Source organism: Moschus berezovskii, chromosome 25 (assembly GCF_049115385.1).
Source record: "Moschus berezovskii isolate FMDL1 chromosome 25, NW_MosBer_1.0, whole genome shotgun sequence".
NCBI lineage: Eukaryota > Metazoa > Chordata > Mammalia > Artiodactyla > Moschidae > Moschus > Moschus berezovskii.
In genome coordinates, this window is record NC_142484.1 from 43,522,625 (window position 1) to 43,666,803 (window position 144,179).

At 42.1% G+C, this 144,179-nt stretch overlaps 5 protein-coding genes and 6 pseudogenes across 5 annotated transcripts; 5 read left to right on the top strand and 6 right to left on the bottom strand.

The window, feature by feature from the left end:
• Nucleotides 1–392: 392 nt before the first annotated feature.
• On the bottom strand, nt 393–6,246 carry LOC148773899 (tripartite motif-containing protein 64-like). The gene is made up of 5 exons (XM_088832453.1): nt 5,842–6,246; nt 5,248–5,343; nt 4,310–4,548; nt 2,078–2,187; nt 393–877 (listed from the first exon to the last, which is right to left on the bottom strand). The coding sequence occupies exons 1-5, from the start codon at nt 6,244–6,246 to the stop codon at nt 393–395; spliced, it is 1,335 nt and encodes a 444-aa protein (XP_088688579.1).
• Nucleotides 6,247–15,650: 9,404 nt separating this feature from the next.
• Nucleotides 15,651–16,598, top strand: LOC148773900 (upstream-binding factor 1-like protein 1; annotated as a pseudogene).
• Nucleotides 16,599–27,098: 10,500 nt separating this feature from the next.
• On the bottom strand, nt 27,099–33,924 carry LOC148773901 (tripartite motif-containing protein 43-like; annotated as a pseudogene).
• A 15,397-nt stretch (nt 33,925–49,321) lies between these two features.
• On the top strand, nt 49,322–56,338 carry LOC129548565 (tripartite motif-containing protein 64-like). The gene is made up of 6 exons (XM_088832347.1): nt 49,322–49,732; nt 50,202–50,297; nt 50,951–51,194; nt 52,035–52,044; nt 53,840–53,937; nt 55,851–56,338. Exons 1-6 carry the CDS (start codon nt 49,322–49,324, stop codon nt 56,336–56,338), a joined length of 1,347 nt encoding a protein of 448 aa, XP_088688473.1.
• Nucleotides 56,339–61,718: 5,380 nt separating this feature from the next.
• LOC129548381 (upstream-binding factor 1-like protein 1) lies at nt 61,719–66,385 on the bottom strand (annotated as a pseudogene).
• A 6,405-nt stretch (nt 66,386–72,790) lies between these two features.
• Nucleotides 72,791–73,480, bottom strand: LOC129548566 (LRRN4 C-terminal-like protein; annotated as a pseudogene).
• Nucleotides 73,481–74,470: 990 nt separating this feature from the next.
• LOC129549119 (U6 spliceosomal RNA) lies at nt 74,471–74,569 on the top strand (annotated as a pseudogene).
• A 10,242-nt stretch (nt 74,570–84,811) lies between these two features.
• Nucleotides 84,812–87,641, top strand: LOC129548382 (PRAME family member 8-like). Its single transcript, XM_055414905.2, has 3 exons — nt 84,812–85,173; nt 85,532–86,104; nt 87,089–87,641. Exons 1-3 carry the CDS (start codon nt 84,812–84,814, stop codon nt 87,639–87,641), a joined length of 1,488 nt encoding a protein of 495 aa, XP_055270880.2.
• Nucleotides 87,642–97,641: 10,000 nt separating this feature from the next.
• On the bottom strand, nt 97,642–99,116 carry LOC148773902 (melanoma antigen preferentially expressed in tumors-like). The gene is made up of 3 exons (XM_088832270.1): nt 99,109–99,116; nt 98,077–98,306; nt 97,642–98,024 (listed from the first exon to the last, which is right to left on the bottom strand). The coding sequence occupies exons 1-3, from the start codon at nt 99,114–99,116 to the stop codon at nt 97,642–97,644; spliced, it is 621 nt and encodes a 206-aa protein (XP_088688396.1).
• A 4,936-nt stretch (nt 99,117–104,052) lies between these two features.
• LOC148773903 (upstream-binding factor 1-like protein 1) lies at nt 104,053–105,300 on the bottom strand. The gene has a single exon (XM_088832217.1). It carries the CDS (start codon nt 105,298–105,300, stop codon nt 104,053–104,055), a length of 1,248 nt encoding a protein of 415 aa, XP_088688343.1.
• A 19,076-nt stretch (nt 105,301–124,376) lies between these two features.
• LOC129548567 (tripartite motif-containing protein 64-like) lies at nt 124,377–132,937 on the top strand (annotated as a pseudogene).
• Nucleotides 132,938–144,179: the final 11,242 nt, after the last annotated feature.

Below are 144,179 nucleotides of genomic sequence, written 5' to 3' on the forward strand. Positions count from 1 at the left end.
TCTTTCTGGGGTGATGGATATGTCCTGGAATTACATAGATCTGGTTCCACAAATTTTTGTATATTTAAAAAGCAACTGGGTTATATACTTTAAATAGGCTAATCTTTATGACATGTAACTTTTATTTTAATAAAACTATCATTTAAAAAAGGAAAGCAATTGATTTTATTCTATGAGATACTCCATAATACATTTTTGTGTTAAGAAACTTTATTAACAAATTTATACATTCAACATGATTAAGCCATTTTATAATCATACAATCATTATGTTTCATTAAATTGCAGTGTGCTTGGACACAGTCAGGTATCATTCTGTGACCTTGCATGAGGTTTAAGATAGCAACTTCCTCAGGGAAGAATTTAAAAAATATGGTCAGGGAACTAGATAATTCATGGAGACTTAAGGCAAAGGAAAGGCTTCAGAGGGGAGGAGAAGGAGGAAGGAAGGAAACTGTGTATGAGGGACCCTCTGGAAACATCATAGAAGCTCACAGCTCCATTGTCATAATCCAGAAACACTCCAATCCTACCCAGAGGCCTTTTCACAAACTGAACTAAGGGTGGGGAGTTGGTGAAGAGACTATACTGGTCGTTCACTTTTTCAGAAAATAGAAGAAATGCTTCTTCATAATTAATACGGATAATAGTATCACTTGTCAAGATATCTTTACTGACCCCCAGGATCCAGGTGGAGAAGTATGTCATATCCAGCTCCCAGTAATGCCTCCCAGAGGTGAAAGCCTGAGCTCCCCAGGCCACAAAGCTCTCCCCACCATCGAGCTGTCTGGACATGCCATGGGGGTCATCTCCCGAAATCACGCTTGCATCATCAAGGCTCACATGGTGAATGGTTGTCTGAGTCAGAACATTATCCACTGCAGAAAGAGAAAAAACCAGGTTAGCAAGTGGGATTTCTGTGTCTCTGAGAAGCAGAGGCTCTCTACCTCCTGCCTTTCTTCGTTTTTCCTCCTCCAAGGAAACACAAAACTAAGCAAAGGGAGTTCAGACTGGCTCTACGATGAACAACAAGAGTTATCACTATCTCTACAGCATATGCTGCTGCTGCTGCTGCCAAGTCGCTTCAGTCGTGTCCGACTCTGTGCGACCCCAGAGACGGCAGCCCATGAGTCTCCCCTGTCCCTAGGATTCTCCAGGCAAGAACACTGGAGTGGGTTGCCATTTCCTTCTCCAACAGCATATAGAATGATATGTAGAGAGACAAATATATAGAGAGAATCATATAGAGACAGAAAAAAGAAAAAACCAAGATACATCATAAACTGTGTGACGTCTTTAACATCAATCTCTTGATAGTTTATTTCACGGCTCACCTAAAATATGTTTTATCTTTTGTTTAGAAAACTTTTTTTGTGTTCCTTGTCTTTAATATTATTTAATAGACAGACGGTACTTTGCTGTCAAGTGAAAATTTATTGGGGTGTATTCTCTACCTATTACATTCTCAAAGGTCCAAACATTTGATAGAAATCCATAACTGAATAGTTTTGCAGCTTCTGAAAGGATGTTCTGGTTAAACATGCTCACATATCCCTTGCCTTTCAGTTGTTCTGAGATTGATCTAAGAGCATTACAGTTATTCGGCATAAGCCAATTTTAATCTGTTTTGTCAATTAGTCCTTGTTTTAGGAATAATAAATATTCTTTGTACAATACATAACAAATGCATATGAAATGCAGAACACATTAAAAACCAGAAATGCCACGATTAACCTTTCAAGAGTGAAATAACCTGAATAAACACAATGTTGATGGCTACTCACAAAGCTAAATATTCTCTTTATAATGACATGAGTGTCCGGGTTGTTCTCCTATTGTTTCACTAATGTCAGTTGTAACTTAATGTAGGTATCTGGCTTTGTATTTTCAGCAAACTACAGGTGGCAAAGTTCAACTTTGAATTTTGTAATCTGACTACACAGGCAGAAAAGATGTTACCACTTTGGGAAGTTAAGTACTACCATATTTCAGAAAAAATAAAATAACAATAAAAGACGGCTCCTTCCTAGGAAGCTCTAATGAAGCATAGTTCTGATCACCACAGGGCTGACCCTTACCTCTGAAGTTGTTCAGCGTGTCTAGGATTCCAGCAACAGGCCAGCAAGTGAGCTCTGGGTTCACTGGCTGAGGCTTCTGCATCTGTGCCAAGTCAGTCCTGAAACAAATGATATCCAATACATTTTGAGGCCAAAGTCTAATCACATGACCATTGCATAAAAGCAGCTTTAACCCAGGACATTTTGTTAGAATTCTGTTTTTGGTTAATTGCATATACGATATATTCTAGACAGTTGGGAATATAAAAGCATTACCATATTGTTTACTAAATGTAAATTATATCAAATTTCAACTTCTCCGTTTTTCTCGAATATTAGTCCAGTTTTCCACTCATTGAACTTCATTCCCTTCCTCCATTCCATCTCAGATAATGCAAAGATCCTGGGCATTTTACAGAGAGAAAAAATTCAGGCTAAGCCTTTGAGATTGCAGTCAGCAAGTAGTCATCAAGGATGCATTCAGTGTCTACAAGGATGAGTTCATTGATCCAGACCTGTTTGCTCTTGTCAGATCAGCTAGGGATTCCAATTCCAACCTGGTTACCTTGGTCTGAAAGTCTAACTTAGTGCGCAGCATAAAGTCACTCCCTCTGAGGTCCTGCCTGCAAGGGACCTTGCAATGATGGAACAGGCTGAGTTCCTGCTGTTCCTCCGAACAAAAGCACGGTTCCTCTCTCACTCTAAGGGAGTTTACCTCTTTCAGGCCTTTTCCACCTTTCAACTCACTAGCATAGGTGCTTCCTCTGTGATATCTTGGCAAATTCCTTCCAAAGTTTTATTGTGGTGAGGTTGGAGAGGATGGGGTGAGTGGGTAAAACTAAGTCCAGCATGTCAGAATGTTCTCAGGTTCTGAGACCAAGGATCAGAAGGCCTTGAAATTCTTTTGAAATAAAATAGAAAATAGCCAAAAAGATGATATTGATAATCCATATATGAAGGTTCTGCACCTATGGATTCACACATGGATACAATTTGTAAATTCTGAGTTGCTTACTTATATACTTACTTATTTATACATTTATGTATTTTATGGGAAGTCCTTGTTGGACCTACTATTTTATATACAGTTTTAAATATAGCAGTGTGTACATGTCAATCCCAAATTCCCAGTCTATATATTCCTCCATCCTTACTCCTGGCTTTGAATGAAAAACTTGGAGAAAAAATTTCCGGAAAGTAAAACTTGAAAATTCCACATACCAGAGAACTTTTTGAATAATATTTAATTTACCTTGTGTATGTTTGCTGTTATAAGTAGTCTAGAGATGACAAAGTGTAAGGGAGCATGCTTGTAAGTTAACTGCAAATACTAAGGCATTTTGTATAAGGAATCCTGCATCCTGGAATTTAGATATTGGGGAAGACCTGAAAACAATTTCCCATGGTACTAAGGAACGACTGTGCATCCATTTCATAAAAAACAGAACAACTTTTCCAGAAATAAGAAATCACTAGAGTGTATACTCACATTTCCAATACATTTCCCATGGCCTGCAAGGAGAAAAAAAAGATCATGTTAATCATGAGACTTCTGTCTTTTTGCATCTTCTTCTCTCTTCTTTATTCAATAAGATACTGTTTTGCTAATTCTCTTCTAAGGAACAGTCAGAAGGCATCGTAACAGAGCTTAAACTAAACTATGATGGGCTTCCTCAGGGCACATTAAGGAAGGAAGGGGGCATGAAGAGTATATGATGATGCAGCAACATCTAGGATTCCAATATCACTCACTGCCCAGTGCTGTTCCCAAGGAGAGAGCTCACCATCTATGAAGGCACTAAACCAAAACAGGGAACCACATAAAATGAATTATAAAGTGCATGGAAATTAATGACTAGTTCTAACAATCTTGCTAAGATAAAAAGCAAAAGCTCAGTATCTCCAGAAAATTTGGGATAACAGGGGGTTTAGGGGAATACATATTTAGATTTACTCCATGAAAGTTAACATTCTCCTAGTCATAGAATTGTGCTGATTTTGGAAACTTATCCGGATAGTACCCCTGATCACACTAAAAAAAAAAAAAAAAAAAAAAGTCCTATTTTAGCTAGGAAATGGGCAAAACATCTTCCAAAAGTTACCAGGATATGATAAAATAGGGGATTGGACAAATACAATAAAGGAGGTCTGGGAGCACCCTCCCTCAGCTGAGAGTAACAGTATGTGCAGGGAACATTTCAGTGTCACAGCAACTCGTCTAGAAGAGTGTCTCCCTCTGAGGTCGGACCCTCCTTTCTCACCTGGAGCAGCTCCGTGTCCGGCTTGTGGCACATCTCGGTCAGCTCTCTGTACATTTCTCTCAGACTTTGTCCCTGTTGAGTCATTCTGAACACACTCTCCTTAAGTTGTAGACAAATCTCCTTGGCTTCTTTCTTCAGGGCCTTGAGATGCAGTTTCTCCTCCTCCTGGAGCAATGGATGCCTCCTCTGATATTCAAATTTAATCATCACCTTCCTTAGGGTCACATATTTCTGAGGGGATAGTGGATTCAAAGCATTGCTTATGCTCATATTCAAAACAAAACTCAAATAATATTCCCTTGATGTTATCAAAAAAGCTCTTGGCAAACCTTTTGCCTCACACATCAAAGGTCCTATATCTGCTGGTCCTTCCTGTCCACACATTCTCTGAGTTCCTAGTATCTTTCTTTGCTTGAATCAAGCCATCTGAGGGGTCCCAAGCTCTCTCCCTAGGAGGATTCTCTAAGGTTCTTACTCTATCCATTGTTTCCTCTCTGACATGAATCTTGCCTTTCTCTTGTCCCTTTCCCTGATTTTTCTATATATTTGTTAATGAGGTAAACCTCACTTTGTACAGTTTTTAAAATGTACTCTATTTTCCCTCTAGATACTACTCTATGCTTCACTAGTCATCACTCCATCTCTTCTGCTTCACTAGTCACACTTAGCGCAATGTGTCTTATACTTCATTTCTGAAAAGTTGTATTCAAATCTTCAAAATTTGGCCTTGGAACACTTTTCATGCTATGGTTTTCCCATGTACTAGCATCCTTGAACTAGCATATATTGGCCTGTTTCAATTGTGATCACTGATAGGTCGTTTGAAACCACATCTTTTCTAGGGAAGAGACCAATGGGAACTTAAATGGACCAAACAGATAGAATTATATCAATATCTATACAAATAAATAGTAACCTTTTTGTTCTTACCTTAAATGACCGAGTTTTTTTAGCTTCCTGATTCAGAATGAGTTGCATTTCTTCTCTCATTTTCCATAAAGAGCTCATTCTCTTCAGAAAATTTTCCTGCAAAATACCCATGGGATTTAGTGACATGGAAGATGACACTGTAAATTTCATCCCCTTGTTCATGAGCAAAGGCAGTTGTTGGTTACACAGAAACCTTGAGTTAGAATGCTGAGGTCAGATTTTCCCACATTAATCTGAATCTAACACTTGAATGTGATAGTGACAGAAGTGTGTAGTAGAGAACAGGGAAAATGTTACAGATAACAAAATCCATACCCTAATAAACTGAGACTTACACACTTATATAGTTTGATTGAGAAAGCCTCAAGCTCCCATCAGAAACCTGTGGCCCTGGCACCACCCGCCCCGGGATGCTGCATTTCCACACGTGTGGACAATTGGGCAACAACACTGAAAGGACACATTATATGTGAGGATCCACACTCAGAAATCCCACCTCCACTGTCTCCACCCCCATCACCATCCTAGCATCCTCCTCTTCCTCTCTGACTTAAGAGCCTCTAGATCCCAAACTGCTCTAGAGGCATCACCTACACGGGACTCCTCGGCAGCCCTGTGTATCGGACTGTGGCTGTGAGCTGCGTGCTCCGGGTGTTCAGAGCAGGACCCACAGAGCAGGGTCTGGTCAGCCTCACAGAAGAGGCCTTTGGCTTCCTGGTGTGTCACACAGATCTGCTCCTCAGAGCTGTGGTCATGGGCAGCTCGTCTGGCAAGGGAAGACAGCCTCTTGAGGACAATACTGGTTTTGAAATCGGGCCTCACTGATATTCCCCTGCACTCAGGGCAGCTCCTTGTGGTCTGGCCTTCTTCCCAGCAAATGCTCAGACAGGGACGGCAGAAGCTGTGCCCACAGTCTATGGTGACGGGGTCCAGGAAGCAGTTCATGCAGATGGAGCAGGTGAGTTCACTCTGGAAGACCTGCAGTGTGTCTGAATCCATGTTTCTGAAAATTAGAAACAAATAAGAGAGGGTAAGAGAAAAAGCTATTCTTATGCTATGATCAGGGAAAATAAAGCCTTTGGCACAGACTTGTCCTGAACTCTATCTCATTTTCGTATTTGCTTACCCCCAGTACAAACTTCGGAGAAGGCAATGGCAAGCCACTCCAGTACTCTTGCCTAGAAAATCCCATGGATGGAGGAGCTTGGTAGGCTGCAGTCCGTGGGGTTGCTAAGGGTCGGACACGACTGAGCAACTTCACTTTCACTTTTCACTTTCACACATTGGAGAAGGAAATGGCAACCCACTCCAGTGTTCTTGCCTGGAGAATCCCAGGGATGGGGGAGCCTGGTGGGCTTCTGTCTATGGGGTCACACAGAGTCGGACATGACTGAGGTGACTTAGCAGCAGCGGCAGCAGCAGTACAAACTTGTGTGCTGAGTCGCTCAGTCATGGTCAGCTCTGAGAACCTACGGGCTGGGGCCCCCCGGGGTCCTTCATCTGTGGAATTCTCCGAGCAAGGAAACTGGAGTGGGATGTCCACTTTTTCTGCAGGAGATCTTTCCTATGCAGGGACTGAACCCGTGTCTCTTACACGTCCTGCATTTGCAGGTGGGTTCTTTACCACTATCACCACCTGGACTCCCCTGATGGCTCAGTGGGTAAAGAATCTTCCAGGAGTGCAGGAGACATAGGAGACACAGGTTCGAGCCCTGGGTTGGGAAGATTCCCTAGAGAAGGAAATGGCAATCCACTCCAGCACTCTTGTCTGGGAAATCCCATGGACATGAGAGCCGGGTGGGCTACAGTAGAGTTGAACATGACTGAGCGACTAAGCACAATCACAATAGAAGCCTAGAACGGTGACTACGGACTGGTTGGGTTCGTGTTATAATAAAAAGGATGAAATTAGACAAGAGAGTCACTAGCAACTTTTTTTGTTTAAAGTAAACATGAGTGTAAGTGTTAGGATGACTCCAGAGTTAATCTGGTCACCTGACTGGTACAAAAGCACACATATAACCCCAGTCTGTCTCTCTCCGTCTATCCTGGCTTGGAACCCACACTAGCACTCACTTTGTCTCTATACTAATGTTCTCTATTCCTTCTGCCTTTGAAGTGACATATGTGCTTTTCTAAAGACAAATACAAATGGTTATTAATAATGTAAATGTAATGTAATCAATGTTGGTTTTGACTTTGATGTGCTAAATATGTAAATAGGTCAGTGTTTTTTTATGACTTAAATAACAAAACTACTCCTTTCAAAGCAAAAAGTAAAAAACAAATTATGTCATTGCTAGTTCAGGAAAACAGTTTTACCTGGAGTCAGTTCAGGTCACCAGAGCATGTCATATTTTGAACTGATGAATGTTCCCACTATAACAATAATCAGTAAAAAGAATCAGTTGTTTACAAACAGCAAAGAAATAAGTTTGAATATACACAAGGGTTTCCTCTCTACCCTAGAAATTCCAGACATTTGGTTAATGAAAGCAGCATCAGGTTCTTTGTTTTCTGAGACTTCATTCTCTGTCCATTTCATGTCTTTGAAATCCTTACTGGCTAATTAGATCTATCCTGAACACATTTCACTTATACACTGCAAAGGGATGGTTTTAAAATGAGAGCAAATGTGACCATTTCAAGGAGGTTTTCTGATTAATTCACCCAATTAACTCATGTTCATCTGTGTGAAGGATATGAAATATATACATTATGTTGAACATTTTAGGAGTACTATGTGTTTTATACGTTCTTTAGTCTCTAGAAAAGTCTTTTAAGACTTAAGAACATCTAGTAACATAAGGTCATGAAATAATGATTAAGCAGTTTAACATTACAGATATCAATATATTAAAACTGCTTTATTAAGTTATTTAAAATTTTGATGTCAATTTTAAAACCTAAAACTACTTGTTTTCTTGGGCAATACCTATGCAGGTAAGTAGGTAAATTGAAAGTATTTGGATAAGAGAAAGTGAGCATGAATATATATTTTCAGGTACCATACATTGTGACTAAATATTTGCTTTAAATATATGATTCTTGTTTTCGTCTCTGTCTATGAGAAATTGAATAGAAGAGGCTACATCTTTCCAAGGCTGAGAATTTGGGTCTGGTCATGAAAAGAGACAGAAAAAAAAACTTCTGCTAATTGAATGAGTATAGCATCAACTTTAAGATGCCTTTCCAAAAAAGGTTGACAGTAAAGCCATAGTGTACAGATCTATTTCTTTTAAAAATTGTTAATAGATTTATGGAATTCTGATAGATGACCACAATTTTCAACAGTATAGAACCTAAAGCCTTTGATTGAAACATGCATCAGTTGAGGAGATAGCTGATGAACAGAGAAAGTATAAAGAAACCATGTGTAGAGTGGGTTAGAAACTGGCCAAGAATTCTTTAAGAAAATCACTTTTATACTAATGACATCAATGATCATGATAATATTAAAATAATAGGAGAACCTAATAGGCTTCCCAATTAAAAAATCAGCTTGCCTACTCAGGAGATGGCGGTTCGATCCCTCAGTCACAAAGATCCACTGCAGAAGGAGGTGGCAATCCACTGCAGTATTCTTGCCTGGGAAATCCCATGGACAGGGGAGCCTGGTGGGCTAGTCCATGATGTCCCAAGGAGTCAGACATGACTTAGCGACTCAACAACAACAGGAGAAATGTGTTGTTTTGTTTTTTATAAATATTTCTAGGTATTAGAGTAACTACTTTTATATGGATTACTTCAATTTTCTCAACAACATTTACTAATTTTCTATTTTTACCCACATGTTATAAGGAAGCTACTTGACATAGTGTGGGTAAAAGAAGTTACTTATCTACAAATTCAACAGGGAATAAATGCTTGATGCAGTGTTCACATATAGATATTACTGATAGAAAAAAATTACGTTTCTGTTGGCAATTACCATTAAAGTCTCATTTTTAAGTGAGCATAGCAGAATTTCATTGTACCTTGATAAGAACTCACCTTTGGCTACACTTGATGAGAAATAGTTGATGAAATTCAATTCCTGTTCGGTAAGTAGCTGTTAAATTCAGGTCAGCGCTTAGGTGTCCACCTCCTTCTGGCAGTAACTTTTAAAATTCTCCTCAGTGCAACAAACTCCAATCTGGACAGCTCTGGATGCTGGAGAAGAATGCAAATGCATCTTCAGGGAATGCTTTATATATTCTCTGAAGGCCACACCCATTTCCTCCAAGTGATATGGTTATCAGCCCTATGAAAAGGTATAGGTGAACATAATTAGATTTTTACAGAGTTGAAAGCATTTTCATTTGGTAATGATTGAAGTCAAACCTTTGAAATCTACTTAATTCAATTGCTACACTGCAATCTCTGCTAAAAAGTCATATCTTGAGTTTACAGTTGTAATCCATGAAGTTGTTGTTTGGCCAGTAATAAACTCCCAAACATGAATTTAATATCTCCATTTAATGAACTATATTATAGTTCTAATTCCAGATGACAATTATATCTATTACTTTGGGCAAGAATCCCTTAGAAGAAATGGAGTAGCCCTCATCATCCATAAAATAGTCTGAAATGCAGTACATGGGTGCAATCTTAAAAGGACAGAATGATCTCATCGATTTCCAAGGCAAACCATTCAACATGCCATAAATCCAAGTCTATGTCCCCAACCACTGAGTCCAAAAAAACTGAAACTGACCCATTCTATGAAGAACTACAACACCTCCAGATGTGCAACTGGATTTCACAGAGGCAGAGGAACCAGAGATCCAATTGCCAGCCATCCTTTGATTCCTCCATGATCAACAATGCTTTGATTATGGAGGAATCAAAGGAGTTACAGAAGAACATCTACTTCTGCTTCATTGACTACACTAAAGCTTTGAATGTGTGGATCACAACGAACTGTGGAAAATTCTTAGGAGATTGGAGTTCCAGACTACCTTATCTGTCTCCTGAGAAACCTGGATATGGGTCAAGAAAGAAGAGTTAGAACTGGACACGGAAAAATAGACTAGTTCCAATTTGGGAAAGGAGTATGACAAAGATGTGTATTGTCATCGATGGTTATTTAACTTATATGCAGATAATGTCATGCAAAATGTCAGGGTGGATGAATTGCAAGCCAGAATCAAGATTGCCAGGAGAAATGTCAATATATCTCATACTCAGATAAGTGAATGATACCACTCTAACTGCAGAAAGTGAAAAGAAATTTGTCTTTTGATGACAGTGAAAAAGGAGAGTGAAAAGGCTGGCTTGAAATTCAGCATTAAAAACACTAAGATTATGGCATTTGGTCCCATCACTTCATGGCAAATAACAGAGAAGAAAGTGGAAGTAGTGTCTGATTTTATTTTCTTGGGCTCCAAAATCATCTTGGAAGGTGACTGTAGCCATGCAATTTAAAAACAAACAAACAAAAAATGCTTGTTTCTTGGAAGAAAAGGTGTGACAAACCTAGATAGTGTATTGAAAAGCAGAGACATCACCTTGCAGACAAAGGTCCAATAGTCAAAGCTATGCTTTTTTCGATAGTCATATACGTGGATGTGAGAGTTGGACCATAAGGAAGATTGAGCTTGTTATTGAGCCCCGGTTTGAATTCCCTGAGTCATACAGCAAATTCCCATTGGCTATATATTTTACATATGGTCATGTATATTTCCATGTTATTCTTTCCATATGTCCCACCCACACCCTAGAGGGGCGGTATGGGGAGGAAGGTGGGAGGGGTGTTCAAGTGGGTGGGGACATGGGTAAGCCTATAGCTGATTCATGTTGATGTTTGGTAGAAACCAACAAGATACTGTAAAGCAATTATCCTTCAATTAAAAAAAAAAAAAGCTGAGTACCCAGTGGAAGAACTGATGCTTTTGAACTGTGGTCCTGGATAAGACTCTTGGTAGTCCCTTGGACTGCAAGGAGATCAAACCAGCCAATCCTAAAGGAAATCAACTCTGAATATTCATTGGAAGGACTGATGCTGAAGCTGAAGCTCCAATACTTTGGCCACCTGATGTGAAGAGCCGACTCACTGGAAAAGACCCTGATGCTGCGAAAAAGTTGAGAAAGCTAATTTCAAAAAAGTTATGAAGTCTGCTTTTGGCAGACATTCTTTGGTCTAATAAGTAATCATTTCAAGCTAAGTTTACTTTTGACCATGTTGAATTTGGGCTTCCCTGGTGGGGAATATATATAGAGAGATTGGAAAGAGTTTTAATCCAGTTAGTGTTGACAAGATTCACTCAAGGGAACTGCAGTAGTCTAGTCAAGGAGGAGCATCAAGGATCCTGATAGTCAATGCTTATTCCATTCAGAGATGTTCTGATTTGGCTGGACCATGGAAAATTCTGAAAGTTACAACTGCTGACCCACCCGGGGTGCAGATAACGCCTGACATGATAGGGTTGATTTTCCTGCCCACACGGATGAGACCAAATCTAAAATTTCTGATGAGTAAAGAGTTCTGAGAAGATAGATTTATATTTTTCCCCCACAAAAATTAAAAATAATATTTTAATTCAACAGTATCAGGCTTAAGAATTTCTCAAACAAAAAAAAAACTCCTAGTTCATAGAAAATACGTAATTACTTTCAGTTTATTCTGGAACTTTCAGTTCAGTTCAGTTGCTCAGTTGTGTCCGACTCTTTGAGATCCCCATGAATCACAGCACTCCAGGCCTCCCTGTCCATCACCAACTCCCGGAGTGCACCCAAACTCATGTCCATCGAGTCTGTGATGTCATCCAGCAATCTCATTCTCTGTCGTCCCCGTCTCCTCCTGCCCCAATTCCTCCCAGCATCAGGGACTTTTCCAATGAGTCAACTCTTCGCATCAGGTGGTCAAAGTATTGGAGTTTCAGCTTTAGCATCAATCCTTCCAATGAACACACAGGACTGATCTCCTTTAGGATGCACTGGTTGGATCTCCTTGCTGTCCAAGGGACTCACAAGAGTCTTCTCCAACACCACAGTTCAAAAGCATCAATTCTTCAGTGATCAGCTTTCTTCACAGTCCAACTCTCACATCCATACATGACCACTGGAAAAACCATAGCCTTGACTAGATGAACCATTGTTGGCAAAGTAATGTCTCTGCTTTTTAATATGCTATCTAGGTTGGTCATAACTTTCCTTCCAAGAAGTAAACGTCTTTTAATTTCATGGCTGTAGTCACCATCTGCAGTGATTTTGAAGCCCAGAAAAATAAAGTCTAACACTGTTTCCACTGTGTCCCCATCTATTTCCCATGAAGTGATGGGACCGAATGCCATGATCTTAGTTTTCTGAATGTTGAGCTTTAAGCCAATTTTTTTCATTCTCCTCTTTCACTTTCATCAAGTGGTTCTTTAGTTCTTCACTTTCTGCCAAAAGGGTGGTGTCATCTACATATCTGAGGTTATTGATATTTCTCCAGGCAATTTTGATTCCAACTTGTGTTTCTTTCAGCCCAGGGTTCCTCATGATGTACTCTGCATATAAGTTAAATAAGCAGGGTGACAATATACAGTCTTGACGTACTCCTTTTCCTATTTGGAACCAGTCTGTTGTTTCATGTCCAGTTCGTTGCTTCCTGACCTGCATATAGGTTTCTCAAGAGGCAGGTCAGGTGGTCTGGTATTAGCATCTCTTTCAGAATTTTCCACTTATAAAAATTTTGAAATCCGTAAAAGAGCATAAATGATTCTGCTAACTTATGATTCCACGTTGCAAAAGTAAAATGTGAATTTCTGATTGGGAAATCCAAGACAGATTTCCATTTGGCATGATACCTAAAACTTGATTGAGAAACCGAGTTGTTGAAAGTTAAGAGTAATTTTTTTTTTTAAGAAAGTTTGGGGGCTCCCGTCTTTAAACTGTCCAATACAGTGTGTTAGTCACTCAGTTGTGTCCAACTCTTTGTGACCCCATGGACTGTAGCCCAACAGACTCTGTCCATGGAGTTCTCCAGGCAAGAATACTGGAGTGGGTTGCCTTTTCCTACTCCAAAACTGTCCAATAATAATCCAAAAGCTGGTGGTGGCTCTCAAAACATAACATTAGTGACACACCAGATACTTGAAAGCCGAGGAAATTCTGCACTCACTCTGACATAGAAGTGAAAATTTTGATTAATTTCTGTCATTTATGCTGAAGCGCAATATTTTAGATGACAGTCATCCCTAGTGGTTCAGGGGTAAAGAAAGAACCTGCCTGCCAGTGCAGGAGACACAGGTTCTGTCCCTGAGTCGGGTAGATTCCCTGGAGAAGGAAATACTAACCTGTCTCAGTATTCTGGCCTGGAAGATTCCATGGACAGAGGAACCTGGTGGGGTGCAGTCCAAAGGGTTTCAAAGGGATCAGACATGACTTAACAAGTAAAGACCAGCAACAGTATTAGGTGGAAACTGGTTGATTTATTTAATTTATTTGGCTACACCAGATTTTCCTTGTGGCTTGAGGGATCTTTAGATGGGGCAGGCAAACTCTTAGTCACCACACAGGAATTCTTAGTCTCGGCAGGTTTAACACTTAGCTGTGGAATGTGGGCTGTAATTTCCTGCTGCTACTGCTAAGTCAATTCAGTCGTGTCCGACTCTGTGTGACCCCACAGACGGAATGCTGAGCCTGCCCATTCAGAGCACAGAGTCTTAGCCACTGGACTTCCAAGGAAGTCCCAGAACTGGTTTGATTTTTGACTTGGAATTTACATGTTTCCAACTGGGAAAACACTTTTGATAGTATGGCCAATCTGATAAGACTATGAGTATATCGATCTGCTAGTTGAAGAAGTGGAATCCCCTTACATTCAGTTCAGTTAAGTTTAGTCCCTCAGTTGTGTCCGACTCTTTGCGACCCCATGAATCACAGCACGCCAGGCCTCCCTGTCCATCACCAACTCCCGGAGTTCACTCAAACTCATGTCCATCGAGTCGGTGATGCCATCGAGCCATCTCATTCTCTGTCGTCCCCTTCTCCTCCTGCCCCCAATCCTTCCCAGCATCAGAGTCTTTTCAAGTGAGTCAATTCATCGCATGAGGTGGCCAAAGTATTGGAGTTTCAGCTTTAGCATCAGTCCTTCCAATGAACACTCAGGACTGATCTCCTCTAGAATGGACTGGTTGGATCTCCTGGCAGTCCAAGGGACTCTCAAGAGTCTTCTCCAGCACCACAGTTCAAAAGCATCAACTCTTCGGCAATCAGCTTTCTTCACAGTCCAACTCTCACATCCATACCGGACCACTGGAAAAACCATAGCCTTGACTAGATGGACCTTTGTTGACAAAGTAATGTCTCTGGTTTTTAATATATTATCTAGATTGGTCATAACTTTCTTTCCAAGGAGTAAGCATCTTTTAATTTTATGGCTGCAATCAGCATCTGCAGTGATTTTGGAGCCCAAAAAAATAAAGTCTGACACTGTTTGGCTGTCAATGTCAAAGAGAAGAGAAAATTCAATTGTCTGTGTTCACAGAACTGAAAGCTTAAACAAAGATTAATGTAATGCTAATGAGTTATTTTTACATCAAGGCTGTATATTGTCACCCTGCTTATTTAACTTATATACAGAGTACATCATGAAAAATGCTGGGCTGAAAGAAGCACAAGCTGGAATCAAGATTGCCTGGAGAAATATCAATAACCTCAGATATGTAGATGACACCACCCTTTTGGCAGAAAGTGAAGAGGAACTAAAGAACCTCTTGATGAAAGTGAAAGAAGAGAGTGAAAAAGTTGGCTTAAAACTCAACATTCAGAAAACTAAGATCATGGCATCCAGTCCCATCACTTCATGGGAAATAGATGGTGACATAGTGAAAACAGTGACTAACTTTACTTTTCTGGGCTCCAAAATCACTGTGGATGCTGATTGGAGCCATGAAATTAAAAGACGTTTACTCCTTGGAAGGAAAGTTATGACCAACCTAGACAGCATATTAAAAAGCAGAGACATTGCTTTGCCAACCAAGATCCATCTAGTCAAGGCTATGGTTTTTCCAGTAGTCATGTATGGATGTGAGAGTTGGACTATAAAGAAAGCTGAGTGCTGAAGAATGGATGGTTTTGAACTGCAGTGTTGGAGAAGACTCTTGAGAGTCCCTTGGACAGCAAAGAGATCCAACCAGTGCATCCTAAAGATCAGTCCTGGGTGTTCATTAGAAGGACTGATGTTGAAGCTGAAACTCCAATACTTTGGCCACCTAATGCGAAGAGCTGACTCATTTGAAAATGCTGGGAAAGATTGAGGGCAGGAGGAGAAGAGGACGACAGAGAATGAGATGGCTGGATGGCATCACCGACTCAATGGACATGAGTTTGAGTAAACTCCAGGAGTTGGTGATGGATAGGGAGGCCTGGCGTGCTGTGATTCATGGGGTCACAAACAGTCGGATACAACTGAGCGACTGAACTGAACTGAACTGAGAAAGTTTCAAACTTTGAAAGAATTAGTCCTGGAAGACAAGGAACATGTCAACAATACTTACAAAAGCAGAAAAAGCAAAAACCCATATTTGTTCAAGAAGTTCCTGACACCCTAGCTACAATTTTCCAAAGTAATGTGACCCCAGTACATCCAAAACACCCCAGGGTGAACAACCAGGAGCTGACCATGGGTCTGTCTGAGGAACACAGGAAGGTGCCTGAGCAGCTAAAGGTGAAACACAGTCAGAATCTTGAGAAAGAGAAAGAGGATTTAAGGGAGAAAGTGGCTCTACTCAGATAACAGCAGCCTGATCTAATCCCAAACCCCAAGAAATCTGGTGTCCCCCAAAGAAGTGAAATGAAAGTAACAGAGAAGTTTCAGGAGAATGTCCAAAAGGTGAAGTCTCCCTGAGAAAACAGTTTACCCGTGAAGTGGAAATTCCACGGAGAGCCCAAGAAGCCCCCAGTGAATGACGATCACAAGTTCCACCAGGATCTCTGGTCGAGCAGGGAACTGAAAGTGGTGCCCCCAAGGGAGTGCATGGTGGAGATCAGTAGACACTGGCAGTGGGTCCCCCAGGACCAAAAGGAGCTTTGTAAGAAGCAGGCGGAGGGACTGCAGACACAGTATAAGGTGGACCTTGACCTCTGGTTCAGGACTCTGTCTCCTGAAGAATACGCTGCTTACTTGTGCTAAGCATAAGAACATGATGGGGGGCCCGAACTCCAGGATTAGAAGGATGAATCTGCCATCCCCATCATCAGGGAATCTGCAAGGAAGGCTTGGAGAGGACCTGGGGCTTCAGACTGCAGAGTTAACATCATCAGACAGGACTGGAGGACATTCTCCTGCCTCAGGGAGATCAGAAGAAAACAAGGGAAGAAAGAAAACAAGAAAGAAGAAAACAAGAGGAGGAAGGCAGCTGCTTCTCAGCCCCCAGCAGTGAGGATGAAGATGGAGATTCTGAGCCGGAGGACTGTGGCTGCAGCTCAATGTCCTCAAAGGACTCCTCTGACTCGGATTCCAACTGAGTTTAGTTCACAGCCTGAAGGGACAGAACTTTCCGCAAAAGTCCATGGCGCCTGCAGCAAACTGAAGGACTCTTCTGCCTGCACCTTGTCATTACTTTTCTTCTTTCCGTCCCTCTTCATACAAAGTGGGACCTGTTGGGAAGCAGGCATCTTTTGCTGTAATTTCTGGCCTCTCCATCTACCCCACATTCATCCCGAGAGAAAGTCAATGCAATGACGCCTCGGGGAATAAACCCTGAGCTGACTGGGCTGCGGGGCACCCTGGACCAGACTGAGCTCCCTGAACTGGAAAGCTTTGCTCTCCTCACCCTCTGCCTTTCAGAGGTGTGGGGGGCTCCAGGGGTCTGTGAGCCCCTTCTCTGTGACCTTGTCCCTCAAGACTCAGGCAGTTAGCTGGGGAGGGAAGACCTGATTGACTGGAAGTAGACGAGTTGCCTTTAAGAACATTGTCAGGCTCTTGATGCTTCTGTCCCTTCTCTCTAAGTGAGGAGCTGGCCCTTCCTTATCTTGGAAGTGGGGCCAGCACATGGGCAGCAACATTTCTATGTGAGTATTCATCATTTTAGTTATCAGTGAGATTTTCTTAATAATTTCAAAAACTAGAAATTAAAAAAGTTTGTATCCCCTTTTAAAGCTAATTAAAAGTTTGAATTAGCTTTTCCTTAAAACCAGCCTCCTTTGACTCAATGGCACTAATTTTCTTGGCTACATCTAAATTTCTTCTGGTTTCTGCCCCAGCCCCTTCCTCATACTTTGTAAGGGAATCATGTTTTTACCATACACTCAGTTTACTTGTATTATATTATGAGATTGTATGTGTTGTGTATAACTATTTTAGGTCACAAGTTAATGAACTGTTTTCACATTCATGTACCAGTATGACACTACTTTTATTATTTTGGTTTACTGATATATATGAAAATGTATTGAAGGCTAGTGCCATCTCATTAAACTTTTCTAAGCATTCCTGGCTATTTTTAACTTTGGTTCTCATGGTCAATTATTATCTCACAGGTAGTTGTGTTCTTATATGTGAAAAGTATTAAATTTTGAGAGTTCTTACTCCTTGATGTCTTAGTGAAATATTTTCTTCTTTGTACATATACTGGTTGGAAACTTACTGTACAGCACATGAACTCTGCTCACTGCTGTGTAACAGCCTGGATGGGAAGGAAGTATGGCGGGAAATGGACACATGTATGTGTATGGCTGAGTCTCTGCTATTTACCTAAATTGCCACAATATTAGTTCTTTTTTTAAGATTAACTCATTTATTTTTCACTGCACTTGTTCTTCACTGCAGTGCAGAGGACTTCTCTAGTCAGGGTGAGCTGGCACTTAGTGCACAGTCTTCTCACTGGGGTGGCTTCTCTTGTTGGGGAGCATGGGTTCTAAGGGCGGAGGCTCTGAGGCTTTGGCTCAGTTATTGAGGCGCATGGGCTTAGTTGCTCTGAGGCATGTAGAATCATCAGGGACCAGGAATCAAACCCACCTCCCCTGCATTGGCTGGCAAATTCTTAACTACTAGACCACCAGGGAAGACATACCTCAAATTGTTAATCAGCTGTCAGTTCAGTTCAGTTCAGTTCAGTCGCTCAGTGTTCTCTGACTCTTTGCGACCCCATGAATCACAGCACGCCAGGCCTCCCTGTCCATCACCAACTCCCGGAGTACACTCAAACTCATGTCCATTGAGTCGGTGATGCCATCCAGCCATCTCATCCTCTGTCGTCCCCGTCTCCTCCCACCCGCAATCCCTCCCAGCATCAGACTCTTTTCCAATCAGCTATACTCCAATACACAAGAAAAAGTTTTAAAGAAAGAAACAGGAAAATACAAATACTAGATGAATATAGACTAAAATTCTTGATTTTCTAATAGATGACATTGGTTAAAATGATAAAATCTGTGTTTATCTGTTGATTCATCTATACATGATCTGAGTATTCCAAAGTCCAATCATGTAGGATCTAATTTAAGATTATATTTTGATGTAAATGACTTGCTCCCAGTTCATGTTAACTGTTAAGTGGATTTCTTAACAAAATGTTAAGTGCACTTCTTTCCTCTAGGAAAATCTAAACATATCTTTTGGTTGAAAAGACTCCTGGAGAAAAGCAGGAGGCACTGCTCACTGACTCCCAGACAGCTTCTCCCTTTTATTCTGGAAATGGGATTGAAGCCAAGGATCTAGCAACTCAGCCCCAGAGATATTTCTGCCTCTTTGACTGTAGGACCCCAGCTACTACACGTTATTAGACCTACCTTCCCAGAACCTGTCGAGCCTGCACTTCTGACCCCTTCACTGTAGAAGGACAGGTGCGGGGCAGCAGCAGGAGGAAAGCAGTGGTCAGGGACTCACCTCGCAAGATTCTCGGTCTCCCCTTTCCTTGTCTGCAGCTTCTCTTCCAATGAAGGGCAGGAGTTCTTGAGCTCTTTGGTGCTGGAGTCGTTCCTAATTATTTTGCCAGCTCTGTCTAGGAGCAGAGCCCATGGGATCCCTGGGGGTACAGATGTGGGCGGTGAGGGGTGCAGACCCTGTAATGAAGCAGAGAAGGACAGCGCTAGGCCCGCCCGTTCACTCCTCCCCACAGAGCCTCCAAGGCTGACTTCTGGCTGAACAGAGGCAAGCTCCTTGCCTTCCTGACCAATTCTCCAAGTACAGGCGCCCTCTTGGGTCCCCATGGAAAAGAGTCATCTCTGGAGAAAACTATGTGGAGCTGTCCAAGTTTGAGCTCCTGCAGAGGCAAGGAAGGGGATAGGGGCCAAGGATTGACACTGGAAAGGTCTGTAGGGTCCCTGTCCTCTCAGAAGGAAGGTCCCATGGGCAGCCCACCCTTGAGGACAGTTTGAGCCTCTAGTGGTCCCTCAACTGTTGTGGGCAGATCACCTTTTTGTGGACAGTTGGATAAACTTCCTCTTGTGTCCAACCCCATATAGAGTCACCAGAATTCCTTGATATAGTCAGGTGCTTCTGTACACAAGACACTTTGTGAGCTCCTGGAGAACCACAGTTTTAAGGCCCTGCTTTCCCTTCTGGTCCTTGCACCTTGGCTACTCATGTTTTTATCCAGAGATAATGGAGTAGGAGACTTTTCCTCAAATACTCTTGAGATCCAGTCTTGGAGATGGGAGATCTTTCCACCACCAGTCCCTGTAAGTAGGTGTCTGAGGCTCTGTAGCTGAATGAGCTAGGTCCCTGGCTCCTCCTACTTGTAACTCTGTGCTGGCCAAGGGGCTTCAGTGAAGTGGGAATCTCCACAGTTTGCTCCAGGAGGCCAGAAGTTCCTATTGTCATCCAGTCTAGAGCTGAAATTATTGGAGCAGTTTCCCTCAGGTACTGGATGCCTGGACAGTATCTACCTTCCTGTTTAACTTGGCCTTCATCTGCTCTGGACATGTATGACACCTTTAACTTGAGCTAGGTTATAGAGGTGCATATTCCCTGGGAGCTCAGATGGTAAAGAATCCACTTGCAATGCAGGAGACCCCAGTTTGATTCCTGGGTCGGGAAGATTCCCTGGAGAAGGGATACGCTATCCACTCCAGTATTTTTGGGATTCCCTGGTGGCTCAGTTGCTAAAGAATCCGCCTGCAATGCAGGAGACCTGGGTTTGATCCCTCAGTTGGGAGGATCCCTTGGAAGAGGGCATGGAAACCCAACTCAATATTCTTGCCTGCAGAATTCCCATGGACAGTGGAGCCTGCAGGATCCATGGGGTTGCAAAGAATCAGACATGACTGAATGACAAAGGACAGAACACATATGTAGTTAAATATTTTTCCAAGGAAAATATCATAAAGCTAAAAGAAACAAAATGATCTTGCTTTTAAAGCATAGCAAACAAATAAAATAGTGATACATATTTACTTACGTTACTTCTTTTTTTAATCAAAATGCACTGCCTTGGATGTATAAATAAACTTTTCTTAAGCAACCAAATATCAAGTTTCTCATATGTAAATTCAAATCTATCTGGGGAACAGATCAAAGTTTTATGCCAAAAAAAAAGCAACATGAAGTATTAACATTCTAAGTATATATCTGAAAATGCATAGTGAACAACATCTAAATAATAATCATAGAATAAAACAGCTTAACATCATTTGTAACTGGATCATAATTTACATACTACCTGCAGACACTCCTGTCAAACATCAAAACTCCAGTCAGGGCTTCCCTGGTGGCTCAGGGGTAAAGAATTCACCTGACAACCCAGGAGACACTTTAAAAAACAAAATAAAAAAAGCAAAGTTTTCTTTTGTATTGAAATATAGCTGGTTAACAATGTTGTGGTGTTTCAGGTGAATAGGGAAGGGACTCGGTCATACATACACACGTGTCCACTCTCCCTTAAACCCTCCTCCCGTTCAGACCTCCACATAACATTGAGAAGAGTTCCATGGAAGCATGAATTTGATCCCTGATCTGGGAAGACCCCACATGCCCCGGAACAACAAAGCCTGTGCACCCCAACTGTTGAACCTGTGCTCTCGAGCCCAGGAGCCGAAACTACGGAGCCTGTCACCCTCGAGTCTGCATTCTACCAGAGCAGCCAGGGCAGTGAGACGCCCTCCCACCACCACCAGAGAGTAGGCCCCACTGACCTCAGCTAGGGAAAAGCGCACGCAAAAATGAAGACCTAGTAAAGACAAAATTAAATAAGTAAATGAATAAAAATTATTAAGAACAACAAAATGCTACAGTCATAGTCCATGCCAGCCTCCTAGAAGCTTTTTGGGAAACTCTGGGTGCTCTGTCTGACCTCAAGTTAGGGCAGTGGGGCCCTTAGATAACAAACAAATAGCGTATGACAATGCTGAAAAGTCCAGGCCATGGAAGAGCTTCTCTGGCCTCAGAAGCCAAGACTCTGTAGATTCACTGGCCATATGTGTCCATGCTTCTGCTGCAATAAGTGTGCGAGTATTTGTTGGGAGCAGGGATACTGGGAAAGACTGATTGGAATCACTGCCCTCCCTGCCACACCCACCACACCCAGCGATCTGACTCCTTTGCTAACTGGCTGATCAGTTCAGTTCAGTTCAGTTCAGTCGCTCAGTCGTGTCCGACTCTCCGCGACCCCATGAATCACAGCACGCCAGGCCTCCCTGTCCATCACCAACTCCCGGAGTTCACTCAAACTCATGTCCACAGAGTCGGTGATGCCATCCAGCCATCTCATTCTCCGTCGTCCCCTTCTCCTCCCGCCCCCAACCTTTCCCAGCATCAGAGTCTTTTCCAGTGAGTCAACTCGTCGCATGAGGTGGCCAAAGTATTGCAGTTTCAGCTTTAGCATCAGTCCCTCCAATGAACATCCAGGATTGATCTCCTCTAGAATGGACTGGTTGGATCTCCTTGCAGTACAAGGGACTCTCAAGAGTCTTCTCCAACACCACAGTTCAAAAGCATCGATTCTTCGGCGGTCAGCCTTCTTCACAGTCCAACTCTCACATCCATACATGACCACGGGAAAAACCATTGCCTTGACTAGACGGACCTTGGTTGGCAAAGTAATGTCTCTGCTTTTTAATATACTATCAAGGTTGGTCATAACTTTCCTTCCAAGGAGCAAGCGTCTTTTAATTTCATGGCTGCAATCAGCATCTGCAGTGATTTTGGAGCCCAAAAAAACAACTGGCTGATACTCTCCCTAATTTCTGAGAATGTCTCACTGTGCAAGCCTGCTGAACCTCTGGTCCTGTAATTCCATTTTCCATGCCCACTCCCTGCACTCCTGATTCAAGGCATGGGATAGGACACAGGATCAGAGGGGTCTGAGACCACTCCAGCCAGAGAAGAACCAGCACCCTCTGTAACTGCACTGTGCTGTGTTGCCTATCAAAATCTTATATTCACAAAAATAAACTACCAGGAACATCTCATAATCTTTCTTATGTAATTTCTCAACAAAATGATATACACAAAAAAGTATACTGAATAACTTTATTTTTGATAGCAAACTAGATGATTGTTTGAAAATATTATGATGTAGGGAATCATTTAATGAAAACAATACTGTATCAAATTCAATATAATACCAAAATGATTTTTAAAATAATAATTGAGTCTGTGATAGTTCATGTGTGTTTACTAACTTAAGACTAATTTGAAACCAATGCATCTAATTGACAACAATCACTACAAAACAATTCATACACTGAAGAAAATTAAAGATTAAAAGGCACAGATTTTAGTCAAGCTCACATAAGATGATTTAAGATACCAAAACTGTAGCATTATTACTAATAACATTACCATATTATTAGCATTGTAATCAGTAATATTTCCTAAAATGATTTATTGAGAAATAGAGCCTATAGTCAGGTCATTCTCTGGGTGGGCAGTTCTGTGCACAAAGTTTAAAATGGGGAAAGTTGTATCATTTTTATACTTAATTATGCTGAATGGCATATGGTCTTGCTATAGATTTCTGTTATTTCAACCTGGCTAGGCTGAAATGGCAAATAAAGGGGGAAACAATGAAAACAGTGACAGAATTTATTTTCTTGGGCTTCAAAATTACTGTAGATGGTAACTGCAGCCACGAAATTAAAAGATACTTGCTCCTTGGAAGAAAAACTATGACAAACCTAGACAGCATATTAAAAAGCAGAGACAAAAGTCTGTATAGTCAACAAAAGTCTATAGTCAAAGCTTATGGTTTTTCCAGTAGTCATGTATATGTGTGAGAGTTGGAGCATAAGGAAATCTCAGCACGGATGAATTGATGTTTCTCAACTGTGGTTTTGGAGAAGACTCTTGAGAATCCCTTGGATTGCAAGGAGATCAAACCAGGCAATCCTAAAGGAAATCAACCCTGAATATTCATTGGAAGGACTGATGTTGAAGCTGAAGTTCCAATACTTTGACCACCTGTTGTGAAGAGCTGACTCATTAGAAAAGACCCTGCTGCTGGGAAAAATTGAAGGCAGGAGGAGAAGAGGGTGACAGAGGACAAGCTAGATGGATGGCATAACCAACTCAATGGACATGACTTTGAGCAAGCTCCAGGAGATGGTGAAGGACAAGGGAAGACTGGTATGCTGCAGTCCATGGGGTTGCAAAACGTCGGACACAACTGAGCAACTGAACAGCAAAAGGCTGAAATACAAGGATTTAAGGTAGTTGATCGATCACTTTGTAGTGCATTCACATCTCTTGAAATTTTTTCAATCAAATACTAATCTAGGTGATGCTGTGAAGAGGTTTTGAGGATGGAAAGTCCCTGATATTGACGTTAATGTAGGGTGAATATCGAGGTGCACCTGATTTAATCAAAACTCCCTGAATAAAATTCCAGACAAAGGGATCTATATAATTTCTATTGTGCCAACCTCCTGTGGACAACAACTTTATCCTCAACAATTTAGGTTCCAGGCTGTTTATGTTTTCCCTCCCTGAGTAAGTGACCTATTGTCCTCAGACTTGCTTAGGCAGTGTCCATAACCATCACATGAGGCAATTCCTTATGAATGTGAATTCTTCATCTTTCTCTCTTTCCTACTGTTCCTCCTTCTCTAGTTGAAACCTGCTGATACAAACCTGATATATTTATGATAGCTATTAGCATAACCTTGAAAGGTTTTTGCTGAGCCGTGAAAGATGCCGGGATTCTTGGCCTCCAGAGGAGAGGATTCAATCCAGGGCCAGTGACGAGGCTTGATTGCTTGGAGCTTTTGTGTAATAAAGTGTTATTAAAGTATAAAAGAGATAGAAAAGCTTCTGATATAGGCATCAGAAGGGGGCAGAAAGAGTGCCCCCTGCTAGTCTCTAGCAGTAAGTTATATACCTACTAGCAGGCTGCTAATTAGAGAAAGGACATGTCTCAAAACTCAGAGAGTGGTACCAGGCCCCTCACCCACAACATGAGATAACATTGGCCCAAGGTGAGCCATTCCAGGGCATAAAATGACATGAGTCTTGAAGAAAGGCAGGTTTCCAAGCAAAATCACAGCCTTAAGAAAAGCATTTCCATAAGAATTCTGCATTGGTTAGCTCAAAGTTTGATAAAAGTTAAGTTCAGGTGGAACCAGGTGTCATCATGGCAACACAGAATTTTGAAAGAAACCTCCTTTTAAGTTTGCATAGAACAGGGAAAAAAAATCTGACACTTGTGGTTTGTTTCCTCCTGCCACTTAAGAGAGAGATGAAACATGTCTGACCCTTGCAGCCTATTTCCTCTGTTTGGGGTCCCCTAGCTTTGCTGCCTGTTACCCTCTCAAACTTAACCATAAATGTAATAGTCCATTGACTGACAATGCCCCTCCTGGATATTAGGATATATATATACCCAAAATTTTCATCAAAATTTTCACACTAGCTTGTGAAATGAGTGCAATTATATAGTAGTTTGAACATTCTTTGCCATTGCCTTGCTTTGGGGTTGGAGTGAAAACTGACCTTTAAGTCCTGTGGCCACTGCTGAGTTTTCCAAATCTGCGGGCATACTGAATGCAGTACTTTTACAGTATCATCATTTAGGATTTGAAGTAACTCATCTGGAATTCCATCACCTTCACTAGCTTTGTTCATAGTAATGCTTCCTAAGGCCCACTTGACTTGACACTCCATAATATCTGGTTCTAGGTTAGTCACCACACCATAGTGGTTATCTGGTTTATTAAAAGCTTTCTTATTAAGAAGTACAGTTCTTCTGTGTATTCTTGCCACTTCTTAATCTTTTCTGCTTCGGTTAAGATCTTGTGGTTTCTATCCTTTATTGTGCCCATCTTGGCATGAAATGTTCCCTTAATATCTATAATTTTCTTGAGGAAATCTCTAGTCTTTACCCTTCTGTTGCTTTCCTTTGATTCATTGTTCACTTAAGAAGTCTTATCTCTCATTGTTATTCTCTGGGAATCTGCCTACAGTTGGATATATATTTCCCTTTCTCCATTGCCTTTTGCTTCTCTTCTTTTCTCAGCTATTTTTAAGGTGGTGACTGCAGCCATGAAATTCAAAGATGCTAGACCTTTCAAAGAAAAGCTATGACAAACCTAGACCACATATTAAAGAGCAGAGACATCACTTTGCTAACAATGGTCCACATAATCAAAGTTGTGGCTTTTCCAGTAGTCATGTACAGATGTGAGATTTGGACCATAAAGAAGGCTGAGTGTTGAAGAACTGATGCTTTTGAACTGTGGTGCTGGAGAAGACTCTTGAGAATCTCGTGGATAGCAAGGAGGTCAAACCAGTTAATCCTAAAGGACATCAACCCTAAATACTCATTGGAAGGACTGATGCTAAAGTTGAAGTTCTAGTACTTTGGGAAGAGCCAACACATGAAAAGACCCTGATGTTGAGAAAGATTGAGGGCAAGAGGAAAAGGGGCTGACAGTGGATGAGATGGTTGGATGACATCATTGACTCAATGGACATGAATTTGGGCAAACTGATAGTGAAGGACAGGGAAGCCTGGCACACTGCAGTCCTTGGGGTCGCAAAGAGTCAGACACGACTTAGGGACTAAACAACAACAGAAAACAAATCTACTCATTTTCAGTTTTGATTTTCCTGATTTCAGTTACTTGAGTGTCAAAACCTTGTCCAGGAAATATTAAACGGAAAATCCCAGAAATAAATAATTCAGATGTGTTTAACTGTGAGCCATTCTGGGTAGTGGGATGAAATACCATCCATCCAGGTCCATCCCTCCAAGAACAGGTATCCTCCCTTTGTCTTGCTTATCCCACACTCACTGACTTAGCTTTGTGGGTTAGCTTCTCCATTGTCCTAAAAATCCCATTGGGTGTATTCAAGTAACCCGTAGTTTGTTTAATAATGGCATCAAATTATGGTAATGGTGATAGTGGCATTTTGGATATGCCAAAGGGAATCCATAGGGTCCTTGCTTTAGGAGACGGTTTCTGTCATCTTGTCTTTTCCCTTATACTATTGTAACAAAAAAGGACTTGTGAATTCTGAATTCTTTAAAGGAAAAGCTTATCCCAGTCTTCAGAGCAGTGGAGATGCCCCTGCAAATTGGTTTTCACCCTAAGGGTGAATATATGTGTAGGACCCTGTAGATTATAAGAAGGTTGCAGGAGGACCTAGGTCTGGTGGATGACCAGGTCTGTCTATGCTGTGCAAGTTCTGGTCCCTGTACTGGGGCTCAGGAAGTGGGAAGTACATGTTCATACTGTGGTGAATATAGTAAGCTCATAAAAGAAGTGAATGATCACAATATATATTCTGGACACATGGTTTCAAGACAAGAATTTATTGTCAGGAAGATGGAAGGCAACAAGTGAAATTTGCCTTTGACACTATCTTCACGTTGAATAACAATAAAGGAGGGTTCATTACAGTAGAAAGAGCCTAAAGACAATGGAGTATTATTTTGCAGCACTGGACAAGGGCCCCACCAGAGAAGGAGTCCTGAGCATCCCGTCTGGGCCCTGACTCAGCCTCCTCACCTGTGGCCAGTGCAGATGAAGGGCCTGACAGGGAAAGTGCACACGCCATCATCATACCTCCAAAGGAGGGAGCGCTTGGCAACATCCACAAAACTAACACTCCCACTGTCACAATCAAGGAACACCCCAACCCTGCCCAGAGGTCTCTCTGTGCACAGAGGCGTGGTGGGGGCGGTGGTCCGGAGTTGGTAATGGTCATCCTGCTTTACACACATAAGGAGAAAGTTGTCCCTGTTGGACTCGTCCAGTATGCCGTTGTCCTTCCTTATCCAGGAATCCTTACAGATGCCTACAGCTCAGTCCCAAGAGCTGTCCACAAGGATTTCCCAGTACTGTTTGCCAGAGGTGAAGCTCTGGTCTCCCCATGCAGCAGAACACTTCGATGTTCCACCATCCAAAGACGCATGGAGTCTGTCATGTTCATATGTCAGATTTCTTGCATCATCGAGCAGCCTGATGTGCTCACTGCTTACTTCATTACTGAATGAAAAGTTGACTGTGAAGAGATGAGAGAATAAAGCTGTCAAAATCAATGGCAAAATCAAATTCTCTACCAGAGAAGATAATGTATCTAGAGTCTCACTGGAAATATATTTTAAGATTGGAAGCTCATCTCTGATTAGAAAATATTGCATATAAATATTGCCAGCATATCTGCTAAGCAAACAACTAATTAAAATGGAAAAAAGCTTCTTACAAGTTCAGAGATTATAAATTAGAGGGAGGTCACAGTTACTTCTGGATGGGTGTTTTCTATGACATCTAAAAACCTGAGCACCTACTCACGGATCACCTCCAAGACATGACAGTATATCTTACCTCCACCAACACTGAACAGGGAAAAAAGCATCATAGAATAGAGAACGTTATCTCAGTTAAGTTAGCAAATGGACACTGAAGATGTGAAGCCTAAGGACTGCTTCTTCAAAGTGGTTTCTTTGTAAGAATTTTCTGACTTTGATCTGCAGTTCAAACCTTAGTCTTCCGCTTCCTGCTAAGTCACCCTCCAGGGTGAGGTTTATCATGAAGCTCATTGTGGCCTCATCAACCAACCGTTTGCTTCCTGTGATTCCTGTGTTCGATTTTTCAGGCTTATCCATTTGGTCAGATTATGTCAATGTAAAAACACATTATACATTTAATCACTAAGAAAATTTCAAGCAAAAATATGTTTAAGACTTCCCTCATAGCACAGTCGATAAAAAACTATCTGCCAATTTACCAGACTTTCCTAACCTGGGGAGATTCCACATGCCACAGAGCTCCTGAGCCTATACACCACAACTACTGAGCCTGTGCTCTAGAGCCTGGGACCTGCAACTCCTCAGCCTACATGTTGCAACTACTGAAGCCCAACAGCCTAGAGCCTGTGCTCTGCAAGAAGAGAAGCCAGTGCAAGTAGAAGGCTGAGGAAGATTGGCTCCACTCACCACAACTAGAGAAACCAACGAAGACTCAGTGCAGTCAAAAATAAATAAATAAATATTTTAAAAATAACATGGATAGAAAAAGAAAAATATATTCCCAAAAAAAGTCTTAAAAACTCTACCTGCACTTAAACTCTGAAATTGGAATATCCTATATTAATAACCAATTTTCTAGGATTCACTGAACAACTGACATTGTCATGATATTTCTAGAGATCAAGAAGCCATTTTGGAAGCATGTGAATTTTTTTCATTAATACAATGTTTTCTGAAATTTAAAGATGATTAATGAGGCCTGAAACACATGAGTCCCTACACCAGCCTGCATGTATTCTGTAGAGGATTTTTTGACTCTGTGACCACATATGTCTGTACCTGCCTATTTACATGCTGTTCTCCTGCACAAGGTGAGAGATGAATAGAGAAAGATTTTCCATGGACACCATCACAGAAGGACCCTGCAGGACAGACACACTGGCGGGCTGACACTCACCCCAGAAGCAGTTGAGCCAGCCCATCAGCCCGCACATAGGTGGTGCAGGGAGTTCTGGGAGCAGAGGCTGAGGCACGTGCAGCTGTGCTGACTCACTCCTGTAAGAGGAAGATGAGTTTAATCCTTCTGCAGCCCAGGGCTTCTTAAACACAGCCTTCACAGTAAGACAGCATCCTTCAGCTCAACATTCTTCATCTAAATCCTTTCTACACCCTCATGGGATAGAATCATGCCCTTTTGGAAATTTATTAATATTCTCACCATTCTTCTTGTCCTGGTTCTACCCCATTTCTCAGCATCACTTGCTTCTTTATCTAACATCTGAAACACTAGTCTTTGCACTTCTATGTGTCTGATTGTGGAATCTAAATAAGAGAAATAACTGGCCTTTTAGAAACTTGGTGCAGACACATGCACTCAAGCAATCTAGCATTATCTAGGTAAGTTATGTCATCGCTTTGTTAAATGCTGCTGTATCTCTTTCCCAGCCCTCAGGTGCCCTCATCAGCATCTGAAAATTTACCATTTCACTTTGTCTTCCAATTCCTGTCAAGAAGAAAAATAAAAAAACACAATTTAGACTTCTTTTTACATAGGCAACCAAGATTTGGGTTGGCAAAACTTCAGTAGAGTTCTAATCATCACCACCAGAAACAGTCTGAAAAATCTGTTTTCCCTTTCTTTGTTTAAAACAAACAAACAAAACTCTGGCACAACATATTGCATATGGACAGAATAGCATTTTTTGGTGAGTTAACAAAACAGGATGAAAGAGAAAGGACAAGATTGGTGACTATGCAACCCTCAGCTCTCTGCAAATTGATCTATCGTAGGACTTTTCCCTGAAGGGTAATATGCTCCAAGGGGTAAAAAAACCTGGGATATCCCAACAGAAGTTAGAATATATATATGCACTTCCCCCAGATTTCTCCCTTTGCGCCTTTCAAGAACAAAGGTTTGAATGAGATTATATAGGATGTTCCTTTCTGGTTTTAATAGAAGCAAGCAACAAAAGATTTTGAGAATGAAATGTTCCCTGGGGAATGTCTAGAAAAGAATACTGTAAAACTTACTCAATAATGATGTACATGAGTTGCAAATATGCTTTATATACTTTATCTATAATATTTCCAGCTAGGAGAAACTTCCACCTTATTTGCAGGAGATGAGGGTACCATGTCATGGAAGTCAAAGGTGTGAACTTCAGGTAACGTATTTTCAAGCTCATTCTCAATTCTCACCTGGAGCAGCTCCATGTCTGGTTTAGAGAACATTTTCATGAGCTCCTTGTGTATTATTCTGACCTCTCTCTTCTTTCCAATCATTTCCTCTTGCCTTCTTCTGAGCTGCTTACATATGCTTTGGCCTTCATTTATGATACTGTCTCCATAATCATCTAGAAGAAATGGCCATGCTATCTGGTAAGTTCTCCAAATCATGTTTCCATGTTGATACACATAAAACTGTTGGGAGATGGATTTCAACAGCATTAGTTTGCTCTGATTCATGCTTTCTCCCATGAAGCTATATCCATACTAAATTCACGAACTTCCTCTTCTGGAAAACCAAGTTCATTCCTCTTTCCTTCACTTATTTTACATTGTTTTTAACTAGATCAAAACCCAAACTCACGCTTCCCTTAAATCACCTTCATCTAATTTATGAATTCCTGAAATTCTGGAAAAAATTTTTTTGTGAATCATTTGTTTCCTTTACCTCTTGTGAAATCTGAAAGAGCCCATGTAAGCAATTAAAATTTATGAGTGGTTCCTAGATCATATGCAATATTCTCATTTCAACATTAGTCAGTAAATTTGCATTTCATCTAATGCCTCCTGGCCTCGCAGCCACGATACAGCTCACTCTCCGTGTTGGTATTCTCAGGAAGCATATTCCAAATAATCTCATTGCCTGACCTCAAACGGATATCCAGTCACAGAAGCCGTTTGATTCTAGGGTCCTTTTCTATACGAATGGGTTTTCACTCCCCTGTCAGTTCACAGGCTCCTTCCCACATTGTTTGGAAGGTCATTCGTCTTCATCTGTGGCATATTCCCTCCCAGTATTGATGGACTCTCTCACTCATCTGTCTTTCTCCTTGCTCTTTCCCCCATGAGGTTTTGTGTAACATCTCACATTTTCTTATCGTTGAATCAATATCACTCTCTAGCCAGTGAGCTATCACTTTTCACTTTGCTGGGCACACTATTAAAATTGCTGTTCAAGTTTGATTTGTATCATCTGGGCTTTTGTTCTAATCAGATTGAAGTACTTTGTGGTTCCCAACGAAAAGTCTTTTACTTTCAGGAATATATTGCAGAAGGAAATGGCAAGCCACTCCAGTACTCTTGCCTGAAGAATTCCATGGACAGAGGAGCCTGGTAGTCCTTGGGGTCCACCCATATAAGACCCCCATAGTCCATGGGGTCGCAAAGAGTCGGACATGACTGAGTGACTAACACTTCAGGAATGTATGACTGACAGAAATCTGTGCCTGAAATAACCCATGGATGTTTTAACATCTACTTGAACTTCAGAACTGGAATTGGTCTTAAACTGATGAAATTTCCCCAAGATCTTGAATTGTATATGTGGAAGCTTCCACATCACTTCATGTGTCTCCACCTTAGCACTGCGGCACATTCTTCTAGTGGGTATTTTGTCACAGTTACTGATCCACTGGATTCTAAACAGCCCAACGGACATGGAATTGTTGGTTGAATTGGGGGATGGAATATTTTTTTCCGATAGTGTTCAACCCATTCTCTAATTTCATGGTACATGGTGATTTCAGCTCACATTATTAATGGGTAAGTTTCTAGCATGACTGCCTCAACCTGTTTCAATGAAAAATACATTCTCCTACTTACCACCCAATGGTCAATCCCTTTGTAATTTTTCTTGAGATTTCTCTCAATTCCTTGGATCTTTTCCCATAATGATCTCATTTGGTTGGTCACCTTTTCCTGTAAAAAAATTGTGAAGTTTAGCATTCAGTTCAGTTCAGTCACTCAGTCGTGTCCGACTCTCCGCGACCCCATGAATCACAGCACGCCAGGCCTCCCTGTCCATCACCAACTCCCGGAGTTCACTCAAACTCATGTCCACAGAGTCGGTGATACCATCCAGCCATCTCATTCTCGGTCGTCCCCTTCTCCTCCCGCCCCCAACCTTTCCCAGCATCAGAGTCTTTTCCAGTGAGTCAACTCTTCGCATGAGGTGGCCAAAGTATTGCAGTTTCAGCCTCAGCATCAGTCCTTCCAATGAACACCCAGGATTGATCTCCTTTAGAATGGACTGGTTGGATCTCCTTGCGGTACAAGGGACTCTCAAGAGTCTTCTCCAACACCACAGTTCAAAAGCATCAATTAAGAAACTGCAAATACATTGAGGTTTCAGAGCCCAAAGATTTGCAGTGTACTGAGTGTCATTAGATACACATTCTTGAGAGAGACACTAAAGACCATGGCAGGTCATCAGGTTTCCCTGTTCTTCCTCACTAATGATCTGCTGTATGAAATTCTACACTGCAGAACCACACACCATTAGGTAAGCATCTGTCTAGGCATGATTAATTTTCAGATAATGTGACTCCTTGTATCAGAATTTGGTTTAGTGATGCTTGTCACCAAGTAATTCTAATGTACTGGATCTTCCTTCTTTGTCCAGGATTAGGAAACCTGTATCCAAAGGACTGATATTGAAGCTGAAACTCCAATATTTTGATGCGAAGAACTGACTCATTTAAAAAGACCCTGATATTGGGAAAGATTGAAGGCAGGAGGAAAAGGGGACGACAGAGGATAAGATGGTTAGATGGCATCACTGACTCAGTGGATATGAGTTTGGGTAAACTCTGGGAGTTGGTGATGGACAGGGAGGCCTGGCGTGCTGTGGTTCATGGGGTCACAAAGAATCGGACACGACTGAGTGACAGAACTGAACTGAACTGAACTGAATCCAATGGAAAATGCTTTTTGCACCTTGAGCACATTAGAGCTGAAGATTCTTTCTTAAAATTAAGGTCGTAAAGTGCCTCTGATTGACTTCTCAAGTCGCTTAGTGGTAAAGAATCCACCTGCCAGTTCAGGAGATGCAGGAGACCCAGGTTCCATCCCTGGGTAGGAATATCCCCTGGGGAAGGAAATGGCAACCAGCTTCAGTGTTCTTACCTGGAAAATTCCATGGACAGAGGAGCCTACCCCCATGGTCTACAGCCCATGGGATCCCAAAAGAGATGGACAGGGCTGAGCCACTGAGCGTGCACCATAGTGACTTTAGCATAATAAAATGCCATCTAAATAATTTCGGTTAGCTTCATCAGCTAGCCATTGAATACAAGTTTCCTAAATCAGATACACTGCTCTATTTTATTCACAGCTTCATTATTGCTAACTAGGTCTGTGTGTGGCACTCAGTAAAGAGAGGGTTTAAGCATCATCATTTTAGTCTCTTTTGTGTACTGTCCTCTAACTTTCAAAGTGTCTCAGAGGCATCACTCACCCAGGATTCCTCAGCAGCCTCTTCAGCGGGACAGTGTCTGTGAGTCTTGTGCTCCTGACCTTGAGAGCAGACCAAACAGAGCAAGCTCTTGTCGGCTTCACAGATCTTCTTTGTCTGCTTGTGGGTCCCACACAAGTGTTCCTCACACTTCAGGAATTGTCTGAGATTGGCTTTTCTGACAATGGACACCAGATTCTTCAGAAGAAAATTGGTTTTGAGGTTTGTCTGTTCTGATCCTTGTCTGCACACTGGACAACTGGCAGGGACTTCGGCTTGTTCCCAGAAAAGACGAAGACAGGACCTGTGCCCACAGCCTATGGTGACTGGGGCTAGAAGGAAATTCAGGCAGATGAGGCAGGTGAGCTCCTTCTGGAAGGCTTCTGCGATTTCTGAGTCCATTTTCCTGAGGGAAGAACATCAGGAGTTTATTCCTCTTCTGCAAAGACACAAAGGAGCAAGCAAAATTAGACTGGGGAGGGGGATGTGACTCAATTGTGCAACTGCATTGGGAACAGAGAGGTTGGATTTTGCTTTGATGCAAATGGAAAACTGAGACAAAAAGACAGCTCTCAAGAGCTGTAGGAAGTCTTCAAAGCTGTCAAACCCAAACTATCTGCTTCTTGATCATTTCTCCCCTACCTAAGGGAGAAGCTCAGTTTTGCTGAGGTCTTGTTTTCCCCTGTATAGCATGAGCTATCTAAGTGATAGCTCTGTGTGGTGGGTCCTGATTGCCCTAAACAATCAATCACAATGTTCTATGTCAGTCATTGATTTATGCAAGATACTTACTTACTTGTAGTTTCATTATTTCACCTAATTGTCAGGCATTTTTCCTTGGATGTTATTTTTTTTAAAAATCTCAGTCTGAATCCATATCCCCATTTCTTTTTCCTGAATGAATGCATTCAGTGTTGATAAAGAGGAGACAAATCTTGACAAATTAGATACTATTCTAACCAGAATCGACTTACATAAATATGCTAATTAGTTGAACTTTTCTTCCTATCCTCACTCAAGCAAGTTAAAAAAGAGAGAGGATGTTTGTATCTTCCAATCTTTAAAACTATTTTCAAGCAGCACTTTCACTTTGTAATCAGATTAATTTTACATGTTATGGCAATAATAGTTACCAAAATTAAAAAAAGCCAACAAACTATGCTCTTTAAATTTTACTTTGTAAAAAATTGGGTCCTTGTGTCTGTACTATTTAAGTATAGAAGTGCCTCAACTGTCTCAGATTTCTAAATGTTTCAGTCCAGTTCAGTTCAGTTCAGTTCAGTCACTCAGTCATGTCAGACTCTTTGCGACCCCATGGACTGGAGCATGCCAGGCCTCCCTGTCCATCACCAACTTCTGGAGTCCACCCAAACCCATGTCCATTGACTCAGTGATGCCATACAACCATCTCATCCTCTGTCGTTCCCTTCTCCTGCCTTCAGTCTTTCCCAGCATCAGGGTCTTTTCCAATGAGTCAGCTGTTCGCATCAGGTGGCCAAAGTATTGAGTTTCAGCTTCAGCATCAGTCCTTCCAATGAACACCCAGGACTGATCTCCTTTAGGATGGACTGGTTGGATCTCCTTGCTGTCCAAGGGACTTTCAAGAGTCTTCTCCAACACCACAGTTCAAAAGCATCAATTCTTCTGCGATCAGCTTTCTTTATAGTCCAACTCTCACATCCATACATGACTAAAAATTTCATTTTAAATACACAAATACTAAAATGCGTATTTCTGAAGAGTACCTAATTTTAACAATATTTTCTGCAAATCTTTGTATGCATCATCTATTTCTGTTAAAGTGAGAGTGAAAGTGTTAGTCACTCAGTTGTGTCTGACTTTTTGCAACCCCATGGACTATATCCCACCAGACTCCTCTGTCCATAGAATTTTCCAGGCAAGAATACAGGAATGGGTGGCCATTTCCTTCTCCAGGGAATTTTTCCAACCCAGGATTAGAAACCAGGTCTTCTTCATTGCAAGCATATTATTTACCATCTGAGCCACCTGGGAAGCCCATCTACTTCTATAATGTAAGATATTATCTCTGCTGTATTTACAGACACACTCCACTTTTAGGGTAAATTATGATTAAGTACTACTTAGAAGACTCTTGAGAGTCCCTTGGACTGCAAGGAGATACAACCAGTCCATTCTAAAGGAGATTGATCCTGGGTGTTCATTGGAAGGACTGATGCTAAAGCTGAAACTCCAATACTTTGGCCACCTCATGCGAAGAGTGGACTCACTGGAAAAGACTCTGATGCTGGGAAGGATTGAGGGCGGGAGGAGAAGGGGACGACAGAGAATGAGATGGCTGGATGGCATCACCGACTCGATGGACGGACATGAGTTTGAGTGAACTCTGGGAGTTGGTGATGGACAGGGAGGCCTGGCGTGCTGTGATTCAAGGGGTCACAAAGAGTCTGTCATGACTGAGCGATTAAACTGAACTGAACTGGTGGAATCAAGTAATCCGAAGAAGAGAGAGAAGCCTGGCCTGCTGCAGCCCATGTGGTCCTTAAGATGCATGAGGACAACTAAGAAAGAAATACAATCACAGAAGTAAAATGAACGCCCCTAACCATTTCACACGCATGTCATGACAAGCTAACAAAACCAGAACAGGATCCTTCCACTAAATTGGTAAAGAATGTTGTTTCATTAAAAAAAAAACCCTCATCTTACTGATATATCAAAATTAGGAAATTTAGTTTGTTTTCCCTCAGAAGAGTCCCAGGAGCTGCTCTGTGGTGAACTGTGTACTCATATAAGGAGTTGCAAAAACAGTCTCCCCTCCACAATATATGAAGTTGGCTCAGGGATTAAGGGTTCCAAGTGTGGCCGTCTCCAGATCCAGGTGAGTTCCCTCTCAGTTGTGGAAAAGACTGACTGGCTCCTGGAGTCTCCTTATATTGAGTCTCTGAATCCTACCCATTTGTTCATCAATCTTCTGATGGTGTTAATCTGGATGATGAGATTTCCTGAAACAAGACAAGATTGCTCTAACACCTTGGCTTATCTACATAAACAATCTCCACAAACACCCTCTCATCAAGAGCTACTGATTGTACCATAGACCCAATTTTAAATGTACTTTGATATGTGAGTTTCTGAATTTCAATAATTTTTATTTTTAACCAAAGAATTTGAAAAGATTATTTCAACACTATATAGTGAGGTTTGTGTAAACATATTCTATCATGGAGAAACAGTTTGATTTTATTGATTGATTTTTAAATTTTAAAGGAACTCTTTAAGGTAGAAACTCCGGTGCCCACCACTTCAGAGTGGAACTTTCTCTTGTCCTTCACCCTCACGCTCCGGATCAAGCCCCCCAGTGCCTCTGAGCAATGGCAGATGGGAGGCTCTCTGCCTGGTGCTCTCCTACCCAACTCCAGGGGAAAGGGTCAGTAGAGAGAGACCCCAGCTCAGACATCACTTTAGGCCAATGCCATTAATAGGCTACTTTAGAACAAAATAGAAACAACAGCCGCCACATTGAAAAAATTAGGATAAAAATTATTTTGAAAGGATAGCTCATATCCTCACTTTCTTTTCTGACATATTTCCCACTGAACAATCACATGGAGAATTCAGAGTTTTGGAAAGGGGTAAGAACCATGACCCCATCTTTAAGTTTTTCAATACACATATACCTTTTATACGCATTTCAAGTGACTGAAGCTTCTTAGAGCTTATGAGCAAATTTTTAAAATTACCTTGTGTTGCAAAAGCACAACCACTCTTTAATGAGGTGTGACTCTTGTTAACAGTAACCCCAGGGGCCTTAATTTCCAAGTCTTAATCAACTTTTTTACCACCCTCCTTTCCTAAATGCAGTATGGCAATATAGGTAATTATGACAATAATACAACTTGCTATAAATTAGTCATAAAGTCTTCTTATGAATGCTGACATGAAGGCAATTTTATTTCTCTATGTTTCTGCATTTTACAAAATGATAGACACAAGTGATGTCACCAAACTCAACTATAAGGTTTCCTCTTGTGGAAACACTGCACTGGATCTCCTCAGAGGAAGAGCTTAAGACAAGACTTAGCCCAGAGCTCCCTGTAGAGGATGAAGTCGGTCTTGTCAGACCCTGTTTAATTAATAGTCTGTTCCTCAGGCAGCAGCTAGGAAGATAGATTAGTGTAAACTCTCTAGTTTAAAATTAGGATAATGATCTTACTTCTGCAACCTCCATCATGGTAGCCCTTGGGTTGCTTTAGTGCCTGAATGAATAATCACAGAAGATGAGCCCATGTTACAACACACTGCTGCCCTCACTTCCCCCTTTGTCCTCTAGCTCTCCCAAGTTGTCATGTCACGAAGCCATCATGAGTCTAAACACCAGAAACGCTGTCAAATATAAAATTTAATCTACTTATTCTATTGTAAGTGTGTGATGAAGACCACCCACAGAGTAAATGTCCTAGATAGACATTTAGAACTCAATAAATTGATTGCATTATTATGCTCTTGTGATTGAAAAGGTAAGAAAGTAAAATTTTGGGTTCTAAGCCGACTACTGTCTCTGAGTTAGACAGATATCAGGGAATTTATATTTTTCATTTTGCATCAGTCAGTTTTGTGAATATTTCTTCAAGTTTTTTATTTTCATATGGAATCAGTGGTTTTAGAATGTTAATTAAATCTATTATTTGAACATATGTAAGAGATCATGGGCTAAGGACCAAGTACCATCACTTACGTAACAGTTTAATGATATGTCGTACACTTTTGACATGATAGTTCACATTTCAGAAAATTTGAGTGATTTTGTATTTATAATTTTCCTATTAAAAATGCTACATAATACATCCTTCTGTGCATCTATCCTTGTTTTTGGTAATTCCTTGGAAAGACAGGTAGGGTGGATGTTGCTGGTTAAAAAGGATATGTGCAAATAAGCTTCTGATAATTGCCACCAGACCGTCCTGATTCAGAGTTGAATGGTTCTGCTCTGATTGGATGGATAAGGGATTGTGAGTAGGTTTCTTCAACTTTCCACTGAATGAGAAGTGTGGTGGGATGAACACAGGTTAGAACCAGGGACAGAAGGATTGCAGGCCTCATGTCAGCCAGGACAGTACCGCCTGTGAGACATCAGTCTTTTTTTTTAAGAATGCTGGTTTTATTTATTTATATTTTTTAATTTATTTATTTTAATTGGAGGCTAATTACATTATTGTATTGGTTTTGCCATACATGAACATGAATTTGCCCCGAATGTACATGTGTTCAAATTTGAGAAGAGTGTCCATATAAAACAGAGGATCTTGAGGATGGAGTTCTAGTGACCAGAGACTCAGCAGGCAGGACTGTGAAAGCCTACCTAGCAAGGTAGAGGAGGATGGACCCCCAGGTGACGTGAGAAACACTGGCCCATGGTCTTAGAAGAAGGATGAAGCTCTTGGTAAGGAAAGAGTAGAAACTCCATCAGACCTTTCTATCTGTCACCCCTGCTTCTGCACATGAACTCTCCACTTGCAGCAGTTCTACCAGCAGCCCCACTGTGGACTGAAGTCCATGTTTCTATGCTGGTTGCTATAGTGATGAGCAGCCAGAAGCAAACAGCTGGGCACATTGGCCTCCATGACAGCAAACTTTCTGGGATTTGATAGGAATTGAATTAAATCTAAATATCAAGTTGGGAAGAACTGTCATCTTGACAATATTTAGTCCATATTGACAGTATTCCCACCAGAGACGCTCAGAGGGCTCAAACAAACCTTGTGAACACCAGGACCCAGGGACCCCACAGAGACTGAGACAGAACTGTGTTTGAGTGTCTCCTGTGGAGGTATGGGTCAGCAGTGGCCTGCCACAGGGCACGGGCTCTGGGTGCAGCAGACCTGGATATGGCAATAAGCCCTCTTGGAGGAGGTCGCTGTTAACTCCACCATAGAGCTGCCCGAACTTACACAGGACTGGGAAATAGACTCTTGGAGAGCCCAAACAGAACCTTGTGCACACCAGGACCCAGGAGAAAGGGGCAGTGACCCCACAAGAGACTGACCCAGACTTGCCCGTGAGTGTCCAGGAGTCTCCAGCGGAGGCGTGGACCGGTGGTGGCCTGCTGCAGGATTGGGGGCACTGAGAGTAGCAGTACATGCCTGGGATTTTTTGAAGTAGGTTGACATTATCTCCATTACATCCACCATGGTTTGGCCCCAGGTAAATAGCAAGGAGGAAACACAGCTCCACCCATCAACAGAAAATTGGATTAAAGATTTACTGAGCGTGGCTTCCAGATCAGAACAAGACCCAGTTTCCCCCTCAGTCAGTCTGTTCCCATCAGGAAGCTTCCATAAGCCTCTTATTCTTCTCCATCAGAGGGCAGGCAGAATGAAAACCACAATCACATAAAATGAAACAATCTGATCACATGGATTGCAGCCTTGTCTAACTCAATGAATCTATGAGCCATGCCATGTAGGGCCACCCAAGATGGACGGGTCATGATGGAGAGTTCTGACAAAATGTGGTCCACTGGAGAAGGAAATGGCAAACCACATCAGTATTCTTGCCTTGAGAACCCCATGAATAGTATGAAATGACAAAAAGATAGGACACTGAAAGATGAACTCCCCAGGTTGCTAGGTGCCCAATATGCTACTGGAGATCAGTGGAGAAATATCTCCAGAAAGAATGAAGAGACAGAGCCAAAGCAAAAACAATACCCAGTTGTGGATGTGACTGGTGATGGAAGTAAAGTCAGATGCTCTAAAGAGCAATACTGAATAGGAACCTGGAATGTTATGCATGAATCAAGACAAATTGGAAGTGGGCAAACAGGAGATAGCAAGGAGAATGTCAATTTTTAGGAATAAGGGAACTAAAATGGATTATAACTGGTGAATTTAATTCAGATGACCATTATATCTACTACTATAGGCAAGAATCCCTTAGAAGAAATGGTGTAGTCATCATAGTCAACAAAAGAGTCTGAAATGCAGTACTTGGATGCAATCTCAAAAATGACAGAAAGATCTCTGCTCATTACCAAGGCAAACAATTCAATATCAGGGTAATCGAAGTCTATGTCCCAACCAGTAACGCTGAAGAAGCTGAAGTTGAACGGTTCAACATTGAAATCAGATTGATAATATTCTTTGCAGCCAAAGGTGGAGGAGCTCTATACAGCCAGCAAAAACAAGATCGGAAGCTGACTGTGGCTCAGATCATGAACTCCTTATTGCCAAATTCAGACTTAAATTGAAGAAAGTAGGGAAAACCACTAGACCATTCAGGTAATACTTAAATCAAATCCCTTATGATTGTACAATGGATGTGAGGAATAGATTCAAGGGATTAGATATGATAGAGTGCCTGAAGAACTACAGATGGAGGTTTGTGATATTGTGCAGGAAGCATTTATCAAGACCATCCCCAGGAAAAAGGAATGAAAAAAGGCAAAATGGTTTTCTGAGAAGGCTGTACAAATAGCTGAGAATAGAAGAGAAGATAAAGGCAAAGGAGAAAAAGAAAGATATACCCATTTGAATGCAGAGTTCCAAAGAATAGCAAGGAGAGATAAGAAAGCCTTCCTCAGTGATCAATGCAAAGAAAGAGAGGAAAACAATAGAATGGGAAAGACTAGAGATCTCTTCAAGAAAATTGGAGATACCAAGGGAATATTTCATGCAAAGATGGGCACAATAAAGGGCAGTAATGTTAGGGACCTAACAGAAGCAGAAGATGTTAAGAGGTGGCAAGAATACACAGAAGAACTGTACAAAAAAGATCTTAATGACCCAGATAACCAAATGGTCTCATCATTCACCTAGAGTCAGACATCCTGGAATGTGAAGTCAAGTGGGCCTTAGAAAGCATCACTAAGAACAAAGGGAGTGGAAGTGATGGAATTCTAGTTGAGCTATTTCAAACCCTAAAAGATGATGCTGTGAAAGTGTGCACTCAATATGCCAGCAAATTTGGAAAACTCAGCAGTGGCCACAGGACTGGAAAAGGTCAGTTTTCATTCAAATCCCAAAGAAAACCAAAGCCAAATAATGTTCAAACTACCACACAATTGCACTCATCTCACACACTAGCAAAGTAATGTTCAAAATTCTCCAAGGCAGGCTTCAACAGTATGTGAATTGAGAAATTTCAGATGTTCAAGCTAGATTTTAAAAAGGCAGAGGAACCAGAGATCAAATTGGCAACATCCATTGGATCATCGAAAAAGCAAGAAAATTTAAGAAAAACATCTACTTCTTCTTTATTGACTACACCAAAGCCTTTGACTGTTTGGATCACAGCAAACTGTGGAAAATTCTTCAAGAGACAGGAATACCAGACCACCTGACCTGCCTCCTGAGAAATCTGTACGCAGGTCAAGAAGCAACAGTTAGAACCATACATGGAACAACATACTGGTTCCAAATTGGGAAAGGAGTACCTATATTGTCACCTTGTTTCTTTAACTAAAGTGCAGAGTACATCATGTGAAATGCCAGGCTGGATGAAGTACAAGCTGGAATAAAGATTGCCAGGAGAAATATTAACAGCCGCAGATATGCAGATGACACCACCCTTATGGCTGCTGCTAAGTCACTTCAGTCGTGTCCGACTCTGTGAGACCCCAGAGATGGCAGCCCACCAGGCTCCCCCATCCCTGGGATTCTCCAGGCAAGAACACTGGAGTGGGTTGCCATTTCCTTCTCCAATGTGTGAAAATGAAAAGTGAAAGTGCAGTTGCTCAGTCATGTCTGACTTGTAGTGACCCCATGGACTGCAGCCTACCAGGCTCCTCCATCCATGGGATTTTCCAGGCAAGAGTACTGGAGTGGGGTGCCATTGCCTTCTCCAGACATCCTCCATAGATACCACAAAAGACAAGAGGGAGCATTGAGCAGAACTGAGAGGAAAAGCAGACCCTGCTGTGGAGATTCAGATGGAGGTTCCCTCCATAACACTTCCACCATCACATCAGCCTTCCACCCAATACACACACTGAACTTGTGATATGAAAAGCAATGATAGTTTACAGTTTTGTTTTTTTTTTTTACAAAATAAATGTGAGATGTGAGAGCTGGACAGTAAAGAAGGCTGAGGGGTGAAGGATTGGTGCTTTCAAGTTGTGGTGCTGGAAAATACTCTTGAGAATCCCTGGACAGTCAATCTTAAAGGAAATCAACCTTGAATATTCATTGGAAGGACTGATGCTGAAGCTGAGGCTCCAATACTTAGGCCACCTGATGCAAAGAGTGGACTCACTGGAAAAGACTCTGATGCTGGGAAAGACTGAGGGCAGGAGGAGAAGGGGGCAACAGACAACGAGATGGCAGGATGGCATCACCAACTCTATGGACATGAGTCTTAGAAAACTTTGCTGAAGTCTCCAGAGATGAAAAAAGTTGAACACAATTTAGCCACTGAACAACAGCAAATGTTTTAGAGAGAAACAGCCCAAAGATACATTATTCTTCTTATTGCATCCAATCGGAAGTATCTGGTATCAACCTGACATAACTGTTGATGTTAAACATGTTTGCTTGGTTAAGATAGTATTTGGAAGGTCTCTTACTTGTAAAGTGAAAGTTATCTTTTATTATTCTATTCTATGAAATATAACAAAGTCACTAAATCTTGTCTATTTTTTAAAAAAGGGTAGATTATGCTTTGGTTTCTGGGGTTTGATATTGTTGTTCAGTCACTAAGTCATGCCAGAATTTTTGCTACCCCATGAATTGTAGCACACCAGGCTCCTCTCTCTGCCACTGTGTCCCAGAGTTTACTCAAATTCATGTCCATTGAGTTTGTGCTGCTGTCACACTGTCCCATCTTCTACTGCCCACTTCTCTGTTTCTCTTCAGTCTTGCCTGGAATCAAGATCTTTTCCCATGGGTTGGCTCTTTGCATCAGGTGACCAAGATATTAAAGCTTCAGCAACAGTTCTTCCAATGAATAGTCAGGGTTGATTTACTTTAGGATTGATTGTCTTGACTGTACTCTCAAGAGTCTTCAGCATCACAATTTGAAAGCATCAATTTTTTCAGTGCTCAGCCAATGTGAGAGTTATGGACCAACTCTCACATCTGTAGAAGACTACTGGAAAAACCATAGCTTTTACTATTTGAACCTTTGCCAGCACAACGATGTCTCTGCTTTCTAATACACTATCTAGGTTTGTCATACCTTTTCTTCCAAGAAGCAAGCATCTTTTAATTTCACAGCAGCAGTCATTGTCCACAGTGATTTTTGAGTACAAGAAAAAAAAATCTGTCACTGCTTCCACTTTTTCCTTGGATATTTGCCATAAAGTGATGGGACTGGATGCCATGGTCTTAGGATTTTTAATATTGAGTTTCAAGTCAACTTAGTCATTCTCCTTTTTCATTCTCATCAAAAGACTCTTTAGTTCCTTTTCACTTTCTGCCATTAGAGTGGTATCATCTTCATATCTGAGGTTGTTGATATTTTTCCCAGCAATCTTGATTCCAGCTTGTGATTCATCCAGCCTGGCATTTTGCCTGATGCACTGTGCATATAGGGGCTTCCCCAGTGCCTCAGTGATAAAGAACCTGCCCTCAATGCAGAAGATGCAGGAGATACAGGTTCCATCTCTAGGGAGGAAAGATCCCCTGGGGGAGGGCATGGAAACCAGCTCCAGTATTCTTGCCTGGAGAATCCCATGAACAGAGGAGCCTGGTGGGGTTCAGTCCACAGTGTCGCAAAGAGTTGGACACGACTGTAGTAACTGAGAACACACAGACACACACACATACACTGCATATAAGTTAAATAGGCAGGGTGACAAAATACAGCCTTATCATACTCCTTTCCCAATTTGGAAGTGGTTCCTTGTTCCATGTCTGGTTCTAACTGTTCCTTTTGATGCAAATACAGGTTTCTCAAGAGACAGGTAAGGTGGTCTAGTACTCCAATCTCCTTAAGAATTTCCTACAATTTGTTGTAATCCACAGAGTCAAAGTTTTAGTATAGTCAATGAAGCAGAAATAGATATTTTTCTGGAATTCCTTTGCAGAATTTGATCCAACAAATGTTGGCAATTGGATTTCTGTTTCCTCTGCCTTTTTGAAATCCACCTTGTACATCTGAAAGTTTTTAGTACATGTACTGCTGAAGCCTAGCATGAAGGATTTTGAGCATAACCTTGCTAGCATGTGAAATGAAGGCAACTGTAGGGTAGTTTGGACATTCTTTAGCATTGTCCTTTTTTGAGATTGGATTGAAAAGTAACCTTTTCCAGTTCTGTGGCCTCTACTGAGCTTTCCAAATTTGCTGACATATTGAGTGCAGCAGTTTAACGGTATCATCTTTTAGGAATTAACTAGTTCAACTGGAATTCTATCACCTCTACTAGCTTTATTTGCAGTAATGCTTCCTAAGACCCACTTGACTTCACATTCCAAGATGTCTGACTCTAGTTTAGTTTTGTGGTTATCCAGGTCATTAAGAACCTTCTTGTACAGTTCTTCTGTGTATTCTTGCCCTGTCTTCTTAATCCCTTCTGCTTCTGTTCAGTCCTTATGATTTCTGTCCTTTATCAGTCCCATCATTGTAAGAAATATTCCCTTGATATCTCCTCCAATTTTCTAGAAGAGATCTCTAGTTTTTCCCATTCTATTGTTGACCTTTATTTTTTGCATTGTTCATTTATAGAAGCCTTCTTATCTCTCTCTGCTGTTTTCTGGAACTCTGCATTCGGTTGGGTTTATCTTTCCTTTTCTCCCTTGCCTTTCATTTGTTTTCTTTTCTCAGGTATTTATAAAACCTTCCTTGACATCCACTTTGCTTTGTTGCATTTCCTTTTTATTGGGATGGTTTCGGTCACTGCCTGATGTACAGTGTTATGAACCTGCATCCATAGTTCTTCAGGCATTCTCACTACCAAATCTAATATATTGAATCTATTCATGACCTCCACTGAATAAGAGATTTGATTTAGGTCATGCCTGAAAAGTAGTGGTTTCCCCTACTTTCTTCAATTTAAGTCTGAATTTTGTAATAAGAACTCACAATCTGAGCCACAATCAACTCCAGGTCTTGTATTTACTGACTGTATAGAACTTCTCCACTTTGGGCTGTATAAAACATAATCAATGTGATTTTGGTATTGACCATCTGGTGATGTCCATGTGTAGAGTCATCTCTTGGGTTGTTGGCAAGGGTGTTTGCTTTGACAAGTGTGTTCTTTTGAAAAAAGTCTATTAGCCTTTGCCCTGCTTCATTTGCACTGTGAGGCCAAACGTGACTGATATTCTGGGTTTTTCTTGACTTTCTACTTTTGCATTTCATGTTGTATAATGTAAAGGACATCTTTTTTTGGTGTTAGTTCTAGAAGGTGCTGTAGGTCTTCATAGAACAAATCAACTTCGTTTCTTCCACATCAGTGGTTGGAGCACAGATTTGGATATTTATGGTGTTGAATTATTTACCTTGGAAACAAACTGACATCATTTTGTCATTTTTGAGATTCCACCCAAGTACTGCATTTCAGACTCTTGTTGACTATGAGAGTTATTCCATTTCTTCTAAGGGATTCTTACCCAAAGTAATAGATATAACTGTTGTCTAAAATTAGAAATATAGTATAGTTCATTAAATGGAGATATTAAATTCATACTGTGTGGTTTATTTATTGTCCAAATAATAGGTTCATAGATTACAACTATAAATTCAGCATATGACTTTTTAGTGGAGATTGGATTGTGGTAATTGGATTAAGTAGGTTTCAAAAGTTTGACTTCAATCATTGGCATCTTAAAGTGTTTTCAACACTGCAAAAATCTAATCATGTGTACCTATACCTATTTACAGGGCTCATAACAGTATCACTTGAAGGAAATGGGTGTGGTCTTCAGAGAATTTATAAAACATCTCTTGAAGATGCAAACTCCTTCTTCTCCATAGTCTAGTAGATGTCTGGATTGAAGTAGGCTGCACTGTGGAGACTTCGGAAAGCTTCTGCCAGGAGGAGGTGAGCACCTAAGCTGAACTGAATTTAACAAAATTACTTAAGGAACAGGAGTAGAACGTTTCATCAACTGTAGCCACAGGTGAGTTCTATCAAAGTAAAATGAAATTCTACTATGTTCACTTAGAAATGAAACTTTCAGTGATTGTGGGCAGAAAGGTAAATTTTTTTTTCTATCAGCAATATGTATATGTGAACACTGCATTAAGCATTTATTCCCTGTAGTATTTGTAGATCAGTAACTTCTTTTACCAATACTATGTCAAGAAGTGAAAGAAAGTGAAAGTCGCTCAGTCTTGTCCAACTCTCTGCGACCCCATGGACTATATAGTCCATGGAATTCTCCATGCCAGAATACTGGAGAGGGTAGCCTTTCCCTTCTCCAGGGGATCTTCCCAACCCAGGAATCTAACCAGGGTCTCATGCATTGCAGGTGAATTCTTTACCAACTGAGCAATCAGGAAAGCCCTAGTAACTTCCTTATAAAATGTGAATGAAAATTGAAAATTAGTAAATATTGTTGAGGAGATTAAAATAGTTAATCTATATAAAAGGAGTTAACTTAATACCTAGAAATATTTTAAAAAACACACATTAGATTCTCCTGTTATTATTGTTGTTGAGTCACTAAATCGTGTCAACTCCTTGCAATCCCATGGACTGTAGCCTGCCAGACTCCTCTGCCTATGGGATTCTCTTGGCAAGAATACTGAAGTGGATTGCCATTCCCTTCTCCAGAGGATCTTCCATACCTAGGGATTCTGCATTGTAGGCAGATTCTTTACCATCTGAGCTACAGGGAAGATCCTAAAGCTGATGTTATCCATGTTCAATTGAGGAAAAATTTTCTGTCTCTTTTTTTGACCAGGCCTATATTTTCACTCTTGGAAAGAAGTCACCTCTCCTATTCAATTTATCATAGACAGGGAAGAAAACAGGACTCATATAGTTAAAGCAAATATTTGGTCACAGAGTATGATAACTGAAAGTATATATTCATGCCCACTTTCTTTTATCCGGATGCTTTTCATTACCTCTTTACCTGCATGGGTCTTGTCCAAGAAAACAAGTTGGTTCTTTTTAAGTTTTTTAAATGACTTAAAAATTTAAAATAACTGTTAATAATTTAGTTTTAATATATTGCTATTTATAATATTAAGCTATTTTATTTCATGACCTTATGTGTTATTAGATGTTTTTATGTATTAAAAGAGTTTTCTAGAGACCTGAGTATTTATAAAACACATGTGTGTGTGCTTGGACCCTCAACTGTGTCTGAGTCTTTGTGAACCCATGGACTGTAGTCTTCCAGTCTCCTCTGTCCATGAGATTTTCCAGGCTAGAATACAGGAGTGGGTTGCCATTCCCTTCTCCAGAGGATCTTCCCAACCCAGGGAAATAAAACACATAGTACTCCTAAAATGTTCAACATAATGTCTACAATTCACAGTCTTTACATAGATGAATATGAATTAATGGGTTGAATTAATCAGAAAACCTTCTTGAAATGGTCACATTTGCTACCATTTTAAAGTCATCACTTTTCAGTCCATAAGTGAAAAGTGTTCAGAATGGATTCAATCAACCGGTAGAGATTCCAAAGAAGTGGAATGGATCAAGAGGGATATTTAAGAAAATAAAGAATCTGCTGTTCTTCCATTAACCACATGTCTGGAATTTCTACTGTAGAGAGGAAATCCTTGTATATATTCAAACATATTTCTTTGGTTTATTAAACAATTGATTCTTTTTTTTTTTTTTTTACTGATTATTATTAACTGGGAATATTTACCAGTTCAAAATATGACAGGCTCTGGTGGTTTAAATTGACTCCAGGAAAAATCGTTTTCCTGAACGAGCAATTGACTTTTTTTTTTTCCCTCTTGAAAGGAGTAGTTTTGCTATTTAAGTTATAAGCAAACACCGACCTGTTTACAGTTTTAGGACATCAAAGTGAAAGCCAGCATTGATTATATTAAGTTTAAGTTATTCACAAACAATTTCATTTGACTTTAGAAAAGCATATATGTCACTTTGAAGTGTAGAGACAAAGTGTGTGCTAGTGCTGGTTCCAGTCAGGGAGGAATGGAGAGAGACTGAAGGAGACTGTATATGTGCTTTAGTACCAATCAGCTGACACAAGTAACCCTGGAGTCATCCTAACATTTACCCTCAGGAGAACTTTAAACAAAAAGTGTTGCTAGTGACTCTCTTATCTAATTCCATCCTTTTTATTACAGCATGGATCCAACCTGTTTGTAACCACCATTTCTAGGTTTCTACTGTGCTTGTGTTTAGTCACTCGGTCATGCCCAGCTCTTCGTGACTCAATCGACTATAGCCCACCAGGCTCCCATAACCATGGGATTTCCCAGACAGGCGTACTGGAGTGGATTGACATTTCATTCTCCAGGGGATCTTCCTGACCCAGGGATCAAACCCGCATCTCCTGTGCTGCAGACAGATTCTTCACCTGCTGTGCCATCAGGGAAGTCCAAGTGGTGATAGTGGTAAAGAGCCTGCCTGCCAATGCACAACATGTAAGAGACATGGGTTCATTTCCTGGGTATGAAAGATCTGGAGTAAGGCACGGCAACCCACTCCAGTATCCTTGTCTGGAGAATACCATGGACAGGGGAGACTGGCGGGCTACAGTCCAAAGGGTCACAAAGAGTTGGACACAACTGAAGCGACTTAACACACAGGTTTGTATTGGAGATTAGCAAATATGGAAATTAGAGTTTAAGACAGGACTGTGACAAAGGCTTATTTTCCTCAATCGAGGCAAGAAGAAAGATTTTTTTTCTCTTACATTTTCTATTTATCTCTTTAACATTTAGAAACATGGGTTCAGACACACTGGAAACCTTCCAGAATGAACTCACCTGCTCCATCTGCATGAACTACTTCTTGGACCCCGTCACCATAGACTGCGGGCACAGCTTCTGCCGTCCCTGTCTGAGCCTTTGCTGGAAGGAAGACTGGATTCCAAAGAGCTGCCCTGAGTGCAGGGGAATATCAGAGAGGCCCGATTTCAAAACCAATATTGTTCTCAAGAGGCTGGCTTTGCTTGCCAGACAGGCCAGAGCTGCCCACGACCACAGCTCTGAGGAGCAGATCTGTGTGACACACCAGGAAGCCAAAGGCCTCTTCTGTGAGGCTGACCAGACCCTGCTCTGTGGGCCCTGCTCTGAAGGCCCCGAGCACGCAGCTCACAGCCACAGTCCGATACACAGGGCTGCTGAGGAGTCCCGGGTAGGTGATGCCTCTAGAGCAGTTTGGGATCTAGAGGCTCCTAAGTCAGAGAGGAAGGCGAGGATGCTAGGATGGTGATGGGGGTGGAGACAGTGGAGTGGGATTTCTGAGTGTGGATCCTCACATATAATGTGTCCTTTCAGTGTTGTTGCCCAATTGTCCACACGTGTTCGAAATGCAGCATCCCGGGGCGGGAGGCACCAGGGACACAGGCTTCTGGGGAGCTTGAGGCTCTCCTAATCAAGCTATATAAATATGTGAGTCTCAGTTTCTTAGGACATGTATTTTAGTGTCTGTAATGTTTACTAAATTCTCTAGCATACACTTTGCAGATTAGTGTGGGAAAATCTGACTACAGCATTCTAACTCAGAGTTTCTGTGTAACCAACAACTGTCTTTGATCATGAATAAGGGGATGCAATTTTCATTATCATCTTCTTTGTCACTAAATCCCATGGATATTTTGCAGGAGAAACTCCTTAAGAGAATGGGCTTTTTAAGGAAAATGAGAGAAGAAATGCAAACCATTCTGAATCAGGAAGCTAAAAAAACTCGGTCATTTAAGGTAAGAATAAAAAAGTTACTATTTATTTTATAGATATTGATATAATTCTAGCTTTTAGACCTGCTTATATTCCCATTGAAGGATATTAATCTCTTCCCTTGAAAAGGTGTGGTTTTAAATGACCTATCAGTAATCACAATACATGCTAGTTCAAGGAATACTAGTATATGGGAAAACCACAGCATGAAAAGTGTTCCTAGGCCAGATTTTGATGATTTGGTTAAAACTTCTCAGAAATGACATAAAAGACAACACTGCGCTAAATGTGACTTTCAAGCAGAGGAGAGGAATAGAGTAGTACCTAATGGGAAAAGAGAGCATGTTTTAAAAACCACAGAATTACATTCACCTCATTAAAGAACATTTAGAAAAACCATGGCAAGGAGCAAGCAAAAAACAAGATCCACGTTAGAGAGGAAATAATTGATGGAGTAAGAACCCTGAAGAATCCTCCTGAGGGCAGAACTTGGGACCCCTCAGATGGCTTGATTCAAACAGGGAAAAATTAGGAACTCAGAGAGATCATGGACAGGAAGATATGTGAGGCAAACAGTTTGTCAAGAACTTTCTTGATGACATCTAGGAAATTATATTTGAAAAAAATTTTTTTTGAATGTGAAATAAGCAATGTTTTGAATCCACTATCCCCTCAGAAATATGTGGCCTTAAGGAAGGTGATGATTAAATTTGAATATCAGAGGATGCATCCATTGCTTCAGGAGGAGGAGAAACTGCATCTGGAGGCCCTGAAGAAAGAAGCCAAGGAGATTTGTCTACAACTCAAGGAGAGTGTGTTCAGAATGACTCAGTACAGAGAAAGTTTGAGAGAAATGTACAGAGAGCTGACCGAGATGTGCCACAAGCCGGACACGGAGCTGCTCCAGGTGAGAAAGGAGGGTCCATCCTCAGAGAGAGAAGCACTCTTCTAGACAAGCCGCTGTGACACTGAAATGTTCCCAGCATATACTGTTACTCTCAGCTAAGGGATGATGCTAGTAGACTCCTATTACTGTATTTGTCTAATCACTTATTTCACCGTATCCTCGTAATCTTTGAAAGATTTCTGCCCACTTCTTAGCTAAAATATGACTATATTTTTCAGTGTGATCAGGAGTACTATCCAGACCAATGATCCAAAATCAGAAGAATTCCATGACCAGGTGAAAGTTAATATTCTCGGAGTAAATCTCAATATGCATTCCCCTTAATCCTTGTCACTCCTCATTATCCCAAATTTTCTGGAGACATTGAAGTTTTGCCTGTTCTCTAGGCAAGATTGTTAGAACTAGTCATAAATTTCACTCTAATTTGTTTTATATGGTTCCCTGTTTTGGTTCAGTTTTTTTTGTTAAATGGTGAGCTCCGTCCTTGGGAATAGCCCTGGCAATTATTAATAATGGAATCCTAGATGTCGCTGCATCAATACACACACTCTTCTGACCTCCTTCCTTCCTTAATGTGCCCTGAGTGAGCCCCTCATGTTTTAGCTTAGGCTGAGTTATTAACACGTCTTCTGAGTATGCCTTAGAAGAGAATTAGCAGAACAATCTTATAGAACAAAGAATAGAGAAGAAATAGAGAAGAAGTAGCAAAACAACCTTATTGAGCAAAAGGATGGAAAACTCATGATCTTTTCTTTTTTTTTTCTCATTGCAGGCCTTGGGAAACATATTGCAAACGTGAGTATACACTAATACTTTATGATTTCCTGAGCAGTTGTTCTCCTTTTTAATAAAGTGGATGCACAGTCATTCCTTAGTATTGTTGCAGGAAAGGGGACCCCTCCCAGGGCCTGAAAGCAGGCTCTTGTCTAACACTTGGAAATGCATTGTCCAAGGAGACACTGTGCACTGAAAAAGCAAGAGATTTTCTTAGAAAGGGTGCCGGGGCAGAGAGCAGGAGAGGATGGGAACCCAGGAGGACTGCTCTGCCACCTGGCTTGCAGTCTCAGGATTTATGGTGATGGGGTTAGTTTCCGGGTTGTCTTTAGCCAATCATTCTGACTCAGAGTCCTTCCTGGTGGTGCACGCTTTGTTCAGCCAAGATGGATGCCACAGAGAAGGATTCTGGGAGGTGTTCAGACCTGTGGTGTCTCCTTTTGATCTTTCCCAAACTCTTCCGGTTGGTGGTGGCTTATTAGTTCCCTGTTCCTTATCAGGACTTCCCATCATAAAACAGCTCATGGAAGTGGTTACTATGGTGCCTGGCCAGGGTGGGCTGTTTCAGTCAATGTGCTTCCCCTAACAGTAGCATGGGAGATTGTTTTCAGGTCCTTCCCAGTATCTAAATTCTAGGATGCAGGATTCCTTATACAAAATGCCATAGTGTTTGCAGTTAACTTACAAGCATGCTCCAGTGCATTTTGTCATCTCTAGACAATATAACAACTAACATATAGAATGTAAATTAAATGCAATGTAAATAGTTCCCTAGCATGTGGAATACTCAAGTTTTACTTTCTGGAATTTTTTTTTCCTGAGTGTTTTCCATCCAGAGCCAGGGATAAGGTTGTGGAAATGGATAGACTGGGAATTTCATATTGACATGTACATACTACTACATTTAAAATACATTTAAAATAGCTTTGTCCAATAAGTACTTCCTATAAAATAAATGTGTAAATAAATAAATACATAAACAAACAACCCAGAATTTACAAATTTAATCCATGTGTAAATCCATAGGCATAGAACCTTCATATATAGATGACCAAAATTGTCTTTTTGGCTATTTTCTATTTTATTTCAAAATAATTTGAATCTTTGGCCTCAGAAGTTTTCTTTTTCATTTGGCTGAAATCAATATATCTGAAAACATTCTGACATTCTGGGCTATGTTTTACCCACTCACTCCATCCTCTCCAGCCTTACCAGGAAGGAATTTTCTAATATCTCGTAAAGGAAGTACCTACCCAAGTGAGTTGGAAGGTAAAAATGGCCTGAAAGAGGCAAATTCCCTAAGAATAATGAGAGGAACTGTGCTTTTGTTCCGAGGAGTAGCAGTGACTCAGTCTTTCATCATGGCAAGCTCCCTTGTAGGCAGGGTCTTAGAGTGGCTTTCCTCTGCCCACTGAGAAGTTAACACTCTTTGGACTAAGGTAACCAGACTGCGATTAGAGTCCCTAGCTGATCTGACAAGAGCTAACACATCTGGTTAATGAACTCTTCCCTGTAGACACTGAATATATCCTTGATGACAACTTGCTGACTGAAAACTCTTGCTGACTGAACTTTTTCTCTCTGTACAATGCCCAGGATCTTTGTATTACATAAAATGGAATAGAGGAAGGGAATGAGGTTCAATGAGCTGAAAACTGGATTAATGTCTGAGAACAATGAGTAAGTTGTAATTTGATATAATTTATATTTAGGAAAAGATATGGTAAAGTTTTTATATTTCCAACTGTGTAGAATATTTTATGTATACAATTCACCACAAATAGGAGAATTCTAACAAAATGTCCTGGGTTAAAAACTACTTTCTGGTAATGGTCATGTGATTAGACTTTGGCCTTGAAATGTAATGGGTGTCATTTGTTACAGGACTGACTTGGCAGAGATGCAGAAGCCTCAGCCAGTGAACCCAGAGCTCACTTGCTGGCCTGTCTCTGGAGTTCTGGACATGGTGAACAACTTCAGAGGTAAGGGTCAGCCCTTTGGTGATCAGGACTGCATTTCTTTAGAGCTTCCTAGGAAGGTGATTTGTATTGTTATTTTTCTGAAATGATGGTAATACCTAACTTCCCAGAGTTGTTACATTTTTTCTGTCTCTGCCGCTGGATCATGGAGAAAGCAAGAGAGTTTCAGAAAAACATCTATTTCTGCTTCATTGACTATGCCAAAGCCTTTGACTGTGTGGATCACAATAAACTGTGGAACATTCTGAAAGAGATGGGAATCCCAGACCACCTGACCTGCCTCTTGAGAAACCTGTATGCAGGTCAGGAAGCAACAGTTAGAACTGGACATGGAACAACAGACTGGTTCCAAATAGGAAAAGGTGTACGTCAAGGTTGTATATTGTCACCTTGCTTATTTAACTTATATGCAGAGTACATCATGAGGAATGCTGGGCTGGAAGAAGCACAAGCTGGAATCAAGATTGCCGGGAGAAATATCAATAACCTCAGATATGCAGATGACACTACCCTTATGGCAGAAAGTGAAGAGGAACTCAAAAGCCTCTTGATGAAAGTGAAAGAGGAGAGTGAAAAGGTTGGTTTGAAGCTCAACATTCAGAAAACAAAGATCATGGCATCTGGTCCCATCACTTCATGGGAAATAGATGGAAAAACAGTGGAGACAGTGTCAGACTTTGTTTTTTTGGGCTCCAAAATCACTGCAGATGCTGATTGCAGCCATGAAATTAAAAGACGCTTGCTCCTTGGAAGGAAAGTTATGACCAACCTTGATAGTATATTAAAAAGCAGAGACATCATTTTGCCAACCAAGGTCCGTCTAGTCAAGGCAATGGTTTTTCCCGTGGTCATGTATGGATGTGAGAGTTGGACTGTGAAGAAGGCTGATCGCCGAAGAATCGATGCTTTTGAACTGTGGTGTTGGAGAAGACTCTTGAGAGTCCCTTATACTGCAAGGAGATCCAACCAGTCCATTCTAAAGGAGATCAATCCTGGATGTTCATTGGAGGGACTGATGCTAAAGCTGAAACTGCAATACTTTGGCCACCTCATGCGACGAGTTGACTCACTGGAAAAGACTCTGATGCTGGGAAAGGTTGGGGGCGGGAGGAGAAGGGGACGACGGAGAATGAGATGGCTGGATGGCATCACCGACTCTGTGGACATGAGTTTGAGTGTACTCCGGGAGTTGGTGATGGACAGGGAGGCCTGGCGTGCTGTGATTCATGGGGTCGCGGAGAGTCGGACACGACTGAGCGACTGAACTGAACTGAACTGAACTGAACTGTAGTTGGATTGCAAAGATCAAAGGTGGACTTTCCAACCTGTAGTTTAATGAAAATGCAAAGTCATATACACATATTTAGTTACATTTGACATAGACAAAGCAAAAGGGAGCAACCAAGTTGCTCATGTTTTTCCAAAGAGACAGAATATTTAGTTTTCAGAATAGTCATCAATCTTATGTTTATTCAGGTTATTTCACTCTTGGAAGGTTAAATGTGGCATTGCCGGATTTTAATGTGTTGTGTATTTCATGTGCATTTCTTATCCATTGTATAAAGAACATTTATTGTCCCTAAAATCAGGAGGCAGTGACACTCACACACACACAAATGAAAGTGGCTTTGGTAGAATAACTGCAATTCTATTAGATAAATCTCAAAACGATTGAAAGGCAAGGAATAGATGAATAAGATTAGCCAGAACACCCTTTCAGAAGCTTTCAAGCTATTCATTTATGGATTTCTATCAAATGTCATGACCTTTGGGAATATCTTTGCTTTGGATTTCCTTGGAGGAGGGAAAATGAAAGAAAAAAAGCAACAGCAACTGACTAGGTAGGGAACTCTGCCTTCTGCCTCTCAGAGACCTGGAAATCCCACTCGCTAACCTGATTTCTGCTCTTTCTGCAGTGGATAACATTCTGAGTCAGACAATGACCGTTCACCATGCAATCTTTGATGATGCAAGTGTGATGTTCAGAGATGACGACCATGGTGTGTCCAGACAGCCCCGGGTTGTGGAGAGTGTTGTGTCCTGGGGAACTCAGGCCTTCACCTCTGGGCGGCATTACTGGGAGGTGGATGTGACTCACTCCTCCAGCTGGATTCTGGGGGTCAGTAAGGACATCTTGGTAAGCAATACTAACATCAGTATTTATGCCGAAGAAGCATTTATTCTATTTTCTAAGAAGGTGAACGGCCATTATAGTCTCTTCACCAATTCCCTACCCTTACTTCAGTTTCTGGAAAGGCCCCTGGGTAGGATTGGCGTGTTCCTGGATTATGACAATGGATCTGTGAGCTTCTATGATGCTTTCAGGAGTTCCCTCATATATAGTTTCCTTCCTTCCTCTCTCTCCTTCCCTTTGAAGGCTTTCCTTTGCCTTGGATCTCCATGAATGTCAAGTTCTGTGACCATTTATTTTTACTTCTCCTCTGAGGAAATTGCTTTTTGAAAATTCATGTGAGACCACAGGATGATACCTGACTAAGTTTGGTCATTAAATTTTCTTTCAATAAAAATTTATTTTGGAGTATTTCATAGAATATAATCAATTGCTTTTCTTTTTGAAATAATGCAATACTTCTATTAACATAAAAGTTGCATACCACAGACTACAGTATATAATTCAGTGGATTTTAGTAATATACAAACATTTGTGATAAAAGAACTTTCTAATTTCAGAATATATCTGTCATTCCAGATAGAAATTGGTGCCCATTAATATTTATGCCCCTTTTCCCCTCCCTATCTCATGTCAACCCCTCTAATCCAGTTTTATTCTTCATGAATTTTTATTTTATATAGTTTCAATTAAATGGTTTCACACAATTTATGACTTTTTATATCTGGTTACTTTCACTTAATGCTTTCAGGGTTCATCTACATTGCAAGCAGTGTGCTTTGCTTGCATAAATGACCCAGAACAAAACTACCATATTACTCAGCAATACCACTACTGGACATATGTCCTGAGAAAGCAATAATTCAGAAATACACATGAACCTCAATGAACATTACAACGCTACTTACAGTAGTCAGGAAATGGAAGCAACCAAAGCCACCGAGGTATCAATGCATATCAATGGATGAATGGATAAAGAATATAACATGTATACAATGGAATATTACTCAGCCACAAAAAAGAATTGAGTCATTTGAACTGGGGTGGATAAACCTAGAGCCAGGCTTTCCTGGTGGCTCAGATTACCTACGTAAAGTAGATGGCTGGTGAGCAGTTGCTTTATAGCACAGGGAGCTTAATCTGGTGCTCTGTGAAGACCTAGAGGGGTGAAATGGGGAATAGATGGGAGGAAGGTTCAAGAGGGAGGTGAAGCAATTATACTTATTGCCAGGAGAAATATCAATAACCTCAAATATGCAGATGACAGCACCCTTATGGCAGAAAGCGAAGAGGAACTAAGGATCCTCTTGATGAATGTGAAAGAGGAGAGTGAAAAAGCTGGCTTAAAACTCAACATTCCAGAAACAAATATCACTGCATCTGGTCCCATCTCTTCATGGAAAATAGATGGGGAGAAAATGAAATCAGTTTTCATTTCTTGTGCTCCAAAATTACTGCAGACAGTGATTGCAGACATGAAATTAAAAGACGCTTGCTCCTTTGAAAACAAACTTTGACAATCTTAGACAGCATCTTAAAAAACAGAAACCTTACTTTGCTGACAAAGGTTCATATAGTCAAAGCTATGGTTTTTCCAGTAGTGATGTATGGATGTGAGAGTTGGACTCTAAAGAAGGTTGAGGTCTGAAGAATTGATGCTTTTGAACTGTGGTGCTGAGGAAGCCTCTTGAGAGTCCCTTGGACTGCAAGGAGATCAGACAAATCAATCCTAAAGGAAATCAACTCTGAATATTCATTGGAAGGACTGATGGTGAAGCTGAAACTCTAATACTTAGGCCACCTGATGGGAAAAGCTGACTCATTGGAAAAGACTCTGATGCTGGAAAAGATTGAGGGCAGGAGGAGAAGGGGAAGACAGATTGTGAGATAGTTGAATGGCATCATTGACTCAATGGAAATGAGTTTGAACAAACTCCAGGAGACAGTGAAGGACAGGGAAGCCTGATGTGCTGCAGTCCATGGGGTTGCAAAGAGTCGTACATGACTGAGCAACTAAACAACAGCAACAACAAGATTTTGATAGGCAGCACAGTACAGTGCAGTTATAGCATGTGTTGGTCCTGTTCTGGCTGCAGTGGCCTCAGACCCCTCTGATCCCGTGTCCTAACCCAAGCCTTGAATCAGGAGTGCAGGGAGTGGGCATGGAGAATGGAATTACAGGACCAGAGGTTCAGCAGGCTTGCACAGCACAACACACCCAGAAATCAGAGAGTATAGAACCAGCGTTCTATACTGCAAGGAAGACTGCAAACAGGTTTAGCAAAGGAACCAGAGCCCTGGCTGTGGTGGGCATGTCAGGGAGGGCAGTGATTCCAATCAGTCTTCCCAGTGTGCCTGGTCCCAACACACACACACACACAGAGACACACACACAGCTCACTGATGGGTGTGATTCTAGTTTCCTCTACTGGTTGCAGCAGAAGCATGGAACCATGTAGTCGGTGAACCTGCAGGGTCTTTGCTTCTGAGGCCAAGAAAATCACAGAAAATTTTGTGACTTATTCTGTGGGCCTGGACTTTCCAGGATTGTCATCTGCCACTTTTCTGCTCTCTAAGGATCCCACAGCCCAAACCTGAGGTCAGACTGAACATCTTGTGTTTACTGAAAAGCTGTTAGGAGGGAAACTGACTGAAGCGGTCTTGGCTGTCAAGAGCATTTACATGTAGTATGTAAATTATCAATCAAAAGAGTGCTAATCTGTATTGTTCTATTATTATTATTTAGGTCTTGTAGACTAAAGTTCGGAGAAGGCAATGGCACCCCACTCCAGTTCTCTTGCCTGGAGGCAAGGAGCCCGGTGGGCTACAGTCCATGGGGTCGCTAAGAGTTGGACACTACTGAGCGACTTCACTTACAATTTTCCCTTTCATGCATTGGAGAAGGAAATGGCAACCCACTCCAGTGTTCTTGCCTTGAGAATCCCAGGGATAGGGGAGCCTGGTGGGCTGCCGTCTATGGGGTCGCACAGAGTTGGACACGACTGAAGTGACTTAGCAGCAGCAGTAGCAGCAGACTAAAGTTAACTACTCTTCTCTAAATATATAGTGAGAATGTTAATATTTCAGATTGTTTTTCTTTGGCATAAACATTTAACCCCCAAATGGATTTGAATTTATCTGTGAGAAAATTGATATTTGGTTGTTTACAAGAGTTTGTTTCTGGATCCAATGTGGTAGTTGTTGTTTAAAGAAAGAAATGACAGGAATAAATATATACATCACTGGATATCACTGTGTTTGTTTGTTTGTTACATTTCAAAAAACAAAATTACTTTATTTCTTTTAACTTTCTGATATTTTCTCAGAGAAAATATGTAGTGACATGTTTAAGTCAATCTATGGAAAAACATTGAGTGACTCAAGGTTAAGTGTCATGTAGGTCCCGGGCAGTTGAAGACCAATTTCAACAGGAAGGTAGGCACCATTCTTGGTTCCTGCAACCAGGTACCTGAGAGACCCTAGCTCCAACAATTACCGCTCTAGGCTCAGTGGTAATGAGGAACGTCATGTCTCCTGGAGCAAACCATGGAGAGGCCCACTTCTCTGAAGCCCCCTGGACAGACAGAGTAGCAAGTAGGATGAGCCAGGGGACTGGGAACCCAGCTCTTTCAGCTGCAGGGTCTCAGACACCTGCTTCCAGGGGCTGGTGGCAGGAAAGACCTCCCTTTTCCCAAGGACTGGATCTCAAGAGGGTCTGAGGAAAAGCCTTCTGCTCCATTAGCTCTGAAAATCCCCAGGAATAGCCAAGGCCCAGGGACCAAGAGGAAGTTTAGAGATTAAAAATCGTGGTTCTCCAGGAGCTCACAAAATTCCCCAAGGTGCAGAAACTGCTGTGGTACCGAGGAGTCCTGCGGCTTCTGAAGGGACTAGACCCAGGAGGGAGGTGATCTCCTGCCCGCCCAAGGCCAATCTGCCAACAGTAGTTCAGGGCCCCAGTAGACTCAGCCCTGGACTCAGCGGATGGCTGCCTACTGGGACCTTCCTTCAGAGCAGGAAGGGACCCTGCAGACCTTTGAAGCGGCAACACTGGGCTCTGTATTCTTGTCCCTGCCTCCATGGGTACTGAATCTCTGATAGCCCAATGTGGTTTTGTCCGGAGAGGGAGCTTTCCCCTGAGGCCCCAGAATGGCTCGTATACCTGGAACATCTGGGAAAGCGGGGGTGAGACTCTGCTCAGCCCAGAGTCCCCTTTGGAAGATGTGCAGGAGGGGGCGGAGGGCTGCAGGGGTCCTGGAGCTGCTCTTTACACTCCGAGTCTGCACCCCTCACCTCCCTGCCTGTATATTTATAAGGAATAAAACATTTCATTAAGACATCAAGGAATATGATGAATCCTCAACACTCAACGCTTTTCACATGTAAGAACACAGCTTACTGTTTGTGATACTAACCGTGTGATACTAACTGTCCATGAGAACCAAAACTGAAAACATTGAAGAATGTTTAGAAAAGTTTAATGAGATGTCACTGGCTTAAAACATATTTTCAAATATATCAATAAACAAAAATGATAAAAGTAGTGTCATACTATTACATAAATTCCCACTTAGCAACCTGTGGACTAAAATACTTATACACGACACCTATTTAATACAATCTCATAACATAATACAAATAAATCAAGGGCTTCTTTGATAGCTCAGTTGGTAAAGAATCCAACTGCAAAACAGGAGACCCTAGTTTGATTCCTGGGTCAGGAAGATCCACTGGAGAAGGGATAGGCTACCCTCTCCAGTATTCTTGGGCTTCCCTTGTGACTCAGCTGGTAAAGTATCCACCTGCAATCCTAGGTTTGATCCCTGGGATGGGAAGATGCCCTGGAGAAGGGAACAGATACACACTCCAGTGTCCTGGCCTGGAGAATTCCATGGACTGTATAGTCCATGGGGTGGCAAAGAGTCGGACAGGACTGAGCGACTTGCAATTTACTTCACACGGTAAACACATGATGGTTGCGGTGGAAACCAGAAGGAATTTAGATGTGGCCTAGAAAATTAGTTAGTTGAGTCAAAGGATGCTGGCTTTAAGGAAAAGTTAAATCAAATGGAGCAGCTTTAAATTTGTAATTTTTGAAATCAGTAAGAAAATCTCACTGATAGCTAAAAGGATGAATATATTATAGAAATGCTGCTGCCCATGTGCCCAGCCCCACTTTCAAGATAAGGAAGGGCCAACTCCTCACCTCAGAGACAAGGAGCAGAGACAATGTTCCTAAAGGCAAGTCACCTACATCCAGTCAATCAGATCTTCCCTTCCCAGCTCACTGCCTGAGTCCTGAGGGACAAGGTCACAGAGAAGGGGCTCACAGACCCCTGGAGCCCCCCACACGTCTGGCAGGCAGAGGGTGAGGAGAGCAAACCTTTCCAGTTCAGGGAGCTCAGTCTGGTCCAGGGTGCCCTGCAGCCCAGTCAGCTCAGGGTTTATTCCCCGAGGTGTCATTGCATTGACTTTCTCTTGGGATGAACATGGGGTAGATGGAGAGGCCAGAAATTACAGCAAAAGATGCCTGCTTCCCAGCAGGTCCCACTTTGTATGAAGAGGGAAGGAAAGAAGGAAGGCAATGAAAAGGCATAGAGAGAAGAGCCCATGGACTTTTGCTGAAAGTTCTGTTCCTTCAGGTTGTGAACTAAACTCAGTTGGAATCCGAGTCAGAGGAGTCCCCTGAGGTCGATGAACTAAAGTCACGGTCCTCCGGCTCAGAATCTCCATCTTCATCCTCACTGCTGGGGGCTGAGGAGCTGCCTTCCTCCTCTTCCTCATTTTCCTCTGATATCCCTGAGGCAGGAGAATGTTCTCCAATCATATCTGATGATTCTGACTCTGCAGCCTGAAGCCTCGGGTCCTCTCTAAGCCTTCCTTGCAGACTCCCTGATGATGGGGACTGCAGATCCATCCTTCTAATCTTTGGGTTCGGGTACCCCATCATGCTCACGTTTTTATGCTTAGCACAGGTTGCCTCTCTGTAAGCAGCATATTCTTCAGGAGACAGAGTCCTGAGCCAGAGATCAAGGTCCACCTTGTACTGTGTCTGCAGTCCCTCTGCCTGCTTCTTATAAAACTCCTTCTGGCCCTGGGGGACCTGCTGCCAGCATCTACTGATCTCCACCATGCGCTCCCTCAGGGGCACCACTTTTAGCTCCCTGCTCGACCAGAGACCTTGGTGGAACATGCGATAGCCATTCATCGGGGGCTTCTTGGGCTTTCCGTGGAATTTCCACTTCATGAGTAAATTGTTTTCTGGGGGAGACTTCACTTTTTGCACATTTTCCTGAAACATCTTTGGCACTTCGCTTTGACTTCCTTTGGGGACATCAGGTTTCTTGGAGTTCTGGATTAGTTCAGGGTGCCGTTCTTTGAATAGAGCCATATCCTCCTGAAACTCCTGTTTCTCTTTCTGGAAATCTTGACTGTATTTCAGCTTGAGCTGTTCTGGAAGCTTCCTGTATTCCTCAGACAGAACCTTGGTCAGCTCCTTGTTGCTCATCTTGGGAGTTTTTGAAGGAACTGAGGTCTCATCTCTTTAAAAAAGCGCAGGTAAGCTGTCAGGGGCTTCTTGGGTAAATCAGGATGTTTCTTGTATTTTCTGCTTTTGGAAGGATTTTTAACATTTTCCTTAGATTCTAGGACTAATTCTGTCAAAGCGTGAAACTTTCTCACATTATGGGAAATCTCTAACCATTTGAGTTTGTACATTTCCCCAGAAAGTTCTTTACAAGCTATTTTTTCCCAGTCCTTCACTGACTGGGTTATTTTGAACATGTGTTTGTCACTGGATGGATTTTTTTTGTGTGTGTGTATTCCAGTAACTGTACAATGTCTTCTCTGGACTAGTTATTTTGGCTTTTAAGCAGCACATTTTCTAGGTTTTTGGGAAACGTATGGTCCCAGCAGTTCAGACACCTCAGCAGTATTTCCACCATCTGCGCTCTCAAGATTGAGCAGGTGAGTTCTTTCTGAAGTCCAGCAGTCTGTGGGATTCCATGTATCTGTGGAGAAAAAAAGCAGAAAGTCACTCTCCTTTGGGATACATGAGAGAAGCTCACTCTGCTTAGATATGTCCCTTCTGTCATTCGCTTTACCCTTAAGAATGTAAATGAAAACTGTCTCAATCTCAATTGAGATTCATATTGAGGATTATGAAGCTTCTTTTGCAGTTTAAAATTCTCAGATCGTATCCCAATATGCCTTGCAATCAATCTCACAAAAGGATGTTTAACACACAAATGAACAAAATAAAAGACTGTCTGCTCACTCAAGGGACAAAGAATAAGAGAAAATGAAGGGAGTGGAAAAAAAAATGAAATGCCTGAAAAGCAAAAGGCTTTAAAACAGCAATAAGATACCACAGCACATGTGTAAGAATTGTCAAAATCCCAAGAGGGACATCACCAAATACGGAGAGAATGTGGAGAATCAGGAACTTTGATTCATTGCTGCTGTTTGTGTCAAATATATCTAAATATCTGTGTCTGGATTGGCATTTTCAGGAAACTACAGGTGGCAAACGTCAGCCTTGATGTTTGAAATCTGACTATAGTGGCAGAAAAGATGTTAACAATTTCAGGAATTTATGCACCTCCTTCATATCCAAGAATACGTATCAGAAATGTTCGTTCCTAAGCTAAGAAGGTCTAAAGAAATGAAGTCCTGATCATCAAAAAGCTGACTGTTACCTCTGAAGTGGTTCAGCCTGTGTAGGAATCCAGAGACAGGCCAGGAAGGGAGCCCTGGGTTCACGGGCTGAGGCTTCTGCATCTGTGCCAAGTCAGCCCTTTAACAAAGGACACGGGTTCCATGTCAAGACCAAAGGATAATCCTGTGAGCATTGCAAAACAGCAGACTTCACCGCAGGATATGTTCTCAGGATTCTCCTCCTTTTGGTGATTTGCATATACAATATATTCTACTCACATGAGAATATAAAAATGTTCCCATATTTTTTACTAAATAGAAATTATCTCAAATTTCAATTTTCCCATTTTTCTCAGACATTATTCCAAGTTTTCACTCACTGAACTTCATTCCCTTCCTCAATTCCATCAATTCAAAGACCCTGGGCATTTTACAGAGAGCAAGAAATTCAGGCTAAGCCTTTGAGACTACACTCACAAAGTAGTCATCAAGGATGCATTCTGTGTCAAAAAGAAGTGCTCACTGACCTGATATGTTTACTCTTGTCAGCCCAGCAAAGTGACCCAGGTCCAACCTGGCTGCCCTGTTCCTGAAAGTCACTGCTTTTGAGTGGGCAGCAGGAAGCAACTCCCTGTGAGGTCCTGCCTGCAGGGGGCTTGCTGTGATGGAACAGGCTGAGTCACTGCTAATCAGCATTAGCAATATCACAGTCTCACTTGTCATGTGTGAGGAATATGTTTCTTTCATAATTTTCTCACCTTCCAACTCACTAGGGTAGGTGCTTCCTCTGTGATATCCTAGAAAAATACCTTCACTAAGTTTTATTTTGGTGAGGTTGGAGAGGACGGGGTGAGTGGGTGGAACAAAGAGAAGAATGTCAGCAGGTTCTCAGGTACATGTGTTTCCCTCATAGCTTAGCTGGTAAAGACACCACCTGCAATGCAGGAGACCCTGGTTCAACTCCTGGGGTCGGGAAGATCTGCTGGAGAAGGGATAGGCTACCCACTCTAGTGTTCTTGGGCTTCCCTTGTGGCTCAGCTGGTAAAGAATCCACCTGCAAAGCGGGGGACCTGGGTTCAATCTCTTGGTTGGAAAGGTCCCCTGGAGAAAGGAAAGGCTACCCACTCCAGTAATCTGGCCTGGAGAATTCCATGGACTGTATAGTCCATGAGGTCTCAAAGAGTCAGACATGAGTGAGTGACTTTCACTTTCTCAGGTATATTTGTTTTCAATCAAATGAAAAGGAAACTTCTGAGACCAAGGATCAGAAGTCCTTAAAGTGCTTTTGAAATAAAATAGAAAACGGCCAAAAAGATGATATTGATAATACATATGCTAGTGTTCTGTACCTATGGATTCACACATGGATTCAATCTGTAAATTCTGGGCTATTTATTTGTTTATTTATTTATTTATTTTATAATAGGAGCTTGTAGAGCTACTTTTCTGACTATATTTCTTAAACGGTGTGTACAGGTCAATCCCAGATTCCCAGTCTAAACTTCCTTTCTCCTTTGCCCTTGTTCTGAATGGAAAAAAATCAGAAAAAAATTTACAGAAAGTTTCAAAAAGGTGAAACTTGAAAATGCCACATCCCGGGGAATGACTTATGTTGCATTTAATTTACACTGTATTATGTCAGTTGTAATAAGTTGACTAGAGATGGCAAAGTGTACAGGAACATACTTAGAATTTATCTGCAAATACTATAGCATTATGTACAAAGACTTCTTTATCCTGGAATTTGGGAATGGGGGAGGACCTGAAATCGATTCCCCATGGTCCCAAGGAACAACGGTGAGTCCACTTCATGAAAAAGACAACAAATTTTTCAGAAATCAAAAATCATTAGTGTATACTCGCCTTTCCAATACATTTTCCAAGTCCTGTCAACGAAAAACCAAAAAGAAAAGATCATGTTAATCTTGAGAGTTCTATCCTTTTTCATGTTCTTTACTATTTCTGTTTGTGTATAAGTTATGGCTAATTCTTTTCTAGACAACACTCAGAAGCTATCTTCATAGCCGAGCCTAAACTAAAACATGATGGGCTTCCTCAGGGCACATTAAGGAAGGAAAAGGGGCAGGAAGGGTCTGTGTCATGATGCATCAACATCTAGGTTTCCAATGTCACTCATTGCTCAGTGCTATGTTCAAGGAGAAATCTCACCATTTATAATAATAATTAAAGTAAAACAGACAACTGAATAAAATGAATTATAGAGTGCTTTAAAATTGATACCAGTTCTAAATATCTTACCTAGATGACAGGAAAAACCTCAGTGTCCTCAGGGTATGGATAGCAGAGAGTGACAAGGATTTAGGGGGATGTATAGTGAGATTTATGCTAAGAAAATTAACTTTCCCCTGGTCACAGAATTTTGCTGATTTTGTTACCATATGTCTGGATAGGTAATATTTCAGTGTCACAGCAGCTCGTCTAGAAGAGTGTTTCTCTCTCTGAGGATGGACCCTCCTCTCTCACCTGGAACAGCTCCGTGTCCGGCTTGCAGCATACCCCAGTCAGCTCTCTGTGCATTTCTTTCAGACTTGCTCTGTACTGAGTCATTCTGAACATACTCTCCTCGAGTTGTTCACAAATTTCCTTGGCTTCTCTCTCCAGGGCCTCCAGATGCAGTTGCTCCTCCTCCCGGAGCAACAGAAGCATCCTCTGATATGTAATCATCACCTTTCTTAAGGTCACATATTTCTGAGGGGATAGAGGATTCAAAGTATCGCTTATGTTCACATTCAAAAGAAAACCTCAAATATTATTTCCTTCATGTCATCAAGAAGCTTGTTGACAAACTTTTGGTCTCAGATATCTTCCTGTCCATTTTCTGCAAGCTCCTAGTTTCTTTCCCTGTTTGAATCAAGCCATCTAGGGGTTCCAAGCTCTATTATCAAGAGGATTCTTCAGGGTTCTTACTCCATAAGTTATTTCCTCTCTAAATTGGATCTAAATTTTCTCCTCTTCCTATCTCTGGTTTTACTAAATATTCTTTAAAGTGATAAACCTCATTTTGTACAGTTTTTAACAATACATATATGCTCTCTAATTTCCCTTTAGGCACTACTCTATTCCTCTCCTCTCCTTCACAGTGACACTTATGAAACATGTCTTATACTCCGTGTCTGACAAGGTTTATTCACATATGCAAAATTTGTCCTAGGAACACTTTTCATGCCATGGTTTTCCCATATACTAGCATTTCTTGAATTAACCTGTTCCAATTGTGATTACTGATAGGTCGTTTGAAACCATGCCTTTTCAAGGGAAGAGATCAATATCCTTTAACGGGAATTTAAATGGACCTAAAAAGCTAGACTTGTATCAACATGGAGTGGGTAGCTTTTCGCTTCTCCAGGGGACCTTCCCAGTCCAGGGCTTGAACTTGTCTCCTGCACTACTGGTAGATTCTTTGCTATCTGAGCCACCACATAAGCTTCCTGGGGCAGCTCTTACATCCTTGCTTATTTCTTTGGCTGTTCAGTGGATTAATACACACAGACGGTAACACAGAATCCAATGAACTATTGGAATGAAGAGCTCTCTGCAGGGCTCTCCCTGCTGACTCAGGCCATAACCTTGGGCATGGGTACTCTTCATGCTTCTACCAGTCGGTGTATAAGTCACAGTTTCTTGCCTTTGTGTGTCCTTCACTGCCAAAGGTGACGTCCTCAGTTCTGTAAGATATTTTGCACACTGCCAACAAGATTAAGACTGGTTCTCACCATTCCATGCATGTCAGGGAGGAAGAGTTATAATCGATACAATCAATTATAGGAGTGAAATATAGAAGTGATATAGGACTGATTATAGGAATGATATAGGAGGACATATAATTGAGCTGTGACGAGACATTCAAAGTCCTTTTAGTAAAATGCTAAAATAGTAAAAAAATAAAAAATTTACATGAGTTTTATTTCCATACCACATTCTAGAATTATATCATTTTGGATGGTTGGTCATATCAGAATAGTTTGATAATTCCCGTTACAATTCTAATCTCTCCCTATTGGAAAAGCAAAGGACAGCTTGTCTGAAAATCGGAATTTTCAAATATAAAAGAAATATATATTATGTATTACATATAAATCACAGTCGTCTCTTCCTATCCTCAGTTAATCATCCTCAGATTCAGCCAACTACATATGATGTTCAGTTAAGTTCAGTTGCTCAGTCTTGTTTGACTCTTGTGACCCCATGAACTGCAGCATGCCAAGCCTTCCTGTCCATCACCAACTACCAAAGTTTACCCAAACTCATGTCTATTGAGTTGGTGTTGCCATCTGACCATTTCATCTTCTGTCGTCCCCTTCTCCTCCTGCCTGCAATCTTTCACAGCATCAGGGTCTTTTCAAATGAGTCAGCCCTTCGCATCAGGTGGCAAAAGTATTGGAGTTTCAGCCTCAACATCAGTCCTTCTAATGAATATTGAGGACTGATTTTGTTTAGGACTGAATGGTTTGATTTCCTTGCAGTCCAAGAGACTCTCAAGAGTCTTCTCCAACACCACAGTTCAAAAGCATCAATTCTTCGGTGATCAGCTTTCTAAACAGTCCAACTCTCACATCCATACATGACTACTGGAAAAACCATAGCCTTGACTAAACAGACCTTTGTTGTCAAACTAATTTCTCTACTTAAATTTCATGGCTTCAGTCATCATCAGCAGTGATTTTGGAGACCAGGAAAATAAACTCAGCCACTGTTTCCACTGTTTTTCCGTTTGTTTGCCATGAACTGATGGGACCAGATGCCATGATCTTAGTTTTCTGAATGTTGAACTTCAAGCTAACCTTTTTCTCTCCTCTTTCACTTTTATCAAGAAGCTCTTTCACTCTTCTTCACTTTCTGCCATAAGGGTGGTGTCATCTGCATATATGAGGTTATTGATATTTCTCCTGGCAATCTTGATTCCAGCTTGTGCTTCTTCCAGCCCAGCGTTCCTCATGATGTACTCTGCATATAAGTTAAATAAGCAGGGTGACAATATACAGCCTTGACATATTCCTTTCCCTATGTGGAACCAATCTGTTGTTCCATGTCCAGTTCTAACTGTTGCTTCCTGACCTGCATACAGGTTTCTCAAGAGGCAGGTCAGGTGGTCTGGTATTCTCATTTCTTTCAGAATGTTCCACAGTTTATTGTGATCCACACAGTCAAAGGTTTTGGCATAGTCAATAAAGCAGAAATAGATGTCTTTCTGGAACTCTCTTCATTTCTTGATGAGCCAGCTTATGTTGGCAATTTGATCTCTGGTTCCTCTGCCTTTTCTAAAACCAACTTGAACATCTGGAAGTTCATGGTTCATGTATTATTGAAGCCTGGCTTGGAGAATTTTGTGCATGACTTTACTAGCATGTGAGATGAGTGCAATTGTGTGGTAGTTTGAGCATTCTTTGGCATTGTCATTCTTTGGGATTGGAATGAAAACTAACCTTTTCCAGTCCTGTGGCCACTGCTGAGTTTTCAAATTTGCTGGCATATTGAGTGCAGTGGTTTCACAATATCACCTTTTAGGATTTGAAATAGCTCAACTGGAATTCCATCACCTCCACTAGCTTTGTTCATAGTGATGCTTCTGAAGGTCCCCTTGACCTCACATTCCAGGGTGTCTGGCTCTAGATGAATGACCATACCATCGTGATTATCTGGGTAGTGACAATCATTTTTGTATATTTCTTCTGTGTATTCTTGCCACCTCTTCTTAATATCTTCTGCTTCTGTTAGGTCCATACCATTTCTGTCCTTTATTGAGCCCATCTTTGCATGAAATGTTCCCCTGGTATCTCGAGTTTTCTTGATGAGATCTCTGGTCTTTCCCATCTATTGTTTTCCTCTATTTCTTTGCATTGATCACTGAGAAAGGCTTTCTTATCTCTCCTTGCTATTCTTTGGATCCCTGCATTCAAATGGGTATACCTTTCCTTTTCTCCTTTGCTTTTTGCTTCTCTTCTTTTCACAGCTACTTATAAGGCTTTCTTGGACAGCCATTTTGCTTTTTTGCATTTCTTTTTCTTGGGCATGGTCTTGATCCCTGTCTCCTGTACCATCTCACGAACCTCTGCCCATATTTCATTAGCCATTCTGTCTATCAGATTCAGTCCCTTAAATCTATTTCTCACTTCTACTGTATAATCATAAGGGATTTAGGTCATACTGAATGGTCTAGTGGTTTCCCCTACTTTCTTCAATTTCAGTCTGAATTTGGCAATAAATAGTTCATGATCTGAGCCACAGTCAGCTCCCGGTCTTGTTTTTGCTGACTGTATAGAGCTTCTCCATCTTTGGCTGCAAAGAATATAATCAATCTGATTTTTGTGTTGACCATCTGGTGATGTGTCCATGTGTAGAGTCTTCTCTTGTGTTGTTGGAAGAGGGTGTTTGCTATGACCAGTGCGTTCTCTTGGCAAAACTCTACTAGCCTTTTCCCTGCTTCACTCTGTATTCCAAGGCCAAATCTTCCTGTTACTCCAGATATCTCTTGACTTCCTACTTTTGCGTTCCAGTTCCCTATAATGAAAAGGACATCTTTTTTGCGTGTTAGTTCTAAAAACTTCTGTAGATGTAAAACTAACTTACTGTTAAAAAAATTAATCCTCATCTGAGTGACCCTGAGCAGTTCAACCATGTGCTGTTCAAGATTCACCTGGTACAGACACATACATAGATTCAGAAGAGACTGACGTGATTACAGTGACTCTATAATCCCATTGTGGTGTTGGAGAAGACTCTTGAGAGTCCCTTGGACTGCAAGGAGATCAAACCAGTCAATCCTAAAGGAAATCAGGCATGAATATTCAAGCTGAAGAACTGATGCTCAAACTGAAGCTCCAATACTTTGGCCACTGATGTGCAGAACTAAGTCCTTGGAAAAGACCCTGAAGCTGGAAACAACTGAAGGCAGGAGGAGTAGGGGATAACAGAGGATGAGATGGTTGGGTGGCATCACCAACTCAATGGACATGAGTTTGAGTAAGCTCTGGGAGTTGATTTTTTTTTCCTTTTACATTTCCGTTAATGTTATACAACAAACACAGATAATACACAGTAAACACAAACGGGGGAGGGGAAATCCTTTGTTATTAATATATATATTTTTAATTTTATTGGAGGCAAATTACCTTACATTAATATATTGGCTGGTTTTGCCATATATTGACACGAATCCGTCCCGGGTGTATATGCGTTCCCTTTCTTGAAACCCCTTCCACCTCCCTCTTCCCCATATCCTCCCTCCAGTTCATCCCCGTGCACCAGCCCCAAGCATCCTGTATCATGCGTCGAACCTGGACTGGTGATTCATTTCACATATGATAATATACATGCTACAATGCCATTTTCCCAAATAATCCCACCTTCACCCTCTCCCACAGAGTCCCAAAGACTGTTCTATATACCTATGTCTCTTTTGCTGTCTCGTATACAGGGTTAAGGTTACCATCTTTCTAAATTCCATATAGATGCGTTAGTATACTGTATTGATGTTTTTCTTTCTTCACTGGCTCACTCTGTATAATAGGCTCCAATTTCATCCACCTCATTAGAACTGATTCAAATGCATTCTTTTTAATGGCTGAGTAATACTCCATTGTGTATATGTACCAAAGCTTTCTTATCCATTCATCTGCAGATGGACATCTAGGTTGCTTCCATGTCCCGGCTATTATAAACAGCGCTGCAATGAACATTGGAGTACATGTGTCTCTTTCAATTCTGGTTTCCTTGGTGTGTATGCCCAGGAGTGCGATTGCTGGATCATATGGCTTGAAGCTCAACATTCAGAAAACAAAGATCATGGCATCTGGTCCCATCACTTCATGGGAAATAGATGGAAAAACAGTGCAAACAGTGTCAGACTTTATTTTTTTGGGCTCCAAAATCACTGCAGATGCTGATTGTAGCCATGAAATTAAAAGACGCTTGCTCCTTGGAAGGAAAGTTATGACCAACCTTGATAGTATATTAAAAAGCAGAGACATTACTTTGCCAACCAAGGTCCGTCTAGTCAAGGCAATGGTTTTTCCCATGGTCATGTATGGATGTGAGAGTCGGACTGTGAAGAAAGCTGATCGCCGAAGAATCGATGCTTTTGAACTGTGGTGTTGGAGAAGACTCTTGAGAGTCCCTTATACTGCAAGGAGATCCAACCAGTCCATTCTAAAGGAGATCAATCCTGGATGTTCATTGGAGGGACTGATGCTAAAGCTGAAACTCCAATACTTTGGCCACCTCATGCGATGAGTTGACTCACTGGAAAAGACTCTGATGCTGGGAAAGGTTGGGGGTGGGAGGAGAAGGGGACGACGGAGAATGAGATGGCTGGATGGCATCACCGACTCTGTGGACATTAGTTTGAGTGAACTCCGGGAGTTGGTGATGGACAGGGAGGCCTGGCGTGCTGTGATTCATGGGATCGCGGAGAGTCAGACACGACTGAGCGACTGAAATGAACTGAACTGAACTGATGGCAGCTCTATTTCCAGTTTTTTGAGGAATATCCACACTGTTCTTCATAGTGGCTGTATAAGCAAGCTTGTCCCAGACAGCCACTTGGACAATCCTCCTCTTCTCCACCCCATGTCAGTCACTTAAGACAGAGTGGATTGTAACTCAGTGTGCATTCTTACTATCTAAGCAAAAGACAGCAGGTGAGGTGTGGTTTCTAGCCCCAAACTCCCATTCCCACAGCAGCTGATTCTCAAAATCCCATGGGAAGCCACTTACAGTGACAGGGCCCACACATGGAACCTGGTTGCGGCCTGATTTGTGAGGCCCATGAACTAAGAACCATTTCAAAATTTTTAAATGGTTACATGGTTATGTAAGCACCTACACAACATATGTGATTTTATCCCCTGGAACTACAAAGCCTAAATTACTTTCTGGTTCATTAAGAAAAGATCTTGTCAACTTTCTCTACTCCTTCTAAACCTCAGCTTTGGAGCAGAGTGGAAAGTTTGGGGCATGAACCCACTCAGCAAGGGCCCAGCGCCCGGCCTTCTGTGCCATCCTCAGTCTGGCCTTCGTGGGCCGTCATCTCCCCAGGGAGAGGCCCGGGCAGCCTCAGAGCCCTGCATGGCTGGGGCGGCCTCGGCGGGGGCAGAAGTGCCAGACCAGGGCGGAGCAGCTGGGCGGGGCCAGCGCCGAGCCCACACCCACAGCCGCGTGCAGCAGAGTGAGCTGCAGCGGCGGCGGCACGATCAGCCCTAAGTTGGGGCTGTCCGCGCCGTCGAGGCCCTCCGCCCCGACCCCGGGCGGGAGCGCGGCTCTCTCCCGCGTCGTTGGCGGCCACCACGCAGATGACGCATGCGCCCCTAGGCTTCAGGCCCTTCAGCTCCGCTCGGCGGACCGTCGAGTTGAAGCTGGGCCCCTTCTGCGGAGCCCCGCCATCTTCCCAAAGCAGCAGCCAGTACTGGTGGACCGGGGAGGAGGGGGCGCACCAGTGCAGCTCGCGCGGCGTGTCTCGGCAGCGTCCACGCGCACTTTCCCCAGGCGTGGCGGCTGCGGCGGCTGCAGGGCGCTGGAGAGGCCGGGGCACAGGCAGGCTGTCGGGCCGGCCCTCTGCAGCTCCTGGCAGGGCACCTGCTGCAGGTGGTGGCAGTGGTCATAGTCACAGGGGACAGCCGGCAAAGGTGTCTCCTCTTGCTCATCTCCTTCCAAGTCTCCGGCCATCAAGGGCTGCGTTCTCGGAACCAGGGAGAAGGTGACAGCAAGGAGCCACAGAAGGCAGGGAGAGTGTGGCATGGAATCAGCAGGTAGGCCTTGATGCGGTGAGTAGCAGGCTGGGCTCCTAAGAGGTCCCCAGGAACACAGGCTGTGCGGTCACCTCTTGTCAGTGTCTTCAACTTTAATTTTGTTTCGGCCCAAAGCTTTTATACCCCTCGACTGTGATGTCACCACCTAGCCCCCGTTCCCCTGCTCCCCTCCCTGGTGAGTGCCAAGAAGAGGGCTGGTCCCTTCAGAAGGCCTGAGTCACGGGGCAAGGGGTGGGGGAAGCCACATGCAGCGGTTTCAGCTGAAGGTCGGGATGCCTGGGTTCTGAAAGAGCAGTGAAATGGAAGGGAAGCCTGGCTTGCTGCAGTCCATGGAGTTGCAAAGGGTCAGACAAGACAGAGTGACTGAACTGAACTGATAGTCCTACCATCTTCTGTCTGTTGCCTAGAAAACTAGAAAATGCTATGGTATAATTCAACTCTAATCTGAAGATTGCAAAGCAATGGAAGTGATGGTATAGCTCTAAGTCAAGACTAAATGTTCTGAGAACCAGGGAGCCACTTGTGTAAGTACTGGAGTTTCCAGGTTCAGGAGCTAGAAGCTCCAGTATTCATGGCCAAGAAGAGAGAGGGAGAACAGTTGCCCTTGTTCCATTCAAGCCCCCAGAGGATAAAGTGATGCCCACCCACGTTGGTGAGGGCTGATGTCTTGCCTCAATTACTGATTTCAATGTTAATCTCTTCCAGGAATTCCCTTGCAGATTCTCCTAGAATTAATCTTAGACCTGTGATCTGGGCATCTCAACTCACAGTGAAGTTGACATATAAATTTAACCCTCACAGTGGATCTAAACAAATGCAGCCAAATAAAGTTTCCCTGCTAAGGATTCAGAGGCTGCAATTGTTTTTTCTGTGATGGAAGGGGATATAAGGCTGGGAGGAGCCTAGGCAGAACTTTGGTTCCCCCACAGTGAATATAATGATACACATACAATTTATGGGATTTTTAGTAGGATCCAATGAGATATCTGTGCTCACTTGGGCAGTATATATACTAAAATTGAAAAGATACAGAGAAGTTTATCTGTGCAAGGATGACACACAAATTCATGAAGTGTTCCATATTGTTTGGGCTTCCCTGGTGGCTCAACTGGTAAAGAATCCACCTGCAATATAGGAGATCCCTGGGTTGGGAAGATCCCCTGGAGAAGGGAAGGGCTACCCACTCCAGTATTCTGGTCTGGAGAATTCCATGGACTGTATAGTCCATGTGATCACAAAGAGTCAGACACGACTGTGTACCTTTCACAAAATGAGATATTGCATGCTGAGGGATGGCCCTGAAGTTTTTGAGCAAGAGAGCTCATTATTATGTAAGCACTCCATAATTTTTTTTTAAAAATCTTCTCCCTCCTTATGAATAGCATGAGTCTTCATCCCTTAAACTTAACCCCTGTTGCTTACAACAGAGGAAAGCAAAACCTAGGTACTGAAATTATACTCACAGATTACATGTGGTCACTAATGAATCAGGATTCATCCAGACTGTACCAGTTGCCAGTGCAGGGAGAGCTGGCAGTGGGAGGGAGTAGGAGAGACTGGATTCATCTTCAGTGATAGACATTCTGAGCCTCAGGTCTCTAGGCCAGCTGCTCGTAGATCAGACCAGAGTGCAGGGGTTAATAGTCAGCGGCCTGTTGCTCTGGCTAAGCCATAAGAAAAACCCCATGGGGAAAGCATAAAAGCAAAATATAGCAATAAAGTATAATCTAAACCAAAGTACATCGGGTTGATTAGTTGGGGTCGTCATGCCCTGCTAAGCTAAGGAAAACCTTAGTGTGGACCTTGGGATGCCAGGTCAGTGAAATTTCAGAATGCTGCTTGTGCACATACCAAGATGTTTTCCCAAAGCATATGTGGGTCTATGAACTCCATCTGGGTGATACCCCTTGTACAAGAAAATAACAAAGATAGTCCAAAGTAATCAATAAAATGGGAGACGTGACCAGGGATACAGGACTGATTTTATCATAGCACAACAGATACTTTCTACCTGCTGACACTAAAAAAAATATGACCTGGCTCCAAAGAACAGGGCTCTTGATCCAAGAGGTCTTGAGTCCCCCAGTTCCATCTTTGAAACTTTAATTCTGTCTCTAGTTTCTTTGTCCCAAACTGTGCGTTGACCACCTTCAATCCCTACCTGTTGAGCTGGCCACAGCACCATAGAATAAAAATTAGTTTTGTAATCAGGACTGTGTACTTTAGAATTTTCAATAAACCTTGCTGTCCTGGAACTTCCCTAGTGATCCAGTGGATGTGACTCCATGCTCCCAGCTCGGTGGGCCCTGGTTCATTCCCTGGTCAGGGAACTAGATCCCATATCCTGCCACCAAGTGTTTGCATGCCACAACTGAATGATCCCTCAGATTTCCCAGGTGGCCCAGTGGCAAAGAATCTGCCTGCCAGTGCAGGAGCATAGAAGATGTGGGTTCTTTCCCTGGATCGGGAAGAACCCCTGGAGAAGGAAATGGCAACCTACTCCAGTACTCTTGCCTGGAAAATTCCATGGACAGAGGAGCCTGGTGGGCTGCAGTCCATGGGGTCACAAAGAGTTGGAATCAATTGAACACATAGACACACAGACACATACACACACAATACCTACACACAGAGTCAAAAGGAAGATCAAAGATCCTGGGTGTATGACTAAGACCCGGGTCAGCCAAATAATTAAATAAATAAATATTTGAAAAATCGTGTCTTCTGCTAATATCATTGAGTATAAATATTTGCACAGTGGTTTATTTACAAATTACTCTGAAGGTTATTGAGGCAATAGAGTATATTTAAGAAGGCATGTGGTTAATTTAAAAATATTGTACTTGCTTAGAAGACTCAAAAAACAAATGAGATTTAAAAACTGATTTTAATCATAAATGAGCAAGAATTGTTTCCTTAAAAAAATATGTAGATCAATAAAATTTTGAGCTGAAAGTCTTCCAAGGATGTTTTTGAGAGTAGATATTATATTTTAGAGCAGTTTTAGGTTCACAGTAATATTGAGTACAGAAAGTTTTGTGAAACAAAAACACCTTTCGCCATTTCAATAAACAAGAAATGACAGTCACCAGAGGTTTCTGGAGTCAAAATGAGGGCTCCCAGACCTCCAGACCAACAGATGTCACCACTCCCCAGGGTGATTGCTGAGCATCTGCCACTCCTTAAGTTGAACAAGAAAACAGGATTTGGCCCCATAGAGCTGAGGTACATATGAAAGGAATGAATTCAATGAGCCTAGAGGCTTGCATCTTCTCATATGTAGTATGCTAAATTCCTTCACTTGATGTATGATTTTTATTACAACAGCCCATGGAATTGCAAAGTCAGACTGAGTGACTGAACAGCAACAATCTTTGATGTTCAGACTGCCTTCTCCCTTTTTTACAAACTTTATAATGTGAGTCCCCCTCCCGCCTTCCTGGAGCAGTTTTATCAGAACTACTGAGATTCTGTCTCCTGGGATTGGGTCCTAAACATTGCCACCAAATAAAATCTCCCTCTACTTTCAGGGAGTGGCTAATGTTTTCATTGACAGTTTCCATCTAACTCCTGGAACTCAGGTGAGTGGGGTCAGGATATATGCGTTGGGAAAAGGTCTCGGAAGAGCATATCAAATGACAGATACACAATTTAAAATATGAGAAGTAAGTTTTATTTGATGACTACAGATTATAGCCAGAAAGGTGGCTTCTCAGATAGCTCTAAGGAACTGTTCAAAAGTTATAAGGAGAAAAAAAAAAGTTATAAGGAGAGCCACAGTGTATAAGAATATTTGGTGTTTAAAAAAAACCAGAAAATATCAAAAGATGATTGCACATGATTCAAATGATCAGTTCAGTCACTCAGTCCTGTCTGACTCTTTGCGACCACATGACGCAGCACGCCAGGCCTCCCTGTCCATCACCAACTCCCGGAGTTCACTCAAACCCACCTCCATCGAGTCGGTGATGCCATCCTGCCATGTCATCCTCTGCTGTCCCCTTCTCCTCCCGCCCCCAATGCCTCCCAGCCTCAGTCTTTTCCAGTGAGTCAACTCTTCACATGAGGTGGCCAAAATATTGGAGTTTCAGGTTTAGCATCAGTCCTTCCAATGAACACCCAGGATTGATCTCCTTTAGAATGGACTGGTTGGATCTCCTTGCAGTCCAAGGGACTCTCAAGAGTCTTCTCCAGCACCACAGTTCAAAAGCATCAGTTCTTTGGCACTCAGCTTTCTTCACACTCCAACTCTCACATCCATACATGACCACGGGAAAACCATAGCCTGCCTTGATGGACCTTTGTTGGCAAAGAAATGTCTCTGCTTTTTAATATGTTATCTAGGTTGGTCATAACTTTCCTTCCAAGGAGTAAGTGTCTTTTAATTTCATGGCTGCAATCAGTATCCGCAGTGATTTTGGAGCCCAGAAAAATAAAGTCTGACACTGTTTCCAATGTTTCCCCATCTATTTCCCATGAAGTGATGGGACCAGATGTCATGATTTTAGTTTTCTGAATGTTGAACTTCAAGCTAACTTTTTCACTCTCCTCTTTCACGTTCATCAAGAGGCTTTTGAGTTCCTCTTCACTTTCTGCCAAAAGGGTGGTGTCATCTGCATATCTGAGGTTATTGATATTTCTCCCAGCAATCTTGATTCCAGCTTGTGCTTCTTCCAGCCCAGCGTTCCTCATGATGTACTCTGCATATAAGTTATATAAGCAGGGTGACAATATACAACCTTGACGTACTCCTTTTCCTATTTGGAACCAGTCTGTTGTTCCATGTCCAGTCCTAACTGTTGCTTCCTGACCTGCATACAGGTTTCTCAAGAGGCAGGTCAGGTGGTCTGGTATTCCCATCTCTTTAAGAATTTTTCAGTTTGTTGTGATCCACACAGTCAAAGGCTTTGGCATAGTCAATGAAGCAGAAATAGATGTTTTTCTGGAACTCTCTTGCTTTTTCCATGATCCAGTGGATATTGGCAATTTGATCACTGGCTCCTCTGCCTTTTCTAAAACCAGTTTGAACATCTGGAAGTTCATGGTTCATGTATTGCTGAAGCCTGGCTTGGAGAATTTTGAGCATGACTTTACTTGCATGTGAGATGAGTGCAATTGTGCGGTAGTTTGAGCATTCTTTGGCATTGCCTTTCTTTGGGATTGGAATGAAGACTGACCTTTTCCAGTCCTATGGCCACTGCTGAATTTTCCAAATTTGCTGGCATACAAATGATACATCTCACTAATTTTCATGCATTCTAAATTTCTCTAATTTTTAAAATTTACTTGTTTTGGCTGTGCTGGGTCTTACTGGCTAAGCACAGCCTTTCTCTTGTTGTGGCGAGCAGGGGCCACTCTCTAGTGGAAATGCATTGGTTTCTCATTTGGTGGCTTCTCTCATTGCACGGCATGGCCCCCGGTGTGTGTGCTTCAGTAGTCATGGCTCCCAGGCTCCAGTCTGGTGCTTGTGGGGCTTGGGCTTAGTTGCTCCACAGCCTGTGGGACCTTCCCAGACCAGGGATCCAACCTGTATCCCTTGCACTGACTAGTGGATTCTTTTTTTTTTTTTTTAGTTTATTTATTTTAATTGGAGGCTAATTACTTTACAATATTGTATTGGTTTTGCCATACATTGACATGATCATCAGGGAATTATTTTTTTTCCATTTTTTCCCCCCCTCTGTATGGAAAGAGGCAAGAGTCTGGGCTTATTGACGTCATCCATGTGACGTGCATGGTAACCACCTCAGGACACCGACCTTCCTCTCCTCCTTGAGCTACCCTCAGGCCATACTGTCTTGCGGGCTGCTGAAATAGGAAGTCAAGAGAAACCTGGAGTAACAGGCAAGTTTGGCCTTGCAGTAAAAATGAAGCAGGCAAAGGCTAACAGATTCTTTTCTAAAGAACATATCTGTCATACCAAACACCCTTGCCATCAACCCAAGAGAAGACTCTGCACATGGATATCACCAGATGGTCAATACCAAAATCAGATTGAACCCACTCCAGTACTCTTGCCTGGAAAATCCCATGGACGGATGAGCTTGGTAGGCTGCAGTCCATGGGGTCACTTATGATTGAGCGGCTTCACTTTCCCTTTTCACTTTCATGCATTGGAGAAGGAAATGGCAACCCATTCCAGTGTTCTTGCCTGGAGAATCCCAGGGATGGGGGATCCTGGTAGGCTACTGTCTATGGGGTTCAAAGATCATGGCATCTGGTCCCATCACTTCATGGGAAATAGATGGGGAAACAGTGGAAACAGTGTCAGACTTTATTTTTTTGGGCTCCAAAATGACTGCAGATGCTGATCGCAGCCATGAAATTAAAAGATGCTTACTCCTTGGAAGGAAAGTTATGACCAACCTAGATAGCATATTAAAAAGCAGAGACATTACTTTGCCAACAAAGGTCTGTCTAGTCAAGGCTATAGTTTTTCCCGTGGTCATGTATGGATGTGAGAGTTGGAGTGTGAAGAAAGCTGAGTGCCGAAGAATTGATGCTTTTGAACTGTGGTGCTGGAGAAGACTCTTGAGAGTCCCTTGGACTGCAAAGAGATCCAACCAGTCCATTCTAAAGGAGATCAGTCCTGGGTGTTCATTGGGAGGACTGATGCTAAAGCTGAAACTCCAATACTTTGGCCAGCTCATGCGACGAGTTGACTCACTGGAAAAGACTCTGATACTGGGAGTGATTGGGGGCGGGAGGAGATGGGGACGACAGAGAATGAGATGGCTGGATGGCATCACTGACTCGATGGACATGAGTTTGAGTGAACTCCAGGAGTTGGTGATGGACAGGGAGGCCTGGCGTGCTGTGATTCATGGGGTCGCAAAGAGTAGGACATGACTGAGCGACTGAACTGAACTGAACTGAATGATGGGGTTCCACAGAGTCGGACACAACTGATGCAGCTTATCAACAGCAGCAGCATATTCCTTGTAGTCAAAAATGGAGAAGCTCTATATAGCCAGCAAAAACAAGTCTGGGAATTTATGTGGCCAGATCATCAACTTATTGCCAATTTCAGACTCAAATTGAAGAATGTAGGGAAAACCTCTCAGCCATTCAGGTATGACCTAAATCAAATCGCTTATGATTATACAGTGAAAGTAAAAGTCACTCAGTCATGTCTGATTATTTCAGACCCATGGACAATGCAGTCAATGGAATTGTCCAGGCCAACATAATGGAGTGGGGAGCCTTTCACTTCTCCAGGGTATCTTCCCAGCCCAGAGATCAAGCCAATATCTCCCACATTGCAGGTAGATTCTTTACCAGCTGAGCTACAAGGGAAGCCCAAGAATACCAGAGTGGATAGCCTATCCCTTCTCCAGTGGATCTTTTGGACCCAGGGATTGAACACTGGGTCTCCTGCATTGCAGACAGATTCTTTACCAACTGAGCTAACAGGGAAGACCCATGATTATACAGTGGAAGTGACGTATAGATTCAAGGGAATAGATCTGATAGATAAAGTGCTTGAAGGACTATGGACAGAGGTTTGTAACATTGTACAGGAGGTGGTGATCAAAACCATCCCCAAGAAAAGAAATGCTAAAAGGCAAAATGGTTGTCTGAGGAGGCCTTAAAAATAGCTGGAAAAAAAAAAGAAAATGAAAGGCAAAGGAGAAAAGGAAAGATTTATCCATCTGAATGCAGAGTTCCAGAAAATAACAAGGAGAGATAAGAAATCCATTTTAAGTGAAAAAGGCAAAAAAATAGAGGAAAAAAATAGGGCAGGAGAGACTAGCAATATCTTCAAGAAAATTTGAAATACCAGGGAATATTTCATGCAAAGATGGGCAAAATAAAGGACAAAAATGGTATGGACCTAACAGAAGCAGTATATATTAAGGAGAGGTAGCAAGAATACACAGAATTATTCAAAAAATGTTTTAATGACCCAGATAACCATGATGGGGTGACCACTCACCTAGAGTCAGACATCCTGGAATGAAAAGTCAAGTAGGCCTTAGGAAACTTCACTATCAACAAAGATACTGGAGATGATGGAATTCTAGCTGAGCTCTTTCAAATCCTAAAAGATGAGACTGTTAAAAGTGATGCAGTCAATATGTCCGAAAATTTGGAAAATTCAGCAGTGGCCACAGGACTGGAAAAGGCCAATTTTCATTCCAGTACCAAAGAAGGGCAATGCCAAAGAGTATTCAAACTACCACACAGTTGCACTCATTTCACATGGTAGCAAGGTAAAGCTAAAAATCCATCCAGCTAGGCTTCAACAGTATGTGAATTGAGAACTTCTAGATGTTCAAACTGGATTTATAAAAGGCAGAGGAACCTGAGATAAAATTGCCAACATTCACTGGACCTTAGAAAAGACTAGAGAATTCTAGAAAAACATCTTCTGTTTCATTGACTACACCAAAGCGCATTTTTTGACTGTGTGGATCTCAAAAAACTATGGAAAATTCTTAAAGAGATGGGAATATCAGACAACCTTACTTGCCTCCTGAGAGACCTGTATGCAGGTCAAGAAGCCACACTTAGAACCGGACATGGAACAATGGACTGGTTCCAAATTGGGAAAGAAGTACGTCAAGGCTGTATATTGTCACCCTGCTTATTTAATTTCTATGCTGAGTCCATCATGTGAAATTCAAGGCTGGATGAAGCACAAACTATAATTAAGACTGCCGGGGGAAATATCAATCATTTCATATATGTAGATGACACCACCCTACTGGCAGAAAGTGAAGAGGAACTAAAGAGCCTCTTGATGAAAGTAAAAGAGGAGAGTGAAAAACCTGGCTTAGAACTCAGTATTCAAAAAACAAAGATCATGGCATTCAGTCTCATTACTTCATGGCAAATAGATTGGGAGAAAATGGAATCAGTGACAGACTTTATTTTCCTGGGCTCCAAAATCACTATGGAATATGACTGCAGCCATGAATTTAAAAGATGTTTGCCCCTTGGAAGAAAGGCGATGACAAACCTAGACAGTATATTGATAAGCAGAGATATTACTTTGCTGACAAAGGTCCATTTAGTCAAAGCTATGGCTTTTCCAGTACTCACATATGGATTTGAGAGCTGGATAATAAAAAACACTGAGCAACAAAGAAATGATGCCTTTGAACTGTGGTATTGGAGAATACTCTTAAAATTCCCTTGGACTGCAAGATGAAGCTAGTAAATCCTAACAGAAATCAACATTCATTGGAAGGACTGATGCTGAAGCTGAAGCTCCAATACTTTGCACCTAATGTGAAGAGCTGACTCATTGGAAAATATCCTGATATTGGGAAAAATTGAAGGCAGGAGAAGACGACAGACGATGAGATGATTATATGGTATCACTGACTCAATGGACTCCATGAAATGGTGAAGGACAGGGAAGCCTGGCATTCTGCAGTCCATGGGGGTCGCAAGGAGTTGGACATGACTGAGCAACTGAGTGACAGGAACCCATAATTCCTTCCCTTTGTTCTCTTTCCTTGTGGGTCAGTTGGTAAAGAATCTGCCTGCAATTTGGGAGACCTGGGTTCGATCCCTGGGTTGGGAAGATCCCCTGGAGAAGGGAAAGGCTACCCACTCCAGTATTCTGGCCTGGAGAATCCCATGGACTGTATAGTCCATGGGTTCACAAAGAATCAGACATGACTGAGAGACTTTCACTACATTTTTCTTCTACCCAGGGATACCACTGTCCATATTCAGTTCACTTCACTTGCTTAGTCCTGTCCGACTCTTTGTGAATCCATGGCCTCCCTGTCCATCACCAACTCCCGGAGCTTACTCAAACTCATGTCCATTGAGTCGGTGATGCCATCCAACCACCTCATTCTCTGTCGTCCGACCCCTTCTCCTCCAGCCTTCAATTCCCCAGCATCAGGGTCTTTTCCAATGAGTCAGTTTTTCCCATCAGATAGCCAAAGTATTGGAGTTTCAGCCTCAGCATCAGTTCTCCAGTGAACATTCAGGACTGATCTCCTTTAGAATGGACTGGTTGGATCTCCTTGCAGTCCAAGGGACTCTCAAGAGTCTTCTCCAACACCACAGTTCAAAAGCATCAATTTTTCGGCGCTCAGCTTTCTTTATAGTCCCACTCACATCCACCACTGGAAAAACCATAACCTTGACTCAACGGACTTTTGTTGGCGAAGTAGTGTCTCTGCTTTTCAACATGCTGTCTAGGTTGGTCATAACTTTTCTTCCAAGGAGGAAGCATCTTTTTATTTCACTGGCCATATTAGCAAAACTCAACCAATTTTGTGGAGTGAATCAATGAATAAGTCCTCGATCCCCCTCCCCCTGTTCTTTCACTTTCATAAATGATGATCTGACTCAATCAATTCACCTGGAGACTGACAGTAACCCAATCAGGATGAACCTGAGGGACGCTCTGAAATCCAATCAGGTAATGCCTACTGATTGGAAGTTAGCAATTGAAAGGAGGGCAGATGTGATTAAAAAGTTCCATAAAATGCCCAAGCACCAAAGAATAGACACAGAAGCTTCTTACTCTGGAGTCCTTCCTTGTGTTCTCCGACAAATCTGAGATCTGAGGAGCAGCCCCCAACCCCAACCACATCAGACCTGGTGAGTTAACCTCAGTGAGGGATGTTCTGCCAACAGCCAGTATGCAGTGAATTTAGAATGCAATTTGACATGGCATGGAGAGTTTTCCTTTTTCTCTTCTTTTGGTTGAATTTAAATCTATCTTTTTGCCTCAAAGCGTATTTTTGCTTCCATCCTAAATATTTTGATATTGCTTTGGTTTCAGTTCAGTTCAGTTCAGTCGCTCAGTCGTGTCTGACTCTTTGCTTTGGTTTATGTTATTTAAAAGTCTTAACCAGCAGTTTTTTTTTTTTTTTTAAAGACATCTGTTTGGCATGCTGTTTCTTGACATTTAAGATTCTTACTGTATACACAAATGGCATTCCTTTAAAAGTATCTCAATCTTTCCCAGCTAAGTTGACTTTGGGAACTGAGGATGGAAGCTGTGTTATACATGAACTCCTGTCCCCATAGTTTGGGCTTTAAGCAATAGTTAATTTTTTTCACCAGATAAACAAAGGGAGTCAGCTTTTTCAGTTTCCTGGTGCAGATATGCAAGAGGGAAATGAATTAAGGAAATCAGAGGATGGAAATGGATGAGCCACAGGTTGGCTTTCTTCCATCCTGGAACTTGTTAGATTCTTGCTCTAGTGGCAGGATAGGGAGAGCTCTGGCTTTATGGCCACAAACCCCGACTGGAATCCAGACACACCGAGTTCTTCCATTCTGGTTCATCAATGCCAGAGCAATGGCTGTGGTCCTGATTTGATTTCTCTGAAGTGTGGGGAGAGAGACTATCCTAATGATTATGATTATTCTGAGAGGGATGCCTTGTCCCCTTGCAGTTTCCCAGGATTCCATTCAGAGAAGAGTCAGGATGAGTGTTCACAACCCTCCCAGACTCGTGATCTTGGCAGCAGTTGGCCTGCTGAAAGATGAGCCCTCAGCCGTCTCCACCTTGGAGTATCTGCCCAGAGAGCTCTACCCACCACTCTTCATGGCTGCCGTCTATGGCCGACGCAGGGAGACCCTGAAGGCCATGGTGCCAGCCTGGCCCTTTGCCCGCCTGCCTGTGGGGGGCCTGATGCAAAAGCCTCCCCGAAGAACATTACAAGCAGTGCTGGATGGCCTTGATGTCCTGCTTGCCCAGAAGGTTCACCCCAGGTGAGTTGGATCCAGGGAGCCTGGCAGAGTCTTGGATGTCCTGGAAGAGACACCTGGTGCCAGGCAGAGTGGATGACCAAGTGGTGAACAAGAGGCTTCTGAAAACGCTCAGAGGCCTTGAGAATTGCTGAGATCACTTTGGGAAATCCCTTACAAAAACATAATAGGAAGGATGGAAGAGGAAAAAGAGCTGGGGGAGAGGGAGCAAGAAAGGAAAGAAACAACAGCAGGTGAGAGCGGGAATGTGAAGTAGGAGCGCAGATGGGGAGTTGGAGTGCTGCCTAAACTCTGAGGCTGCGGGTTCATTCAGGGTGGATTCTGAAGACTCTCACCCCACCCGTCTGCTGTTTCCCCACAGGAGGTGCAAGCTGCGGGTGCTGGACCTAAGGAATACCGGCCAGGACTTCTGGAACATGTGGTCTAAAGGCAAGGACCACAAGCCCTCAAGCTCACTGCTGGCCCCAGTGGCGGAGGACATGTCCAGGAAAAGGCACCCCTTGGCTCCCTTAGAAGTGTACATAGAACTTTGTCTTAAGAAAAAGCCCCTGGAGAAATTCCTCACCTACCTCTTCAGGTGGGTGGAGCAGAGAAAAGCCTCCATTCACCTGTGCTGTAAGAAGATGAAGATTATTTCAATGTCCAAGGAAAATATGAAGGAAGTTCTCAGGATGGTGAAGCTGGACTGTGTCCAGAAGGTGAAACTGAGTTTCACCCAGAAGCTGTCCACCCTGGCCCGGTTTGCTCCTTTCCTGGGTCAGATGAGCAATGTTCAGAGTCTCATTCTCTCCCGCATTCGTGGGTCTGCTGATGAGGAGCAGGACCATCAGAATCTTCTGCAATTGACCTCTCAGATTCTCCTGCTGTGGGACCTCCGGGACCTCCGTATGGAAGCTCCGTCCTTCCTTGAAGGCCGTCTGGACCAGATGCTCAGGTGAGGCTCCGCCAGTGGCTGATTAACAGTGGACACAGTGGTAGAATATCTAGGGCAGTGTCTCATCTGCTGCTCCACAGTGAAACGCAGTATTACAGAAGCACAGTGATCCAGGTGGGGTCAATCTGTTACAGAAGCTCTGGAAAGGGACACCATGCTGGGAACCCACAAATGAGGAGCATAGATCTAGTGCAGGTGTGTATGTGATTTCTTCTTTGGGGAGAGGTTTCTCTGTCTGAAGATTTATGTAATAGGTAAGCGAAAGGGGCATTGAAGAGGTAAAATCACATCAGCCTGAGCGTTGTGTAATGAAACTCCATGGTCACTAACCTCTAACCACAAGGAGCCTGTTTTAAAGTCCAAGTCAGTAACAGGTGGTCTTTTGTTGCATATAAGGTAATTAATATACGGGAAATGCATGGTTCTGGAGATGATGGTAAAGAAGCAGAGCCAAAAGAATATAAAAAGTGATGGAAAGTTTGCAGATGTCGTAGGGCAGGGAGTCCCTAAAGACTGGCAGCTCCAGGGCATGAGGTGGGGTCTTTTGTTTCTGTACGTATTCCAAGAGCCTCACCTGGCCAGAGGTGTACGCACATGCATGTCACCCACAGAGTGGCAATCTAAATGAAAAGCCACTTTTAGCTCATCTCCCAGAACTAACATTCAGCGATGTCCACCCTGATGGACACTTTGTGTCACGCTCTCCTCTGATCATGTTCTAGTGCATTCCATTATCTCCATTCATCCTGCTAAGGAAGTAGAGTGTATTGTACTCTGCTTGACAACTGAGGAAAGACGGCTTTCAAGATCATGTGAACGTGATCCAGTCACACTAAGAAAATGGTGGGACTCAGCCTAGAATGAGATTGGGCATTTTGGGTATTGAACTTTATCAGCTTTCGGCCAATCATTGACTTCTCCTCTGGAACTCACCTGCCACTTTGGTTTCCCTGATCTAATTGCTTTTTCCCCTCACCCTGCCAGGTGCTTGAAGACCCCCTTGGACAACATCTCAATCACCAACTGCCTGCTTACAGAATCAGACCTGACCCATCTATCCTGGTGTCCAAAAATCTGTCAGCTGAAAGGCCTGGATCTTAGTGGTGTTACCCTGACCAACTTTAGTCCCGAGCTCCTTCAAGTTCTACTGGAGAAAGTTGCAGGCACTCTGGAAGAACTGGACTTAAACCTGTGTGGGATCACAGACGTCCACCTCACGGCCTTTCTGCCCACCCTGAGCCGCTGCTCCCAGCTCAGGGTCCTCAGCATGTGCGGAAATCTTATCTCCATGGCCGTTCTGGAGAGTCTCCTGCGTCATACTGACAGGCTCCCTGATTTAAGTCTGGAGCTTTATCCGGCCCCTCGGGAGAGTTACAACTCTCTGGGTGTCCTTCACCGGGAGAGACTTGCTCAGATGAAGGCTGAGCTGAGGGCGATCCTTACAGACTTAGAACGTCCCAGGAAGATTTGGGTTAGCCCCAGCCCCTGTCCTCACTGTGGTGATGACATGTGTGGTCACCTGAGTCCCAGCACATAATTCTGTAATACCCTGCTTCTATCATAAGCTTTCTTCTGGACACTTGAAAACTGAAATCTAGGACATGTATCCATTATTAAGGGAAAACACAGCCCTGGTTTCTGATATTAGCTCAGTGTGATTGAGAAAACGTGATCCAGCAGGGGTGCAGGATTCCAAAAGGGCCTGTTGACTTGTGGAGTTGATGTGATTTTTTTAGAGATGTGTTTATAGAGTCAAATATGAAACTGAATTTCTGGAAGATACAGTCTGAGACACACATGTGCGAGTTATTTCTGTATGCACACTTGTAGAAGTGATCGGAAATAAAGAGACCTTCAGTGTAAATGATAAATGCCGTCCATGATATTATTCTACTTTCTGTATTTACATCTCATGGATCTCCAGTTACTGGTGGAGTGGAAGCACTCTGTTGCCTATGATCTGAAACTCCCTCATTCCCTAGGTATCTTTTTTTCCTCCTGGTTTCGTTACTTGGTTCTATGGATTAATACAAACAGCAAAGGAAACACACTCAGTGGTCCTCAGCAGCACTTCCCTGTCAAGAGTGGGTACTTACATGCATATTCCTACGAGAAAAATACTAAAATCATACAGGCATGAAACATGGTTGTGTTATGTTTATACCACATTTCAGAAGTATGTCTTTTGAAGGCTAGGTCATGTCAGTAAGAGTCTCATTTTATTCCCATACCTACTATTGGTCTTCCCAATCGAGGAAGACTAGTAGAGCATGTTTTGACATCAGCATATCAAGATGTATATTAAGATGTCTGTAATAGACACCATATAACTTTTAGTTGGCCATTTTTATCCTCAGCTCCCTATTCTCTCCCTCAATCAGTTGCAGATTTATTATAAAATATTTCTTAAGATTCTCTGGATCTCCTGCCTCACTAGTCTATAAAGATGCAGGAAATATTTTCCCTTGTTCCCCCTTCTCATCTCTAGATATGAACTATTACAAATATTCTCTATGTGGTTTTAGATATGATTGATGGCCTCAAGATATTTAGCTATGTTAGAAGCCTGGGTTCCCATTGTGTATTGCAGGAGACACTAATTTTATAAAATTGATGGGCTATAAGGTACATAGCTCATTACATTTATAAATTCATAATACAGTGAAGAGAGGCACAAGACATAAACAATTTGAAAACAAGTTAGAACAAATTAAATAATGATTAGTGAAAATCAATTGTCATCTGGTGGCAGTAATTCATCAAGTCCACAGGGGAGCTGAAGAAGCCAAATCCTGGAGGAATCAGCTAGAAAGAAAAGGATAAATCCTTCATCTTTATTTACAAAGTCATAAGCACCTAAGCTCAGGTAGAACAATTACATCTCAAAGAAACACGGCAATAAATGCAAGTTCCTCCTAAAAGGGCTTTTGTATCTGTAAGGTGAGAATTCTGAAAAAAATATTTTACATGCTGGCTTTTCCTAACTGTGTTCCAAACTATCAAATCTGGAATGTCAAAAGAAGCCCATTTGGCCGTCTGTTGTCATAATCCTGAATAAAATTTGTCTTCAACACTTAGCCCCGTGTCTGTCTCTGGTTTTCTTTGGCACAGCTGATGACAGCTCAGGCAGGAAAGGTCCTTCTGAATATCCCCCAGATGCCCGCATACCCGAGAATGACCAACCTGGAATCTGGCCACTGTGGCAGAGCTCCGTATCAGCCCATGAGCTCTCTTCAGAGACCGTTGTTTTGGTTGATTGATTGCTTTTATCTCTTCCTTGCTGCACGGCTTTCTCTAGCTGTGGTGCCCGCGGCTGCTCTTTGTCACAGTGCTCGGCTTCTCCGTGTGGTGATGTCTCCCATTTTTTAGCACAGGCTCAGTCCACGGGCTTCACTTGTTGCTGCGCATGGGCTCAGTGGCTGCGGCTCATGGGCTTAGCTGCCCTGAGGCATGAGAGACATTCCTGGGCCAGGGATGAAAGGCATCCCCCGCATTGTAAGGTAGATTCTTAAACTTGGGACTGCCACAGAAGTCCCAGGTTTTTTAAAAAAAGTTTTTACTGAAATACAGTTAAATCATTGTGTTTTTACTTAAACACACAATTAAAAATAATTTTAGTTAAATTATCGTGTCTCATCTTAATTGCAGGACAAAGTGACTCAGTTACACACATATATATTCTTTTTCATCATGTTTATGTTTAAAATGTCACTTGAGTAGACTCCACTTTAATGCTATTTTATGTAAAGGCCATGTATATACATGAGAGAAATATGGGGAAAGCGATCTTTCCCAAAGTGACAGAGAACACCGTTCAGGGAGTCTTCACCTTGGTGGTCAGAGGTGTATAAGAATTGTTCAGGCATCAAATAACTGGGGTGGGTGAGAGGCACATGGAGAAAGGGTCTCCCTTTGCATGTGACATTCAACTTCAAAGAAATCCTTGTATGATGTGTCCCAAAGTGAGAGTCATCCCTGAACGTGGCGAAATGCTAACACCATTAAGAGCTTTAGTATTAAGTGCAGAAAATATGTTGGTATTTACGAAGATAAATAGCAGAATTTTATTTCTGGGCCTAATGGTGTCACCGTGATCAGAATCTGTGTGGATTTAGCTAGGTCTGAGGAAACAGTAATCATCTAAATACAGTAGAAAAGGGGCCAGTGAAATTATGATTTATTTGACTTCTAAGACCCCTGAAAAATGGCTGGGGAAATAGCCATCTGGAAAGTGTCCTCAGTGAGACAAAAAAAAACAAAACCTCTGGATGACAGGGTTATTGGGGACTGAAGCAGGGCTATTGGGGACTGAAGCAGGTCATTTCTTCTCTGACTCCAAGTTCCCAAAGAGCCCGCAGTGCCCACCCTCAGTGTGCGGTGCTGATCTCAAGTCTCTGGGAAAGAGCAGCCTCTCAGGTGACAGGGTCTCCTCTGAGCCTCTCTCTTTTCCTGTCTTTTTTCCTTGACATTTCTCCATTTCTTTTAGTGGCCTTGGGCCTTCACTGTTGTTCCTGCCTTTCTCAGGCTGGGGCAAGGGGGCTCCTCTCTAGTCATGGTGCGCAGCCTTCTCATGGAGGCGGCTTCTCTTGTTGCAGAGCAAACTCTAGAGTGCTTGACTTTTAGTAGTTTTGGCTCTCAGGATTTAGAGCACAGACTCAACAGTTGTGGCAAACGGGTTTACATGCCTCATGTCATATGGCATCTTCCCACACCAGGGATCAAACCCATGTCTCCTGCACTGGCAGTCAGATTTTTTATGACTGAACCACAGGGAAGCCCTCTTTTACTCTCTTAATATCACCCAGAGTAAGTATTTAAACTTTCTTGTTTCTCAAAATATAAAAATGAAAAAGAAACCTTTATTTTCCATTGTTGGGATCATTCATGATGTCCCTTTAGGAATGCTCAGCTTCGCACTGTCCAGAACCACTCTTACTCTCACTGAGGTTTTGACCTGTCCACCTTCAGAGAAAGCTTGGCTTAGGCCTAGAAAACCAATCACATCCCCCAGAGCTCTTCCCTTGCTGTCCAAATAGGCTCAGAATCTCCTGTGTTTCCTACATAATCAGTTCAGTTCAGTCACTCAGTTGTGTCCAACTCCTTTTGACCCCATGAATCTTAGCACTCCAGGCCTCCCTGTCCATCACCAACTCCCGGAGTCTACACAAACCCATGTCCATAGAGTTGGTGATGCCATCCAGCCATCTCATCCTCTGTCGTCCCCTTCTCCTCCTGCCCCAAGTCCTTCCCAGCATTAGGGTCTTTTCCAATAAGTCAACTCTTTGCAACAGATGGCCAAAGTATCGGAGTTTCAGCTTCAACATCCGTCCTTCCAATGAACACCCAGGACTGATCTCCTTTAGGATGGACTGGTTGAATATTCTTGCAGTCCAAGGGACCCTCAAGATTATTCTCCAACATCACAGTTCGAAAGCATCAATTCTTCGGTGCTCAGCTTTCTTCACCGTCCAACTCTCACATCCATACATGACCACTGGAAAAACACTGAGTGAAAATCTCATACAGGAATGAGTGTATTTTGTTTTCTTTGATGACAACACCACTGCTTTCATGAAGCTGTTTTAATTCAAGGACATTTTTCTAATTTTGACTTGACCAAAATTCCCCCAACAATGATTCTGTCAATTTTTGTTCTTTCTTGTCCAAGGGCAGGAATCAATAATCCCTTTCATGCTTGACCCACAGTAATATAACTGTCCATATCAGTAGAATACAGTCAATATTTGTGAAGTGAATCAGTGAATAGGTCCTTGATTACCTGACCACTCCATCACTCTCTGTTTGGTGATGTGTATATGATTCAATCAACTCATCTAGAGAAGTATGATGATCCAATCAGGGTCAACCCAATGGTCACTCTGTAATCTAATCAGATATACTGTTCTGATTGGGTTAGCAGTGGCACAGATGATAGAACAAGAAAGACTTATAACAATCTCAAGCCCTGGAGAAGAGGTGCAGAATTTCCTGACTCTGGACACAGCAGAGGTGTTCTCACAGGGTTTGAGGTCTGAGCACCCCACCAGGCACATTAGAGCAGTAAGTTACCACCCTCATATAAGGCCGCTCTTCTCTTACTAGTGGTTTGCTAATCTTGAAGGGTGCCATGTATCCCTAGTTCAGGGAGAGTTATTAAAAAATCAGTTCTTTCCAATGAACACACTTCAGGTTTATTTTGCCTCTCAGTGTAGTTTTGCCTGAACTCAAACATTTTAATTAGTGCTTTAACTTCTATCATTTTAAAATATCTTTTAAAGACATTTAACATATATATTTAAAATATCTTTTTGGAGTTTTGTTTCATGATTTAACCTACACAGTTCTGACCCAAATGACATTCACGTTCGGGGTAACTGAGGATGGAGGCTATGTTGGTCACATGACCTTCCTCTTCTCATGGATTTAGGGCTCTAAATGCTGCTCTGACGTCATCCCCTCACAAACACTGGAGGGAGTTTTCAGTCTTCCTGCTACCTCTTCCAGGTGGGACTTGGATTAATCAAAGCACTGTATGGAAATGAATGGGCTGGTGGTTGCCTTTCCTCCGGATTGGTACTTGTGAGAGTCTTGTTCTGAATCTAATAGGGAAAGAGCTATAGCTTTGTGCCCATCGAGGCCTGAACGGCATGTGGCCTAACTGAGGCATGTCCACCCCTGCCAGAGCAGTGCCTTAGTCCTGAGTAGATTCCTCTGAAGGGTTGGGAGATTGTCTTAGTTGTGTTCCTGCTTGGCCTGACATGGATGATATGCTCACTGGCATTTTCCACAGGATTCCTCCTGAAGCAGAGTCAGGATGAGTGTCCGGAACCCCGTAGGCTCCTGGACCTGGAAAGAATGCACCTGCTCAGGGAAGATGCCTTGGTCTATTATCTGGAGTTTCTGCCCTGGGAGCTCTTCCCACCCCTCTTCATGGATGTAATCCATGGGGGGCACATCAAGACCTTGGGATCATGGTGCAAGCCTGTCCCTTTGTCTGCCTGCCTCTGGGGGGCCTCCTTGCCCAGCCTCATGTGGGGCCCTTAAGAGCAGCACTGGAAGCACTTGATGTCCTGCTGCCCAGAAGGTTCACTCCAGGGGAACCAGATCCAGGGAGCTTGACAGGGTTCTGAGCATCTTGGAAGAGACCTCTGGGGTGGGCCAAGTGGGTGACACATGGCCAGACCCAAGGGCTCTGAGGGCGACAATGGAGAGGCTCAAGGCCTGGGCTCACAGTGGGAAATGCCTTCCTGACATGCAAGGGTGCCTGAGATGCAAGGGGGGTTGAGAGAACATGCCCCATCCTCTTCCCGCGAGGCTTCATCCTACTGGAGGTGGAGACCTGGAGAGGAGAGGGGGAGAAAGGGAGCTGGAGGACAGAGAGGCACAGAGGGGAGCCGGCGAGGAAGCAGGTGAGGAGAGACAGGGAGTCTGGGGTCTATTTCTGAGACTGCGGCTGCAGTCTGTGTGGATGGGAATGCATCCCTGTAATTTCCTGTTCCTCATAGAAGGTGCAAACAGCAGGTGCTAGATTCATGGAATACTGGTCAGAATTTCTGGAACATGTGGGCTGGAGCCAGCACTCAAGGGTGCTCACACTCAGGAATGGCACCAGTGGTGGAGCAGAGCTCAAGGACACAACAGACCTTGGCTCCCTTGTAGAGTAAATGAGTTCTTGCCTTCTTTTCCCTCGCTATCAGACACCCCCAGGAGTCTTCCTTCCTCAGGCTTACTCTGTATTCCTATAACAGGAAGGAAAGGAGGAGGGCTCAGCACTTACATGAGGCCATGAATGAATCAGAATCCCCCCAAGCTGCTTTAGTAGCCATCAGAGGAAGGAGCAAGAGTTGGTCATAGGAAAGATTCCCCTCCTCTCTGGGGACAGACAGCCTGAGCCTCAGGACTCCTAGGCTGCTGGTACATCAGCTCAGAGGACATGAATTAATGTTGCAAGCAGGGCTGTGGGGTTCAGCATCCTATAAACATCTGCTGTAATGTAAATGCATTTGTGCTGTGATTTATATAAACATAAGGACTACCCTGTAGCTCAAATAGTAAAGAATCTGCCTGCAATGCAGGAGACCAGGGTTCTATCCCTGGGTGGGGAAGATCCTCTGGAGAAGGGAATGACAAGCCACTCCAGTATTCTTGTCTGGAGATTCCCATGGACAGACAAGTTGCCGGGCTATAGTCCATGGGGTTGCAAAGAGTCAGACATGACTGAGTGACTAACACACATTATATAAAAGTAGAAGATATACACTTTTTTAAAATTATAAAGAAAATTTAGTGGAAAGATGCATGTGGATTTGGAGTCTCCAAAGAAAAGCATCTTTAAAATGGATTTCAAAGATCATTCAAAACACAGTTTCTTTAAAAATATTTAGAATAAGATTTCAGAACTGGATTGCAATTATCCTTTTCAAAGTAGACTTTACATTGAAGAGCAGGTTTGTGTTCAAATAAAATAGAGGACACGGTGCAGAGTTTGCACTAAACCCTTCTCTGTCCACACGCATCACCTCCCCAGCTGTCAACAGTCCGCATTCTACCGGTATGTTTGTTATAACTGATGGGCCCACATTGACATATCATCATCACGCAAAGTGGAGAGTTTATACAGCGCTTCTCTCTTGGTGTTTTGTGTTCTCTGACTTCTAACAAGTATATAAGGACATTGTACAATCACAGAGTGTCTGCTCTGCCTGTTTATCCCTCCTCCGCCTCTACCCCTGGAAAAAATTCTGATTATTTCATTGTTCTCTGAGTCTACCTTTTGTAAAATGTCATGCAGTTGGGCTCACAGTATGTAGGCTTCTCCGATTGGTTCTTTCACTCAGTAATAGACATTGTGGTTTCCTCCATGACTTTTCATGGTTTAATACCATTTCGTTTTCTGTATATATCACAGTTCATTGGTTCTTTCACCTACTAAAGGACAGCTTGGTTCCCTTCAAGCTTTGGCAATGAAGAATAAAGCTACTCTAAGCTTCCATGTGCATCTGTTTGCATGGACGGAATGTTTCAAGTTATCTGAAAGGAGCAAAACTGATGGATTGTAAAATACCAATATGTACTAATTTTTTTTTTTTTCTTAACAAACACCCAAGTTAGATATTGTCCAATAAATGGTAAGGAACAGTGTCCCTGTGGTCTCATAACTGATCACAGAGACTGGCAAATCAGTAAATGGTTGTAAATGCATGGTCCATAGAAAACTTTATCATCAGTCTTTGGTGAAATATTATTTACTAAAATGCCAACTCGGAGAAAATCAATGATAGCCCAGGTACCAATACCACAAATACAAACATATGAAGAAATAATTCTTCTGGCCAATATATATGTCCGTGAAAATTACTTATGAAAAAGAACTCCATTTTTTTACCATACTTTTTTAGTTTTTCCCAAATAAAAACACTTTCTAATGCTACAGATAGAAGCATCTCTCCCGAACTTCTTTCTCATAAGTGTGTATATATGTATTAATATGCCATGAAAAGAAAGATATCCTACCATATTCCACAAAGCAGGATGAATTTTGAGGGCATTATGCTATGTGAACTATGTCAGAGAAAGTAAATTCTGTGTATTCTTCTTTATCTGTGAAACCTAAATAACTGAGCTCCTCTTTCTTTTTCTTCATGCGAGCTTCTTAACCTCTATTTCTATTTCCCCGATTCATTGTGTGCTTGCTCTCAGTCAGTTGAGTTCAGTTCAGTCGCTCAGTCGTGTCCGACTCTCCATGACCCCATGAATCACAGCACGCCAGGCCTCCCTGTCCATCACCAACTCCCGGAGTTCACTCAAACTCATGTCCACAGAGTCGGTGATGCCATCCAGCCATCTCATTCTCTGTCGTCCCCTTCTCCTCCTGCCCCCAACCTTTCCCAGCATCAGAATCTTTTCCAGTGAGTCAACTCGTCGCATGAGGTGGCCAAAGTATTGCAGCTTCAACTTTAGCATCAGTCCTTCCAATGAACACCCAGGATTGATCTCCTTTAGAATGGACTGGTTGGATCTCCTTGCGGTACAAGAGACTCTCAAGAGTCTTCTCCAACACCACAGTTCAAAAGCATCAATTCTTCGGCGATCAGCTTTCTTCACAGTCCAACTCTCACATCCATACATGACCACGGGAAAAACCATAGCCTTGACTAGACGGACCTTTGTTGGCAAAGTAATGTCTCTGCTTTTCAATATATTATCAAGGTTGGTCATAACTTTCCTTCCAAGGAGTAAGCGTCTTTTAATTTCATGGCTGCAATCAGCATCTGCAGTGATTTTGGAGCCCCCCAAAATAAAGTCTGACACTGTTTCCACTGTTTTTCCATCTATTCCCCATGAAGTGATGGGACCAGATGCCATGATCTTTGTTTTCTGAATGTTGAGCTCTTGCTCTAGATTTTCTAAAAAGATTATGCCTTTATTTTCAACACTGGTCATGGAAAAGCATCTGATAACAGAGACTATTCAATAAAATACAGAAAGTTGAGTGGAAATACAATAAAAATTCCCAGAACTTTGCAATCACCAGTGCTTTCATCTTAATGATAACCCTCTGGACACCTTGGCATACTAATCAAGATGCTCACAGATATGAATTTCCATCTTTGTGGTAATTACCATATCTGTTACTATATCTGTTTCATTTCCTGAGTTGAGCAAGAAAAACAATAAAGTTCTGAGGTTTGAAGAATACACGCTTGCTTCTTGGACAGAAAGCTATGGCAAACCTGGTCAGCATATTAAAAAGCAGGGACACCACTTTGCCTACACCACTTTTTATAGTCAAGCTATGGCTTTTCCAGTAGCCATGTATGTATGTGAGAGTTGGATCATAAGAAAAGCTGAGCACTGAAGAACTAACTCTTTCAAATTGTAGTACTGGGGAAGATGCTTGAGAGTCACTTGGACAGCAAGGAGATCAAACCCATCAATCCTAAAGGAAATCAGTCCTGAATATTTGTTGGAAGGACTGATGCTGAAGCTGAAGCTCCAGTATTTTGGTCACCTTATGCGAATAGCTGACTCATTGGAAAAATCCCTGATGCTGGAAAATATTGCGGGCAGAAGGAAAAGAGGGCATCAGAGGATGAGATGGCTGGATGTTATCACCAGTGGAATAGACATGAAATTGGTCAAACTCTGGGAGACAGTGAGGAACAGGAAAGCCAAAAAAATAAGCAAAGGGCTAAGAAGTGCTCTTAACAGAAGAAAGAATGTGCAGGAATGTTAAGGTTTTGGATCATAGACAACGTAGTGTTTTTTAAGAAATCAATAACTGGAGATTGCTGAGGTATACTCTGAAAAAGAGAGTACTAAATCAGGAAAGGCAGCACTTGGTTTTCAATGAAAGTTTATTTCTGAAAATTTCTTTACAAGCATCTACCCAGGGAAAATTCAAACATGTGGGTCTCAAACCCACCTGCAGCTCCAAAAATTGAGGTGCGTATTTGATTGTATAAATACATATCCCCCAAAGTTCTAACACCTCCCTGAGTCTACATTTCCCCTTGCAATCCAGCATCCCTGCAGGATCACCTTTCCTTTCTGTTCACGTTGAGCTGATGTCTGAAACCATGGATTGGTTTTTGCAGGTGACCAGAAGTAGACTTTGACAGATGCATCCAGTTAGGAGGAAGGTAACAGTGGTACAGAAAGGGCTCCTCGGGATCGAATGTCTTATTGCCCCAGTGAGGACACAGGCTGGAGCTAAGCCAGATGGCCCTTGGATGTCCTAAATCCCACATAATCTCAATGAGTTTCTCTTGAAGCTGGACGAGTCGGCCCAGGTGGAGGGCTCCATGAGGGCTGCAGCTCTCCTGAGAGGCAGGATCAAACTCATCACTTAAGTTGCTCAGCCCAGTGGTGTGACTCAGAAGCTTCTCCAGGATGGCCAGAGAGGACATTCCCACACAGACTGAAGGTCCCAAGCTGGGAACAGTGACTCAGGGCAGACAGGACGGACTCACGTTGGGACTCTGTCATCCCACACTGCTCTAAGTTCAGTTCCTGGAAGATGGTTGCAACTTGTTCCAGAAGAACGTGGAAGATCTCAGGACTAAAGTCCGTCATGGTAAACGCACTCAGATCCAGGCCTTCGAGCTGACGCATGTTTGGGCTCTGGGACAGATGGGGCAAGTCTGACTGTGTAAGCTGCCAGTTAGTTACTGCCAGGTGGGCCAAGGGGGTGCTCAGGCATCTGGGGAGAAAGCAAGCAATTAGGTCTGAGAATCCAGGGTGGCAGCTGATCTAAACTTGTCAGATAGGTGATTCACCCAAAGATAAGGTCCGACTAACTGCCTCCTGAAGGTCAGCACCCAGAATGACCTGTCTCATTTTGGCCTGGCAGTACCGCTCTGCCTCATCTGCAAACCACCTGCAGGTATTTATGGTCTCTGGCTCCTGCTCCACTACGATCCTCTCAGAATTATGCATTTCTTAATTATTAACTAACTTGTCTCTAGCAAAAGGCACTCTTTTAGGGACTGGTGATTTGAGACAAGTTCATTGTGTTCAGAAATCTGGTAAGCACAGAGCTTTTCTCTCTGTCTCTCTCCAAACTTTCTGTTTTCATTTTTCTTTTCTGGCCACACCGCATACCTTGTAAAAATTCTTCCCCCACCAGGGATCAAACCTGGACTTTCAGCCCCGAAAGAGAAGAGTCCTAACCACTGGACCACCAGGGAATTCCTCAGACCTTTTCTTTCAAATTGCTCGGGTCTGAGGTGACCTCTGTTCTTTAATGCCCTCTTCACTTACGTATTTTCTTAGTCATCTGACATAGCTTTCCCTTTCTAAGGAAGAACCCATGCCCGCCCTCACTGGATCCACACTGCCCCATCCATAAATTTCCATAGATTTCTAGTTTGTTGTCTCTACTCCTCCCCATTGATTTCTGAGGTGAAGTGATACCACAGCTCAGGATACAGCCACACAGGACCCAGTGTGCTTGACATGCCAGTGTTGTGTTCACTGTTTCCCAGGCAGCGGTCCACCCTCACCTGAGCATCTGGTCCAGGCAGGTTCAGACAAGGAGGGGGAGGCCAGACAGAGAGGTGCCACTTAGAAACTGAAGGGGAAATATGACAACTTCCTGCTGCTGCTCCTCATGGGTAGACCATGAATGTTGCAGAGACTGGATCTCTGCACGTTGCTCGTCTGACCCAGGCGAGGAGCAAATGTGGCCAGGATGGACAGATGCCAGATCCAGGTCACCTGCACCTCCTGGATACAGTCCAGCTGCACCATATTCAGGACCTTTGTGATATTGTCCAGGGCCATTGCAGAGATTATGAGCTTCTTACAGGTACAGGTGTGTGCAGGGTTTTCTCCAGTCAAAGCAGTGGTTTTTCTAGTAGTCATGTATGAATGTGAGAGTTGTATCATTATCGGGAGCCGGCAAGAGAGACCCCGCCCATGACAAGGTCTTGGCTTGAGGAGCTGGCACGCAAGGCCGTCCAGACCTCCGGGGATTTCTCAGGGCCACCCCATCATCTACTCCCAGGCCTCCGTCTCTTCTTCTTCTGATGCTTGGGAGTCCTCTGTGCTTTCTAAGAATTCTTCTGACTCCTGCTCAAATATCCCCCTTGAATCCTTTGCATGGCAGTAATACAGTCCCTGAGGGTGTATGGGCCCTATAAACAGGCCAGGAATGAAGAAAATATTTTTACACAGAACATCCTAATCCTTCTGGCCCTGTTGGGGTTATAATTGTCAATTTAGAATTTAGAATGCTCAGGACTGCACAAAGCACCCCTGGCATAAAACTAAGTCTGCCCAGAACTGAGGCTCCCAAGATAAGGCTTGCTAATAGTTTTTACAGTTGACTAACTGCTACGCAGATAAAGCCATTTTCTCATGCCTTGTGGCCTTGATGTCTTAAAAGCCCATTGTTTGAGAGTTCTGTGTGAAGGTGCTGACTGTTCTAGAAGATGGTCTATGACTGCATTCCTGGCACAATTGTATCAAGACAATCCCTCCTCCCTTTTTAGTATTGCCGGTTTTAGGGTATATAAGCACTGATGAAAAAAAATAAAGCAGTCTTGATTCTGCACTCTACCAAGACTCATTTCGCCTTTTTAATTTTTCTTTCTTTTCTCGCCAACACCGCTCATCCTGAGGGTACCCCTGGACTCTGCCGAGGCTGGACCCCAGCAGATGATAAAGCAGGTTGAGCACTGAAGAACCAATGCTTTCAAACTGTAGTGCTTGAGAAAACTCTTTTTTTTTTTTTTTGTAGTTAATTTATTTTTTATTGGAGGCAAATTATTTTACAATATTATATTGGTTGGTTTTGCCATACATTGATATGAATTTGCCCCGGGTTTACATAAGTTCCCCCTCCTGAACCCCCCTCCCACCTCCCTCCTCCCTTTATCCTCCCTCTGGGTCATCCCCGCATGCCAGCCCCGAGCATCCTATAACATGCATCGACCCTGAACTACTGATTCGTTTCACATATGACAACATACGTGTTTCAATGCCATTCTCCCAAATCATCCCACCCTCACCCTCTCCCATAGAGTCCCAAAGACTGTTCTATACATCTGTGTCTCTTTTGCTGTCTTGTATACAGGGTTATCATTTGAGAGTCCCTTGAACTGCAGGGAGTTCAAACCAGTCAATCCTAAAGGAAAACAATCCTGAATATTCATTGTAAGCACTGATGCTGAAGCTGAAACTCCATTACTTTGGCCACCTGATTGGAAGAGCCAACTCATCGCCTGAACACTCATGGCCAATTCCTGCCAACGTTTGTCAAACACCACTATAATATTGTAGTTAGCCTCCAATTAAAATAAATAAATTAATTAAAAAATTATAATAACTAATGATAAACACCATTAAATATATACCATTATGCAAAAAAAAAAAAACACTGATCCTGGGGATGATTGAGGGCAGGAGGAGAAGGGGTCGACAAAGGATGAGATAGTTGGATGGCATCACCAACTCAATGGACATGAATTTAAGCAAACTGTGGGAGTTAGTGAAGGACAGGGAAGCCTGGCATGCTGCATTCCATGGGGTCACTAAGAGACGGCACGACAGAGCAACTGAACAGCAACTCAGTTCCTATTCCAGTCTTCTCCTAAGCTTTTGCTTGGGGGTAATATTTCACTTGTAATTTCAGTAAACAAAAGATGCTGCAGCAAAAGGCCGTTATCCACTGCAGCCCCCCCCACCAACCCCCAGTCAAGACAGTGTGCCCTGAGGGGAATTCAAGGAGAGGAAAACAGGATGGTGTCCTGAGGGAGTAAAGATGCATATCATAAACATGACTTCAATAAGCCCAGATTCTTGCCTCTTTTCATAGAGAAAATTATGAAAAGGAATTTCCCGGGTGGTCCTGTGGTTAAGAATTCACTGGTTGGAGCCAGGGATACAGGTTGGATCCCTGTCCAGGGAGACCCCACAGGCTGTGGAGCAACTAAGCCCAAGCACCAGGACTACTGAGCACCCGACTAGAGCCTGGGGGCCGTGACCACTGACGCCCACAGCCTGGTCCCACGCTCTGTGATGAGAGACGTCGCCAAAAGGAGAATTCGACACATTTCAACTCGAGAGTAGCCCCTGCTCGCCACCACCAGAAAAGGCTGCGCTCAGCAAGGAAGACCCAGCACAGCCAAAATAAGCAAACAGATAAATAAGACTATACAAATAAATAAATAACAATTGTTTCAAAGCATGGAAATCATTAATTTGAGATGTATCATGTTCATCATCTGTAGTAATCGTTTGATGCTTTCTGAATGTCTTTTCAGCCCCTGACCTTATGTACTTTGGCTCCCCTTATAACTTTTGAACAGTTCCTCAGAGCCACCTGAGAAGACACTTTTCTGGCTACAATCTCTGTAAAATCATTGAATAAAGCATATTTGTCACATTTTACTTTGTTCATATTTTTGTCATTTGACCTGCTCTTCCAAGACCTGTTCCCAACCCACAGTGTCTTGTCCCCACTCACCTGGGTTCCAGGGATTCGATGGAAACTGTCGACTAAAACGTGGGTCACCACCTGAAAGTAGACTCATTTTATCTCATGGCAGTATTTAAGAGCCAAGCCCGGGCTTCCTTAGTGGCTCAGAGGGTGAAGAATCTGCCTGGAATGCGGGAGATCTGGGTTTGATCCCTCGCATGGGAAGATCTCCTGGAGGAGGAAATGGCCGCCTGAGAATCCTGAGCGGTGAGTCCCTGACCGCCCCACCCCCACACCACTTGCCTCCTGCTGCTGCCCCGCTCCTGTCCTCCTACAGTGAAGGGGTCAAAAGTGCAGGCTGGGCAGATTCTGGGAAAGAAGGTCTAATGACATGGAGCAGCTGGGTCCCACAGTTGAAGAGGCAGAAGCATCTCTGGGTTTGAGTTGCTAGACTCCTGACTTCAATCCCATTTCTAGAATAAAAGGGAGAAGCTGTCTGGCAGGCAGTGAGCAGTGCTTTGTGCTTTCCTCCCTGAGTCTTTTCAACCAAAAGATATGTTTAGATTTTCCTAGAGGAGAGAAATCCAGTTAACATTTTGTGGGTGTGAAAGAACTGTGAGCAAGTCATTTTGGAAGCACTAAATCTAATTTTAAATTAGATCCTATAAGACTGGAGTTGTATTCCCAGTTCATATATAGGTGAAGCAACAGATAAATACATATTTTAATATTTTAACCAATGTTGTCTCATTCTATTAGAAAATTCAGAATTGTAGCCTATATTCATCTAGTATTTGTATTTTCCTGCCTGTGTCTTTAAACAGTCTTTATTTTGTATTGCAGTATATCCAGTTATAATTCTGTGGTAGTTCTTCACTGCTGGTCTAGTGGTTCAGAGTCTGCCTTCCCATGCAGGGGATATCTGTTTGATTCCTGGTCCCAGAAGACCTTACAGGCCCTGGAGCACCAAAGCCCACATGTCACAACTGCTGAGCCACTGCTTTAGGGCCCTGCTACAAAACCAGGGAAACCACCCCAGGGAGAAGCCAGAGCACTGAGTTGCCCCAGCTCCCCCTAACTGGAAACATGCCCTGCACTGCAAGAAGATCAAGCTCAGTGAAAAATAAGTAAATTAATCTGTAAAAGAAAAAAAAGAGAGAGAGAGAAAAGAAATAATAATATACTGGTAATTTCAGGTAAAGAGCAAAGGGGCTAGGCCATGAATATACCTGTGTCCATCCTTCCCCACACTTCCCTCCCATCCAGGCTGCCACACAAAATTGAGCAGAGTTCCATGTGCTCTACAGTAAGTTCCCCAACTGTATATTCATGAGGAATAAAATATTCCTCTAAGACATCATGGATGAAGAAGAAGTCTCCAAATTCAACACTTATCATATACAAGAACAATACTTGTGTGATACTAATTGTCCATGAGAATCAAAAATGCAAATAGCCAGGAAAGTTAAGAAAAAAAGAAGTTTAATTATATGGCACTTGCTTTAAATACACTTTCAAATACATCAATAAGCCAAAATAATAAAAATGTGTCATAGTGGTAGATGAATTCCAAAACAATTTAGTGACTGGAACTAAAATACTGACACACAAACTATACAAGTCTTCATATAATACAACTTGAGTCTATGGTGAAAACATGATTCACTGACAACCTGGAGCAGGAGGAAGGGGTTGGGGCAGAAACCTGCAGAAATTCAGACATGGGCTGAAAACTTTCCAGTTCAGGGAGCTCAGTCTGGTCCAGGGTGCCTCGCAGCCCAGTAAGCTCAGGGTTTATTCCACAAGGCATCATTGCATTGACTTTCTCTCGGGGTGGATGTGGGGTAGATGGAGAGGCCAGAAATTACAGCACAAGGCCAGACATTACAGCACAAGATGCCTTCTTCCCAGCAGGTCCCACTTTGTATAAAGAGGGAAGGAAAGAAGGAAGGCAATGAAAAGGCATAGAGAGAAGAGCCCATGGACTTTTGCTGAAAGTTCTGTCCCTTCAAGTTGTGGATTAAACTCAGTTGGAATCCGAGTCAGAGGAGTCCCCTGAGGACAAAGAGCTGGGACCGTGTTCCTCCGGCTCAGAATCGCAATCTTCATCCTCACTGCTGGGGGCTGAGGAGTTGCCTTCCTCCTCTTCCTCATTTTCCTCTGATCTCCCTGAGGCAGGAGACTGTTCTCCAGTCATGTCTGATGATTCTGACTCTGCAGCCTGACACCTCGGGTCCTCTCTAAGCCTTCCTTGCAGATTCTCTGATGATGGGGACTGCAGACCCAATCTTCTAATCTTGGGGTTAGGGCCCCCCGTCACGCTCATGTTCTTACGCTTAGCACAGGTCGCCTCTCTGTAAGCAGCATATTCTTCAGGAGACAGAGTCCTGAGCCAGAGATCAAGGTCCACCTTGTACTGTGTCTGCAGTCCCTCCGCCTGCTTCTTATAAAGCTCCTTCTGGTCCTCGGGGACCCGCTGCCAGCGTCTACAGATCTCCACCATGCGCTCCCTCGGGGGCACCACTTTCAGCTCCCTGCTTGACCAGAGATCCTGGTGGAACTTGTGATAGCCATTCATCGGGGGCTTCTTGGGCTCTCCGTGGAATTTCCACATCATGGGTAAATGGTTTTCTGAAGGAGACTTCGCTTTTTGAACATTCTCCTGAAACTTCTCTGGCACTTTCATTACCCTTCTTTGGGGGACAGCAGACTTCTCAGGGTTTGAGACTAGATCAGGGTGCTGTGCTCTGAACAGAGCTATTTTCTCCCTAAAATCCTTTTTCTCTTTCTCAAGATCCTGACCGTGTTTCACCCTCAGTGGCTCAGGCACCTTCCTGTGTTCCTCAGACAGAACCCTGGTCAGCTCCTGATTGCTCATCTTGGGGTGTTTTTGGATGTACTGGGGTTGCATCATTTGGGAAATGTGGCGGTAAGCTCTCAGCGACTTCTTGAACAAATAAGCATGTTTCTTGTGTTTTCTGGTGTTTCCTTGTGTTTTCTGGTGTTTTTTGGAAGGATTGTTAACATTTTCCTTAGCTTCCAGGACTAATTCTTTCAGCGTGCGAAACTTTCTCACCTTATGGGAAACCTCTAACCACTTGAGTTTGCACATTTCCCCAGAAAAATCTTTAAAAGCTACTTTTTCCCAGTCCATCATTGACTGGGTTGTTTTGAACGTGTGCCCGTCACTGGATGGAATGCTTTTCTCCATACTTTCCAGTAACTGCACAATGTCTTCCTTGGACCAGTCATCTTGGTGTTTAGGCATCGCCATTTCTAGGTCTTTGGGACACTTCTGTGATCCCAGCAGTTCAGACATCTCAGCAGAATCTTCAGCTTCTTCACTCTCAAGATTCAGCAGGTGAGTTATTTCTGAAGTCCTGCAGTGTATGCGATCCTCCGTTTCTGTGGAGAAAGAAAAGGACAGTTAGTCTCCTATGTGACACAGGAGAGAAGCACAGCCTGCTTGGGATACGTCCCTTCTGTCATTTCATTTACCCTCAAGAACATAAATGAAAACCCGCCCAGCCTCTGAGTTGAGAGTCTTTTTGAGCATTATGAAGCTTCTGTTCACAATTAAAAATCTTCAGGCCCGACCCCAACTTGCCTTCTAGTCTCACCACAGTGGGTTTCACATAGAAATGAACCAAAGCCTGGGGACTCACTCAAGTGAAAAGGAAGGGAAGTTAAAAATAAAAATGCCTGACAAGCAAGAGGGCTTTAAAATAGCAGTGACATATCACAGCACACAGACAAGCATTGTCAAAATCCCCAAGAAGGACCAAGTACTGAAGGGTGGAATATCAGGAAATTTGATTCATTTCCTAAGGCAATGAAAAATAGTACACGCCTTCTGAAAAACAATAAGGCAATTTGTTACTAAACTAAATATCCTCCTACCACGTAAGTCAGGACACATGCTTCTTTATATTTGCCCAAATCATTTGAAAACCTATATCCATTAAAAAAAAAAAAAAACCTGCAATGGGATGTTTGTAGCCACTTTGGTCATAATCACAAAACCTGAAAACAAGATGAATGGATAAAGAAACTCTGGTACATCAAGGCCAAGAAATAGTACTCAGTTCTAAAAAGAAATGAGAGATCAAGCCAGCAAGAGACACGGAGTATTCTTTTGTTCATATCTCTCATAATGAAGCTAAGCTGAAAAGCATTCATACTTCCTGAGTCCAACTATAAGATATTCCAGAAAGAGGAATATATGGAAAAAAGGGAAATATATGAGGACAGTGAAATAAACTTTGCTTCCCAGCAGTTAGGGTGATGGGACTGATGAATAGGTGATCACAGATGACTTTCTGCAGTCTAACACTTCTGGATATTATAAACATGAACTCTTGTCACTGTGCATCAGTGAAAACTAACAGAATGCACAACACCAAGATGAACACTAATGTGAAACCATAGACTTTGGGTGATAATGAAGTGTCAGTGGAGGTTTCTCAATCATAATAAACACACCACTCTGAGACATAATGTGATAACGGGGGGAAACACATGCTTATTCTGGGGAGGCAGGGTGTAGACAAGAATTCTGCACTTTTAATTCAATGTTACTGTGAATGCAGTCTTCTCTAGAACAGTAACAGTCCTTAGGATTCTGAGCACAGCTCCCTTCTAAGAAAAGTCTAGATGGCCCTAGACTGAATGTGCAGTTGAGATGAAAGTTGACATAATTCATCTCAGAAACACGTAATAGAAGTACAAAGGGAAGATGAAGAGAGGAGAAGGGTAAACACGTGTATGTAAGGATTGAAAAAGGGTTTAAATGGTCAATATTTAATTTTTGGTGAGGTCATAGACATTATAATGAGGCATATTAAGTACAACTGCATACAACAAGACCCTTTCCTTGTGACTCAGCTGGTAAAGAATCTGCCTGCAATGTGGGAAACCTGGGTTTGATCCCTGGGTTGGGAAGAGCCCCTAGAGAGGGGAAAGGCTACCCACTCCAGTATTCTGGCCTGGAGAATTCCGTGCACTGGATAGTCCACAGGGTTGCAAAGAGTTGGACGTGACTGAGCGACTTTCACTTCACTATCGCAATAAGCCAGGGACTCTGTGTTTTGGCTGAGATACAAAGATGACAAAACATGTCTCATAGGAAGCTCATAAGAAATGAACAAATAGGAACACTGACCTATGGAGGAGGTGCAGGTACTTCAGGCACTGGCAGGGGAAGCGCTTCTCTGCACGTGTCTCCTGCACTCTCACAAGAAGAGTCTTCTTACCGCCTCTGACAGAGCAACCTGAGAAACAACGACAGATCACACACAGAGTATCACACACAGTGTATCTACACTAAACACAGGTACTTACATTCAATGTTCTATTTTATTAAATTAAAACTCAGTCCCTTCATCTCTAACAAAAATGACTCTTAAGCATAACACTAATCTTTGTTTAACTACAACTTTCAGTTCTGAGAACTCTAACAATTGAATTTTCTCTTCTCTTTGACAACGACACTCTTCAATTTAAGTGACCTTAATGTAAGGGGGAAGGAAATGGTAACCCACTCCAGTATTCTTGCCTGTAGAATCCCATGGACGGAGAAGCCTGGTAGGCTACAGTCCACAGGGTCGCAAAGAGTTGGACACGACTGAGCGACTGATCGGAACGGAATGTAAGGGGAATCCATTTCTTTGATTAGCACATCAACATACTCCCAATCATATCAGATTTGCTCTACTATCAGAAAAGTTTTCCCATTTGGAAACATAGAAATTCCAAGTCACAATAAAACCAGTTCTTGGACTTCCTCGGAGGTTCAGTGGCTAAGACTCCATGCTCCCAGTGGACAGGACCAGCATTTGGTCCTTCATAAGGGCATTAGAGCCCTCATTCCACAGCTAAGCGTTCACCTGCCAAGACACAGCATTCCTGTGTGGTGACTAAGAGTTTGCATGCCCCATCTAAAGATTCCTCGTGGTGCAAGAAAGATCTGGTGCAGCCAAATTCATCAAATCCATCAATCAATAAGCACACAGCTCCATCTAATATTGTTGTTTAGTTCCTGAGCCCTGTGTGATTCTTTTGCAACTTCTTTGACTGTAGCCCCACCAGGCTCCTGTCCATGGGATTTTCCAGGCAAGAATACTGGAGTGGGTTGACATTTCCTTCTCCAGGGGCCCTTGAGACCCACATATTGAACCTGTGTCTCCCGCAGGCAGCTTCTTTTTCCCTGAGCTACGAGGGAAGCCAGCCATCTGATATATTGTGCTTCAAAATAAATAACTGAGGTTAATAAAAATTTTCACTTCTATATCAGAGTGAGTGCAGAATTTCTTTTTATTTTCAGGTATTTGGTGTGTTACCAATGTTTTGAGAGCCATCATCAGGTCTGGATTACTATTGGACAATTTAAAGGCAGAAAGCCCATCTTTTCCTTACAAATATATTACTCTTCATGTTCTACAGCAGTTTCTCAATCAAATTTTAGGTATCATACTAAATGGAAAAACTGTCTAGGACTTCCCATTAAAAAATTAATACTTTCCTTTTATATCATGGAATCATAAGTTCATAGAATCACTCATGTTCATTCACCAATTCCAATGATTTTAAGGTAAGTCTATAGTTTCAGAGTGAATTCTAATACCATAATTCTTATGAACCAGTTTTTTTCATTTGTTTAAGAAATTCTTAAGCCTGTTACTGCTGAATTAAAATTATTCTTTTTAATTTTTGAGGGAATGAAATATGAACCCATCTACTCAGAACCATTTACTCACCAGAAAGTTGTAGATTTGGTCTTCTCAATGCTGGTACGAAAATCAGTCCCATCCAGTCAGGAGTTCTATGTTCTCTGGATGGGTCCGCAGCTGTAACTTTCAGAACTGTCCACAGTCCAGCCAACTCAGAACAACTTTGAAAAGAAACAGTGCATCTGAGATCCGACTATCAGGACCCTTGAGGCCCCTTCCTGATTAGATTACCACAGTTCCCTTGGATAAACCCAATCAACACTAGCTGCACTAAACCTCTCTCTGATCTCTATATGTTAACAGAATCCACATCTGAAGTCCCAGTCCTCATCACTGATTTTTATATTGAATACCCATTCCTCTCTGATTTTAAGGATCTGGCATTCTCCTTAAATTCCCTCCATATTTGACTATAGTTTACTAAGATATTTGAATGTGTATCCTCCCATGATTTGATAATTTCTGCCCTTCATTCACAAGCTCTAGGGTCTAATAACATATCAAATTTACAATGGTCATTAAAAGCTCTTCAGTTTTAATCCAAACTCTACCAGTGTATAGAATAGATAAAAATATCAATAATTATTGTAGATTAGTTTAGGAATTTGAGAAAAAGAGGCTCCAAGTTCTGGCATCCATGATTGATTTAATTCTGATTTTAGAATAATTAAACAGGAACATTGCATTTTTAAAAATACAGTTGCTTTGTTGAGAACAATTTGATTCAGCTCAACAAAAGTATATCTGGCTTGAAATGACTAATTATTAGGCCAAAGAATGTTTTCAATAACAGATTTCATAACTGTCTTGAAATTGACTTCTTCTATTTCCAAAATTATATATAAATATACTTTGCAACTAGTACTTGTGAAACATGTAACAGTAGGATATTATTTGGATAACCTAAATCAGTGAAATATTTTGATACTTAGCTTCAAAAAACAGTAAATAACTATGACATCATTTTGGGTATATACTTTTACTTATGGATCTGCACATGTAAAGCTGAAATCATATATCAAAATATACACTGGATTGCTAAACTTTTTGGAGGATTCCATGGTAGTTAGTAGATGGGATTTGCTAAAAAGAAATGTTTCATTCCTCTATATATAATTCATAGTTTTTGATGAACTGCTCTTGAAAAAGCACAGCTATTTTTATTATATACCTGACAGTCACATAGTTTGCAGAGGAGAGTAGTTCTCATTATTTTACTATAATATGTTATCATCCATAAAAATTAAGGGAATCAATAAATGCTGCATTATCTATAATACAAAATTAAGATTAAATATTAGTAGATTCACTATTAGAGAAAATAAAATACTTTCAAAATGTTCTGGTTCCAAATAGGGAAAAGAGTACATTAAGGCTATGTATTTTCACCCTGCTTATTTAACTTACATGCAGAGTATATCATGAGGAACGCTGTGTTACATGAAGCACAAGCTGGAAACAAGATTGCTATGAGAAATATCAGTAACCTCAGATACCCAGATGACACCACCCTTTATGGCAGAAAGCGAAGATCTAAAGAGCCTGTTGATGAAAGTGAAAGAGACGAGTGAAAATATTGGCTTAAACTCAGCATTCAAGAAACGAAGATCATGGCATCTGGTCCCATCACTTCATGGCAAATAGATGGGGAAACAGTAACAGACTTTATTTTTCTGGGCTTCAAAATCACTCCCGATGGGGACTGCAGCCATGAAATTAAAATTCGCTTACTCCTTGGAAGGAAAGTTACGACCAGTTCAGTTCAGTTGCTCAATAGTTTCTGACTCTTTGTGAACCCATGGACTGCAGGATGCCAGACTTCCCTGTCCTTCACCAACTTTCGGACTTTGCTCAAACTCATGTCCATTGAGTCTGGGGTGTCATCCAACCATCTCATCCTGTCATTCCCTTTTCATCCTGCCTTCAGTCTTTCCTGGAGTCAGAGTCTTAACTAAAGAGTGAGTTCTTTGCATCAGTTACCCAAAGAATTGAAGCTTCAGTTTCAGCACAAGTCCTTCTATTGAATATTCAGGATCGATTTCCTTTAGGATTGACTGATTTCATCTCCTCTCAGTGCAAGGGACTCTCAAGATTCTTACCCAACACCACAGTTCGAAAGCATCAATTCTTTGGCACTCAGTTTTGTTTATGGCCCAACTCTCACATCCGTACATGACTAGTGGGAAAACCATAGCTTTGACTAGACGGACCTTTGTTGGCAAAGTAATGTCTCTGCTTTCTAATATGCTGTCTAGGTTGGTCATATCTTTTCTTCCAAGGAGAATCATCTTTTAAAATCTTGGCTGCACTCACCATCTGCAGTGATTTTGGAGCACAAGAAAATAAAATCTGTCGCTGTTTCCATTGTTTCCTTATCTCTATGCCATGAAGTGATGGGACCAGATGCCATGATCTTCGTTTTCTGAATGTTGAGTTGTAAGCCAGCTTTTTCACTCTCCTCTTTCACTTTCATCAAGAGGCTTTTTAGTTCCTCTTCACTTTCTGCCATAAGGGTAGTGTCATCTGCATATCTGAGGTTAGTGATATTTCTCCAGGCAATCTTGATTTTGGCTTGTGCTTCATCCAGCATGGCATTTCACATGATGTACTCTGCCTATAAGCTAAATAAGCAGGGTGACAATATATGGCCTTGACATACTCCTTTCCCAAATTTTGAACTAGTCCATTCCATGTCCGATTCTAATTGCTGCCTCTTGACCTGCATACAGGTTTCTCAAGAGGTAGGTCAGGTGGTCTGTTATTCCCATCTCCTTAATAATTATCCACCATTTGCCGTGATCCACACCGTCAAAGGCTTTAGTGTAGTCAATGAAGAAGAAATAGATATTTTTCTGGAATTATCTGGCCTTTTCTATGATCCAATGGGTGTTGGAAATTTTATCTCTTGTTTCTCTGCCTTTTACAAATTCAGCTTGGACCTCCAGATGTTCTGGGTTCATTAAGCCTGGCTTGGAGAATTTTGAGCATTATTTAGCTAGCCTGTGAGGTGAGTGCAATTTGTGTGGTAGTTTGAATGATCACACCATCATGGCTTTAGAGTCACTAAGATCATTTTTTGTATAGTTCTGTATATTCTTGCCACCTCCTCTAAATATCTTCTGCTTCTGTTAGGTCCATACTGTTTCTGTCCTTTATTGTGCCCATCTTTCCATGAAATGTTCCCTTGATAGCTCTAATTTCCTGAAGATTTCGATTTTTTCCCCATTATGATTTTCCTCTATTTCTTTGCACTGATCACTTAGGAAGAATTTCTTATCTCTCCTTGCTATTCTTTGGAGCTCTGCATTCAGATGGATACAGCTTTCTTTTTTTTCTTTGCCTTTTGCTTCTCTTCTTTTCTCAGCTGTTTGTAAGAAGTAACCATGTTCCTGTAGAACTATGGATGGAAGTTCATAATATTGTACAGGAGGTGGTGGTCAAAACCATCCCCAAGAAAACTATTTTTAGGCATTGGGTTAACTACTGTTATATGGATTAACCATTTTAGTATTCTCAGCAATGTTCACTAATTTTTATCCCCAGTTTATAAAGAGGATAGCTGACATACTGTGGGTAAAATGTTATTTGTCTAAAAATCACATGTGGAACAAATGTTTGATGCAGGGCTTAAAAATAGATATTATTGAAATACAAAAAAAATTAGCTTTTCTATCCATGATTACCATTAAAACTTCATTTTTAACTGAACATAGCTCAAATTCATGGTACCTGGATCAGAACTCACCTCAGTACTCTTACAGAAGTCTTCTCTCTTGTTCAGTAAGTAACTGTTAAGTTCAGTTCAGAGTTTAGGTGCTCACTTCCTGGTGGCAAGCACGTTCAAGCCTCCACGGTCCAGTAAATTCTGAAGGCAACAGCTCTGGGATCTGGAGAAGAATGAGCTTGGATCTTTGCTTGATACTTTATATATCCTCAGAAGACCAGGTCCACTTCCTCAAAGTGATAGGGTTATCAACCCTCCACAAAGGTATAGGAACACGTGATTAGATTTCTCAAGAATTATAAACACATCTAGATGCCAAAGATTGAGGTCTAACCTTTCGAAATTTACATAATCCAATCTCAGGCAAAGAATCACAGATTGAATTCACACTTCCAATCCATGAAGTTTGGTTAATAAATGAACTCCCCAATTATAATTTTCATATCTCCATTTATAGAAGTTTATTATAGTCCTAACTGAAGAGACCCACTAGTTTTGGTTCCCTGTCTGAATTTGCCTGCATTACTTCTTGAATATTTCTTCAGGAAGAGGAGTTTTTCACTTTTCATTTCTCAGCCCAGAACAGTCAAGCTCCCCAATAATGCCACTTACTACTCTTGTCTTCTGCTGTTTGATGGATGTCCTCAACCCCTTCAGAACTAAAGTCTCTTAAATTTTATTCATTCAGTTTTCCATGAAATTCTTCCGTCTGAAGCGTATTTTGGTTACACACTATTGTTCTGCTCTGGCTATAACTGCACACAGAACAGCGGTGGGTGGTTATTCTCTAAGACCTTGTTCCTTTTAGTCATCCCCTGCCTATCATCTCATACTCTTTCATTCTATTATTCAATACGTATGTTCAGTTCAGTTCAGTCGCTCAGTCGTGTCTGACTCTGCGACCCCATGAGTCACAGCACGCCAGGCCTCCCTGTCCATCACCAACTCCCAGAGTTCACTCAAACTCATGTCCATCGAGTCTGTGATGGCATCCAGACATCTCATTCTCTGTCATCCCCTTCTCCTCCTGCCCTCAATCTTTCCCAGCATCAGGGTCTTTTCTAGTGAGTTAACTCTTCGCATGAGGTGGCCAAAGGATTGGAGTTTCAGCTTCAGCATCAGTCCTTCCAATGAACAACCAGGACTGATCTCCTTTAGAATGGACAGGTTGGATCTCCTTGCAGTCCAAGGGACTCTCAAGAGTTTTCTCCAACACCACAGTTCAAAAGCATCAACTATTCGGTGATCAGCTTTCTTCACAGTCCAACTCTCACATCCATACATGACCACTGGAAAAACCATAGCCTTGACTAGATGGACCTTTTTTGGCAAAGTAATGTCTCTGCTTTTTAATATCTAGGTTGGTCATAACTTTCCTTCCAAGGAGTGAACGTCTTTTAATTTCATGGCTGCAGTCAGCATCTGCAGTGATTTTGGAGCCCAAAAAGTAAAGTCTGGCACTGTTTCCATTGTTTCTCCATTTATTTCCCATGAAGTGATGGATCCAGATGCCATGATCTCAGTTTTCTGAATGTTGAGCTTTAAGCCAAATTTTTCACTCTCCTCTTTCACTTTCATCAAGAGGTTCTTTAGTTCCTCTTCACTTTCTGCCATAAGGGTGCTATCATCTGCATATCTGAGGTTATTGATATTTCTCCTGGCAATCTTGATTCCAGCTTGTGCTTCTTCCAGCCCAGCATTCCTCATGATGTATTCTGCATAGAAGTTAAATAAGCAGGGTGACAATATACAACCTTGACGTACTCCTTTTTCTATTTGGAACCAGTCTTTTGTTCTAACTGTTGCTTCCTGACCTGCATACAGGTTTCTTAAGAGGCAGGTCAGGTGGTCTGGTATTCCCATCTTTTTCAGAATTTTCCACAGTTTATTGTGATCCACACAGTCAAAGGCTTTGGCATAGTCAATGAAGCAGAAATAGATGTTTTTCTGGAACTCTCTTGCTTTCTTCATGATCCAGCAGATGTTGGCAATTTGATCTCTGGTGCCTCTGCTTCTTCTAAACCCAGCTTGAACATCTGGAAGTTCACGGTTCATGTATTGCTGAAGCCTGGCTTGGAGAATTTTGAGCATGTCTTTACTAGCATGTGAGATGAGTGCAATTGTGCGGTAGTTTGACTGCAAATTCTGAGAGAGCTAGCACAGTCTTTGCCTTATTTGCTTCTCTGTTCCTACTATCCATTTCAGCACTTAGAACTTGGCACACAATATATATAAGGTGAAGGACTAAGCAAATACATGAGTGAAAAACTCTGAAATATTACTCTATGGTTATTAAAGTTTTTCAAAATCTAACATATCACACATAAAGTACTAATCAATAATGTCAACAAGAGATAGGAAATTGATTTTCAGAGTCATAACCAATAAAAATATCATTAGCTTGAGATTTGAAATATCTATCTATCTATCGTGCCTCTTTCCTGGGCACCCCTGAGGCCGCAAGGACCACACGGCTCCTCCGGACACCACATGTCATCCACCAACTTTCAAAGCTGAGTCAGCTGGAGGCATCTGGCTCCCTGACCTCAGAATATACTAGTGATCAGGAGAGCAGATCCCAGAAACAGAAACGCTGATCAAGGAGATAGGACAGAATTCATAGAGAAAACCCACACACCTATGGTAACCTTACTGTTGACAAAAAAGACAACAACGTATAGTGGAGCAGACAGCCTCTTCAGTAAGTGGTGCTGGGAAAACTGGACAGCCAGCTGTAAAAGAATGAAATCAGAGCACGTCCTAATACCATAAACCAAAACTCAAAATGGATAAAGACCTAAAGGGAAGATCATAGTCTATAAAATTCTGCAGGAAAACATAAGCAGAACGTAATTTGATGTAAATCGCAGCAAGATACTTTTTGACCCACCTCCTGAAAGTGAAGTGAAAGTGAAGTCGCTCAGTCATGTCCGACTCTTTGTGACCCCATGGACTATAGCCTACCAGGCTCCCCTGTCCGTGGGATTCTCCACGCAAGAGTACTGGAGTGGGTTGCCATTTCCTTCTCCAGGAGATCTTCCCAACCCAGGGATCCAACCCGGGTTTCCATTGCAGGCAGACCTCTTAGAGTAATGAAAATAAAAACCAAAATCTTGAAAGTTTTAATGAGTAGTACCTTCCTACCACATGGTCCTAAATTAGAGTATTTTCCCTCAATTTCACTTCTGGGTCTTTATTAGAAAAAATCAAACAGACTACATGGAAAACATATAAGGGCTCCTATATTCATCATAGTGAATATGATCTCCTGTGTCTCTGAATCTGAAATTATTCTGGGCTCCATTTTCCCTCCGACCTCCTTTGTTGCATTGGTATGTTTTGAAGGATTCAAGACATAAACTGCTAAACATTTACTACCTATGCTTTTAAGATTCAAATTCATAAACTTCTTCAAGCTTGTAGGCTAATTTTCCCCAGGTTGTAGGTAACAGAGGCAAGTGCCTCTGAGAGTCAGGACAGTGGAAGCAGACAGGCAAAAAGAAAAATGAGAAAGATTTTCTAAGAATGGTACAAATTCACCTGATGTTTCTGACTGATTAATATAATACGAGAAAAAGTTCAGATGAACATTTTCAGGTTAATGTGTATTAGTAAACACCAATGAAGCCCATGGCACCAAAAGAGGAACTCTTGCGGGAATCCTCACCGCAGTAACGAGTCGGTCTTGCTGTCCATGTGCAGGCCTGTGACCCAGGTGCTTATTTCAGGAGCCATCTCTGGATGATGGTCGGGCTCAGCTGCTTGCTATGAAATTGCAGCAATACATAGGTCACAACTTTCCTCTGCCATGAAAAGTAATCAGAGAAACGTAGCTATGATTTCCCTATGCTTTGTAATCTCAGATTTTTTTCAATATTTCCCAGTTTCTTCTGTAGATTTGCTGATTGTGCTTGAGACTGATATTTTTCCAGTCAGAACTCCCAGAAAGTCATAGCCTGTTTTTTTTTCCAGAAAGAATCTAGGTGGAGGCTCTTCTATGAGAGACAATTTTATTGTTTTAAAGGATTTTACTGAACTCTCCGTTGGTTTCCAAGATGTAAAGTTCCTAGCAGTACAAGACCGCGCCATCTCCTGGTCTACTGTCTCTCAGTTCAGTTCAGTTCAGTTTAGTCGCTCAGTCGTGTCCGACTCTTCGCCACCCCATGAATCACAGCACGCCAGGCCTCCCTGTCCATCACCAACTCCCAGAGTTCACTCAAACTCATGTCCACCGAGTCGGTGATGCCATCCAGCCATCTCATTCTCTGTCATCCCCTTTTCCTCCTGCCCCCAATGCCTCCCAGCATCAGAGTCTTTTCCAGTGAGTCAACTCTTCGAATAAGGTGGCCAAAGTACTGGAGTTCCAGCTTTAGCATCAGTCCTTCCAATGAACACCCAGGATTGATCTCCTTTAGAATGGACTGGTTGGATTTCCTTGCAGTCCAAGGGACTCAAAGAGTCTTCTTCAACACCACAGTTCAAAAGCATCAATTCTTTGGCAATCAGCTTTCTTCACAGTCCAACTCTCACATTCATACATGACCACTGGAAAAACCATAGCCTTGACTAGATGTACTTTGGTTGGCAAAGTAATGTCTCTGCTTTTTAATATGCTATCTAGGTTGCTCATAACTTTCCTTCCAAGGAGTAAGTGTCTTTTAATTTCATGGCTGCAATCAGCATCTGCAGTGATTTTGGAGCCCCCAAAAATAAAGTCTGACACTATTTCCAATGTTACCCCATTTATATCCCATGAAGTGATGGGACCAGATGCCATGATCTTTGTTTTCTGAATGTTGAGCTTCAAGCCAACTTTTTCCCTCGCTTCTCACTTTCATCAAGAGGCTTTTGAGTTCCTCTTCACTTTCTGCCATAAGGGTAGTGTCATCTGCATATCTGAGGTTATTGATATCTCTCCCAGCAATCTTGATTCCAGCTTGTGCTTCTTCCAGCCCAGTGTTCCTCATGATGTACTCTGCGTATAAGTTAATTAAGCAGGGTGAAATATACAGCCTTGATGTACTCCTTTTGCTATTTGGAACCAGTCTGTTGTTCCATGTCCAGTTCTAACTGTTGCTTCCTGACCTGCATACAGGTTTCTCAAGAGGCAGGTCAGGTAGTCTGGGATTCCCATCTCTTTCAGAATTTTCCAGTTTATTGTGATCCACACAGCCAAAGGCTTTGGCATAATCAACGAAGCAGAAATAGATGTTTTTCTGGAACTCTTTTGCTTTTTCCATGATCCAGAGGATGTTGGCAATTTGATCTCTGGTGCTTCTGCCTTTTCTCAAACCAGCTTGAACATCTGAAAGTTCATGGTTCACATATTGCTGAAGTTTGGCTTGGAGAATTTTGAGCATGACTTTACTAGCATGTGAGATAAGTGCAATTGTGCGGCAGTTTGAGCGTTCTTTGGCATTGTCTTTCTTTGGGACTAGAATGAAGCCTGACCTTCCCAGTCCTGTGGCCACTGCTGAGTTTTCCAAATTTGCTGGCATATTGAATGCAACACTTTCATAGCATCATCTTTCAGGATTTGAAATAGCTCCACTGGAATTCCATCACTTCCACTAGCTTTGTTCGTAGTGATGCTTTCCAAGGCCCACTTGACTTCACATTCCAAGATGTCTGGCTCTAGGTCAGTGATCACACCATCATGATTATCTGGGTCATGAAGATCTTTTTTGTACAGTTCTTCTGTGTATTTTTGCCACCTCTTCTTAATATCTTCTGCTTCTGTTAGGTCCATACCATTTCTGTCCTTTATCAAGTCCATCTTTGCATGAAATGTTCCTTTGGTATCTCTAATTTTCTTGGAGAGATCTCTTGTCTTTCCTATTCTGTTGTTTTCCTCTATTTCTTCACATTGATCGCTGAGGAAGGCTTTCTTATCTCTACTTGCTATTCTTTGGAACTTTCCATTAAGATATTATATATTTCCTTTTCTCCTTTGCTTTTCACTTCTCTTCTTTTCACAGCTATTTGTAAGGCCTCCCCAGACAGCCATTTTGCTTTTTTGCATTTCTTTTCCATGGGGATGGTCTTGGTCCCTGTCTCCTGTACAATGTCACGAACCTCCATCCATAGTTCATCAGGCACTCTATCTATCAGATCTAGTCCCTTAAATCTATTTCTCACTTCCTGCCTCTATGTCATCTAAAAGGGAAAGTCACTCAGTCCTGTGCAACTCTTTGCCACTCCAGGCCAGAATACTGGAGTGGGTAGCCATTCCCTTCTCTAGAGGATCTTTCCAACCAAGGGATCAAACCCAGGTCATCCACATTGCAGGCAAATTCTTTACCAAGTGAGCCACAAGGGAAGCCCAAGAATACTGGATTGGGTAGCCTATCCCTTCTCTACCGGATCTTCCTGAGTTAGGAATCGAACTGGGATCTCCTGCATTGCAGCTGGATTCTTTACCAACTGAGCTATCAGGGAAGCCCCTATTTCATCTAGGTGTTTTTTAATCCTGATGGCTCAGTGGGTAAAGAATTCACATAAAACGTAATGCAGGGGACACATGAGACACAGGTTTGATCCCTGGGTTGGCAAGATCCCCTGGAGGAGGAAATGTCAACCTACTCCAGTATTCTTGACTGAAAAATTCAACGGACAGAGAACCTTGGTGGGTTACAGTCCGAAGGATCCCAAGGAGCCAGACATGACTCAGGACACATGTACTGTGCATACCAAACAAGTATTTAAGAAACGTTCTCAAATTTCCTAAACCCTTCCAGGGCAATAAGTTTTTAACTCCAATATATCCGATTAATTCAAATTGATCTCACTCTAAAGAATCTGTGGTTAAAATGGGAAGCTATTAAGTGAAATGAAACTTGGAAATTGAGACAAAAATATCCTAAATCTTCCCATTTAAGAGGTGTAAGTTCCTAGACAACCTGCTCATGTTGGTGGTAGGAACGGTGCAGACAGGAAACTGAATGAAAGAGTGGAATTTTGGAGGAAGAAGGAAAGGGAGCAGCATGATTCCAAATATCACCAGACTCCTTCGATACGAATCCCTCTTGTGTGTATACACACACACACACACACACACACACACACACACACACACACACACACACACAAGTATGCATATATATACAAACATACACAAAAATATGTATATGTATGTGTTTTTTTTTTCATACATATGTCTTTACATATTTCATTCTGGTGAAGAACGCCATGGTTTACACTTGTTATCCATGAAGTTGTCTTTTGGAAATAACTGGACTCCCTAAATATGAATTTCATACCTTTATTTCATGAACAGTATAACAGTCCTAATTTCATTGACCCATCCAGGCTCATCACCCACTAGATTTAGTTGTCTGTCTGAATTTGCCTGCATTCGCTCTGTGACACTTCAGAAAGCAGAGTCTTCAGATTCCATTTTTCAACATGGGACACCCAGTCTCCCCAAATTACCACTGACTGTGCTGTCTGAGATAGCCCTCTAGTCTCTGATAGGTATTCTCAACCTCATCTGAACTAAAATTCTTTCACGTTTTATTCTTTTCATTCAGTTCTCCATGAAATTTTTCCTTCAATATATTATTTATTTATTTTTTGTCTTGTTATCCTGTTTAGGTTACACACTATTGTTTTTTCTCTTTATGTCTGTAACTCCACTGGGCTTGTGTCCTCCTGGGCGGACAGAAGCCAAGATCCTTGCCAGAAACGCGGGCTCTGAGTTCTGCTGCCTTGTGGACTTGGCATCTCTCCCGGAGCCCCTGGAGCGAGCGCCTGCAGTCCTGCGTGCCCCTCTCGGGCGGGTCCCTCAGCGGCAGGGCCGGAGCCCACTGACCACCAGGACGGCCCGGACTCAGACCCCGGCAAACTGGGTTCTCCTGAAAGACACGCTGCTCTTGGGGAAGGCAGGTTTCTGTGGAAGGAGGTGGTTCTTTCAGCGATGATGCTAGAAAAAGGTGTGGATATGAGTTTGAGTGAACTCCGGGAGTTGGTGATGGACAGGGAGGCCTGGCGTGCTGTGATTCATGGGGTCGCAAAGAGTCGGACACGACTGAGCGACTGAACTGAACTGAACTGAAGGTCTCCCTAGGACCCCAGACGCCCATCTCCAGGGGGAAAACTTGACCCTGAGTCGGGGTTGGGGCTGCTTGTCTCCAGCTCTGCAGGTCAGAGACGCTTGACGACCGCTTTCTGCTCTCCCTCCCGTGGCAGTGGCCGTGGAATTCTGGGCTGTAGGAGTTACAAACTATGGAGCTGAAGCCTTTATATACTATTTTTCACTCAATATTTTTCTGTAGCAACACTTACATCTTTTGCTAAATGTTTATTTTTTTAAAAGAAAAGTTCAGTAATGGTGATTTAAAACATCACACTTGTATCATCCTCTGAAAGGCTCACATTGTCAATGGTAATTTTCTGACTGAGAATGTTATCCAAGGGAGAAAGAGAAAAATCCGGTCAGTTGATGGCATTTCCATATCCCCAGAGAGAAAATCTCTCTATTCAATGAGTTAGTTCAGTTTCCCTTCTCCAAGGAAAGACAGAGCACAAACCGCAGAGAGTTCAGACTGACTTTTCTCAGAAGAACAAAAGTTATTAGCATCACTACAGCATCTAGAAACACCTCCAATCCCAAAAGCAAAAGCGGTATATCATGAACTGTGAAGTCTGACTTAATGTCAGCCTCTTGATACCTTTGGTCTTCCCAGGAGGCTCAGTGGCAAAAAAAAAATCTGCCTGGCAATGCAGCTGACACAGATTGGGTATGATCTCCAGGCCAGGAAGATCCCTTGAAAAAGGAAATGGCAACCTCCTCCAGTATTCTTACCTGGGAAATCCCATGGACAGAGGAGCCTGGCAAGCTACAGTCCATGGAGTCACAGAGTCAGACACAACTAAGCACGCACATGCTCTGTAATCTTGATGCTTTATTTCAAGACTCACTCAAAACATTATTTCTATCTTTTAGCAGAAAGTTTTTCTTGTGTCATTTTTGTTAAAGGCATGGAGCATGTAGATGATACTTTGCTATCACGGGGATATTTGTTGGGACGTTTTCTCTATTACATTTTCAAAGGCCCAAAAATTTGATAGCAGTTCATCAATAAATACAGGAAACTTCAAAAGGATGTTCCGGATAACCATGTTCACATATCTCTTGCCTTTCAGTTATTTGATCTATTATTTAGATTCCACATATGATCCTTACAAATATTAGGCCTAAGATAATTTTACTCTTTTTTGTCAATTCTTCCTGATTTTACAGATAATAAATATTCTTTGTGCAATGAATAATAGATTCATTTATAATACAGAGAAAATGAAAAACCAGGAATGACACCTTTGGGAATATAAAATCTTACCATATTATGTATTCAAAATATAAATTATATCCAATTTAAACTTTCCTATTTTTCTCAGACATTATTTCAATTTTCAACTCATTGAACTTCATTCCCTTCCCCTATTCCTTGTCAGGTAAGGCAAAGATCACTGCATTTTAGAGAACAAGCCGGCTTGCTGTGATGGAAGGAGCTAAGTCACTGCTGCTCCTAGAAGGAAAACCACAGTCCCTTTTCTCACCTGTGGGCTTCCCAGGTGGCACTAGTGTTAAAGAACCTGCAGATGCAGGACACATAAGAGCTGAGGGTTTGATCCCTTGGTTGGGAAGATCCCCTGGAAGAGGGCACAACAATCCACTCCAGTATTCTTGCCTTGAGAATCCCACAGACCGAAGGCTCTGGTGGGCTGCGGTCCGTGGGGTCGCAAAGAGTCTGACACAACTGAAGAGACTTAGCAAGCGCGCTTTCTCGCTTGTTACTGGCGAGATTACTGGTTGCTTCAGTTAGGGCTATCATGTAGTTTGTGAAGTGAAGATATGAAATTCAATCCTGGGGAGTTCAGTTATTTCCAAACAACAGCTTCTGGCTATCTTGGCCAGAGCAGTAGGTGGTATTTTGGGGGAGCTTGAGAACCCAGGTTGAAAAATAGAATGTGAGGGACTCCTCATTCCGAAGAAATATCACCAAATAAATGCAGGCAAATTCAGAAAGGCAAGTGAATCCAGTGGGTGAGAGGTCTAGATGGGTAGGTGCTATTAAAGCTATAATGTAGTTCATTAAATGGAGATGTGAAACTCATCCTTGGATACTTTATTCCAAAACAAAAACTTCATGAATTACGGAGGTAAATTCATGGTGAGACTTTTATCAGAGTTTGGATTGTGGCAGTTGGATTAAGTAGGTTTCAAACGTTTGAATTCAATTATTGGCATCCTGATGTGTTTCTAAGTCTGCAAAATCTAATCATGTGCATCTATACCTTTTCACGGAGTTGATAATCCTATCACTTGGCAGAAATGGGTGTGGTCATTGGAGAATATAAAGCATACAGCAAGAACCAAGCTCAATCTTCTCTGGTGCCCAGAGCTGTGGTGTTTGAAGTTGGCTGAGCTGTGAAGACTTTTGAAAGTTTCTGCCGCCAGCAGTGGAGCATCTAAATCCTGAACTGAATTTGAGAGTTACCTACTGAAAAAGAGTGGAAAATTTTATTAACTACAACCAAAGGTGAGTTCTGATCAAGGTACAATGAAATTCTGATATGTTCAGTTAAAAATAAAACTTTAATGGCAGTCCTGGGCACAAAAGCTAGTCGTATTTATTCTGTCAGTACTATGTTTGAGCACTTCCTCAAGTATTGATTCCATGTGGGATTTGCAGACAAGTAACTTATTTTTACCCACAGTATATCAAGTAACCTCCTTATAAAATGTGGTAAAAATAGAAAATTAGTAAATATTGTTGAGACGATGAAAGCAGTTAATCCATAGAAAAGGATTTAATTCAATGCTGAGAAATACTGGGCAACACGTATTAAGTTCTCCTATTAGTTCTTTACTCTCATCATGGTCATTGATGCTATCAGTCCACAAATGATTATATCCATGCTGACTATCATTTCCTGATTATTGTGATACTTGAACATTCACCAGTTCAAAATATGACATGCTCTGATGATATGAACCAACTCCAGGAAAACTTGCTTTCCTGAACTAGAAGTGACATTTTTTTTTGTCTTCTGTTTTGTCTTGAAAGGAGCAGTTTTGTTATTTAAATCGGAAGCAAGCTCTGAACTCTTTAGGGTTAAGACATCAGATTGAAGCCAACATTGATTGTATGAAGTTTAAGTTCTTTGTAAACAAATTTTTCTCTTTAGAAAGCACTTCTGTCACTTTGATGACAGGAGAAACTGAGGCCATGAGGAGAGAAACGAAGGGTGTACTAGTGTGGCTTCCAGTCAGGGAGTCCTGGAGATTAAGGGAGAGACAGACTGAGGTTCTGTGTGTGCTTCTGTCAGAATCAGCTAATAAAAGTAACTCTGAAGTCATCACAACACTTACCCTCCATTCTAATTTTTAAGGGGCTTCCCAGGTGGTTCCATGGTAAAGAATCTACCCGCCAATGCAGAACATGCAGGAAACACGGGTTCAGCTGCTGAGTTAGGAAGATCCCTTGTAGAAGGGAATGGCAACCCTTTCCAGGATTCTCCCCTGGGAAATCCCAAGGGCAGGCGAGCCTGGTGGGCTACAGTCCATGGCACAGCAACGAGTCAGACAGGACTGAGCACATTCACACTAATCTTTATGCTTCTCCACGTATTAATATTTTTAGTGTGATTGAAATCCTGGTTTATTTTAAACAAAAAAGTGGCTAAGGACTCTTTTATTGTATTTCATCTTTTGTATAATAGTTCAAATCCAAGGTGTATATAGTCATCATTTCTAGGTTTGTTCTGGGGAGGTAAGCAAATAGGGAAATTAGAGTCAAGACAGGACTTTGTCCAAAGGATTTATTTTTCCTGATGAGGGCAGAAGAAAGACTTTTTCTCTTACTCTCTCTTATTTCTTTCTTTATTTTCAGAAACATGGATTCAGACACACTGCAGGTCTTCCAGAGTGAACTCACCTGCTCCATCTGCATGAACTGCTTCCTGGACCCCGTCACTATAGACTGCGGGCACAGCTTCTGCCGTCCCTGTCTGAGCCTTTGCTGGGAAGAAGGCCAGACTCCAAGGAGCTGCCCTGAGTGCAGGGGAATATCAGCAAGGCCCGATTTCAAAACCAATATTGTCCTCAAGAGGCTGGCTTCCCTTGCCAGATAGGCCAGAGCTGCGCACGACCACAGCTCTGAGGAGCAGATCTGTGTGACACACCAGGAAGCCAAAGGCCTCTTCTGTGAGGCTGACCAGACCCTGCTCTGTGGGCCCTGCTCTGAACGCGCAGAGCATGCAGCTCACAGCCACAGTCCGATACACAGGGCTGCTGAGGAGTCGCGGGTAGGTGATGCCTCTAGAGCAGTTTGGGATCTAGAGGCTCCTAAGTCAGAGAGGAAGAGGAGGATGCTAGGATGTTGATGGGGTGGAGACAGTGGAGGTGGGATTTCTGAATGTGGATCCTCACATATAATGTGTCCTTTCAGTGTTGTTGCCCAATTGTCCACACGTGTGGAAATGCAGCATCCCGGGGCGGGAGGCACCAGGGACACAGGCTTCTGATGGGAGCTGGAGGCTTTCTTACTCGGGCTATTAGAGTCTGAGTCAGTGTCTTGGGAAATGGATTCCGTTATCTAAAGTTCCCCCAGTTCTCTAGTATACAGTTCTATTCCTTGATATTCAAATATTGGCATCAAATTAAATTAATGTGGAAAAGTGATGACAGCCTCCTAAGTCAAGGTTCTGTGTAACTAATAAATGCCTTTTTGAATAAGGGGATTAAATTTACGGTGTCATCTTCTGTGTCACTAAATCCCATGGGTATTTTGCAGGAGAAACTCCTGAACAGAATGAGGTCTTTATGGAAAATGAGAGAAGAAATACAAATCAGTCTGAATCAGGAAGCTAACACAACTCAGTCCTTTGAGGTAAGAATAAAAATGTTCCTATTTATTTGTATAAATTTTACCTTAGATTTGTTTAGGTCAATGTAAGTTCCTCTTAAAGGCCACTGGTCTCTTCCCTGGAAGAGTGGTTTCAAATGACTGATCAGTAATTGCAATTAGTTCAGGCTAATATATGCTAGTAAAAAGAATGCTAGTGTATTGGAAGACCAAGCTATGAAATGTATTCCAAGGCCACGTTTTGAAGACTGGAATAAGCCTTTTAAGACAAGGGGTATTAGACACATTGCCCTAACTGTGACTGTGAAGGAAAGAGAGGAAGAGAGCCGTACCTAGAGGGAAAATGATGGCTCAGGGGTAAAGAATCTGCCTGCACTGCAGGAGCCACAACAGACATCCCTGGGTTTGCAAGATGCCCTCGAGGAGGAAATGGCAGCCCACCCCAGTATTCCTGCCTAGAAAATCCCATGGAGAGAGGAGCCTGGGGAGCTACAGTCCACAAGGACACAAAGAGTTGGGCATGACGGAAGAGAGTCAGCATGCAGGAAAAAAAATACATATATACAAAATGGGGTTTACTTCATGAAAGAAGATTTAGAAGAATCAGAGAGATGAACGAGAGTAAAACAAGACTCAGGGCGGAGAGGAAATAATTGATGGAGTAAGAATCTGGAAGAATCCTCCTTGGAAGACAACCTGGGGTCCCTCCAATGACTTGATTTAAACAGGGAAAGAGATTAGGAATTCAGAGAAAGCATGGGCAATAAAGACCAGAAAATATTGAAGACTCTTTGATGCATGTGGCAGTTTGTCAGGAACTTCCTTGATGACACTAAGGAAATAATATTTGAAGTTTTCTTTTGAATGTGAACATAAGTAATGCTTTGAACCCACTATCTCTGCAGGACTATGTGGCCTTAAGGAAGGTGATGATCAAGCTTGAATATCAGAGGATGCTTCTGTTGCTCCGGGAGGAGGAGCAACTGCATCTGGAGGCCCTGGAGAGAGAAGCCAAGGAGATTTGTGAACAACTCAAGGAGAGTGTGTTCAGAATGACTCAGTACAGAGAAAGTCTGAAAGAAATGTACAGAGAGCTGACCGAGATGTGCCACAAGCCGGACACGGAGCTGCTCCAGGTGAGAAAGGAGGGCCCGTCCTCAGAGAAACACTCTTTAGACGAGCTGCTGTGACACTGAAATATTATCTATCCAGAAAGATGACAGCACAATCAGCAAGACTCTGTGACCCGGGGAAAGTTAATCTCTTGTAGTAAATCTCACTATACATCCCCCTAAACCCTTGGCACTCTCTGTGATCCACACATCCTGAAAACACTGAGGTTCTTCCTATCATACAGGAAAGATATTTAGAACTGGTATCAATTTTAATGCAATCTGCAATTGTTTTTATGCAGTTGTCTGGTTTACCTTGTTAACATAAATGGTGAGATCACTTCCTGAAGGCAGCAGTGGGCAGTGAGTAACACTGGAAAACCTAAATGTTGCTGCAGCATTGTGCAGACCCTACCTGCCCCCTTTCCTTCCTTAATGTGACCTGAGGAATCCCATCATGTTTTAGGTTAGGGTCTGTTATGAAGATTGCTTCTGAGTGTTACTTAGATTTAGAAAACCATGTCTTATTATGAAACAGGAATAGGAAAGGAGATGGAAAAGGACAGAACTCTGATGATTAACATCATCTTTTTTTTTTTTTTTTTTCCATTGCAGGGCTTGGAAAATGTGCTGGAAACGTGAGTATACACTGATTTTTGATTTCTGAAACATTTTTGTCTTTTTGATGAAGTGGACCCACAGTTCTTGCTTGGGACCTGGGGATTGATTTCAGGTCCTCCCCCATATCTAAATCCCAGGATACAGGATCCTTTATACATAATGCCATAGTGTCTGCAGATAACTAATATGCATGCTCCGGTACACTTTGTCATCTCTAGACCACTTTACAACATATAGCGTGTAAAGTAAATGCTACATAAGTCATTCCCTGGTATGTGGCATTTTCAATGTTTACATTTTTGGAAGTTTCTGGAATGTTTTACGAATGTTTTCCACTCAGAACAAAAGCAAAGGGGAAGGAAGTTTACACTGGGAATTTGGAATTGCCCTGTACACACTATACATGAAATATAGTTAGAATAGTAGCTCTGATCCTATTATAAAGTAAAGAAATAAATAAGCAAATATATAGCCCAGAATGTACAGATTAAATCCATGTGTGGGTCCACAGGTACAGAACCCTAGCATATGGATTACCAGCATTGTCTTTTTGGCTATTTTCTATTTTATTTCAAAAGAATTTCAAGGGTTTCTGACCCTTGCTCTCAGTCGTTTCCTTTTCATTTGGCTGAAGTCAACTATATCTGAAAACCTGCTGACATTCTGGGCTTTGTTCCACCCACTCGACCCATTCTCTCCAGCCTGACCACAATAAAACTTCATGAGGGATTTTCTAAGACATCACAGAGGAAGCCCCTATCTTAGTGAATTGAAAGGTGAAAAAGGCAAGAACGAGGCATACTCCCTACCATGGAAAGAGAGACTGTGATTTTGTTAATACTGAGTAGCAGTGACTCAGCCTGTTCCATCACAGCAAGCCCCCTGCAAGCAGGACCTCACAGGGAGCAGCTTTCTGCTGCCCACTGGGAAGTGAGACGTTCAGGACCAGGGCAGCCAGGTTGGACCTGGGTCACTTTGCTGGACTGACAAGAGTAAACATGTCTGGTCGTGAGCACTTCTGTTTAGACACAGAATGCATCCGTGATGACTACTTTGTGAGTGAAGTCTCAAAGGCTTAGCCTGAATTTCTTGGTTTCTGTAAAATGTCCAGGATCTTTGAACTGATTGAATTGAGGAAGGGAATGAAATTCAATGAGTTGAAAATGGAATAATATCTGAGAAAAATGGGGAAATTTAAGTATGGTATAATTTATATTTAGTAAAATATATGGCAACATTTCTATATTCTCAAGTGAGTAGAATATATCATATTATGCAAGTCACCAAAAGTAGGAGAATCCTGAGAACATATTGGATCCTGTAGTGAAGTCTGCTGTGTGCAGTGCTCACGTGATTAGCCTTTGGTCTTGACATGGAACCCATGTCCTTTGTTACAGGACTGACTTGGCACAGATGCAGAAACCTCAGTCTGTGAACCCAGAGCTCCCTTCCTGGCCTATCTCTGGATTCCTACACATGCTGAACCACTTCAGAGGTAAGAGTCAGCCTTTTGGTGATCAGGACTACATTTCGTTAGAGCTTCTTGGGAACAACTCTTCTTTCATTTCAGTTGTATTTCTTTTTTCTTTTGTGGATATAAATCTGATTCATAAATTCCTGAAGTTGTTAACATCTTTTCTACCTCTATCAGTTTTCTGACTCGTTGAGATCCCATGGACTGCAGCATGCCAGGCTTCCTTGTCCATCACCAACCCCCAGAGTTTACTCAAACTCATGTCCATTGAGCTGGTTATGCCACCCAAACATCTCATCCTCTGTCATTCCCTTCTCCTCCTGCCTTCAGTTTTTCCCAGCATCAGGGTCTTTTCAAATGAGTGAGTTCATCGCATCAGGTGCCAAAGTATTGGAGTTTCTGCCTTGGCATCAGTCCTTGCAATGAATATTCAGGACTGATTTCCTCTAGGATGGAGTGGTTGGATCTCCTTGCTGTCCAAGGGACTCTCAAGAGTCTTCTCCAACACCAGTTCAAAAGCCTCAATTCTTCAGTGCTTACCTTTCTTTATAGTCCAACTCTCACATCCATACATGACTACTGGAAAAACCAAAGCTTTGACTAGGTGCATCTTTGTTAGCAAAGTAATGTCTCTGCTTTTTAAAATGCTCTCTAGATTCGTTATAAATTTTCTTCCAAGGAGCAAAAATCTTTTAATTCCATGGCTGCAGTGTCGCCATTTTGCACCATCCCCCCTCAGATAGTCTATCACTGTTTTCATTGTTTCCCCATCTATTTGCCATGAAGTGATGGGACCAGATGCCATGATCTTAGTTTTCTGAATGTTGAGTTTTAACCCAACTTTTTCCCCTCTTCCTTCACTTTCATCAAGAGGCTCTTTAGTTCTTCTTTGCTTTCTGCCATAAGGGTGGTGTCATCTGCATATCTGAGATTATTTATATTTCTGCCAGCTGTCTTAATTCCAGCTTGTGCTTCATCCAGTCCAGCATTTCTTATGATGTACTCTGAATTTAAGGTAGATAAACAGGGTTTAATATACCGCCTTGAGTATGCCTTTCCAGATTTGGAAACAACCTGTTGTTCCATCTCCAGTTCTAACTGTTGCTTCTTGACCTGCACACAGATTTCTCAGGAGACAGGACAGGTGTTCTGGTATTCCCATCTCTTGAATAATTTTCCAGTTTGTTGTTATCCACACAGTAAAAAGCTTTGGTGTAGTCAATGAAGCAGAGATGGATGTTTTTCTGGAACTCTCTTGCTTTTTCAATGATCCAGCAGATGTTGGTAATTTGATCTCTGGTTCCTGTGCCTTTTCTAAAACCAGCTTGAACATCTGGAAGTTCAAGGTTCAAGTACTGCTGAAGCCTGGCTTGGAGAATTTTGAGCATTAATTTACTAGCGTGTGAGATGAGTGCAGTTTTGCATTAGTTTGAGCATTCTTTGGCATTGCCTTTCTTTGGGATTGGAATGAACACTAACTTTTTCCAGTCCTGTGGCTATTGCTGAGTTTTCCAAATTTGCTGGCATATTGAGTGAAGCACTTTCACAGCATCATCTTTTAGGATTTAAATAGCTCAAGTGAAAGTCCATCACCTCCACTAATTTTGTTCTTAGTGATGCTTCCTAAGGCCCACTTGACTTTGCATTCCACAATGTCAGGCTCTAGGTGAGTGATCACACCATCGTGGTAATCTGGGTCATGAAGATCTTTTTTGTATAGTTCTTCTGTGTATTCTTGCCACCTCTTCTTAATCACTTCTGCTCTTGTTAGGTCCATACCATTTCTGTCCTTTATTGTGCCCATTTTTGCCTGAAATGTTTCCTTGGTACCTCTAATTTTCTTGAAGGGATCTCTAGTCTTTCCCATTATATTGATTTCCTCTATTTCTTTGCATTGATCACTGAGGAAGTCTTTCTTATCTCTCCTTGCTATTGTTTGGAACTCTACGTTCAAATGGGTATAACTTTCCTTTTCTCCTTTGCCTTAATGTACTCTTCTTTTCACCGTTAATTATAAAGCCTCCTCAGACAACCATACCCCTTTCTGCGTTTCTTTTTCTTGGGGGTGTCTTGATCACTGCCTCCTATACAGTGTCATGAACTTCTTTCCATAGTTCTTCAGACATTCTCTCTATCAGATCTAATCCCCTGAATCTATTTGTCACTTCCACTGTATAATCATAAGGGAATTGATTTAAATCATACCTGAATGGTCTAGTGGTTTTCCCTACTTTCTTCAATTTAAGTCTGAATTTGGTAATAAGGAGTTCATGGTCTGAGACACAGTCAGCTCCCAGTCTTGTTTTGCTATCTGTATAAAGCTTCTCCATCATTGGCTGCAAGGAACATAATCAATCTGATTTTGGTATTGACCATCTGGTGATCCATATATACAATCTTCTTACGTGTTGTTGTAAGACGGTGTTTGCTTTGACCAGTGAGTTCTCTTGGCAAAACTCTATTAGCCTTTGCCTGCTTCATTCTGTACTCCAAGGACAAATTTGCCTGTTACTCCAGGTATCCCTTGACTTCCTATATTTGCATTCCAGTCCCCTATAATGAAAAGGACATCTTTTTTGGGTGTTATTTCTAGAAGGTCTTGTAGGTCTTCACAGAACTGTTCAAATTCAGTTTCTGCAGCATAGAGAGGCACGGTTGAGGCATAGACTTGGATTATAGTGATATTGAATGGTTTGCCTTGGAAATGAACAGATGATTCTGTTGTTTCTGAGACTGCATCCAAGTACTGCATTTCGGACCCTTGTTGCCTCTATAGTCAGATTATAAGCACCAAGTCTGTTGTTTGCCACCTGTCATTTCCTGAAAATGCAAAACCAGAAATACACACACACACACACACAAATATATATATATCTGACATAAGAGGGCAAAAGGAGAGCAATCGAGCTGTTACTGTGATTATAAAGAGACTGAATATTTAGTTCTGTGAGCGACCATCAATATGTTGTTTACTCAGTTTACTTCACTCTTGAGCTTAAATCCAACATTGCTGCTTTTAATTTACTGTATGGGCTTCCCTAGTGGCTCAGATGATAAAGATTCTGCCTGCAATGCAGGAGACCCAGGTTCGAGCCCTGGGTCAGGAAGATCCCTGGAGAAGGGAATGGAAATCCATTCCAGTATTCTTGCCTGGAAAATTCCATGGACAGAGGAGCCTGGCAGGCTAAATACAATCTACAGGGTCGCAAGGAGTTGAACAGGACTGAAGGACTAACACTTTCACTTTCACTTCATTATAGATACATTTTTTACACCTTGTACAAAGAATATTTATTATTTCTAAAATTAGGAATAAATGAAACAAAAAAATGAAATGGCCTTTGGCAGAAGAATTGTAATGCTCTCAATCTGACAACACCTTTAAGGCAAGGGATGCATGAACACTCTTAGTCAGAACATCTTTTTGGAAGCTTCCAAATTATTCATAGAGTGATTTCTATCAATTCTTTTGACCTTTGAAAATGTAATAGGTAGAGATTATATCCCCATAAGTGTCCATGTGATAACAAATTGCCATCTGCAGTTTCCATAGTATTAAGTACAAAGGACACAAGAAAGTTTTCTAATATAAGAATAAACGTTATTAGGTGAGTCCTAAAATAAACTATGAAGAGATTGACATAAGTCAGACTTGACCCAGTTCATGACATATGTCTTTCTTAAATTTTCTCTTGGATTTGATGTACTTTTGTATGCCACAGAGATAGTAATAGCTTTTATTCTTCAGAGAGGTCATTCTAACTCCCTTTGCTGTCTTTGGTTTGATTTCCTTGGAGAAGGAAAATTAAAAAGCTTATTGTGTAGAAAGCCTCTGCCTCTGCCTCTCAGAGACTTGGAAATTCAACTGGCTGACAGAATTTTTCTCTTTCTGCAGTGAATAATGTTCTGAATCGGACCACGACCGTTCATCATGCAATCCTCGATGATGCAAGTGTGCTGTTTGAGGATGACCACCCCGGTGCGTCCAGACAGCCCCGGGGTGGGGCGTGTGCTGTGTCCTGGGGAGCTCGGGGCTTCACCTCCGGGAGGCATTACTGGGAGCTGGACGTGGCACAGTCCTCCAACTGGGTTCTGGGGGTCTGTAAAAGCATCTTCACAAGTGACACCAGTATCAGTATTGGTGCTGAAGAAGCATTTTTTCTGTGTTCCACAAAGGTGAACAGTCAGTATATTCTGTCCACCACCTCCCCACCCTTAGTTCAGTTTGTGAAAAGGCCTCTGGGTAGGATTGGGGTGTTTTTGGATTATGACAATGGAACTGTGAGCTTCTATGATGTTTTCAGAAGTTCCCTCATTTACAGTTCCCTTCCTTCCGCCTTCTCCTCCCCTCTGATACCTTTCCTTTGCCTTAAATATCCATGAATTGTCCATTTCTCAGACCATTTATTGGGGCTTCTTCTCTGGGAATATTGCTTACCTTCACTTCATGTGAGGCCACAGGATACCTGACTGTCCAGCTATGTTAATGTATGTCCAATTATGTTAATGTAACATAGGTACTGTATGTTTATAAAATGGCATAAACATGTTGTATATAAAAATCTGTTAATTAAATTTTTAATAAACTTTTATTTTGGAGTATTTCATAGAATATAGTCAATTGCTTTTCTTTTTAAAGTAAGGATTACATGAAACTAAAGTTTATGTACCATAAAGGTCACTACCTTTAAACTACATAATCAATGGTTTTCAGAAGTATACAAAATTGTAAAAGCAGGACTATCTCATTGCAGGATATATGTGTGACCTCCAAAAGGAACCAATTCCCACTGCCATTTATTCACTCTAGCATATACCATCTCATCACACACTTCAGCAAACTTTTCTCAAGTTAGTAGATATTTTTACTACTTGAGGGAAATTCCTGTGACAGTTCAGAGAGTTCTTATCTTATTTCATGTTGTTACATTCCCACTCTCCATGCAGTACTCAAGACAGAACACATAGAAGTGTTAGGCGAATCAGTGAAAAAAACACATAAATTAAAGAATTCATAGAGACAAAAGCCCCAGATAACCACGATGGTGTGAGCACTCACCTAGAGCCAAACATCCTGGAATATGAAATCAAGTGGGCCTTAGGAAGCATTACTACAAACAAAGCCAGTGGACATGATGGAATTCCAGTTGAACTATTTGAAATCCTGAAAGATAATGTTGTGAAAGTGTGCACTCAATATGCCAGCAAATTTAGAGAACTGAGCAGTGGCCACAGGACTGGAAAAAGGTCAGTTTTCATTCCAGTCCCAAAGAAAGGCAATGCCAAATTGCTCAAACTACTGCACAATTGCACTCATCTCACACGCTAGTAAATTAATGCTCAAAATTCTCCAAGCCAGGCTTCAGCAGTACGTGAACTGTGAACTTTCAGATGTTCAAGCTGCTTTTAGAAAAGGCACAGGAACCAGAGATCAAATTGCCAATATCCGCTGGATCATTGAAAAAGCAAGAGAGTTCCAGAAAAATATCTATTTCTGCTTTATTGACTATGCCAAAGCCTTTGACTGTATGGATCATAATAAACTGTGGAAAATTCTGAAAGAGATGGGAATATCAGACCACCTGACCTGCCTCTTGAAAAACCTGTATGTAGGTCAGGAAGCAACAGTTAGAACTGGACATGGAACAACAGACTGGATCCTGATAGGAAAAGGAGTACATCAAGGCTGTATATTGTCACCCTGCTTATTTAAACTCATATGCAGAGTACATCATGAGAAATGCTGGGCTGGAAGAAGCACAAGCTGGAATCAAGATTGCCGGGAGAAATATAAATAACCTCAGATATGCAGATGACACCACCCTTATGGCAGAAGAAGAACTAAAGAGCCTCTTGATGAAAGTGAAAGACGAGAGTGAAAAAGTTGGCTTAAAAAAAAAAAAAGTTGGCTTAAAGCTCTACATTCAGGAAACTAAGATCGTGGCATCCAGTCCCATCACTTCATGGCAAATAGAGGGGGAAACAGTAGAAATAGTGTCAGATGTTATTTTTGGGGCTCCAAAATCACTGCAGATGGTGATTGCAGCCATGAAATTAAAAGACGCTTACTCCTTGGAAGAAAAGTTATGACCAACCTAGATAGCAGATTAAAAAGCAGAGACATTACTTTGCCAACAAAGGTCCGTCTAGTCAAGGCTATGGTTTTTCCAGTAGTCATAGATGTGGGAGTTGGACTGTGAAGAAAGCTGAGTGCTAAAGAATTGATGCTTTTGAAATGTGGTGTTGGAGCAGAATCTTGAGAGTCCCTTGGACTGCAAGGAGATCCAACCAGTCCGTCCTAAAGCAGATCGTCCTGGGTGTTCATTGCAAGGACTGATGCTGAAACTGAAACTCCAATACTTTGGCCACCTGATGCAAAGAGGTGACTCATTTGAAAGACCCTGATGCTGGGAAAAATTAAGGGCAGGAAGAGAAGGGGATGAAATGGTTGGATGGCATCACTGACTCAATGGACATGGGTTTGGGTAGATTCCGGCCATTGGTGATGGACAGGGAGGCCTGTCTTGCTGCGGATCATGGGGTCACAAAGAGTCGGACTCGACTGAGCCACTGAACTGAACTGAATAGACAAAATATTATTCCTCCATTGACAAAATTTTCCAAAAGATAGCTAACATAATAGCCGTAAAGTACTGGGGATAAAGTCAAGAGTAGAGAGGAAACTGAGCTGCAGACTCATAACTTAAGAAGTGTCAGAAACAGCATTATAAAGAACATGCTGAGGAGGTGCAGAAACAGTATGAGGCGGACCTGGGTCCTCGTCTCTAGAGTTAGTGTCTGAAATATGTGCTGTAGATTGGGACCGTAGCTCTGCCTGAACTTGGGCTCAGGGAGTCCCTCATGCTCATGTTCTCACACTTTCTGTAAGTTGTCTCTCTTAAGCAGCAGATTTTTTTTTTTTCAACTTGTGAACCCACATGGACCCATAATTGTCACCCAAGCCCACATTTTTCACTCTTGCTATATGAAAATATTTTTAAACATAAAAGTCTTTGAATTAGATAGATACATATTAGGTAGATAGGCAGATAGCTAGTTATTTCAGACTAGCTATAAAAGTTCAAAATACTTTTATGTTTTACTTTATAGACAAATATTTGTTAAAGATTATTTTGAATTTTTTAAAAAAATAACAAGCTATTAAGTAGTGCACAAGGTATTTGGTATTCAAAAAATGACCAATACATTTATTTCCCACGGAGTGCTTTGTATGAAGTTTCATACACTGGTATGCTTTTTAATATATGCTTTTAAGATGCACTGTACATAAATGCTTTTGATTTCTTAAAGCTTCCAGAAATTTTCAATTTTATATACTTTTATTAATAGATGACTAAAACATTGAATTTGTTTGGAAAATTTCATATCAGTTTGTGTCACTTGCTTCCCTACTTGATTTTAATTAGCAAAACTAGGTCTAAGTTACAGTTCTTTTTACCTAATATCAGGAGATTTTCTCATAATTTATTTTTGCCATGAAGTGCTAATAAGTCTTATAACCCAAGATAGATAGTGAGATATCCAGTCAAGTGGGGCTCTTCTTGTGAATTTAAAGCACATATTTTCTAATTCATTCAGCATCTACTGTTTTCTAAGCCATGTCTTGTTGCAGAGGATATAAAATCTAAAAGTTACAATTCTTGACTTTAGAGTATGTCATTCTATCTTTGAAGATTGAACAGATTTTCTAAGCATGTCTTGTTGTATAGGATAAAAGCCTAAAAGTTACAGTTCTTGACTTTATAGTATTTCATTCTTGAAGATTAAAGATTGAACAGAAAGTGTAATCAGTAATAGAAAGCATTATCACTGAGAGAGCCATGCAAAGCATATGTAGGGTCACAATATACAAAGGGTGACTGATACAGAAGCCAAGATGAAGTGAAAGTAATGAGAATGAGGCAGGAGAGGCAGAACAGTCAGTCACAGAAGTTAATGGGCCACGACAGTGTACAGACTCCAAGTGCGAGTCCTAGTCCTTGCCTTCCCCGGCTGTGTCCCAGTGTTCCCAATTTCTCTGCCCTGACTCCTTGAAACTCTCACCGCCAGTGCCCAGAAAAATGACAGCCACCTTAGTGCAGAGGCAGAAAATAAATCCCTGCTTGTGGTTTTCCTCTCTGCATAAATAGCAGGAGAGATCTGGCAACACTTACTCTGGAGACTGAAACTACTAGTTACTGTCCTCTTTCGTGTTTGCACACAGTTTCAAAATATTTAATCTGGGTATCACGTACAGTATACAATCTAAGACAGGGAATTTAAATCAGCTGACTGTTTCAGGAATTCTATTGATGGGAAAACAGTTGTTTGGATGAAGTTGTGGCCTGTTTATGTCTCTCTAATAGAGTGAGATGAGTAACTCCACAGCCCTTTGCTATACATGACTTGATGCCAGAGTGCATGGAAGGGTAAAGGCAAATAGAAGTTTTGTCCAAAATGACTTAAAAATGACACAGTGAGTAATTGGGTTAAATGAATTTGAGTTATATAAAATTTGAGGGCATTTCCACATGAGTTTTATTTTTTCATTATGTAGTATTATTAATTTTAGAATATATAAAAATGAGTAAATTAATTTCTGTCTTACTATAAACAATTCCAGTTTCCTCTTTCATGAATTTGCGATACTGTAGGCTTTTTGTATTGATTCAATTTTTAATTTGTATTTATTTTTATCTGTTTAATTTAGAAACACAGTTTTCACTGTATTTCTTGTATTATCTTTTAAAATATCAAGGGATTCGGCTTTGAACAAAAATAGGAATAAAAAATACAAACGTTATCTAGAAAAAAAATATGTAAGCGGTGCTGCAGAAAATATTGGATCAAAGATAGTATCCAAAGGCCTCAGGGCCCTAGACTGAAGCCCTGCAGCGCAGAATTCCGCGGCCCCAGGGCGGGAGGAAGAGCAGGGCCGGCCCTGGACACCCTCTGACCCTGCAGGACTGGAGACCCCCAGCCTCAGCCCCGCTCTGGTTCCGTGTCACTGCTGGGGACAGCGCTCTTGTGAGCTTCGAGTCTGTCCCTGGATTTCGCATCCTTTCTGGAAGGAGCCTCCTCCTTCCCAGAGAGCGGCGCATCTCCAGGAGATGTCTGCGGCCGCGGGTCTGAATACGAGCCGCCGCGGGGGTCTCCTCTCCGCGCCCCGCCGAGCGCGCCCGCCAGGAGGAGCGCCGAGGCGGAGCGCGGGGCGCGCGGCTCCGGGGCCCGGGAGGCCGCGGGAGGGCGCCCGGGGGGCCGGTCCCGGGCCGGTCTGCGGGCGGTGTCCGGCTCCGGGCCGCCGCAGCCGCGCAGGGAGCGAGGAGGCGCGGGGGGCGCCGGAGAGCAGACCGCGTCCGGAGAGACGGCGGCTTCCTCGCGGGCCCCGGGCTCCTTCCGTCCACGAGCGCCTGGACCGCCGGCAAGGACGCCGAGGGCCCGAGTGCGGAGCGAGGCCGCGGGGTCTCTGTGTCCAGGGCGACCTGAGAGGAGGATCCCCGGGGCTGCCGGAGCCCCAGGCAGGCGCAGCCGGCCGTGGACAGCGCAGCCCGGGAGCTCCTGTGTGCGCGGTTTCTCCTCCCCCTCGGGACCCGAGGACGACTGCAAGGCGCCAGGCTCTGTCCACGGAATCTTCCAGGCAAGAATCCCGGAGGGGACTGCCGTTTCCTCCTCCAGCGGACCGTCCCTGGTCAAGCATCGACCCCGCGTCCCACCGGCGTGTCTTCTGTGTCTGGCGTTGGCAGGCGGAGTCTGTACTACTGAGCCTCCGGGGAAGCCCTAGTGCGCTCCTAGCGCTGGCCTTCTTCCTCTGAGATAAATACAGCCGGGGTTTCCGGTTTATTTGCTTGCTTTCAACTCTGAGTATCATGCTGTTTGTTTAAGCTTATTTCTTCAAATAAACATGTACCAGCAAGTGCTGACTGCCATGCAAAATATAAAGGGTAGAAAACATGTCAAATGCCAACAAGGACGTGGAGTAACAGAAACTCGTTTATTGCTGTTGGCAATGCAAAATGGCATAGACACTTAGGAATAAACTTTGGCACTTCTTCCAAATCTGAGCATGTGTTGGTCGAGCAATCTCACTCGGTGTTATTTGCACAAGGGCGTAGGAAATATCTGCTTACCCAAAACCTGTACACAGACGTCTGAACTTTGTTCATAACTGTGCAAACATGGGGGAACCAAGACGTCCCTCACCAGGTGAAGGGACGAGTAAACCATGGTACATCCGGATCCCGGAATGCTACTCAGTGCTCAAAAGAAAGGAGCTATCAAACCACAGGAAGACAAGAAGCCTGATTGTATATAAGGAAGTAAGCAAAGCCAGTCTGCAAAGGCCACAAAGGTTCCACTTTGCTGCAGGAGTTTGCTTGTGGATGAGGCTATGCATGTGTGAGGGATGGGGTATATCAGAATCCCCTTACTTCTCTCAGTTTTTCTGGAAACTTAAACTGTTCTGAAAAATTAGCTTTATTTAAAAAATGGAAAAGAAGTAAGAAGTGTTGCAGTGACCTCAAAACTCTGGCGCATTTACAATTAAATGTTCAATATTAATTTTTTTTCAAAGAGAGAATGGGATTGTATAAAACAATAAAGAAAAATAAACGTATTTTTCCGCATGTTTTTCAAAATACATAGCTGCACAGTTGTTTGTAATAATATCACCCAGACAGAAGTCATTGTTAATAATCACAATGTTTTCCAGTCTCCCACTGGTGCATCTTAATTGAATACTTCCTTAAGTGTTCATGTCCCAAATAAGCAAGGTAAGATATTTTCACTACCAATCCAGAAGCAGCTAACTTTTAAAATACTAAAACTCTAGTAAAAGAAAATTAATAGAAAGCCCATTTTCTTTTCATTATAAAGTTTTTACTACTGTTCACAAAAGTTACACAAGGGGAGACTTCTACTTCTTAAGATGGAGAAATAGACTAGGTTTTTCTTCTTGTATGATACCAAAACTGCAAGAAATGATGCCTTCTAGATGTATAAGCATATAACAAGGAAAATAAACACACAAAAATGGAGAGCACCAGAAATTATAATTTTGTGGGTAAATATATAAGGCATTATTTTGCTATTTGAAACTTATTAAGATTATATTTTAAAAATAAAAACATGATGATGATAAAATAGCAATATGACAATTATTGAAAACTTCACAATATTATGAACCTTTTACTATCTATATAAATGTAAAATATATGACAAACATAGTGCAGAGTTTGGAAGGAGAAATACATTTATGGACATTTATTTATACATAAAATGCTGTTATTTTAGTATTTATGAAGTGGTGAGATATCACATATATATAGACTATGATAAATTAAAGATATATATTATAAAAGTTTTGTAAACAACTAAAATAACTTTAAATTTGGGGGTTACAACTAATGAGCCAACAAGTTGACCAAATGGAATCATAAAGAATATGTTACAAAGACAGGAAGAGAGAAGAAAGGAGGACAACATGTTGGACAACAGTAAGCAAATAGCAGCAATGAGAGACTGATGACCATATCAATAGTCATGTTTAATATAAGTGGTGGAAACATTCCAGTAAAGGCAAGTGTTTTCAGATAGATAAAAAACAAGGTACAACTCTATGTTGTCTAGAAACTCAAAATATAGATTCACAAATTGGCTAAATTAAAACAACTAAATAGTCAAACATGTTAACACTATTCTAAGAAGAACAGGAGTGCCTATATTAATGTTAGAAACAATAAATTTCAGAATAAAAATATTATTACCAGGTCATTTCAAACTGATAAAGGGATCAAATCATCAAGAGGACTTAAGAATCCTAAGTGTTCACGCACCTAATAATAGATTCACATTACATAGGGCTAAAACTGATAGAACTGCAAAGAGAAATGGAAATTGTAGTCTGAGATTTCAATAGATATTTTAATATCTCTTTGAACACTGGAATCCATAGGTAATAGACCAATACATCAAATTGATCCATACATTAAATAGAAGATCATGAAGGACAAGACAACACTATAAACCAACTTGCCCTAATAGGCATTTATAGAACGTGACTCCCAACCACAATATATTACTGTGTTACTGCAAAGAACATAATTGAAGGAGTAATCACCTAATGTCAAAACTTATTTAAAGCCACAGTAATCACAACTGAGTGGTGTTGGTGTGAAAAGAAATAACTAAATCGATGGCACAAAAAGAAACAGCCCAGAAATATACCTCTGGATATGTGAAAATGGATTTTTTAAAATAAAAGGTTAAAGGAATCTAGTGGAGGAAGCATAATCTTTTCAAAAAAATTATACTGAAACACTAACTGCAAAAAAACTAGAAAGTTCCAATAAACAGCACAAATCATTCACAAAAAAGTCAAGTGAAATGGGTTATAAGCATAAAGATAAAACCTAGCCATTTCTGTCCTTTACTGGGTCCATCTTTGCATGAACTGTTCCCTTGGTATCCCCAATTTTCTTGAAGAGATCTCTCATCTTTCCCACTCTATTGTTTTCCTCTATCTCTTTGCTTTCTTATCTCTCCTTGCCATTCTCTGAAACTCTGCATTCAGTTGGGAATATCTTTTCCTTTCTCCTTTGCCTTTTCCTTCTCTTCACAGCTATTTGTAAAGCCTCTTCAGAAACACTTTACCTTCTTGCATTGGTTACATTGATCAGAGCTTTGTGTAACTCAGGGAAGCTATGAGTCTTACCTTGCAGGGCCACCCAACATGGATGAGTCATGGTGGAGAGTTCTGACGAAACGTGGTCCACTGGAGAAGGGAAAGGCAAACCACTTTAGTGTTCTTGCCTCAAGAACACCACGAACAGTATGAAGAAAAGAGTGGAGATATATATACATTCCCTTTGCTGTACAACTGAAACTAAACACAATATTGTAAATCAACCATACTTCAGAAAAATTTAAAAAATAAAGTATCTTTCCTTGAGTGGAGCATGATGGCCCATCTTTGATTAAATAGGAAAATGTTTTGAGGAATAGAATGTAATAGTCAAAATAGAGAAAATCTTAAGAGATCGTGGCCAAACTTCATAGACAGTATCACATTTCTTTCACACATTGTCTGTGGTTTCTTTTAGTCTATCCTGTAGTGTACAATTACGCCATAATCCTTAACTTCACAAGCTAGCATCATTATTTCAAATATGCATACAGGTTGGATAATAGAATGATAGGGTAGATATGATATTCAGGGAATGACTAAAAGGAACAGAGTCTTGGGGAATAACCACCATCCACTATTGTGTGTGCAGTTACAGCCAGAGCAAAAGCAGTAGTGTGTAATCAAACCAAACAAAAGACAAACAGTCCTTTATAATCTCTAAACGTTAGCAAGTTTGTTCTCTGGGGTTACATGTAGCTTCTACTGCAGTTTTGCTTGTAGGGCTTGGGTCTGACATTTTCCAGCCAGAACTGTCTGATTCTAAGCCTGCTTTTCTTATCCAGGTAGATTCTAGGAAGAAGCTCCTATGTCAAAGACAATTTGACATTTAAAATTGTCTTTTATTGGACTCTTAATCTGTTTCAACTGTGTAAAGTTCCTAAAATTAAGTAACCAACTACACTCACAGGCTGTCTGACAATGTGAGAAGTTACCGGTGCAGACATGACGTCAAGATGCATTTCTGAATCCTCGGTGCTCTGACTAGTAGCTCCAGGAGGAGCCCAGACCTTCACCTCGACAACATCAGTGGGAGCAGGACGTAGCGGGTCTCTGGGACCGAGCTCCAGCCCTGGGCAAGGACTCAGAGATAAGAAAGAGGGAACACTGAATCCAGACACATTTCTTACGTGTGAGAAAGAACATTTCCCACGGTCTTTTGACTCCCCCCTTTCCCCCATTCAATGTGTTTTTCTTTCCATAGCAAAACTTGTGAGCAGGCAGGGTTGGTGTATTCCTAGATGTTGAAGGAGAGGTGCTGGTTTCTTCAAGGCCGCCAAGAATTCCTTCTACTCAGATGAGTCCTTCAATGTCCCTGCCAGGCCTTTCTTTCATACTGGACACAAATGATAAGGGCTTAATCAGGAATCTGGTTGCCTGCAAACCCCATGCATGAGGTCGTCCTCATTAGCTACAGCAAAAGATAATATTGTACTATTGTTTAAGAAAAGCTCTCCTTTAGAGAGGAAAAAGAAGTGGAAAGGCTATGGTAAGGAAAGATTCTCTGGGTTTTCATTGGCTTGTCAGGAAAGTAATCTTTCTTCTTGTTGAGTTCCACTCTGTTACCAGGACTTGACAGCGCCCTCTCCTGGTCTCTTGACTCTACATCATTTAGGTTTTGTTTCTAACTACACTTCACATGGGCTTCCCTGGTGGCTCAGAGGTTAAAGTGTCTGCCTCCAATGAGGGAGACCTGCGTTCGATCCCTGGGTCGGGAAGATCCCCTGGTGAAGAAAATGGTAATCCACTCCAGTATTCTTGCCTGGAGAATCCCATGGACGGAGAAGCCTGGTAGGCTACTGTCCACGGGGTCACAAAGAGTCGGACACGACTGACCGACTTTACTACTACTACTACACTTTGCATTACTTTGCCAACCAAGGTCCATCTAGCCAAGGCTATGGTTTGGAGAGTGGGACTGTGAAGAAAGCTAATCGCCGAAGAATTGATGCTTTTGAACTGTGGTGTTGGAGAAGACTCTTGAGAGTCCCTTGGACTGCAAGGAGATCCAACCAGTCCATTCTAAAGGAGATCAATCCTGGGTGTTCATTGGAAGGACAGATAGATGCTAAAGCTGAAACTCCAATACTTTGGCCACCTCATGCGACGACTTGCCTCACTGGAAAAGACTCTGATGCTGGGAAGGATTGGGGTCGGGAGGAGAAGGGGACGACAGAGAATGAGATGGCTGGATGGCATCACCGACTCGATGGGGGTAAGTGTGAGTGAACTCCGAGAGTTGGTGATGGACAGGGAGGCCTGGCGTGCTGTGATTCACACGACTGAGTGACTGAACTGAACACTTCACATGGTGCGAGTTGGGCTATAAAGAAAGCCGAGCCCTGAAGAATTGATGCTTTTGAACTGTGTTGTTGGAGGAGACTCTTGAGAGTCCCTTGGACAGCAAGGAGATCCAACCAGTCCATCCTAAGGGAAATCAGTCCTGAAAATATTCATTGGAAGGACTGATGCTGAAGCTGAAACTCCAATACTTTGGCCACTTGATGTGAAGAACTGACTTATTTGAATAGACCCTCATGCTGGGAAAGATTGAAGGCTGGAGGAGAAGGGGATAACAGAGGATGAGACGGTTGGATGGCATCACCAACTCAAGGGACATGAGTTTGGGTAAACTCTAGAAGTTGGTAATGGACAGGAAGGGCTGGGGTGCTGCAGTTCATGGGGTCGAAAAGAGTTGGACACAACTGAGCGACTGAACTGAACACTTCACACCAAACTATAAACTCTTTTTAAAGAAACGTTCTAAAATTTCCTAAACTCTCCCAAGGCAATATTCACTGAACCCCAATATATCCCATTAACTCACAAGGCTCTAACTCTGCAGAGTTTGTGCTAAAATGGGAAGATGAAAGTGAAAGCCACTCAATTGTGTCTGACTCTTTGCAACCAAATGATTGCTTTAACACAGTCCATGGGATTCTCCAG

Coding starts and splice junctions, on each gene's coding strand:
- LOC148773903 (XM_088832217.1), bottom strand. CDS start 105,300: ATGGCGATGCCTAAACACCAAGATGACTGGTCCAAGGAAGACATTGTG.
- LOC148773899 (XM_088832453.1), bottom strand. CDS start 6,246: ATGGATTCAGACACACTGCAGGTCTTCCAGAGTGAACTCACCTGCTCC. Junction 4,549..5,247: donor AAAAAACTCGGTCATTTAAG/GTAAGAACAAAA, acceptor CTATCCCCTCAG/AAATATGTGACCCTAAGGAA. Junction 2,188..4,309: donor GAGCTGCTCCAGGTGAGAAA/GGAGGGTCCGAC, acceptor TGTATTGGATAT/CATTTGTTTCAGGACTGACT.
- LOC148773902 (XM_088832270.1), bottom strand. Junction 98,025..98,076: donor TGGGATGACAGAGTCCCAAC/GTGAGTCCGTCC, acceptor TGGGACCTTCAG/TCTGTGTGGGAATGTCCTCT.
- LOC129548565 (XM_088832347.1), top strand. CDS start 49,322: ATGGGTTCAGACACACTGGAAACCTTCCAGAATGAACTCACCTGCTCC. Junction 49,733..50,201: donor GGGCTGCTGAGGAGTCCCGG/GTAGGTGATGCC, acceptor GATATTTTGCAG/GAGAAACTCCTTAAGAGAAT. Junction 50,298..50,950: donor AAAAAACTCGGTCATTTAAG/GTAAGAATAAAA, acceptor CTATCCCCTCAG/AAATATGTGGCCTTAAGGAA.
- LOC129548382 (XM_055414905.2), top strand. CDS start 84,812: ATGATTATGATTATTCTGAGAGGGATGCCTTGTCCCCTTGCAGTTTCC. Junction 85,174..85,531: donor GCCCAGAAGGTTCACCCCAG/GTGAGTTGGATC, acceptor GTTTCCCCACAG/GAGGTGCAAGCTGCGGGTGC. Junction 86,105..87,088: donor CGTCTGGACCAGATGCTCAG/GTGAGGCTCCGC, acceptor TCACCCTGCCAG/GTGCTTGAAGACCCCCTTGG.